This window comes from Zosterops lateralis (assembly GCF_965231275.1).
Source record: "Zosterops lateralis genome assembly, chromosome: 4".
Lineage (NCBI taxonomy): Eukaryota > Metazoa > Chordata > Aves > Passeriformes > Zosteropidae > Zosterops > Zosterops lateralis.
The window spans coordinates 70,687,775-70,831,953 of record NC_139765.1 but is presented as its reverse complement, the minus strand read 5'-3'; the positions used below and the strand labels follow the sequence as shown (position 1 = coordinate 70,831,953).

General features: G+C 42.6%; 1 long non-coding RNA gene across 1 annotated transcript; it reads left to right on the top strand.

Moving 5' to 3' along the window:
* Nucleotides 1–29,941: 29,941 nt before the first annotated feature.
* On the top strand, nucleotides 29,942–82,064 carry LOC310908074. The gene is made up of 3 exons (XR_014589776.1): nucleotides 29,942–30,394; nucleotides 58,758–59,015; nucleotides 82,015–82,064. It is a non-coding gene; the product is annotated as an uncharacterized lncRNA (long non-coding RNA).
* Nucleotides 82,065–144,179: the final 62,115 nt, after the last annotated feature.

Sequence of the window (144,179 nt, the reverse complement as noted above, 5' to 3'; positions counted from 1 at the left end):
GAAAGCAGCAAGAAGAAATAAAAAAGCAGAATATAATCAGCAAAAAGCAGGGGAAGAAGGGGATGTAGACACTGGATAGAAAGTGTCATGCACCAATTAATTAGGGGAGCTGTAAGTTGGAGAGACAACACAAGAATGGTTGGGCTGAGGGCCACAAGGAAGATAAGGAGAAGTACTTAAGGTAAATGAGGAGCAAAGGGAGGGTTTGTAGTGGTGATGTTAAATCACTGCCAGAAGGGAAGAGGGCCACCAAGCCTCAGTGCCTGATGCAGCCGCCTGCTTTGCCTTTCTCAGCAGCTGATGGAGAGAGACACCTCTCCTGGAGAGTGATTCAGTCGCTCCAGAGATGGGTGGGATGAGTTTGCTTTCTAAAACTGCTTCCCTCCATTGACTAGAGAGGGGGAGGCCAGACTTGGCTCACACCGAACACCTGACGTTTTGGCAGCTAAAATTAGGTGAGACAAGTCTCATCTGTTGGTAGAACCAAGGAGGATATTGGATATCTACTACAGACAAATATTTTTAGATTAGCCATCGAGGAAATTCACATCAAGTGGTCCTGAGGAGCTGCCTCCATAGGCCTCTGGGTTGCTTGTGTTAATATTTCTGCAAGCCTTGGAGAAGTTCCTGAAGGCCAGGAGAAGGATAATCATAGAATCATCAAATCCTAGAATGGTTTGGGTTGGAAGGGACCTTAAAGATCATCTATTCCAACCCCTCTGCCATGGGCAGGGACACCTCCCACTGAACCAGGCTGCTCCAAGCCCCATCCAGTGCTGATTGATGATGACGAGGCAAGCGGGACAGCTCAAGTAATTATAGGCATGACAACAGTCCCATGGAAAAGAGAGGACATGCAGTTTAGTCCATATGGTATAAAATGACAAGAATATAATCAGCATCAATCAAGTTGGTTTTGATGAAAACCAGCATTTTTAACTGAGTTTGGCTTAGCATTCTTGAGTGAAATTACAGGCTTGTTTGATAGAGGCAATGATGACAGCACAAAATGCTCAGACCTTTGTCCTTGCACCCCACACTCCACACTCACTCGTTGGGGATATATTTCCATTAAAAAATTGGCACTGAAAATTATCACAAATTATTATTTGCAAAATGGATTAAAAAGTGTCTTCCTGGCAGACCTCGAATTCCAGCTTTGGCTGGGAATTAGCACCAAATGCAATTTGGGAGGTGAGATGTCACAGGGATGAGTTGTCTGGTGGCAAACAGAGTCACTGCTGATGTGCCTCTTTCTGATCACAAGTGGTGGAGTGAATAGACTGCCTCGGCCTCCCCAAGCAAACTCTACTCATTTAAATATTTGCTAATGGCAAATCCTCCACCAAGAGAGAAGAGTGGCCAGTCATCCCCGTCTGCTGAAGGATTATGTTGATTTCTGTCTGAAAGGTGGGATTATTCAGGAGACAGAGAACTCAATATGGTCTCCCAGTGTGAGACTGGTTGAAATGGTTGATGCAAACTCTCTGCAAGAAGCAATTTCTCCTTTCTGTGTATGGTGGGGAGCTCTGTCCTGCTTGTGGTCGTGAGAGGATGTTGAAAAAGGGGTAAAAGGATCAGGAGAGAAATATCACATCCAGAGTAAGGAACAGAGCTGGGGAAGGGAATGGAGCCCCAGGAGAGGCTGAGGGAGCTGGAAAAGGGGCTGAGCCTGGAGAAAAGGAGGCTCAGGGGGGATTTTCTGGCTCTGCACAACTCCCTGACAGAAGGGGACAGCTGTGGGAGTTGAGCTCTGCTATATGGGAACCAGCAATAAGATGAGAGGAAACAACCTCAAGTTGCACCAGAAGATGTTTAGATTGGATGTTCAGGGAAATTTCTTCATTAAAAATATTGTCAAGCACTGTCACAGGCTTCCCAGGGAAGTGGTGGAGTCCCCATCCCTGGAAGTGCTCAAAAGGCATGTGGATATATCAGCTGGGGATGTGGTTTAGTGGGGAATTTGGCAGTGCTGGGTTAATGGTTGTGTTTGATGATCTTAGAGGAGTTTTCCAGCTGTCATGGGTCCATGATTCTGTGATCAATGCTTTGGGGGCTGGAGGCAAAGTTTTGGAGGGAGTGGTCAGGAAGTTCTGGCTTTTAGCTGCTGATAAGCTGGGCAGAAGTTTGCCCTTCCACAGGATGTGAGAGAGTAAGCTCTCATGGGCTCTTTAAACATGAAACAGTCACAGCAAGACCCAAAGACTCCATGTGGAAGCCAGACAAGCTCAAAGAAGAGAAGAGCTTCAAGACCACAGCAGGAAACCTGATCTACCACGGGAATGAGTGTGGAAGTGAGTGGTGGCTCCTTCCCTGAGTGATTTCAGCTTTCCTGGGCTGGAGCACATGGGCCTGTGCAGGGACCCCCATGCTGGGCAAACCAGGGAAATTCATCAGCTCATCACCTCGGAAAGGCCCAACCAGATGATCTCACACATCACTCACGACTCTGATTTGAACTCCCCATGTCTCCCCGGGCCAGGGCCAAGCCCATCTCCCCTGGAAGGGGAGCTCTGCGTCAGGAGAAGGAGCCCTGCAGAGCCAGCAGAGCCTCCTCTGAGCCAACTGTGCACCACTCACTGCTGGGATTTGCTCCAGCAAACTCGGGGCTCTCGATCACGTCCCCGCTGCCGGTCACACGGCGCTGACAAGGCCCTGACTCACCACGGGATGTGCCGTGTGTGTGAGTGACTCCAGACTCCATCTGCCTCCCTGACCCACTGCTTGTCTACCTAATAACTGCTGGCTGATTCCAGGGTTCTGGATATTTTCCTTGCACCAGCTTTCGATGACTTCAGCCACAATATTTCCCCGAATGCCGACGGCTGCTTTTGCCGCTTTCACACCCGGCAGCTGTTTGGCAGCTTTTTGTGCTGCTGCAGGATGGGGTGGAGGACAAGGACTACTACCAGCAGTGAAATTTTGGGGTGTGCAGGCTGTGGCCAGGGTGGTGGTGACAGCCCAGTGGTGCTGCTGGCACTGGTCTCGTTGCCAGCCAGGCGGTTCCCCGTGACTGCTCAGCTCAGCAGGGATGAGCCGAGCCACCCACGGCCTGAGCACACACTGGAGAGGGAGATGTTCTGCACAGGGATCTGCCTCAAAAAACACCTTCTCCCTCCAGGAGCCTCCCAGCACGTGGAGAACCAGACAGCCAGAGGATGGTGGCTTCACCAGGTGCATCTTAAAAAGTGGGATTTGGCCTCCTCACAGCTTGGGAAGGAGGCTTGGAAGGAAAAGGCAATGTGTGAACTAGCAGGTGATGCTCCTTGCCTGTGTGAAGGGGATCTTATGGAGCTGAGGATGGAGATGCAGTGATGTGCCCTGGCCATTTGGAGGAAACACCCTCCATTCTGTGTCCAGTCTATTGGGTGGTAGCAAATCTGTGCACTCATTCCCCTGCACATGACTCAGTTTCCCTGTTTATAAAACCCATACAAATTCCATAACCTGAGCAATACAATGGTCCCTGGCTACATCCTAAATATGAGGTGGGAAAGAAATGTCCTGGCTGTGGATCACAGAAGGTCATGTGGAAGGTGTCCCTGCCCATGGCAGGGTGTTGAAACTGGATGAGCTCTAAGGTCCCTTCCAGCCCAAACCATTCTGAGATTTCTTCAGGCATCCTTTGGGTACTTGGCCACCCAGATGGAATTTCTCCTCATCCTCCACATTGAAGGTAAGGGGATTTTCCCCCTGCCCCATTCAGACAGGTTGTGTGTTGTCTCATTGGAGGCATCACCCAGCACTGTGGAGGATGGACCAATTTAATCCCATAATTAACCCCTGTAAAAAATGAAAATATCACTGAAAAATTCAGTCTAACCTTTCACACTCAAAGAGCAGTGTTTTATGGACTGTAACACATTTTCCAGATGAGCCCTACTGCTCTCTTTATACCACTCTGGACTTCCAGGGATTAATAAATAAATATGATATAATATAGGATGCCTTTGTGCCAGGCAGTTATACTTTTAAAACAGAGTCAGAAATATGCCACATGAGATGGCGAAAATTACTCCAGTAGCCCAAAAAATGCATTGCCAAGGCTTTTTTTCATGGGATGCCCAAGCAATGATGCAATCTGATGCTTCTTGCAGCTTCACTATATCATGCAGAGACAGTAAGAGAAGTGTGCAGAAAGTATCCAAAAGTCCTGGGCTGAAATCCCAGAAAATCTGGTGGCAGGATTTCCATCCATTTCAGTAGAGCCAGGACATCTCCCCTGAGAATTCCTGCTGGCTCTGCTGGGCTGTGTGTCCATCTCCAACTTCTTTTTTTTTTTTTTTTTTTTTTTTTTTTTTTTTTTTTTTTTTTTCTTTTTTTTCTTTTTTTTTCTGTTACCAATACAAAGGACACAGGAGCCCTTTTTGCTCATAGGGGTGTTGGGCAATTTAACTCACTCATTTTTGCATGGTGGGTGGGAATTACCTTTTGGAAGGGTCAAAATGACCTAATTATTCTCTTTATTGCCTGAATTTCTGCCTGTGCTGAAGGGTAGGAGCAGATTGATGCTCCCAGTCCATGCTGTGCCTTCAGATGTGAAGTTTGTTGATGGAGTTCTGATCCCTCTTCCCCATCCTCTCTCATTACAGGCTTTAAACAGTAGCCAACTAATATGAATAATGGGATCAGAGGTGAAATTTCCTGATGTTTCCTCTTTCCTGCCTGGGTGAAGGTGAAATCCAGGTGAAATCCAGCCCAGTGTGATGCCTGGGCTGGAAGCTGGACCAACATTATGCCATTGTCACATAGGGATCCATCTGTTCCTCTGGACAACTCATGGATTCTTCTGCTGTACATTTTCTGGTCCAAAAGTAAAATCCAGGCTGCATGTATTTTTTTAGATACTTTCATCATGCAAGCCCCTATTGCTCCATGTTCATCTTGGACCTTGGGTTTATACCCTTCAAAAAAAGCAACAAAACCAGAGCTCAGACTGTGCTGGGGGCGTTTCTCTGGGAAAGCTTCACAGGTCTTCATTGCCAATGGGATAAGATGAACTCTGTTGGGAAGAACCATTCCCAGATGGTTTGGCTCCCCAGTGAAACTTGTGGTGGTTGAAAATCCCTTCAAATCACTGAATCACAGAATCATTAAGGATGGAAAACACCTTGAGTCCAACCTTTGGCTGAAAGGATCAAAGGATGGTGGGGTGTCCTACATCTTCTCCATTGGATGAGAAAGGGTGAGACAGTTCCTGGTCAGTGTGTCATGTCTTCCTGGAAAGGCAGGAGATATTTGTCTTTAAAGACTAAAATTTCTTTTCCTAAGCAAAAGAGAACTCCTGACACAGCATCTCTGTGATCCTGAGACAACGGGAGAGGGCTTGAAGTTCAAAGAGGAGTTCAGGAGTGGGGGAGACACTTTTGCCACTGAATGTGTCATGGGAGGGTCAAAGCCAAGAAGAAGGTGACATCACAGGTGCATCACCCTGCAGATACAAGTCATGGGTAGGATGGGAAACCAAGGGATGAGTCAGACCAGCTGCTGGGAAGGAGACAACACTGGTGTGCTTTGTGCTGGGTCTACATCCCCTTTGCTGTCTCAGGCAGAGATTGCCTTGCTCGGGTTTATAGCTCAGTGTAATCACCCAGTGAGGTCTGGAGTATTACCTCTGGGGGATGGACTCGAGTGCCTGGAGCAGGAGGTGCCATCCAGCCCTGCTGGGATCTGTCCCAGCCTTACCTCTGGTATCCTGTGTGTGCTCCAGGGTCAATCCCACATCCAATCCTCTGAGCTTCAACATCCCAGGTGAAGCATGGGTGGTTTTCTCCATTCTCACATTGCGAGCCCAGGAGACTCATGAGGAATCTGCATGGACCCAGGGAACCAAAGGGAACCATGGAGACCTCGCCAGCAGACCCACTGCAGCTTTTCCCTGGAGAACATTTTCAAAGTTTCCTTGCTTCCCACGTGCCCTGGGCTGGGAAGTGCTCAGGTAAGTTGCTGCAGCTCTGTCCATCAGCTTTTCCATGTGGTGATTCAGATCCCTTGTGTGGCTTTATCCCGACCTCCCCGTCCTTGTGCGGCAAAACGCTGCCAGGAGTTTGTGAGTTTGAATATCCCTGAGTAGCAGGAAGCCAAGGAGTTGTTCAGAGCTCAGGAGTGTTAGAGGAGCCCTAAATGGCCGAATTGTTACTTGTGCTGAAAGAAGCAGGCATGGTGTTTCCAATTATTCTTCATTTCAGACAACAGCGAGCTGTTTTGGTTTATTGGAGCAGTAGCTGGGTAGAGGAACAATATTGAGTAAAACGGTGCTGAAAAAGGCTCAGTGTGAGGCAACAAATTTTTCTGACACAGACCCAACCTTACTTTGGAATATTGCTGGCAAGTCAATAATAGGTATGGCAGAAATCAATCGGGAATAATGTTGCAAATGAGGCAGCGAGCACAAGAAGTTCTTTCAGCGCCGTAAATAAATCCCTGTTTGTTCAAACAAGTAGCATTTATGACATGATATGGAGCTTCCAAAAGCAGAGATTTGGGCAAACGGGGGAAGACGTTGAGTTTATTAAGCAGACAAGAAATAGGAAGCCTCTTTCTTCTTCTCCTCCCAACAGCGGAGAGATGAAATATTAGAAACAGAATGCAAGCAAAGGGTTCTGGAGCTAAAACATCCTACAGAGAGATGCAGCTGGGGGGAGGCAGTCTCCTCCTAGAGACGATGCTCTCTTGGGCATAAAATTATTTTTAGGTTACAAACCTACATTACGATCCTATAGAATTTAGCAGGAAATTATACCTTTCTGTGGAGTTCTTAGCTGATATTAAATCAGCGCAATAGAATTTTAGAGGTTATTAAAAACTCTGTAAAAATTAAATTATTCTCTGTTTAACTCTGTAGATTTTTAAAATAACTTCCATAAAACTGAGTTACACTTCTATTGACTCCCACTGCTTTCTTTCCTTACCCAGTTCTACAAGATTTTTTCCCCATAAAGCTATATTACGTAACATTAAAATTGCAGTTGATTTTCATTTGCAAGTGGACTATCTTTCAGCTATTTTAGTATTTATTAAAATGTACAACTTGATAGTACTAAAAAATCGGTAGCATGGCAGAAAAATTGTATTAAAGATCCACAGATACGTATGGGAAGAAAAATGATGTTAAAATCAATTAAAATATATATTGAAATTGTGCGCTTTAAACCTTGGAAAGTCTGGTATCATCTGGATATTTAAAAGACTAAGGGAGAATCAAACTGCAAACAAGAAAGGGCATTAGAAAAAATCGGATTTCTTTTTAATGTATGAGACAGAGTAAGGAAACCTGGAAGGAAACTGGCAATCTTTCAGTCCATCAGAGAGTAAAAGGGGCAATTAGGATGTTGCAAAGAAGAGAAATGATTTCTTTGTGTCTGTTTCCAATCTAGAGGTTGTCAGTGAAATACTTGTTCTGTGCTTGCTCATTGCATGTAATAAATCTGGGAATATTGTCAAAGAATTAGGCTAAACCCGTACTTAAACATTTTGCTGGAATAACTGCGTCAGCAGAAGCCCATGTGCTTTTTATATTATGGCAGCAAAAAGTCAGCATAATGCAAAAGACAGCTTATTCTGCTGGAAGGAGCCTGTTTACCCAAAATTAACAAAAACTGAAGTGTCAACAGAACATAAGTGTGTGTAATATCCCCACTGAGGCTGCACAGCCCCATGACTTCCAGGATGGAAGGAAAGATCTGCAGAGTTGAGTAGCTCCTTCCCCATGGAAGTGTCCAAGGCCAGGTTGGACAGGGTTTGGAGCACCCTGGGATAGTGGAAGGTGTCCCTGCGCATTGCAGGGAGCAGAACTGGATGATCTTGAAGGTCCTTCCCCATCCAAACCATTCTGGGATTCTGTGATTGGTGGCTTAAAGAGCAAGGAGCCAGCCTGGGAGTCACAGGGAGAGCCAGGCAGGAGAGCATGGCAGGGTCCCATGGGTGCTGCCTCATGGGGCTTCCTCTGGTAGCCCTGGTCCTCTTCTCCAGGGCTTGTGGTATGGACCTGGTGGCTCTCCTGGGGCCTTGGGTGTCCTTGGCACAGAGACAGGCTGGTGCACATTGGTCTTTCTTGGATACAGATTTAGGACTTGGCTGTAGAATCACAGGATCATAAAGGTTGGAAAACACCTTTAAGGTCATCCAGTCCAACCATTAACCCAACACTCCCAAACCCATCACTAATCCATGTCCCCAACTGCCACATCCACACCTCTGTTAAATCCCTTCAGAGATGGTGACTTCACCACTTCACTGAGCAGATTGTTCCAATGCTTGACCACCCTTTCCATGAACAATTATTTTCCTAAAATTCAACCTGATATTGCCCTTGTGCAACTTGATGCCATTTCCTCTTGTCCTGTCCCTGTTCTCTGGGAGCAGAGCCCGACTCCCCCGGCTGTCCCCTCCTGTCAGGGAGCTGTGCAGAGCCACAAGGTGCCCCCTGAGCCTCCTTTTCTCCAGGCTGAACCCCTTTCCCAGTTCCCTCAGCCTCTCTTGGAGCTCCAGACCCTTCCCCAGCTCCGTTGCCCAGCTCTGGACATGCAAAGAAGGCCCAGGCAGCAGGGAGTTGTTTTCTCAGTATGGCACTGCTAAAGTCCCTTTTAGAACATCCCAGGATGAGCCTCATCCCATACAGTGGATTGAGAGAGACGGGGATCCGTTTAGAGCACACACCTGTAATTCCTGGTCCTTAGAGGACATTTCTGGATGTTCTCATGCAAACCACATCAACAATCCCCAAGAAAGAGCAGGGAAGTGCCCAGGGCTGTGCCCCAGCCATGGTTTGTACGTGCCAGCTGTGCTGCCAAGTGTTCTGCTTTGGGACAACCTCACCTACTGAGTATTTCCTAGCACCTCTCTCTGAGGTGTTTATCCAGAGAAGTCACACGAGGGCAGAAAAAGGGATGCTGGAAAAATAGGATGAACTGAAGAACAAGATGTTTTTAAGACTATTGCATACACTTCCACAGTATTTTGGGGAAAATCAGCTATGAAGTGTTAAGCCACTGGGAAATACATGTGTTAATTGGATTAAAAGCCTGTGACAAACCAAAGGCCTGGAGCACACCTGGGTAGAAAGAGCAGAGGAGAATCAGCAATACTGGCTCTCTTCTCTGGCCCTGAGTCCAACTGGCAGCACCTGGCTACCAGGATAAACCCTTTCACCTTCCAGAACAGGGACCTCATAGTCCAACCACCCAGCAGAAGAGCTCAGACTTGCTCCCCAACATGATCTGGGAGAGCATTCATTAGCCTTGGCCAAAACTAGACCAGAGGCCACACTAAAAATTTAACAAAGTGGCCAACACTTGTTCCTGTTCCCTGATCCTGGTGTAGATGTCACTGTTGGATCAGACCAAACTCCAAGCAGTGCAAGAGACAACCTCCTGCGATGCCCCCACACCCCTGGGGCTGTTTGCAATAACCAAGTCTCCACCCAGGAGGAATTTGTGACTGTGGGATCTGCAGCATTGCGCAAAAACAGGAAAGCCGTGCAGTCACCGTGGCTAAAAGTAAATTCATGATGAGCTAATGTGTTTTGCTCTAATAGTAACATAGTGATGTCTGGTGCTAGCTCAATAGCCAAAAATGACTGGTGATAGTTACACCCTGTGCTTTGCACAGAACAATAAATAAATGATCCAACAAAAAATGCCTCGCTCGGCTTGTCCCGTTTCCTCGTTAAGGTGCAGGCAGGAGTGCCAGTCCCAAGCTCCTAGAGCCAGGAATTGTCATGTTCTAGGCTGAGACTTCCAGCATCCTCTGTTTATCACTGTCCTCAATAGTTCTCAAAAATCTCAGCTGTGAAGAAACTATCCCAAGTGAATGCAACAGAAACAGTTGTGCTGGTAAAGGCTCAGCATGAGCCCCACGTGGTCACTGTCTACAGCCAAAAAGCTGCAGACATGCAGGGGAGACTTGTGTTCCCAGGGCTGCTGTTGAGTGGCCTGGTGAGGGTAGAGAGGTGGCCTTGAATTCCTTCAAGGAGCACCATGTCTGTCCATCAAGAAGAGTGTGATGGGATCCCACCTCTCTCCACAAAGTAGAGTTTGTAACAGGTTTGGGGCTGCCCCACCCCTGGAAATGTTCAAGGTCAGGTTGGATAGGGCTTGGAGCAACCTGAGATAGTGAAAGGTGTCCCTGCCTATGGCAGGGGGTTGGAACTGAGTGATCTTTATAGTTCCTTCCAATCCAAACTATTCTATAAAAAAGCTGCTAAACATCCTCCCCTTTAGTTTCCAGCTACAGAGCACTTTCCAAAGGAGCCAGTCAGCATGCATAATATGGCTTTTGGCTAGGGCTTTTCACCTGTGGCTCTCAGAGCATTTGGCAAGGGGCTCCCCTCACTTCCCAGTAATTGCAATAATCTCAGCAATGCACACAGTGATTCAGAGGTTTTATCATTACATACCTTCGTGCAAAGGACGTGGCACAAACCCGCCTACCTGCAACTCAAAATAATTTCCCCTTGTTAAGGTTGCAGTCATGAGTTACTTGCAGGAAAGAAAATGCAGAAGACTCCAGATGCGATCCCAAGAAATTGCTGCTGTCATTCATCCAGCTGGTCAAAATGTGACGATCAGGATCAGTTACTCAGCAACTGACCTGGCACTGGGCTCCTTTGGTTTAAGGTCCCGTAGACTCATTTGAACTCGCAGGCAGAAATAAGTTCTTCTAAGGACAGATAGTCTCCTCTTGGAAACCTAGTACTTCTTGTGAATCCTGGAATTCCTTTGAATTGGAAAGGTGGAGTTTTTTCCACAGGGGAGCTGACTGCTCGTGAATCAGACTTCTGAGGAAAAAATTAATTTGGTGATAATTTAAGATTTAGCTAATGCACAGGATGATCTTTTGGCAACGGTGTGATGCAAGTTTGACGTTTTCAGGTTATAAACCTCAAGCAAATAAAAAGAGAGAGAAGGATGGCTTCGGAAAAGTTCCATTGGGCTGTAAGTCAGAGGCTGTTCCACAACATTTTATCTCTGAAATGTCATGCTGTACTGGCCTCAAAGCAAGAAGAACAGACGGTTCATCTAATACAATTATTTTAGGATCCTTTCATCATAAACAGTGTGCATGCCAAAATGAAAACGTATCATGGGAAAGCATTTCTCATTGAAGCCTGAATCTCCTCCCTAATGTTTATTCTATGTCATGGAGAACACTAGGGGCCAAATACACTCTGGGTTAAAAACACTGGCATCAGTTCTTGCAACACAAGCTTGGCAGGGGTTCAGGATGTGACAGCTGAAGGAGGCTGCAGCCTCTCTTGTACCAACAAGCCAGTTGGTGCCCAGTGCTGGTGAGTGAGGAAGGGGGAGAATGAAGAGAAATCTGGAGCATGCTGTGGAGGTTTGGTCCCTTCTGGAGCTGCTGGCTGGCACCCTGGATCCTGGCCATGCTGTCCCAAGAGCCTGCAAGGTGCAGAGGAGGTGGGTAGCAGCAATATCCTCCTCCTGTCTTGATATAAATCCCTGCATGGTGGTGAATGCCCCTCCTGGCAACAGCTCTTTGGATGCCACCCTTGGTGGCAAATCAATCTCTTCTTCATCTTCAAGAACATCCTGAAGTCTTTTTCTTGTGAGAGAAAAAACAACTTTGGTTGCTGTTAGTTGAGTTGGGGTACTGAAAAATTTTCTCATCATGTTCCCACTTAGTGGATTATTTGGGCTGTTTCATTGTTGCCACACTCTGGGCTGTTGTCTTTCTTTTTGCCAACACAATCCATACATTTAACAACAGTGACACTGCACTTTGTTGTATTTAAATTCACCCCATTTCCTTGGCTTTCTGCTGCCACGAGTCTGGAACTTCCACGTCATCTTCAAGTTTATCACTGATGATTATTATCATTTCCTTTGGGTCAATCCCAAAGACACTGAACAACCCAGGGTCCAAAATAAATAAATGGAAGACTTCAATATCTCTGGTCTAATTGAATTTCAAATTGCATTATAAGATCTCTTGCTGAAATAGTTTTTAATCCATTTAGTATCCCAGATTAGGTTTTGTACCATTTTCCTTTAATTGGGACTGTGTTCAGGAACTGTTCAATAACTTGCAGAAATCTAAGTAATTTATAACAGGCTTATCTTTATTAACCAAACTTACATTCTCATTAAAAAAACATTCATTTGTTTGACATGACAGACTTTCCATAAAACTGCTCAGGCATATCAATCAGGTTAGCATCCTTTAATTCATTACTAATCACAGCCTATATCAGATTTTCTTTGATGCTGTTTGGGATCAGGTTTAAACCAATGAATTTGTAATTACCTGGGATTTTCCTATTATACAGTCTTTGGATTCTGCACAGAGTATCCTTACAAATTTATGCAAAACAGAACCAACACGCTTGGGCAGCCCTGTAATTTTGTTGGCAATCAGCTGGAACGAGCAGGACAGCAATAGGACTGCCCCAGACCCACACATACAGGATTTCAGAATCACAGAGACTGGAGGAGGGAAAGACTTTCAGGGATCTCCAGGCTCTTCTCCCACACCTTTCCATCAGATTTCCCAGAGCCTTTCCTAGGGGAGTTCTGCAAGTATAGAGATTCCAAAAGCTCTCTGGACTCCTGTTGCAGTAGTTAACTACTTAAGTTGCATTTCCCCCCCTTCTAATACCTAGTTTTAACATCCTTTTCTGGCCCTTGGGTTGATTTTCTCTCACCCCACTGTGCACCTTCAAGAAAAATCTGGTGTTCTCTTTGCAACAATCTGCTATAGGCAGTTAATGACAGCAAGAAGCCTTGTTATCTTAATAACCTTTACTCTTCTGGGTCCCACCAAGTGTTCTCTGTGTGCCCAGGGCTGCACCCAGTGTGGAGAAAATATCCAGCTTCACCAGTAGCCCCTCTGATGGGGGACAGACTGCTCAGATACTGAGAGCTGCTTGTTTAATGCTCTCTGCCAAAATAGAAATGGATAGATATATTCACTTGGCTTAAATGCTACCTCAGTCCTTGGAGCTGCTCAGTGGAGAGTGCCCATGAGCCTGGAGAGCCTAAGGAAAGCCTTGAGCAAGAGTCAGCTGTGTGCAGTTAATGAGAAAGAAGAGGCAGGTGGATCTACATGGAAGTGCAGGTCTCTGTGACCTTGCAGGTTTGTGCTCTTCCTTGTTTAGAGATGTAATCGTTTTATGAGGAACACTGACCCAGAGAGCTGGGAACTTAATTTAATACATCTCATATAGGCCTGGGTTTGTTGTCTGATTTATTAAAAGATAGCAGCACAATTTTTGGTGGGGAAAAAAAAAAAAAGAATCTGTGTGCTGGACACTATAAATCTGAAAGGGTAAAGGGATGCTTCAGTGCATGGTACACTCAGACCCCTTAATTGCCTTTCCTAAAAGCTTGCTTGGTGTCACACCCAGTTGGAAAGGGGACCCTCAGCAGGCAGGTGGTCTCTGTAGTGCTTGTAGGAACATCATCCTCATCTACCACCCCAAAAAAGGTTTTAATGAAGCCACCTAGCTCTAAGTGCAGATCCTGGGAAGAAGAGGGAAAGAGATGAGGGGATGGGAAATGTCCTCTTCCAGTCCTTCTGGATGGAGAAAAAAAGAGGGCAAGGACTGGCATATCGCAGAGGTGAGCACGGGTCTAAGAGACAAACTCCTTATTAATTAGATCTGCAATAATGGAGTAAAATGAATAATGGTTTCCTACCTGGCAAATGAGCCAAGGGTGCTCTGCAAAGAGGGACTGTACAAAACCTGCCTTGCAAGCCCAGCGGGAGGGTGTGAAACTGTGTTTGGAGAGAACAGAAGTGCAAATGATGGAGCAAAGTTCCTGTGGGTCAAGGATGTTGGAGTTCTGCAGGACTGGACTGACTAATTGGGAGGAGATTTCTGAGGACAGGAAGGTGGGGGTTAATAAGGTTGAAAGAGATAAAAAAATGATGGAATATTTTCCTCCAAGGAAAGGAAGGAGTGAGGGAAGCAGAGAAAAGAGGATGAACATCAAGCTGTACAAGGGTGGGAAACAAGACTAGGAAAATTATGTCTGTAAAAGAATAGCGTGACTATGGAGGACTAAAATGAGAAAGACCAGGGGCAAAATGAGTTTCAATTAGGAAGGGATATAGAGGGCGATAAAAGGATGCTCTGCAAAGGTATTGAAATAGGAGGAAGGCAATGGAAATTATACCTAACTGAATTAATAGAAAATGAGGGAACAGAAATAACAACAGAGAAAAGACTGGAGCATTCATTAGTTTTTGTGCTTTAGCTACGGAGGGAAATAAAGTATTTTTAAAAAAGATTATGAACTGGTATTTATCAGGACTGCTTTTACTGCAGAGGATAAGACAAACCAAACTAGCAAATAAACACCGCTAAAACCACTCAGAGAGAAGTTAGGCAAATTCAAGTCAGCAGGACTGGATGAAGTTCCCCCTAGAGCACTTCAGGCACTGGCCAGAGCAATCTGACTCATGAGTAATTATCCAGGAGATCCCAGAGGAGGGGAGAAGGGCAAACACAGTGCCTATCTTTAAAGAAGGGGAAGCAGGACTTGGGGAATTACACAGCAGCCAGTTCAGCATGTAATGCAAAAACTTGAATACAATAAACTGTGCAACGATCTCTTTGTTGAGGATTTGACTGACAATAGAAAAACATACAGTCAGTCAAACTGGATTTGTCATAGAGGAGTGATGTTAAAACCATCCAGTTTCCATCTTTGAACCCAACAACTGTGTTGTAGAATAAGGAAGAGGGGGCATATGTCATGCATTTTAAAAGAAGCAGGGTTTTTAATACCATTTCACATGACATTTCCATAAGCTGACCGGGAACTATGATCTCTGTGAAATCATCTTAAGACATACTTGACAGAAAATAAATGTATTCACACAAGAATTACTAATTCCTTTCCTTTGGATTTAGAAGTTTTACAAAAGGGCTCCCTCAGGGTTTGCTCCTGGACCTGATTCTAATATTTTCATTAGTTATTTGGATGATGAAATAAAGATTATATAAATACTCCAGAGGATGTGTTCTAGAATGTGGCTGGGAAATTGGAATAACAGAATAAAATCAAACAGATTTGGCTCAGTAAGGTAAAAACCAACAAAATATGTCAATGCAAAGTGGCAAAAGGCTGGTCAAGTAGGCATTCAATGGAAAAAGAGCTGTGAAAGAGGCACTGGAGAGGACACAGCTGTTGCAAAGTAAGGCAAATCTTATTCTGGGGCATATGATCAAGAGTGAAACATCAGAAGCAATGATTCCACTCTAATGTGGAAATACCAAGTGTGGGTTTGGATGCTGTGCCAGGAGAAGGTAGAAGAATGTTGTAGACAAATTGTACAGGGGATGGAGGAAAGCAATGAGAATTATGAGTGGTTCAAAAATTTGGAGGATTTTCTTTGCTTTTTCCAGAAGGGAAAAAGCATGTGAGAAGATGAAAACTGCCTTCTAAGGCAGAGGAGACTTATAAAAAGGTTACTGACAGTTGTTCTGGGTCCCACAGAAATAAATTGGCAAAGATTATTGCTAGTGGATATCTGGAAAGAAGAAAACCCCATAAATTAAATGCAAAAGCTTTCCAATTCACAGCAAATTACTTTGAATTAAACTTTGTAAATCAATTTGCAAGTATTCCTCTTTGGAAGTTGATTAGCTTCTCTCAGGGGTGTTTGATTCCTGCTCAGGGCACCGAGGAAAATTTGTGGTCTTTATCCATTTTCCCTCTTCCATGACTGTCTCCTCAAGGTGTGACAGTGCTTCCATCTTCCCCATGCCTGGCCAGAGTGTGAAATATCAACGCAAATCCTGTGTTTGCACTTTAGCAAAGCTTCAAACACTCTGTTGGTGTTAATTAATTATCCAACGACAGCAGGAAGCCAGTGATACCAAACACAGCACAGAGCTTCCCTGACCAATAACAAAAGCAATCCTTCCTCCTGTGCATTGCAGAGCTCCACCAATTCTCATCCCTAATGCACTACCAGCTGAATGAAGAGCCTCCTTTTCTGCAGACCTCCCACAGACAGCATGTGGCTGCTGGGGCTGAATGTGGTGCTGAGGTCCTTGCTCCCGAGGGCTCCAAAAATTCGGGAGTACGCTGGAGGGCAAAGCAGCCATGCAAAAACATCCATTGAATGCCAGGGAAACAGTGTGTTCCTCAATTTTCCCTGAAAAGGAACATCTAATTTGTGAATAAAGGAATAATACGTGGATAAAGTTTGCCAGAAGTGTTGTTCAAGAGGAGCAGGTGGTGAGGAAAAAGGAGGAGGACGTTCGCAGGCTATATTCCTATCTGGAAGAAATATACTTTCTCTGAACTACAGGAAGATTATGAAACAATCTGCTGGATGTCTCTGGGTGGTGATAAAGGAAAAGAGAAATCAAACAAAACCAGGAGCAGTCTCATGGTAGAGTCCATTGTACTTCAACTAATGAAAAAAAAAAGAGATAGAGGAGCATGTTTTTTTTGAAAAAGAAAGTGATTATGTAATGAACAAGTGCTGGTGGACCTGAAGGAGAATGATACGTCAAGGATATTGTGAATTTTAAAGTGAGGAAAAAAAAGAGAAATGGAAAAGGAAAAGAGACTAAAAAGACAAGAGGAGGAACTTTAGATTTTGACTGCTGTTGAGCACAGCCCTCAGGGTCTTTGAGAATTTTCTGGTATTCTGAACGTGTTGCATTCTTCCTTCTTACACTAACACCAAGTTCTGAATGATCAGATGGCAGGGATGGGTTTCTGTGGGCATCTTTTTTCTTGTACAGCACTTTGCTTCCTCCATAAAAGTAGCATGACTGAAGACTGAACTTTTCAGTGTAGACGTGCAGCATGAATTTGAGGAGGGAAAGATATCCATCCATATTTTTAGACAGGGCAACTAGTCAGTTTAGCTGGTCAGGCAGCATGGGAAGACCCTAATGTCCATGAATTTGCAGCTGTACTTTACCTTAAATATTTAACAAAGGCATGGTACCAAAGGTTTTCAATATCACTTTGTGTATCTCGTATGATGCTCATGGCATCCCTGTCCATCAACTAAATAATTCCTGTTCCCAGGAGGATGATACAGAGACCAATAATTCAATAATGTGTATTTAGCAAATTTTGGTGCTCCTTAAAGGTGGGAGCCCTTTGTTCACTGGGGAGATGAGGTGTGACATCAATGTTCATACGGTCTCTGCACCTCTCTGCTTGGTCGCTGGGGTGGCTGCAGCTACTGCACTTCTCATGTTGCTGAAGAGGTGGATGAGGAAATGATCAGAGAGGGTAGGATGTGGTTAAAGCCTCAGTTTGCTAACTGGGGCTAATGTGAGGGAAGCATATTATGTCTCACATCCATTAAGGCCTCCAGCAATCACCTCCCACGAAGGCAAAGGAGTGGCAGGGAAGGAATTGTGACTTCCTGAGTCCCAGCAGCTCCTAGAGCTGTTCCTGTTAATATTCAATTATGTGCTGCCCTGGACTTAGAGCAGCTTAGAACTGAACTACATCTCGCTCCAGCCCCGAGGCTCAGCTGCAGCAAACACAACTGCAGGAGGCTGAGCCACGGAGTGAAACAGCCCCAAAACAGGGTTATCGCACCTCCAGCCGCCTGTGCGGAACCAGTGCGTAGGAGGAACTGCTCTGTCCACCCCTGCCCTCTCCACCTCCCTTCTCCAGGCTGTGAGACTTCGGGGAGCTGGTTATTCTGTGAACTGTGGCCAGGGTCATCAAACTCTTTCCCCTGTTTTTTTTACCCTGTATATGCCAATTGACCACAGAATGCTCTGCATGTGCTTCCTCTGCATCTCACACCACACAGCTTCTGCTGTGGCTTTTCCTTCATCTCATCCCCCCCCACCCTGAAGTGTGTCCCATCCTCATTGACCCACCCACCTTCTGATAAGTCCCTTCCACTTCCAGATCATGGTATTAACTTGACATTTGCAAAAGGTCACTGTGTTTGCTCTGCCTGAGTGTTATATTGCTCACTCTTTTGTTGTTCTGCTTTGTAAGCTCTTCCAGGCAGAGGTTATCTCCTTGGGTGTGACTACACGGTGGCCAGGAGAACGAGGCCCCTGGTCTCAGTTGGTGTCTAACAGCTAAATTCAGAAATAATAACTTGCTCATCGATGGAGAGGCTGGCACCAATTTTATAGATTATTCATCAGCGGATAATAAATCTTAATTTATATGCAAAAGCCTTCCTTCCAGAAGAGGTCCATAAACAAGATCACAACTAATGTCTTAATTTCAAAGGCTGCCAGCATCACGTCCCTGCTTGTATTTCCAGGAGTCCACTCGGACCATGTGGTACTGCTGGAGCATATGCCATTTGCTGCAGGAACAAATGTGGGACATAAGGGATGTGACACACAATACATACTTTTTGCATCCAGTTTATGCAGATGAAGTCCTGGCTTTTTTTAGCCTGGAGTTTGTCACGCTGGAGCTGTTTGTTGCATCAAACTAATTGCAATGGAGATGAGTGTGTATGGTACGTGCAGCGTTAGGGTGTCCCCACTCTGGTGGCTGCTCCCAGAGAGGTGCAGCTGGTGGAGAAAGGACACATAAATGAAACCTTTGCTCCCAGGTGAGAATGGATCTGATCCTGTCTGCAGTCCTGACCTGACCAGTATTCCCTGTGGTGGAGATGCAGGGCTGGAGCTCTCCCATCTCCTTTAGGCAGCCAGGAGGGCTCCAGCCAAGGTAGAGACTCAGCATCGTCCATGAGGAGACACTTCAGGCTTGGCTCTTCTCAAACATAAACCATTTCTGAGCCTCAGCTACAGCCAGGCTATTCCAGAAAGGAGGATGGGAGAGTGGGGCTGTCAGATGGAGTAGCCGGAAGCCTGTGTCTGAAGCTGCTCTTCACCTGATGTTGGCACTGCAGAGAAAACCCATCCACATCTGGAAGAGGTGCAGATGGGGGGTCTTGGCCTTTAGCTTTAGCAAGGCAGCAGACTGACAGCTGTGCTGGCTCTAGGAACAGCCCAACCTGCTCCTCTGCGATGGTTTGTTTTGGGACTCACACAAAAGCCAAATCATTCCTGCAAACAACGTACAGCCATTCCCAGGTATTAACTTTTCTGTTGCTTATACTCCTTAAATTCCTCTATTATTTTACCTTGAAAACAGCTCATTCCCTGTGTTATCCCAGCTCCTCTGCTTCTCCAGGATACCCTTTGCCAGCCAGAGAAAACTGCAGGATAGGGCAGCGCTGTGGCTCAGTCACTATACAGAGATTAATTGTCTGCCAGTGTGGGCAGGTTGGTGGCTTGAAGGTGGATGCCAACCCAGAGGCGTTAGGGCTGAGTTCTGCTTCAATTCCTGATCCCAGTCTCTCCCTCCTGCCTGTGTGCACCTTGCAGGAATATAACTGAGCTTGAAGTATGTGCTTCCTCCCAAATTCATCTGGAATTCATTAATGAGTTCAGAAGCTTTTGGGAGAGGGGGATGGACACGTACCTGAACAGAAAAGCAGCGCAGCAGAACCTTTATTTCCTTAGGGAGGCAGCCTAAAGAAATATTAGCATTTATTCTCATCTGTTGCTGAGCTTACGACCCACACAAATAACAGGGAATAGCGAGCAAGCAGCCGGCTGCAGAATGGGAAGAGGGAAAATGACTCAGCAAGCTTGGCACCAATCTGGAGAAAATGCAGGTACATTAAAACCTTGCTTGAGCATCAATCTCATCCGTGATGTGATGTAGAAACAGCAGCCAGTGTAGATATTTGGATTTGATGGAAACATTCCTTCTGATAAATGATTTAGCTCTGCTCTTGCAAGTAGTTAAATCCAGGAGAAGAGCAGGTGAGAAGCTGCCTTCATATATGCCAGCAAAGGAAAGAAAAAGTTCAATGAAAACCTCTCACTGCTTTATAAATACGCGTTTTTTCTTCTGCTATCAGTTGACAAATAGCTGCTGAATTATAGTTTCATGCTTTGTTCATGTCATTTTCCCCAAGAACAGTATTTCCTGCTACATCACCTTAGAAACTCGATCAACAAACACTCCGCTCTATACGTAAACAAAGCTTTATTTTACTCTATTCTTGACAGCAGCCAGCATTTTAGAAACCAGAACATTTCGGGTTCTCTGGGCTATTTGCCTCAATTTCACAATTTGATTTTGGTTTTGAGGGCCTGTCAGCATTGTTTATACCCAGATCTGTTGGAGTAGTGATGTTTTTGTGTGAGTGGCAAAGAAAATATACTGCTGCAAATTGCTCTCTGGAATCAGACTTTCTTCTCTTGGGAGTCTAAATGAAACTGCACTTTCTAACATATGGGAACTAAAGAGTGAAATGGATTCGAAAGAGAAGTGAAACAAGAAAATTCAGCGTCAACAACAAAAATAGATCAAAAAGAAGCAAAGACAACTTTGACAATTAAGCAGGACCATCTCCAAAACTCAAGCTCCAATAAAACCTAGGAGTGTTATCACCAACAGGGCACCTGAAGAGCTCTGCAGGGCCCTTTAGCCATTTTCTTGTGTAATAACATCAGATCTTGTCCTGACCTCATGACAAGGTCTTTCTTTTTAACTGTGGAAAAACAAGATCAGAGCCCTATAAAGTTTTCTTACTTGGTTTCATTAGATGAGCATTTCCCAGGTAGCTGCTGTGAAAAAACAAATTAATCTACCAACAAACAGAGGATTTTATCTGGCAGTTTTTAAAAACCTGCACAGGAGCCCCAGCTACTGAGCTTCCTGTGATCTGCCACCACATGAAGACAGAGACCATCAGTTAGGGATTAATTTTAAGGCAGATATTAAAGCCTATCACATGATGAAGGATTTTCCTCTATGTGGACTTCAACGGGATGCTTTAAATCCTGTGTGTGCACATGGATACGCACGTGTATGTGCACACTGGTGTTTATTCACAGGCAGACACAGCCTCAGGCTTCTTCAGGCCTTCCCAAGGAACATAAATTTGGGAGGAGGGACAGAGAGAGAGAGGGAACAGTCATCTTTAAGCTTCACATTTTTGAAAGTAAGTTTTTGAAGGAGAGAGGAGGAGAGAGCCAAGATCGTAAAGATTTTATAACTAACAAGATTTTTAAGAGGAGACAGAATCTCTGCTCTTTTTTAGTGCGAGATCTTGCAATAACTTAAAGCAAATTTGGGAAATAGCTCCCTTTTGACAGAAATGCTTCATTTTCCTTTTCTGCTGGGCTGTAACCTAAAGCGTCTCGGCTCGAGAAAATGAAATAAAGCTGAGCGATGATGCGCTGTCACTGCTGCTGCTGCCACTGCCTTCCTGCAAATCTCCCAAAATCGTGCACAGCTCTCCAGGTCAGAGCTCAGGAAGGCAGCAGTGCCTTCTCCTTCCAGGCTCAATCCTGCACCAGACAAACTTACCCGGGGCTTTGTAAAACTCGGCTGGGGTTTGCAGCTAGCAGCTCTGCCTGAGGTGCCGCTTCCAAGGCTTGGTGTGGAGAGGAAAAACTCTTCCCATGACACAGCAGAACAGCAACAGCAGCAGCAGCAGAGTAAAACAGATCGGTTCTGGCAGTACTCCTAAAAGACTACTTTAAATCCCAGCTCCAGCCTCTTCTTCCTTTAAGGATGATCTGAAGAAGGGAATATGGAATAAAAGGAGGCTTACTGAGGCAGGGAAATGAGGCCCGGAGATATGGGAAGCAAAGCAAATTGCAGTTAGGCTCCACAGCAGTGGGACAGCCTGGATAAATGGCAGAAAGGAGCCCAAAGAGGAAATTCTCCCAGAATTGGATGGGAAGTGTGGATAAAGTGTGTAGGGTGGATGGAGGGAAGACTCTGAGAAGAAGTAAGGAAAGGAAGATGAACTGCTCCTCACTCCGTTAAATCTTTACAGCTAAAATCATTAGTAATTATTAGAAAACTCAAGAAAATTAAAAAATAGTAGTAGGGATATCTAAAACACTGATCTGTCGGATATACAACTCACTGCATGGGCACCTGGAAATGAGTGGGGCAGAGAACAGGTATTTCAAGTCCAAAGCAGAAATGGGAGAGCTGAGGGAGATGATCCACTGTCACTGCAGGATTGGGCCTGTGTCAGGTGGCTCCAGTCCCCTCCTGTGGCTGACAGCCACCAGCACCAACCCAGCAATTAGAAAAAAGTCGTTTATATGACTCCTTTCAAGAAAACGTGGTGGGACACTGAAGAAATTAAATCCCCAACTTAAAATTTACTGCATCTGTGGGTCATGTTTTTTTTAATCTGCTGAGGGGCCGCTGGAATCTATAAAGAAGGAGTGAATGCAGGATTGCTTTTCTTCCTTCAGTTTTTAACAACAAATCTATCTCTCCCTTCTCAATCTAGCTCCTAAAGCCTTGCACTTCATCACCAACACTGACGGGATGCCTCCAGTTCGGGAGCAGAATTTGGGGGCCTCCATCAGGAACCTTCAAGGGGGGAAACCCCGAGAGCCCCCTACGCGTTATCAGCCCGGCAGTGGGACCGTGGAGCGAGCGGGCTTCAGCTCCCTGATCCCAAATCCTGGGGGCTGGTGGAGAGCAAGGAATAAAACCCACTTCAGCACCGCAGGCGGAACAGCAGCCGGAGGAGCACGGCGCTGCCGCCGGCCGGCCCCGCACCCGCCGGGCAGCGCTGGGAGCCGGGGGCTGCCCGAACTACGGGGAATTGTCGGCATCTTCCCTTTTCCTTTCTGCGAGCGCTGGCTGCTCGCTGGTAGCGTTGCAGCGGCCCGCGCACATCCCTAGGAGCGGCTCCTTCCAGCAGCTCGGCACAGAGCCGGCTGTCGGGAGCCGCCGGTGCGACGGGTCGTGACGGTGAAATCGCTTCGCTACCGACTGGAGGAGTTAAACGCGGCGGGAGCGACCACCCCATCGACCCCGCACGGGCAGAACAGCTCTCGCATCTTCTCCTCCTCAGTCCGACACAAATAAGGGATTTTTTTCTGCCTTATTTATTTTTTTTTCTTTTGGTTGTTTTGGACTTTTTATTTGTTTTGGGTTTGTTTTTTTTTTCTGCCGCTTCCAGCACCCGAGACCCGCGGCGGCCGCAGATGAGCACCGGATCCCGCAGCCTCCAGGAGCGGGGTCCATCCTTCCCCACGGCCGGTTATTCCTTTCTGCGAAAAGAAGAGAAAAAAAAAAGAAAAAAAAAAAAAAGAAAAAAAAAAAAAGAAAAAAAAAAAAAAAGAAAACCCAAAAAAACCCAAACACCAAACCAACCCCTAATAAATAATAATAGAAGAAGCAAGGGCAGTAACTTGCTCTAAGCAGAGGGCGGTAGGAGCAGGGAGCGCAGCCCCCCGGGAAGGCAGGGAGCGGAGGGAGGGCAGGCGGGCACCGGCAGGTCTCGCAGCTCCCCGGGGGTACCGGCGGGTCCGGCGGCGGACGTGAAAGTCCCCTTTAAGTTTCCATAGAGAGGCCTCCGGGTGTCACATGATGGACATGATATAACGAAACAACATCGTGGGGAGGGACGGAGGGAAGCAGTGGGGGAGCCCGGGGAGGCGGCGGTGCCCCCCGACCCGCCCGCCCCGGCTGCACCTGTCTCGGCGCGCCGGGAGCGCGGTGTCCGCCCCGCTGATGGGGCTGCGGGCGGCACCTTCCCCCGGGGAGGAGGAGAAGGAGGAGGAGGAGGAGGAGAAGGAGGCGAGCCGGTGGCGGAGGTAAGTTACCGGCGGGACCGGGGCGGGGGGCGCGGGGCGCGGGCGCGGTGTGTGCGCGGAGGGGATACGGGCTGTGTGTGCGCGGGGTGTCCGCGGTGTCCCCGCGGAGCTCCGGGCGTGTGCGCGCCCTCCCGCCCTCCATGTCCGCATTCCAGCTCATGTTGCGCAGATAAAATTCAAACTTGAGGTAAACACAAGCGGCGGGGGGGGGTGGGGGGGACGGACGGGGAACTGGGGGGGGGAGGGAGGTTCGCTCCATCCCGGCTTCATCCCGGTTCCATCCCGGCTCCTGCCGCCCCCTCCCCGCCGCTCTCCCCTCTCCGCACCCGCGGAGCCCCCGCGCACCTGGGGGAGCGCCGGCACCGCGCTGCTTCCCCCGGGGAGAAAGAGCCGAGCGTCGCTTTCCCCGCAGCCCCGGTAGGACACGGCGGGTCGGGGGCGGGGGGGAGCGCGGCGCGGCAGGTGCGCGGGGGGCTGTCGCGACATGGCGGGGGGGGGGGGTGGGGGTGCGTGTGTGTCGCGACATGGGGGAAGCAGCCAAGTGACAGCGCGGAGCGGCGGGGGGGGGAAGGACGGGGCTGCGCCGCGTTGTTTTCCTCTGTGCTGCGTGGGTATCCCAAATAGAGCGGGAATTAACAGCGGTGCCCCCCCCCGCGCCCCCCGATCCCGCTTTTCTCCATACGCATTTCTAAGTGCGTATGGAGAAAACAAGATGCGGAGCGGGGCGGGCCGGGGGGGGGGGGGGAGGTGGGGAGGGCCGCACTGCCGTTCGCAGCCCCGGTCCGTGACACAGGCGGTGCCGCCGCGGGGATATTTAAGCGCTTCCCCGCGGGGCGATGATGGAGGCGGCCGAGGGCGTCCCACAGGTGGGTGCGTGCGTGAGGGGAGAGGGGCCGAAGCGCTGGTCGTGTGTGGGGAGCGCCGGAGCGGTCCCGCACTCCGCGGACTCGCGGCGGGAGGCGCTGCCGGGGCTGGGAGTGAAGTGGGGTGCGGGGACAAGACCGGCAGCCGCGGGTTGCTGAGTGGCGCAGCTCCGAGCGGTGCGGGGGTGACGGCGGTGCCGCCATGGCGGGTGTGAGGGAGCGGCGCCCTCAGGGGGGTCCCGGCGGCCCCGCCGAGGGCGGGAAAAGCGCGCGCGGCCCCCGCCTGGCGCCTCCTCAGCACTGCACCAAGGCGGCGGGCCGGGAGGGGGGGGGGGAGCGCGGGGAGGGGGGGAGGTGGCGGCCACGCCCACCGCGCCCCCCCGCCGGCCAATCGCCGGGGGCGGCGCGGTGGGGACACGCCCCCCCCGGCGCGCGCTGCGCACTCGCGACCAATCGCAGCGCAGCTCGGCCCCCCCTCCTTCGCCCCTCTTCGCCCACCCGCCTGTTTGTTACGGTCGGGGCCACGTGCCGGCGCCTCGGGCCGGTCACGTGGCCCCCGGGGCCGGTGGCTCTGACGGGGCCCGTGAGGTCTGATGGGGACCGTGGGGTCTGGAGCTTTCCTGTCCTTGGGGGGTCCGATGGGCACCTGGAGACGTCCTACCTATGGGATCTGATAGGGTGACATTGGGGGGCCTGGGGATCTGATAGGGTGACACTGGGGGGCCTGGAGCCCTCCTGTCCAGGGGGGAATTTGACTAGGAACAGGAGGGTCTGGAGCTGCCCTGTCTGTGGGGTCTCATGGGGAACAGGAGAGTCTGGAGCTGCCCTGTCTGTGGGGTCTGATGGGGAACAGGGGGGTCTGGAGCTGCCTTGTCTGTGGGGTTTGGTGGGGAACAGGACTGGCTGCCAGCTCGGGAGGAACCCGAAGCCCCCCTGCCCAAAGGAGTCTGACTGGGCCTGGCTCTGGCTACCCACCCCTGTGGACTCAGGGAGCCCAAATACCCCCTGTCCAGGAAATGTGGCCAGGACCCTCTTGCCATTGCCCCCAGGCCCTCGCTCACTACCAGCGTCCATTCGGCCCTGGCCCCATTAAACCTTCTCCGAAGGGCCTGTCCCTGGCTGTTGTTCCTGTCATGGCCGAGCCGTGACAGCCTGTCCGTGGCTGGCTCTGGCCTCCAGAGAGGGAGGTGTTTCTCTCCCGAGAAGAGCTGTTTATGCCCAGTGAATTTTTTTTTTCTTTTTTTTTTTTTTTTTTTTTTTTTTTTTTTTCAATTTCTTTCCCCTCCCTCTGTGCTCTCCTGCGTAAGCCACAGCAGCAGCTCGGTGTCTGCCCAGCCCGGCAGTGTTACGGCATGGCTCTTATGTAGGTGAAGCTGGGGAACGCTGCAAGGATCATGTGGAGCTCTCAGTCTCCTGAGCCTGGAGCTTTAAGCCTATTTATAGGTGGGTTGGGCACTGTTCCGTGTGAAGGACTCGTTCCATGCTCAAATCCTTGGCAAAACGAGGCGTCTTAAACGATGGTGTTTTGGTTTTTTGGGTGGTTGTTCCTGGGAATAGGGTTTTGTGAAACCCTCTGGGGCATTCTGGGTTGTTAGTAGGTTACGTGGAGAAAGGAGAGTCAGTTTGGAGTTAAGGAACGTGATGCCATTTTAATGGCAACTTCTCGGGTGGCAGAGCAAAACAGTAAGAGGATACTCGGTTCTAGATCAGCAGCTTTGCAGGCAGTGGACAACTCAGGGTCAGTGGGAAGCCACAGAGGGAAGGACATTGTGTTTTCTGTAGGCTTGTGCTCATTATACTGTTTTCTGTACTGCTAAAGATTTTATGGATGACAAGCTGAAAAAAAAAAAAAAATGGAAATCCACTATTCTAGATCCGTGAGATGTTTTGGTTTAGAATAAGTGGAGGAGGGGTGGGGGGAAAACCCTTCAGCTGTGTGTTCTGTTGTGTATGTTTCTATTGTACAGCTTAAAAATGTAAAATTCAGTGTATTTTTGAGAGTTACATAACCTTTAGTAACGTGGTGAGTCTCAAGTAGCCTTCAAGAGTTAAATAACAGCAGATCAACGAGACGGGGTCGAGAAGAGGAAAAGAGGGTTTTGTAATGGTGAGGACTGTACACAGATATTTAAAACTGCTTTAGTGTTGCACTAGAAACGAGTCTTTGCTTAGGAGGAGGAGGATTTTAATACCCTATAAATACAGAACATGAGAAGGAGGATAGAAAGATGAGGTTTGCAGTTTTATGCTGGTCTAGTCCAGTAAATGGATCCGGAATAGTTTATGACACTTCACGTTCTTCAGCTTCTCTTCCATCTTGACTTTTTCAGTACAATTTTTTTGCAATCTGAAATGGTGAGAACCTCCAGATATTGACCGCTGTGGGTGAGGGAGGAAATCTGACCTTAAAGTAACAAGAAATTACAGAAAGGAGTGATGGGTGCTGTAGTGGTGAGAGAACTGGGGTGGTGACACACGTCCTGAGAGAGATCTGGTGCTCTGTGTTGGTTACAGGAGTAATTTGACACGGTGTTACCTACAGAAAGATGTTTATTCAGCCGGGGTGGTTCATGCCGACATATCCATGTTATCTTTGTATTTTGGGGGTGGGGAAAGAGCTCTGCCTTAAGAGAGGAAATTGCTGGGGAGCAGTTGACGTGCTGGAGATGTGAGGATACCCGGAGGTGCGCGGCGTGCCGGCGCCTCGGAATTCAGGGTGTACGTGGAAGAAGTGCTGGCATGGAATTGATGCACCAGGAAATTGCTTTCTCTATTTTTGTTGGGGAGATGCAGTTAACGTAAAACAAGCCCTTTGGATCCAGTATCCCATTTCTCTTTTAATATAACTAAGATCATTTATCTTCTCGGGCAGCGAGAAGAAAAAAAACCACAAAACAACAAAACAATTTTGTTTTGTAACTTGGTTCACCTTCTCTTCATTTGCTGTCAGCTCATGACAAGGCACAATGTGTGCTGCACACTGTGTTCCACTGAGCTGTTTTGGTGACGAAAACAACGTATATGAAAAAAAAAAGGGCTATGAAAAATAGGTGTTGTGCTAGTTACCTCCACTTTTTATGTAAGCAATCCCCATTTTTCTCTAAAGTACTCAGAAAGTGTCATATTAGGGTCTTATGCCTTGTCAGTTTCGGTGGCAAAAAGGTGCTGTTTCAGTTGTCGTAAGTATTCAAAATGCAACTGAAAAGGGAATATTTAAATTAGTGTTTGTATTGTTTTTGCAGTAGGAAGTAGTAAAGCCTTTCTTCAGTTTTAATAAAAAGGGAAATTGTCAACTTACTTTAAAAATACGTTTGTTTATGCTGTATTAGTCTGTTATATTGTTAAAATTAAGAGGATTTCTTTAATCCAGGCTAGATTTTAATTGCTGTGGTCACGTGTTTACTATATTTCCTTTGTATTTATAAATGAAAACACAGAGTCATGGTTTTCTGACCTCGTGTATACCATGACTGGCTGTAGTTCATGCCATATTTGCACGGTGTTTTTCCATAAACATCTTGCTCCTGGAATTATTGGTAGCACAAGAATATGAGCTTGAAAATACCATCACATAAAGGGTTAGAGCACTTGCAAGCAGGAATGCTAAAATTCAAAGTTTAAAAACAAAAAAAAGCAACCTCTCCCCAGCAGTTCTTTCAAGTGAGTTCGATGATAATTTTGGATCCCGACTCGTGGTTTTCTAAATGGCTGGAGATGGAATTAATGGGGCTGCGACTCTTCGTCACGGATTTCAGCATGAACAATATTTTTCTTTCTGCTTTGGATTTCTTGCAAATACAGTGAAAAAATCCCCCTGTCCTTTTCCAGTCCCTCAGGATGCTGCACCTCAGCCAGCAGACGTAGTGTTGTTGTCTAACAGCGAGGCTGGAAATGGGAGTTGTTTGTGCTGAGTTTTACCCTTACCAAGGTCAGAGATTTCATCCTTCCGTAGATTCCTGATCTGGGAATTTAACACTTGCAGTCAGTCCTGGTTTTGGAATTTTTATGAATTTCTTTGAGCCCTGGAAGGAATTTAAATGTTCCCGTGTTGTGCTTCTTCCCAAACGTAAGTTTGGAAATGCTTGAAATAGTGACGTCTGTGGGGCAGAAATATTCATGGTGGTAATAAAGCAGTCAAGCTGAAAATCCAAGTTTCTTACATAAAACTGATTTAATTGGCAAGACAAAAAAAGGTGATAATTGTAATAATATTCCTGTTTTAAATAATTTTGGCCAATATGGGCATTGAAGTTCTCTTTTGACAGTTGTTTATGACTTGTGGGAAGTAATTTGGATGAGGAGAGGTAGTCCTACTCTGTCTCATTCTGTGGGCTGAATTTCAGTGTACTGTTACTTCAGAATTAGTTTTTCATAATTATGAAGTATTAGTGAGTCCATGGTAAATGTGTTGGGTTTTTTTTTTTTCCCAATTCTTACTATGACAGAAATCTCTTACTAAAATATAAGCAAAGGAAATTGAGAAACAAATGGTTTAAAAGGCATTTATAACACTCCTTGTAAGCCTTGATTTTACAAACACTCCTCTGAATGTGTCTTGTATAAGGAGCAGCTCCTGTTAGGGAACGTAAATTGTGCAATTGTCTAGAAAATCAGCAGAGTTGGTAAATTCTGAAGCAGTCATCCTGTTTTTTTCTGTCCTATATTTCAAATCCTTGCTCTCTTGCAGCCAAGCCCGTGGCGTGCTTACATGTGCAGATTGCTGAACAGTAGTCTTCATCTAAACAAAAAACTTGTGAAGTCAGCCTGCCAGTCATAGTGACGTGACATTATTATTTATTTTCATTAATTTTATTTTTCATTTGTGTCATCTTGCTTCTGATAGAAGCAGCAATTAGTTGTCAGGGGCAGAGGGGAAGGTGAAGTGAACAGGATGGGGAACATGGTAAACATAATTTTCTGCTGTTACAAAATTTATCTATTTCTGCCCCAGTTTACCTGTGAGCTGCACCAAGAGGTACTAATTTCAGTGCAGAGCCTGAAGTAATCCTTGTTTTTTTTATAATGATTATTAGTTTGGGCTGAACATAATCCACAGTACTTCTCCTGGTACAGGTGGAGCAAGTTTGGATCTCTCTGTAAAATATCCTTTGAATCCTGGCTAATTCTTTTTCATCTGTGTTGTCATTGGATATATTTTTTGGTAGCTTTCAGATTTTCAGAAAAGCAAGATGATTTTTGTGTTCACTTACTAACATTGTGTATGGAATACCCCTAAAATGTGCTGTTTTGAATAATACCTGCATTATGCTCAGGTTGCTGAATTTTAACACATCTGTAGTAGCTTCTCCAGCAGCTCGTGCAAAAAAATTGAGTTGTAAAATGAAGGCAGGTACTGGCCTTGAATAAATTCCAGTGTGCTGAGGAAACAAGGGAAAAATCAAACCGAGAAAGAAAACAAGCATTTGCCTGGGTTTTATGCTGATGATTATTTCCATCAGTGTTTACCGGTGATCAGGTGAGACGTGTCAGGAGCAGGAGAGGGATCCTTGTGTTTGGATTGTTGGAACTTGGGAGATTTCTTGCTACGCAGCAGCTCATGTGAGCAGCTGTCAGGTCCCCTGGGAGGGAGACAGAGCCTCCAGCCACCGTGTTTACTTCCAGCAGGAGGAGGAAAAGGACATTTCTGCCTATTATCTGCCTGTGTTTTGTAAACTGAAAGCGCTGTTAAAGCTCCCCGAGCAGGGGTGTAGTTGCTGTATCATTCTGCAGTGTCGTTCTCCACCCCCTTTTTTTTTTTTTTTTTTTTTTTTTAAATTTTAGCATAACTTCAGTACTCGTCTGTCAACATCTGCTGGGTATTGACGGATCATCTGTAGCTCTTGGGGAGCTCCTTAACATCCTAATTTCTCTGGCTCCGTGCTCCAGGACCCCGGAGCAATCGAGATTACATTTATCCCGTTGATAAAGAGAACAGGATCCCAAATCTGGAGAGCAGCAGGTATATTTTTCTCTCTGTAAAAAACGCGAGGACAGGAAATAGGCCTGGGGGAGAAGGCTCGGAGGAGCAGCAGCGCTCAGAGCCCGCGGTGCTGCGGGTGCTCCCAGGCAGATTTCGGCTCCATGGAATACTCCGCTCCTTCCCAGGCGATTTTTCCAGCGTTGCCCTCTGCCGGAGGAGACCCGCAGCGCCAAGGGATTATTGCTGTGTGGGCTCTCCCTGGATGGAGTCCCTGGCATTTGGCACTTCTCTGAGCAGATCCAGTTCCAAGAGCCCACCTTCCTCCTGGAGCTGCAGCAGGGGCCCCTGTTGGCAGCCGGAGCTTCTGATTCCTGTTCTTCCCTCCTCATATCCCTGTCCCTGGGCATCTGTTCAGGGGAACGGGTGGTTGTTTGGATAAACTGAAAGCCAAACAGTGGGTCCAGCATTATGGGATCAGCTGCTTTTTCAAAGGTTATTGTCCTGGAACCGCAGCTAATTCTGGTTGTGCACATTTCCCATAAAACAGTTTGAATCTTTGAATCGTTATCCCTGTCTGGTTTAGGTAATCCAGATGCTTTTAAAACAATATTGATGAAAAAATCAAAAATCAGTATTTTTGAATGTAAATGCACCTAAATTTGGGTTAAACTTGTTTGGTGTTGACACAGTATGAAACAATAATAAGGTTTGAGCAATTAAGTGTACAAAATTTTTCTAACACTGACTATCTGCTGTTCTGATCAACCTGTACCATAGCACAGCTATATGTTGTGGGTTTTCTTTGTTTTGGGGTGGTTTTTTTCTTGGTTTAGTTTTTGTTATTTGTCAGTTTTTTTGTGGTTTGTATTTTTTTTTCCTTGAGGGGTTGTTTCTGTGTTTTGTTATTATTTTATTAATAATAATAATTATCATTGGGTCTTTGCAGGGGGGGAGAAGAAACTTTATTTTCCTTTGTGTTTTTGTGATTTAGGAAAAGGCCATTTTTGGTTTCCAAGAAACTGCAGGTTTCATGTATTGATGTTAAAAGGAGTTAAGCAGGGCAGAGCTCAGCTATACTATTTCAGTGGGAGTTGAGTGGGGACCTCTCTTCTCCCAGTCCTTGTTAATGGAGGTGCTGACATTCACGGGGAAGTCCTTGTTGAGTACTGGAGAGGAAAAAAAGGCAGAGATGGTGGCTGTGGAGAAGTAACTGGGAATTGTGAGCTGAAATGCTATTTATTGAATAAAACTTGAGTTCCTCAAAAGCGGTATTACTTCAGCACTGAATGAGTCACGTCTATAAGCAGCAATAATTTGGACTGGAGACCAAAAATTGAGTAATACAGTGGGGGAAAAATGCTGGTAGGGACGTTTGATAGGTTAACCCAGGCCTCCAGCATTGTGATGGGAGAGCAGCATCTGTCAGAGCACTCTTTCAATTACAGAAGCATGAAAATAGATCCTCAGCCTGGATGGCAGGATCCAGCCCTTCACTACTGCAGGCAGATGTGCAGGATGATTCCTGCAGCAGATTTCAGGCTCCAAATTGGAACTCTCATTGCTCCATTTTTTGGTGCCCTTCCCCCTTTTGCAATCCCCAGTGGTTTAAAGACCATTGGTTTCAAAAACAAACCCTTGTAGCCTTTTCCTGTGAAGCAAATTTTGTGTTCCTGTGGATAGAGTTACTCTAAGAAGGTTTACAGAAGATTATTCTCCTGGTTGCCTGGATCAGGTAAATACTATAAACATAATTTGCCATGTCTGCTGTTCTCCTGGTTAAGTTCTCCGTAGGATATATCTGGTTGTATTTATCCCTTTTGTTGATGTTCTCTTTTGCAATTACAAAGTACTACTATATCATGAGCAGGTTTAATTCTGTTCCAGATGCTGTGGGCTGATAAAGTGCTAATGCGTCTTCTGGCAGTTTCTTGTGAGATCAGTTTCCATGAAAAAAATTTGTATTTATCCCAAGTCAAGTCTGCTTTGGAGCACAGGTTTGTGATGCGTGTACAATTCCTGCTAGACAAGGATTATAATTTATTTTTTTTCTACTTTAGTAAAATCTCCCTGACTAGATAAAAACTATAAGTCAGCTCTGAGACTTTCAGATGCAGTCTCTTTGGTAGCTGTGTCAATATTAATTATTGTATGGCTCTAATGGTAGGTATAAAGTGACACCTCTTCTGGCCTGCGACATTTCTCCTGGGCAAACTATGCTTGGCTTATTTAATTCTCATATTTGATACATAAAGCTTTGCAAAGATATTAAACAACATTGTTCAGCTGTTCATTATTCTTTCTGGTAACATGGACAGATATGCATAATGTTTTTGAAAGAGGTTGCAGTGATTATTTCCCACTTAATGATTTTTTCCCTTGAAATGTTCCTCCGTGGTTGTGCCTGCAGTCAGTGTCCATCCTAGGTTTTGTTTTCAGGCTGCTGCTGCCTTGCAGGAAACAAAAATGAGGTGAATAAGCCTGTCCTTTCCCTGTGAGTGGCATTCATGATTCGTCTGTTTTCTTCAGTTGTTTTTCTGCTTTTCCTGCAGCAAGAGGAGACTTTGCCTCATTCCTGAGTGCCGGGTTATCTTTGTGGTTTGTTGATTCTGGATATGCAAAGAAAGAATCTGCAAGAGCAGAAATTCCAGCAGGGAAGGACAGCAGTAGGGAGGTTCTCTCTTCATCCAGTTGCAGTCAGACTCCTAAGATCAGCTTTCCATCTTGACTTGTGTTTTGTTCCCTTCTGCCCATCACTGCCACCAGGTATCCAAAGCATAGGGATGGGCAAAATCCATCCTGGGCTCTCAGCACTGCTTAAGGCAATGTTCCTGTGGATTGCAGCAGTGACATTCATGACTTAGAGGTTTCTGGAATGAGGACTGGGATTGTGGAGTCATAGAATGGTTTTGGTCAAGAAGGGACCTTAAAGATCATCCAGTGCCACCCCTGCCATAGGCAAGGACATCTTCCACTATCCCAGGTTGCCCCAAACCCCATCCAGCCTGGCCTTGGACACTTCCAGGGATCCAGGGGCAGCCACAGCTTCTCTGGACAACCTGTGCCAGGGGCCTCACCACCCTCACAGGGAAGATTTTCTTCCCATAAGATAATAATTCAATTTTTTTTCCTCTAGACTAGGGCCTGTCAGTAAGACTTCCCATCCTCTGGTTGTAAGGTATGTTTTCCTGGCATCTTTGCTGTGTGTGCTAGATGGATGAAGGTTTTCAGGATACTTGATTTTAAGAAAGATTTTGTAGCAGTCTTTCTTGCAGAGCTGACTTCAGAATGAATTTCCCTGCTAACATTTAGTTTAAAATGGATGATTATAAATACATGTTTTTTCAGCTAATCTTACTCAGCTGACCCCTCTACTTCTACATTCTGTGTCTCTCAAGGGTTCTGTTAAATAGTATTTATATTAATAGTACCATCTACTGCTGAATTCCTCCTGTGGTTTATAAGAGCATATTTAAGTATTACATTATGTTAACCAGCTTCACTGGTAGCTTGGAATTCAAGCTGTTTGTATTTGCAGTTCTGCTGCTAAGTCCCTCATCTCCTGTGAGTGTTGTAAATAGGATTTAGACCTGTAGAGAAGGAGGCCTGGGCAGCAGGGGCTGGGATTCCCCAGCCCTGTAGGGAAAGGGGATGTCCAGAGATGGATCCACAGCAACTTTTGCTCCTGGGGAATTTTGTGTGTGTGGGTCAGTGTCACCAGCACTGAGGGCATGGGAGAGGAGATAGGGAGGGGATTGTCTGTGAGAGTCTGATGTCTGTGAGCATCAATTCTGAAAGTGTGGAAGCACAGAAATCCCGACTGGGTAAGACTTAAAAATCAGAGACTGTGAAGAAGAGACAGGTGGCTAATATAGGGAGACCAGAGTAGAATCACAAAATCATTTAGAGAGGAAAAGACCTTTAAGATTGAGTCCAGCCATTGCCCCAGTGCTGCCAAGTCCACAGCTTAATATAAAAAGTCAAACAGAACGGTTTCCTCTGTACACAAAAATCACATTTGGAGAGTTCATTGAACTTCTCTATATTACATCTGCTTATTACTAATTCATGTTCCTAATACATATTATCAGGCATTTTTGCTAACTTGAGGGGCCTATCAATTGACTTTTATAAACTCTGTGTTATATTATTATGCAATTGTAGTATTATATTACCGATCTCTTGGTGGGGAAGATAGTTGTGTATCCGTCTGGGAAGATGTCATCCCATGCTCAATTCCAAGACAAGGCAGCAGTTCTGAGGCTCCCATCTTTTCTGTCTACATGTTGGATTTCTACTGGGATCTTCCATAATCCTTCCAGCTGGCTGTGCTTCCTGTTGATTTGCTTATTGCTCTTCCTAATGAGTGCTAGTGGTTGTATAAACACAGAAGGGTTTGGTGCCTTTTATTGAAAGAAATTTGGAATTGATGGAGGAATTAACTTCAGGGATGTCAAGTGCCTGGAGCTGTGGCAGAGAAGTTAGTTCAGGAATATTGCATGGATCTTAAATCTAGATTTCATGGAAAGATACATCTTTGTGATACTAGATTAATGTGTTGGCCCAGGATAATGCTGGCTTTTGAAGAGCTTATCTTCAGATGTTTAAAAATCTGTTCTTGTGTTTTACCATAAACTGATGTGGTCCAGCAGTCATCTGGCTCACATACTGGAAATATTTTGTTTTTCTTTTAACATGACTCATTACCATGCATTTGTAACTATGGTTATTTTCTCTTAAAGGATTTGTTCTGCCCTTTAATTATCATGTTTTGGGGCATTCAGGTTTGACTTATTACCAACGTGGAAATTCCTCCAGGGACAGCTAACTTCCAAAGAAATGTTTTAGGCTGCTTGCCCGTAAAATTAGTCCTCTTACTACTTCTCCGTTAATCTAAATTACAGCTTCAGTGAGGTTATGTTGCCCTAGTGCACGTGTGAATCTTACAACTTATTTAAGGTGTAAAAAGTGTTGCTTTTGATGTGTTAGGGGGAGTTCAGCTGCTGGAGGTCTCTCACTTGCTCAGTAGCAGCGGTGTGTGTTTGTACTGGTGAAATAACGAGTGAACTATAGTGGCAGATGTTATTACTGATCATTTGGACTTGAAAAAAGGTGAAGGCACATTGTCCATGTATTCCTGTTCTCACTAAAGTATTCCATTAATAGCTAGTGACCATTTCCTTTTCTCCTTGCATTATTACGTGTGTTTTTCTGGTTTCTCTAAGACTTTTTTTTTTTTAACAGTCTGAGAATTAGAATATCTGGATTTGTTTGCTTTCAAAAGGATGATCTTGCAGTTCCTGTTCATTTTTTTAATTGCTGAAGGGGTTATTTTAGATAGCAGAACTTTTGATTGGGTCAGTTTTGTTCATTAATTCTTCAGTATTGGATAATTCTCTTTCCTTACCTTGGTTTCCTGTCTAAGGTAATTATTGCTGATGGTGTTTGTGATATTCCTGCAGAATTAATGCTAACTGCTGGTAAGAATATTGAACTAGAAATGGTTTCCTAGGATTCTAAGTCTTGTCACTTGATATAGGAAACCTGATGTTGCATAATTGCTATATAATTTGTAGTTTAAAATAATCAAACTCCATCTTGAGGACAGGGTTTTTTATTTCCATTATTGGAATTAAAAGAAGGATTCCAATTTTCAGAGCATCCAGGATCTTGAAAGTCTTCTAATTGCCAGCCTAACATTTTGAAGAGCCATTTCATGCTCACTTTTTAATGATAATTGCAGAGTTTGCCTTACGCCTCTTTGCTAGTATTTATTACTCTAATGCTTTTATGACCAGGAATTACATCAGTTACTACCTTTTCAATCAGGTAAGCAAACAAAGCCTCTAGTCTATGTTCAGTATTGAATTTTCCATTCTCCTGACTGCCCCAAACTCTGCCTGCTCTGCATTCTTGGCTCAGCTCAGAGCTGGCGTTGCACCTTGGTTTGCCTGCAGCCAGCACAGTTAAACCAGCATGGGACACAGTGTCCCTGAGGATCTCTCTATTCCTCCAGAACGTCTGTGGTGAGTTCAGCCTGCTGTGCCGGGCTCTGACGTGCAGTTGGAATCGTTCATCAAAGCACAAACATGATTTAAGGAACTATTCTTAATCGTGTTGCTGTTGTTTGCTGCAGCTGAGGCTGCACGAAATGAGTGCTCGGCTCGCCCTCCATTTCCTGCCTCACAAACCTCATGGTCCTGCCTTTCATTTTGGAGCTGAGGCTCCTGTGTTGTTTCCCAGCGTGGAGGCTGCAGGTGCTGCTTCTCCTGTCTGCTCTCAGCTGATTCCTGCATTGAATGCTTGGACACAAACCATGGATGGAGCAGAGGATGGCAGAGCAGGAGCTTGTCCAGCCAGGGATTCATCAGTTCTGGGAGACAGCAAGAACCAGCACCCACTGTCCTGTGGCTGCTGACACTGATCTTGGCTGGGAAATGAGAGTTCCAGGTCTAAGGCTATGGCTAGTGGTCAGACAATGTCCTTTTTGCTTTGTTTGTTTGGTTTTGTGTTTTTTTGTCCTCTTAAACTTGCAGTGAAACGGGCCAGGTCAATCTGCCAAGCACAAAACTCACAGTTGCAAGGCAGAGCTTAACCATCTGCTGCCATTCCTGCTACCTAAAACCACCTTTCTTCCCATGCTCCAGTGTGAATCCAGTTCCCTTAAGCAGGGCACGTACAATAATTAGGTGAATTTTCCAGGCAGCCATAAATTGGGGTCAGGGTTGCTTTATTTAGCAGGTGTGTCACTCTGATGACCCGTGGTCATGTAGTAGCAGGGTAGGATTTTTCCTCCTTCATGGTTTCCAAATTAAGGAGCTGTTGACCTGGTGGGAATATGTATTTTACCCAGGTATGACTGCACATTTGCTGCTATTGAAATTCATCCCACTTCTATTATTTAAGTCTATTTTTTAAGTTCTTTTTGAACAATCTCCTGGTTCTCCTTCCTTAACTTAATTTTATCAAAAGCCATGAAGAAAAGCCAAGATTACTAGTGAGGGAAGGAAACCCCAAAACTTAACCCAGGCTAACAAATTTATAATTCTGAGCATTTACATATATCCACCAACCAAGACCATGACTAGTTACATGTGAAGAACTTAGTGCAGCCCATATGTTGGAAAAACTTGGCTTTTTGTGGGTTCTTTTTAAACAAGATTCAAAACACGTCCCAAGCTAATGTTTTAAAAAGCGGATGATGAGGTCCAATTCTTCTTAGAGGTGTTGCAGCTCACTTGGAAATATTCTGCTCAGTGAGGTAAACCAGACACATCCTGCAGATTTGAAAACAGAGAAATGTGCAACAATCTTCCAATCAGTGGTAAGAGCTTATAAGAGTGTGGTTATATTTTTGTGTTATTTGGGTAGAAGTAATGAAGGCTTCAAATCCAAATACTTGGCTAAGTTCATTAAAGAAGAAACAACACAGAGAACGGAGAAAGGATTAAACCTGCTTTAAAAGATGAGAAGATAAGTAGAACCTGAAAGCCACTCTTAACACGTCAGACAATGATAAATAAATATCAAATAGTCTTCAGTCAATTCACATCAGAAATGGAATGGGGAAGCACAGCACACAGTGCAGGTGATGGCATTTAACAGTTGGTTCTGCCCTTTACAAGGATGAGGAAAGGCAGGGTAATTAATGGACATGATGGTTTAGAAGGTAGGTAAGAAGTAGAGACAGGTAGTTTTGGAAGGGAAGGAAAAGGGTAGAGAATATATGGATTTTTAGTGCTTGGCGTGGCTATGAGGGGTCATATCATCTGCATGTTGGAGCTTGGCACAATTGAGTTAATATTCAAAATGTAAGAAAATCGTTGAGAGGTTGTGATATTATAGAGATTTAATAATGTTTCACTGCCTGGATATGGCACAAGTGTTGCATTGATCTGTATATTTAGAGCTGTAAAAACCCAATTCCTTTGATCTGCAGTTTTCATAATTGGGAAGCGTTGAGTGAATAGTGAACATGCTAAAAGAAAGAGGCAGGGAGAAAATGCTGCTTTTTTTTTTTTTTTCATGTTGTAATTGTGTGGTGTTTACATGAAGCTGTGAGATCACTGGCTTCCGGTACGAGCTGCTTCCTGAAAACCTCCTTCTACATGGTACATCTAAAAATGTACTTCTTAGAAAAACTCAGCTGGTTTTTGTTTTTCCTTCTCGTGCTGCTGCCTGACCACTTGACTCTTGTTTTTACTCCAGAGCTTGTGCAGCACTGCAGGATAGTGATCCCTCGGGATGGAGGGTGATGCTGCAGAGGATGTACTGGAGAAGGTACCACGGAGAAATTGGGGTCACAAAACCCAAAGCAGGCAGTGGGAGCGTGGAAACAACTTAAACACATGGTCTGACACGTAGAAAGTATTGATAGTCTCAGGCTTTGGCAAACTGTGAGTCATACATTGAAAAGGGATGCAGTCAGGTTTGAAATAATGAGGTAAAACCAGCATCAACAAAATTGCTTTATGTTCCTCTTTTCCTTTTGAGTTTCAAGTATGTAAAAAGCAATTAGTTACTTGCAAAACCTGTTGAAATTAAATAATTTTATTTTTTTAATGCAAAGTTCTCGTGCTGTCAGTGGCTTCTTAACTTGTAGGTTTGGGAATCATGGAATCATTGAGCTTGGAAAAGACTTCTGAGATCCTAGAGCCCAACTACTCCCTCAACACTGGCAAAAAGCCACGTTCCCAAATGCCACATCTTCATGTCCTTTAAATCCCTCCAGGGATGGGGACTCCAACACTACCCTGAGCAGCCTGTTCTAATCCTTAACAACCCTTTTGGTGAAAAAAAATTCCATAATATCCCACCTAAACCTCTCTTGGTGGAACTTGCAGCAGTTCCTTCTTGTCCTATCTCTTGTTGCTCAGGAGATGGAAGTAGCCATCAAATTTCTTTTAAGACATGAAGGATTTGGCAATAATTAAAAAACCCCAAGCATATATGTGTGTGTATGAGATAAAGGAAACAGGCAGCCAAGCTTTATTACTCATCACATAGAACAGAGTTTTGGATTGTATGACATTTATAATGTAAAAGAGATGATTCCAACCAAAATGCGTTCTTTGAAGTGAAATATGGTTCTCACAGAGCAATATAAATTAACTGAACTGTGGCAGGTCAGCATGTGTGGGAACCAGGAAAGATGAAAGGCGTGTCTGAAGGAAAAATGAGAATTCTGAAGTAGTTTAAATGGAGTTATGTCTAGGTTTTTTGTTTTTGGTTTGGTTTTTTTTTTTAAACTAAATTAGATGAACTGAAATAATTCAAAAGTGTATGTATTTTTTTTTAAGTAACAGTATAATCCTAAAATTCCCAGATGACATATTTGAGTTGAATATTTTTTCTACTTTGTAGGGATTTTTTTTTTCTTCATATTAATTAGCTAAAATACTACCTAAGGCTAATACCTAACCTGGCAGAGGAAAGACTAACTAGAGCACCTTTAAAGGAGTGCTTTGATTTATAAATTATCTATAAATTTATATGCAGTATATGAAAATACAGACGTTCTGCTGTGAAAATGAATGTTTGAACATCATGTGTCAGTTTGGAGGTTGAAGATAAATGTAAATTTTTGGGGTTAGTAATACACTCATTTATTTCAAATCAGATTGTTATGTTTGATGACCATGCACAATATACTGAAACTTGCCAGTCTTCATAGAAGTCATAACAATGGGAAGTTCTTAGATACAAATAGTTCTTAAATTTACAAGCACTTTCAACAATACTGTGGTTTTAGCCAGTCATCATGCTGTTTTATAACAGCTATAAACTCTATTCCCAGAAAGACACGCTGCCTGTCAGCCTAAACTTGGCAACATTCCTGTGAATTTCCATGGTAATTTTATCGGTAATTAGCATTTGTCAATAGCTTGTCTGTCATAACCCTTACATATCTCAAACCTCTTCTGCCTGTATGGCAGTAAGAGTCCTAAAATTCAACTTTGTGGCTTTTGTCACCTCTGTAGGAAAAAGCCAGAGGTTTAAATTCCCTCAGTCTGCTTGTGTTCACTGTTCTGTGGATATTACATTTTTTTTCCTCTCATTGTGTGGGTTTTAAACTTGTAGCTGTGACACCAACATCCTCATCTTCTGGTGTGTATGTTCTTTTATCTTGGGTCTTAGAGAGGGTGCAGTGTGGTCATAATAATTGCAGGTTGTCCCAAAAAGTTCTACTGGCTTGAGGTCCAGGTGAATTTATCAGTCTGGTAGAGCCCTTGATGATTTTTACATTTCTCTGTAGGTTGGCGTTGTCATTTCCCCTGAAATAATCTGGGAATATCTCTTTAATTGTTTTTTGTCACTGCTTGGGTAAGTGCATGGTCACCTGACAGGTGGGAAAAAAACTCAGATAAAGTTCTCCTTTGTTCTGTTTTGGATGAAATGCAATAACCTGTGATAGAAGAAAAGGGTTTAGATAAAGTGAGCTTTGGCCTGCAGAGTTGTAGTCCAGCTGCATTGTAGAAATGCAGTTGAAATTGATGAATCTTCAATGATGATCACATTGGAGGAACCTTTGTGTTTATTCACATTTTTAAAGTTTCATCTTTGGATGAAACTGACACATAGACTTAGCTGAAAATTGTGTTGGAGTCACTTAGTTTTCCGTGTTGCTTAAAGTCCTAAACCTTGAATTACTTTGCACTTTGTGTGTTCTTCCGAAACATTGAATTGTTTTATTGGTTCTGCATTTGCCGTGCAGTACTTACTAGTTATCTTTGCATCTTGATTTTATCCCCAGTGAATACCTAGTGCTGAGCTTGTGGGGGCTTTAATTTGGGTGAGTAACAGTGAGCAGCATGTGGCTTGACAGCTGGAATTTCCCAAAATCAAAGCAAAATGAAGGGAATGAAGAGTTAAAGCAAGGACAGGAGCTCGCAGCAGCAGCAGATCAGTGCAGTTTCAGATAGTTATCACTAGGAGGACACACAGACCGTGATATTAAGGAAACTAATTGTTTACCTTTTCTTATTAACAGGTTTGGTGCTGGAATATTTTATCTTGAGTGAGTGCCATATAGTAATGTGTTAATTACAATACTTCATTTTATTAGAAAATAAAAGAGAGGGTTGTATAATGGTTAAAACTGGAGTGAATGACATGAGGAAAACTCCCGGGGATTATTTATCGGTGAAGCAGAACATGGATTCTCGAGGGCGTTTGTCCACAAGAAATAGGTGATATTTAGGTAGAAGTGATTCCTTTTTTTTACCATTTTCTTTATAGCTTTGTGTTAGAGGAATTCCTTACACATTTCTGTGAAATGTTTGTGGTATTTCCTGCTGGTCAGGACGCTGTGTGAGGTGGATCAGTGGCTGGGATTTGATGCGGCGTTGGCTGTAATCTTAAATTAATCTTGTTTGTGGTCTTTCACAGTGTTTGCAAATAGTTTTTTTTTTACTTGTCTATACGTGTTTACTTAGATTCTGATGTACAGTGTCTGTGTCAGGTTGAGTAATATGGAAATTAGTCTTAATTGATTTAAATAGTTTGTAGACTGCCCATGTTGCTGAGGCAAGCTGTTACCTAATAAAGACTTTGGAATCTGACTCTTTCTGTATAGAATCATTATTGATATCACACATGCAGACAAAGATGATAACTGAAGCATATGCTTCAAATAAAATGACACGAGAAAATGAAAAATGGTTTCAGATCTGAAGTTACTGAAGGATGCAGGGAAATAACACCAGATGGAGAGAAAGAGAAACTAAGACAGATTATTAATATGTGTGGTGCTGTTGTATAGAGTAAAATACTACAGGCTTTCAGTGTATAAGTCTTGTTGTTAGTTTGGCTATAGTCTCTGTGGTGTGTAACAGTGAAAATGCATCATTTCACTCCTCCAAAGTAATAGTCCCTGAGGCTACAAGAACTAGAACAAGCCAGTTCTGAGTCACTTTTGAAAATGTACTAATTGTTTTGCTGTGGTAGATGGTTAAGATTGAGCTATATCTTCCTGAAAAATAATATTTATGTAATTAATGTGATTTTGTATCTCTGGCTTCATAAACTATCACTGGGAGACATTTCCCTCAGTATTGAGCCTTGTTTCTGTAGTTCTATTTCATCAGACTAAAAACCAAACCAGTGAATCTCCTTTTGATAAAAGACGTGGTCTGGAACTGTTGCATAGTTGGCTTTGTCAAAATTCCTGTGTGGGAACACGCTGGTTCACCTTCCCCTCAGTTTAAATTTTCTTACATTTCTTTCATCTTTGCAGGAAATCCAGCATTTTACTTTTCCAGCTGTCTGCAGTTCCTGTCCATCCATTTGTATTCCCATTGGTTCTGTTGACTTTATCGTTATTCTTCATGGAATCAGTCTCTGCCTTCATACAAAAACTTCTTCTGTAGAAGGCCCTCAGTTGTTGGAAAACAAGGATCCAGCCTGGTTCCAAACTCTTGAGTTGAGTATCTGTTCTGGTTCTGTGGACAAGCCTGGGCACTCTGCAGATCTTGAGCTTCAGCCTCTTGGGTCAATTAATTCTTCATCATTTAGGTTAAATAAGTCAAGGTTTGTCTGGACACTGTTGTATTTTTTGACCCTGCAGAGATTTTCCTGTATTTTGCAGAAATTTCTAGAAGTCTGAAGAAGGACCTGACTCAGCAAAGTAGTTCAAGTTCTTTTTATTTACTACAGAAGTTTTAATGACTGAGGCTTCTCAGTCTGTCTTCATGATTTTTAAAAAGATCTTTTAATCAGTCATCCTAAAAATAGCCTGGACTACTCTAAACAGTGATTGATTTATGAGCAGAAACACTGTATAATGCCATTAGAGGTCTGCACTGGTTTTGTGAATGATCTAATTTGAATTTTTGAGAATTCTGAGCATGGAAGGGATAGGGGAAAGATGAGGATCCTTTTTAATTCAATGACAAGAATGAGGATGAGGTTACAACACTGTAGAATGTTAAAAAATGTGGGTTGGGTTCTGTTGAGGGGGTTTTGCTGGATTGTTTTGGGATTTTTTTCTCCCCCAAAGCTGGGTCAAATGCTGTGTACTGAGGAGTTGCACTAGATTACTGGAATAAGATAAGCTGATCTCAGGATGAATAAATATTAAAGTACATTTCTTGTTCATACTAGGGAATAGTCGATGGTACTGCCAGGGTGTTAACACAGAGTAATTATAGTACCATGGAATATTTGCAGTGTTGTAGCAAAGCAGATTCTTGATTATTCAGACCTTTTAAATTAAAAACTACTTTGTAAGTTGTATTCAATTACACAAATCAGTTTGATCAGGTTTTTGTTTTGCAACAGAGATTTCTAACCCTTGACTAAAAGCGAGTCCCGTGGAAGTCATTCAAGGCAGCAGATTAAGATAAGCATTCAGATTTTGAGAGCAAAGAAAACAGATCAATACTGAGTTCTTGTTCTGTGAGTAATATCAAATTAAATCCTCATAAACTCAGCTGAGGGATGGACAGCTGGGGCACACTTGGAAGCAGGGGCAGGATGGAGGGAAGGCAGGAGGTTACAGCAGGAGACCATCTGAGGGACAGACACTTCAAAAGGAGCAGTGCAGATGGCGCCACTGCAGTGAGTATTGGTATTTGTAGTGTGGCACATGAGGATCCTGTGTGCATTTACCACTAGGAGTGTACTCACACGTGAAATCCTAATTTCTGCAGCCTTTAGGCTGTGTTATGACAGATTTACCAAACTTGTGTTTTGCAGCCCTGTGAGGTGCTGCAAGGAGCAGATCAGGGATGAAGCAGATTTCTGCCTTCAGTTTCCCTCAGGTGAATAATGAGAGATGGAGAAAAGGAATTCCTGACCAGAGGCAGGGGCTGGGGAAGTTCAGACGTGCTGAAATAGAGGGTTGCTATAGATCAGCTTTTCTCAGAACTGCAGTGCTTCTCTCAAGTCGTTGTAGGTTTATTTCCAGAATATACCAAGCATGAAGCATCTGTTTTGCTCCAATCAGAAGACCAAAACAAACTCCCTAGCTAAAGGAGAAGGCTTTCCTTGTCTCCACAACTCTTCAGGATTTTTATGCAGTTGTTTCAGTGAATAATCAGATTTGGTACTTGTTTGCCTTCGTGTAGAAGTGCATTAGTTGTGGTGAAAAACTGTGTTTGAAACACTCAATTGCCAAGATTGGCACCTTTCATATGGTAGAGGTGGACAGAATCAGATCCTGTTATTGTAGCATGCCTTTTTGTAGTTTCTCTCTAGGTATTGTCAATATAATTATTGCCAATATGAGTATTGCTAGTATAAGCCTAAAAGTAGGAAACCAATTTTGCATAACTGACAGAATTTTCAATAAATCATCTGCATTTGGCTTTTTGAAAATTCTAAAGATTGAGCAAAAATTCTAGAATTGATTTTACCATCATAACAAACAATCAAAGTGTTATATCAACTATTTTCCAGTAGTAAATATATCTTCATTTTGCTGTACTCAGTATTTGATAACTCTTTCTCTCCTGCTTTATAGTAAAATCTTTGTCCTTTTTTCTTTCTACCTTTTAGACCTTTTTTTAAAAAAAAAAAAAAACAACTGAAAGTGGTTTTAGTTGCTAAGTGGATTTTCTGATTTTAAGTGCCACAGGTGGCAGCAGTATTGGGATACTGGGTGAGTTTGGGAATGAAAGAACTGTACATTGTGTAGTTGTCAGTGTTAGAACATAATCTTTTGTTTTGACCTGAAGGATTTGGTTTAACAGACAAGCAATTTCTGTGTCTTTTGTGAATGTATTGTCATGTAAATAATCCTGGGAGCTGGAGCAGAGAAATTCAAGTTCAGGGGCTTTTCCCAACTCCATCTGCTGTGCAGTTTGGATGTTGATGCAGGGTGCAGGAGGGGAGATCCAGGGTGCAGCAGTCACACAGAGTGCCTTGGGTGGCAGAGGAGTGTTTTTACACTTGTTTTTTTTAAACTGTCTTACGGGAAATAGATGCTGCGGCCCAGTGGAGTTGGCTTATTGAAGATGAAAGGTAATTGAACCAACATGGGATTAAATAAGGCTTTTCCATCTCTCCATGTGACCTGTCTTAACAGCTTTTAACCAAACAGTGGAAAAGTACAGAGTGAGTCCGTGGCCATTTGGCAGTCGGTTTCTCCAGACACAATTTCCAGGGCCTTGGGTTGTTCCCTTCATTTGCTTTAGTCAGTTTGTTGAATTTGATAACATTATTTGATGTTATTTGATAACATATTCTTCAAGTTCGAATCGAAACAGAAAGTGGCAGAACAAAGAAGAATGAAGGAAAGACCCAGAATATTCACCCCATATAATATGAATAGAATAGAGAAATTCTTGTGTAGAAACAGGGGCTGAAATCTGTTCAGTGCATGAGGGCTGGTCAAATGGGTTTTTTTCCAACAGAAACAGTGGAAATTGATACCCAGAGAGAGTTTCCCAACTCCCACTTATTCTCAGTTATCTCAGGGCTGCTGGCCACTAAGGGTGAAGTTTGCTCAGCTTGCTTTAACCACAGGACTGATAAGTTCCAATGGAATTAAGGCTCCCCATTTCAGAAGATTTGAAATTCCTTGGGAGAGGAAGATGACTGACATAAATGTATCTGAACAGGAAAGGAAGGATGTTATTCTTGGTATTGTTCAGGGTGTTTTTCTCTTTTCTGTGGAATACAGTTGAATCAGTAACAGGAATGACAAATTAGGGATCTTGGAAGGGAGTGCAGTGATCAGACCTGCTAGTGCTTGCTTAAGGAATCAAAACCCCTTGCTGAAACTGGGTCTGTGTCAGTGAAGTGCATGTTAAAACAGCCCAGGAGCTTTTCTGGATCTCAGTGTGGCTAATTTTCTTTTTTGGTTAGAAAACGTAGGAGTTGTTTTGTTGTTGTTGTTGTTATTTTAGAGAAAGCATTGAGTTTGCTGGGTTTCTTTTGGGGTTTTTTTGGTGTTCTAGTTTGATTTTTCCAACCAAATGAAGAGTAAAGTAGTATTAGGTGCTTCAGTCTTGCACATTGTATTGTGTGGGTAACAATATTGTCTAATTGTAAGACATAGGTCACTTACTGATGTAAAGATCAGGTGAGGGAACCTGCTCTATATTGTGAAGGAGAGAAATTGTGCTTTGCTACCTCCATTTAATTTCTGTTTCCTTCACTCTAAGGTTCTTGTCTATCTGTTCTGTCCCCTCTATGCATAAAAAACTCAGCAGTTTCAGGAAATAAAATCATGTGTGATGATTCATTTCTCTCCTAGAAGGATGAAATATCTTTTCAGCAGAGGGATTGTGGTCAGACCAGGAGGGCAGAATGTCTTTGTCCTCGGCGTCATTTCCTTGGCTGGTGACCACGGGGTCACTGTGTCTTTAATTAATATTCTGAGCTTACGTGTGTAATTTCTGATACCAGGAGTACAAATCTTCCTTTTGCCAAGTGTTTAATTTTTTGGACGGGAGCATTGCCTTTAAACCACCTAGGAGAAACTTAAAGTTGCCAACAAGATTAATCCCTCCGGGCTCCAGGAACAGCAGTGTCAGGGAATGACTGATCTGAGCAGGTTGCTCTGGACTTTACAGTCAGAGGAGGGCTGCCTTGAGGAGTTTAGGATGTGATTCTTCATTTTCTCATGGAGTATGGATTTAGTGAAGTGAACCATACTAAAAGCTCTGCTAATTTAAGTAGACCTCTTTTACCTACAGGAGTACCTGGACAGCTGGTACTTGGTGTGGACAATTGAGATAAATCCCAATATTCCGTGATTTGATTGCTATGGTTTGTAAGAAACATGAGTTTATTATAGGTGTGCTGTTTTTCTGTGGAAATCTGTAGAATCCAGGTCTTCTGTCTTCCAAAATGAAGACAATATATGTCAAAATGTGCTTTTGAAGGCACAATTGAAAATTATTAACATTGCACTTCTCCTTTTTTTAATATATGTGTTGACGTAGAATCTCTCTTGAGTTGTAAGAATTGAGTCAAGCAGTTGGAGAGGAATGTACTGGGTTAGAATAAAATTAGTCTGTCAAGTGTAGATACATAATAGACACCATGGTGCTGCCTTGGCCACTCTGTCATTAAAATCTCAGAAATAGCCCTGATGAGTTTTATTCTCTTCTTGTAATTAGACTCTGCAGTGCAGTTGACTAGTCTTAAAATACTTGTAGGGATTGATTAAAGAGGTGCAGAATTACAGGGCTGTGCTCTGTGATGTTCCCAAATGGTTTCACCATCTCTGGACATGTCGCCTGCTGTTCAAATAATGGGAGGAAAAGTAACAGTTGAGTCATATTGGTGAAATTAGGGATTTTATTGGAAGGTTTAGGGCACTAAGTACCCTGCTGAAAGGATTAGGTGGGATATTTCAACCACTTGGTGCTTGTTTACACCCAGGTGTAAATGTTAGCATGGAATAGAATATTTTAGTTGGAAGGGATCTACAGTGATCATCTAGTCCAATTGCCTGAGCAATTCAGGGCTTGCTAAAGGGTTGAAGCATCCAGGTCATTGATAAATACATTGAACAGGACTGGCCCTGGGGCTGATTCCTGAGGAACACTGCTGGTGACAGTCCCCAGGCAGCTGGAACCTCTTTGAGCCAGTTTGTCACCCAGAGCACCGTGAACTTTGTCATCCCATGGTGGGACAACTTGTCCAGAAGGATGCCGAGAGTGTCAAAAGCCTTACTAAAATCCAGAAAAACTAAATTTCCTTCCTCCCCTTCATTCTTTGGGCAGTTGACCTTATCATAGATGGATATCAGTTAAACTTGTGTTGATGGTGCCTGGCAGATGTGTTCTTCAAATGACTCTGAGCAGCACCCAGTATAATCTTCTCCATATTTTTGCCAGGAACTGAGGTCAGACTAACAAGTCTGTCCTGATTTTGGCTGGGATAGAGTTGGTGCAGTGCTGTGTTTTGGATTCAGTGTGAGAACAGCATTGATAACACACTGATGTTTTTGGTTGCTGCTAAGGAGTGGTTATTCCAAGTCAAGGACTTTGAGTTTCCCAGGCTCTGGTGATGAAGATGTGACTGGGACAGTGGCCTTGGACTGGCCAAAGGGATATTCCATACCATGGGACATCATGCCCTGTATACAGACTGGGGGATGTTATCCAGGAGGAGTCACTGGGAATGTCATTTTGGGAATGTGCTGGGCATCAGGTCAGTGACTGGTGACTTGTGCATCACCTGTTTTCTCTCTCTTTATTATCTCCCTTTTCATTATATTACATATTGTTACTATAAAGATGTTTGACTCAATTTAAATTACTAAACTGCTGTTATCACAACCCATGGGTTTTAACTTTTCCCAGTTCTCCCCATCCCCCTGTGCTGGGAATGAGGGGCTTGTGTGGAACTTAATTCCTGGCTGGCATTAAACCACAACACTTTCTGGTTGGTGTAAGTTCTTCTAGAATTATTTTCTGCACAAGTCGATGTCTCTTGCAGTTAGTTTAATTACCGTGGATTATTTTAGGTATCATATTGATGACATGGGTGAGCAGAAGGAAGGGGAATGGGGTTGTCATGGCTACTGTGATTTTTTTTAAAAAAATTTTTTTTGTGCTTCGATTTAAAAATATTTTTATCTCTAAAAATTTTAGGGATAAGTAATGTCCTTTGCTGATTGTTAATTAGTGGTCATACTTAAGACTCCAGTAATTTTAGCAGAAGGAGTTTTTCAAGACTTTTTTTTCTGGAAATCAGAAAAGGGTGAAGAGAAAGAGCATTCTCTTGGCAACTTATATAAAGGAAAACTGGGTTAGTTTAATAGTCATGTAATAGTTGAGTATAACTTACTGTGCTGCTCAGAAAAGGGCATGAATTTGTTTCAAATCAAGTGGGTTTATATAGAATTTTCTAGGAATTTTTTTTAAATGCTGGTAATTTTTTGCTCGAGCTAGTAAATTCCTGCAAGCTTGCAGCTACTATTACTAACAATAATTTCATTGTTTTATTTAAATCAATACAATTATTTTTCCATGAGGAGATCTTGCAGTGCTCATGCCTTAGTTGTGGTTAAGGATGAGTTTCTCTTGTGGAATTGATTTAGGCCTTTAATTATTTTATAGCAAAGGGGAAAACTGATGCAACTTTAAGGTATTTTCAGTCATTCAAGGGGTAAATTAACTTCTTCATGACTAATTAAGTGAATATTTCTCTAATGCACTCTAAGAGTGGGTGTCTTTTGTGCTCTGGGTGTGTTCATTCTTGACCTTTGCAATACTTGGACCACGAACACGGTTGTGCAGGGACGGAATTCCAGTGCTGTCCATGTGTTGTCAGCATGGATCAAGCAGGGCTCCTTCCACAGTGAACAGCTTTTTAAAAGCTTTTTAAAAACAGAGAAAGAATTTTCTTGCATTTTTTAAAACATTCCCATTTACCAAAAAAAAAAAAAACAAACCCAAACCCCAAGAAAAAAAACTCCTAAAAAACCCCCCTAAACAAGCAACAAAAATAAAAACCAAACAAAAACCCAAACCTTGCTGAGTTTATCCCTAAACTTACACATTTATGTGATTATTACCTACACAGTTCCCTCCTGAAATTTGATGGATGTCTCTGGTCTCCTTTATGTGCTTACTCAGCCCCAGCAGTGTCTGAGTCTGCTCTGATTCCCAAGCTGGTTTTAGCTCGGGTGGTGATATAACCAGATCAGTACAAGCTGAAAATGGGTTAATTTGTCCTGTTTCTCAGCCTTGGTACATGAGTAGGCTGCCACTTGTCCCCCTGGCTTGCTCAATCTCGTGTTCACACAGTCTGGCAGTCAGTGTTGGAATTAAACTGCAGGAAAAAAAATGATTTCTCAGTCATCCTTAGGTTGCTGGTATCTCTTAGCTGGGTGGTTTTGTACGTGTACTGGAGGCTGATAATTTCAGGTATTAATTTTCTCAAAGACTGAAATGCTTTTTGTTTGTTTGTTTTGGGTAATTAGAAACAACACCGATTTTTTTTTTTTTTTTTTTTTTTTTTTTTTTTTTTTTTTTTTTTTTTTTTTTTTTGGTGAAACCTAGTTAATACTATTGACTAATATAAATTATAGGGTGAGGAATCTCTAGCAATGGGTTTTTATGCTGACTGTGACATGCAGCTCATTCAGCTGAGGAGCTTGTCTTAAATCCCACACCTGAGCTACTTAAAGGAGCAGTTCTAAACAGAGGATGTGAATTTGCAGAAAACGTGAAAGGACTTCAAAGCCTCGTGTTGCTGAAGATATTTCTGTGCAGTGTCTTCCTTCACAGTTGATTTTGAAGGTGTTTAAAGCCAGAAGCAATCAGGTGTAAGAAGTGATGGGCTTGGTTTTCCACACTTGATTCCTGTTCTGTGTATCCATGACTGTTCCTGACCACTCTTAATCCACAGTCTGTCTCTGCATGATGGATTTAAAAGTGCAGTTTTCCCGTGGTGATGACAAATTCTACTTCCCTGGTCAGACTGAAAGCAAAGAATTGGAAAAAAATCCTGATTTCCCCCCCCCCCCTGCTTGTTTTATTTCTACTTCTCTGATAGGTGTTGCTATGTAAGTCAAGGATCTTGTAGTTAAATGAGCACAGGCTTTATTTTAAATTGAAAATACGACGTTGGAAGAAGTTGGCAGCACTGGAAAAAATGCTCCTACTTGCCCTGAGCGGATTGTTTCTTTCCAGGGGGTGTGTGTATGTTACAGAGGCTGGAAAAGAGAGGGATAAGTGTGTGTGGGCACTGGCAACAGGCCACACTCTTCAGGCCATGATGCTCTGTATCATCCTTCCCTTCTCCCATTGCCTTGCAGAAATGTATAGGCTCAGCTGTATAAAATAATACATTTTTATTTCAAAATTGTGTTAAATGAGCTCATCTCAGTCACTCAGCGCTGATGAAATCCTGCCAAGTGCTACACGTCTTGTAAATTTAGAGGGTTGTTTTTTTTTTTTCCCTTCCCTTTAATTTGCAAAGGATGAAATACTACACATTTACTGAGGCAGAGAGAAGGCATCTTCCTTCACCCGTAACATACTGAGGCACGAAGAACGACACTGAAAGCCGAGGTTTCCGATGTGACCCTCCTCCTCAGAGCTTCTGAACGTGAAGATTCCCGACTCACAGGAGCTGTCTGCTCGTGGCAGGCAAAAATTATCATTCCCTGCGCTCACAGCTGAGGGTTTTGACGGGGTTGGTGACCAGCTCTAGCACAGCACAGCCTCTTTCTCCTTTTCCATCTTTTTTTTTCCTTCTTTTCCTTCTCTTGTCATCGCCAGCTTGGAACCCAGGAACACGGGGTGAGGCTTCTGCTGCTTCCCTCCTAACGAGGTACGAATTCCAGATCAAATGCTAAGAGCTGCTTGTTTCTACGTGAAGAAATCAGACTCAACCCCTGGATTTGTTCCAAGCAGGGATATCATTACGTTTGACTCTTGCGTTTCAAACTGTTAAAGCCTGCTGATCTGACACAGCTCGGGATGGAACTAAAATATATCTGCGTTTCGGAGATGGGAGGCAGAAGGAATCTGTGGGGTAATTTAGTCTGACATTTAGGGGTGTTGCGGGTCATTATGTGTAACTGTTACTCCTTGTGTTGAGCTCAGTAGCTTATGTTTGACTGAAAAATTGAAAAATTAACAGGCATCTGCTGAAAATGCTTTTCGGAAGGGCAGGCTGGCTTAGAAATGAGGATTTCAACGTCTCTCTTTAGTAATTTGTTCTATGGGATAAACAGTCTGTGCTTACTTCTCTTCTTCTTTCTTCTTTTTATTTTTTTTGCGATATTTCTAAATTGGACATGCCTAATTCTGCATAGTTTCCTGGGAATTTTAAGCTGGCATCAACTGGCAGAACTGCTGAAAGAATCAGTGAGCATCCCCCAGTTCCTGCCTGGATGCCAGCTGCTCCCTGGTCTTACAGCCTTGGGTGAACCCACTGCAGAACCAGCCACAAAAGCTGCAAAATCAGATTTCTCCAGGGTCAGTACCATGATCTAGTCCATGGCATAGCTGCATGAAGGGGAATGAACTGCCAGGGATGAGAAATGGGTATAAGTGGCTTCAGCAGCAGGTGGTGAAGCCACAGAGTTGCTTTCAGCTCTTGGTTCTTGGCCTCTTCCTGGTGGGAATGATGTTGGTTCTTGGTCCTTTTCTGATGGGAATTGTCGTGGTTTGTGTTGCTCTGCAGCCAGCAGTGTCTGTGAGTTCATCCTCCTGGTGTTAAACACCAAAATTTCACAACCAGGTGCGTGTTAGAATGTTGGAATGAAAAAAAAATTATTTGATGTAGCAAAAGCAGTTCAAGTGTTATCTAAGTATTAACATTTATTTTGTTGTTGAGTTTTTAGTGTCTGTATTATAGTAATTGGTAGCTAATACACAAGGGAAAAGGGCTTTGGATTTACTGGAGGGTTTATATGAGACAAATTAGTCTGAGTGTTAGCAGGTTGAATGTGGAAATTCTCAGTATGTGATGACTGTTCTTAGTAAAGATTTTTTCAGAAAATAAACTCTGCTTTAGAGAGACAGATTGGTATTTATCTTAAGACCAGATGTTGAACAGTAGTGCTAAACCAGGTGACCTTCACACTAAATTATTTTGTTCTCTCAACTGAATGATTATTTCTCTTAGGAGAGCATTTGGTAAGAAATCTCTGTGCCAGCTCTCATGCTGTTAATACTTTATCGTGCTTTGTGATAAGAGGAGACCATCTCCAGCCTGTAAAAACCTGAGATTTGCATCGTGCTAACATTGTATTAGTTTATTGTGCTTCCACTGTAGTCTGAGGAAAGGTGAAGTTTTCTGAGATAGAGGAAGAAAGAGCTGAAGCTGTAAAGAACAAGATCTGAGGACAAGTCAAGCCCAGCAACAGGGGATTGTGCAGTCTGGGCAAGGGAGTGTCTCTATCAGCACGAAACACTCTGAAGTTAGGAACTAGAAATTCAGAATATACCCATCTCCTGGAGCATCACATACTGATGTTGTTCTCCGTAGCTGTAAAAAGATTTTTTTTCCAGATACTGCTGAAAGTGTTGACTGATCGTTTTTATAGTACTGTCAAAATAATTTTTGTTGTTTTCATTTCAGTTTACCAGTAACTCCTACTGTAGTGAAAGTTGTTACATAAAATTGGCCTGTATTTTCTTGCCAAAAGACTCCAGTATTGTTTAAGCAACGGTGCTGAATGGTTGAAGCACAAAGTCACTTATTCAGCAGCCTGATTTCATATCTCTTCTGGTAGCAGAGAGCAAAACTTCCTTGTATTTAAGACTGAAAAGTCTTCCATTTTCTTTTGAGCTGGATTTGGTTTTGGATAATCTGATTGTTAATTATTTCAGCAAGAGTTTGCCTTCACAAATTTTAGCTGGTACAGATCTCATTTTAGCCATGGGAACTGAACTCAGCTGTACAGGTTTGTTCTGCAGAAGAATCTTCTTCACCCTCCTGTTTTTGTTTAGGGGCTTGTGACAGCCCAGGTCATCAGAGCTGTTGCCACCACTTAGAGTGGAAACCCTTTCCCTTGAGATCTGACCAAATGCACATTCAACTCAAAAATATCTTGTAAAGTGACCATCTGATTTTGGGCTTTTTAGTTGAAGCTTCTCAAAGTTGCCTGGCCACACTTATCCCAAAGATGTTTTACTGCTGGATCTTGGCAGTGTTGGGTTCATGGTTGGACTTGGAGGTCTTTTTCCAACCCAAATAATTCTGTGTTTCCCTTCTTCAGGTGTCTTTGTTGCTAGTGACTGAGACTCCAAACTTTGAGACCTTTCTTACCTGTTTTGCTTCTCTCTGGACTTCATTTCTGGTTGACATCTCATCCTGACTAGTCCTGTCCCAGGCAGTGCCTTGTGTCCTGATTATTCCTTTTACCTCTATTTTGTAAAATCTTTCAGTTGAATCTGTGGAAAAGCTTGCTTGGCTGACATTTTTCTGGCAACCTGTGGTTTTTATAGGGGAAATTCCCATATTATCATTTAAAATACTTACTTCAGGTTTTTAATGAAGACAGCAAAGGGTACCTTTTCTTGTTTTTTGTTTCTTTCTTTTTTTTTTTCTTTATTTTTGTAATATTTGTTCCAGTTTTCATTGTGCAGATGTGTTTTACCCTGGTAAAGCTGTAAAATAGCCAAGCTGTGCTGATCTTCACTGGAGGTGGAATAGTTTAAAGAAGGCTTTGTGGTTTGCTCTCATTGTTTATACTTTAAAATAATTTAAGAGAGAGATGCCTTTTTATTTACCAAGCATTTGCAAGTAAACCTTAAAAACCCATCACAGCAAATAGTAAATATTTTTTCTTTACAACACAGAGCCCTTTTTCTTGTGAAGAGATGGGTTTCTTACCAGCCATCAAAGTTTTCAGAAGATTGCTCCTATTTTCTCCTTATGATGTGTCAAATAGTAAAACATAAAAAATTGTTGACAAGCTTTTTTTAAAAAAAAAAGATAACCAGGATTGACACCTTTTGCTAAAATGCCATTTAACTTCTTTTCAGGTAGAAAATAATGGCTGTTAGAAGAGAATATTAGTAAACAATGCTGAAACAGAAGTTTGGTGGGTTTTGGTTTGGTTTGGGTTTTTTTGTTTGGTTGGTTGGTTTTGTTGTGCGGTGTTTTTTTGGTTTTGTTTTTTTTTTTGTGTTTTTTTTTTTTTTTTTTTTAAAGAAAGAATTTTAAATTATTAATTCTAAATTATTAATTGCTTCTGGAAACTTAATGCTGTGGCTTTGGAGTTTTCCAAAGAGGGCAGTGGGATTCACTCTCAATGTAGTGCCAATCGACTATTGTATCCATGACTTACTACCTGTATACATATATATATATATACACACACATATAAATATATATATACATACACACGTACACAGTACTTGAAGCATTGAGTAAAAATGAAGTTTTGTACTTGGTTCAAGCTGTCTTCTGTCAGGATGCCTTCTGCAGATGGAAAAGTACAGTTAATCAAGGAAACATCAATTTTCTGGTTATTGTGGTTGTGTATCACTTCTATGCATACCAAGTTCTGAAGAATTAAAAAAAATGACAAAATTTACTAAGGAAACCAAAGACTTAAACTAATGGTCATCTATTCATTGGGCTGTGGTAGAAACCAAGAAAGTGTAAAGTTCTTTGCTCTTAAGAAGTCATGGCTAAAATGTACCTGATGAGCCAAACAAGAAATTCCGCAGAGAAAAAGGGGAAACAAGAACTTGGATCTTGTTAATTAAAGTTGTGACAAGCTGACCTTTTGGGCCTTTTTGAAAACTCCAGTGTGGGATGCATCACGACTGGTGTTTGAATTTCTCATGCCTCTTCTCACCACAGTGGGGGGAAAAGTTCTTTATTGTGCTGTGTTTGCCATCAAGTGCAAGTCTCTGGCAGGAGGGAGATGGAGCATTCCCTGAGAGAATCTGAGGGTATTTTTGGGAAGCAGCTTTTTGGAGGATGGGATAGAAAGGAGCTTTTGACAGGAGTGGGAGACTGAGCAGGGGAAAACCAGCAGTCTCTGGAAATGCTCAAGCTGGGAAAGAAAGACTTATTTCAGGGATGCATAGGGATTTGTGAAATTAGGTTGTTAATGGATTGAGAACAAGTTTGAAAAAAAAAATAAAAGGGAAACCACAGTGGACCAGGGGAGTTACTTAAAAGTCTTCTCTTCATCTTGCTTTTAGTTTAACCATTCACAAGTCCCATGTTTTATGTATTTTACTAATGACACAGAGCTCTGGAGTTTACAGTGCTTTTAGTGTTTAATTGTGCTCATTCTGAAGGAGGGAGCAGAGCTCCTCCTCCACTCAGTGACTCAGGGTCCCAGAACAGGGGTGGTGAGGCAAAATGTGAACCTTGAGGCAGCCCTAGACCAGGAGGCTGGAAATGAACAAAAATCTGTGTCCTCTGGAGGCTGAGACAGAAGGTTTTATTTGTATTTTGAAGAGTCAGTAACATTCTTCCACTCAAGTCTGGAAAAGAATTGCAGAGTGACATCCCTTTCTTCAAAGGGTTGGTCAGAAACTCAGCTGGTGGAGCTCATTGTTGATCCAAGTGTGTTTGTAGCACCTGACATGGATGAATGTTACAGAAAATAAGAAATACGAGTCTTTCATTGAGCTCATCCCATGCATAACCTTTATATAAAGAAGAGAGGAAGTTCTAAGAGCCTGAGAATGCAGTCAGATCACCAGACAGGCAGAAATTAAACTGGGATTAAGAAGCTTGAGCAGGAGGAGCATGGCAGAGATAAGCCACTGCACAGGTGGGGCCACTCACAGAAACAGAATGTCTGAAGAGTATGTGTTAAAATGAACATATTTAACATAAATACATTGCATAGAGGTTTCCAAAATACATATTAAAAAAAAAGAATAAAAGCTAGCAAGAGCTCTCTTACAGTCTTTAAAGTTATTTACTAGTCCGAGATGATGAGGATAGGGAAGACTTGCAGTGGTTTTGTCACCTCCTGTAGGTGAAGATTTCAAAAATCAGCTTATTAAAATATTCCTTTAGAAAGATGTAGGATTTAAATCAATTTAGAAGAAGACTTGCAGCACAACTTTTGACTTAATCTCAGGGTGATACCTCTCTGAGAATAAGGCAAATGCAAGTGACAGGCACTGGTGCCTGTTGAGAACTGGATGCCCTGGGTTTCAAAACATCTCAGTGGATTGAAAGGACTAACACTGGGAAATGGGTCAAGCAGCAGATTTGGTCTGAGTGAACACTGTAGGTAAAGTTCACCTGTCTGCCCTGTGAGAAAAAAAAACCAAACAAAATGGGATCATGAGTGCAGAGTGAGGATGTCCTTGAGAGTAGTGTTGAGATGCCTGAGGCAGAGATGAAAAATCCACCTTTCCTCAGGGGAAAGAACCATCTGTGATAAAAGGGTCATTTTGAGGCTTTGGAGACTTGGTTTGTCAGAGACACTTGAGGGAACTGGGGCAGAGGAGCGTTTTTCTCCTGTATTAGCAGGACATGCAGGAGGTTATAGCTGTGATTAGGAAGGGGAGAACAGAGAAAATGCTCTGGATTTTCCACAGTGATTTAGAATGCCACTTCTGCAGGGAAAATTCCCCAAAAGATGTTTAACAAACCAGACCTGATGGGCTGAAAAGGAGGTATATTTTCCCTCCCAAAGTATGGAGGTGGGTGGCTGGATGGCAAATATGCCCTGGCCTGGTGAGATGAGGGAATTGGTGAAACTTGTGTTCATTGTAAATCAAATCTAGAGAGGATTAAACAGGTCTCACTTCTGGAACTGCTGAGAACGAGGAAAAGAAAATGCCTGGTTTTGTCACATCATTTTGCAGAAACCTTCTTCATAAGTGGGAAAATTAGGTGACTGAAAGGGATGTGGAAAGGGAAGCAAGAAAGGAAGAACTGTGGAACCCACCAGGAGTTGCTTTGTCCTTGGTGGGATTCAGTGACAGAGAGAAAGAAAATGGTTTCAGATTCTAATTTTCAATCAAGCAAGGGATTGAAGAAAGCAGGAAAGAGAGAAGGACCTGCCCTGGAAGGACGAAGTGAGCACTGAGGAGATTGTTCAGAAAGTTTCATTTCTCTTACTTCACTGTCATCTTTTTCTGTGCAATGAATGTATATTTCATCTAGATGGTTCTAGTAAAACTCAACTCTGGAATTAACAAACATGCTCTTGTGTCTTTTGGGTCTCTCATTATGGAATGGTGGAAGCAAATCCACCTCTTACTCTTGAGGTGCTGCCAGGCAATTTGTGATACCACAAATTCAAGCACTTAAATATTAGTGAGGTCTCTAGAAAATCACTTGGGTAGTCTTAATGAAAATGGTTTTCTGAAGGCTTGTTTACCTGTTTTTTGTTTTAAAAGTGAAAATTTGTTGAAAAACTGAAATTTGTATTTGTGACCAGTAACAGAAAGCATAATAAGGTTTTGCTTTGCTTTGGTTTTTGGTGGTTTTATATTATTATTATATATGATATAAATTATCAGCATTTGAGAAATCAGAGAGGGAAAAGGAGAATCTTCTGTACTTTTAGACCAGCAGCGTGAATGCAGAATTGGATGCTTTGCTGGACTTGTAGCTGTGTTTTAAGTAAAGAGAATTTTCCTAGTTTCAGGCTGAGTGAAGTTGGGAGCAATTTGCTCTATGATACGGAATACAGTGAATCAGCATTCGCGATGGCAGCTATTTATAGTTACTCTATTTTTATTCAAAGCAAAACAATAGCACTGAATTTCAGGCAGTTGGACCAGACACTCAGGAAGGTCTCTCTGGAAGCTGAGGGGAAAAAAGAAATAATCTCATCTTGCTGGATCTTGAGGGCTGAGCTCGTGAGCCTCCGCCAGCATCTCCATTTCAGTGCCGTCCTCCGAAGGTGAAATCCAGGGCTGTGCTGGGGAGCTGCAGGAGCAGATGCCTCTAAAATGTGGTTTTTATCCTCTGTTCAGGGGCTGTCGGCATTTCTTATATTTTATATTTGAGCAATGCAATTAATGCCTGGTAATTTTTTTACCGTCTCTTCCAGGTTTTTCTGTGGCTGCTCCATGTCCTCCTGCTGCTGCTGCAGCCAACGTGGATCCCCGAATGCTGTGGCTACAAAGGCTTGTTGCTGTCTCATGCTGGGTCCCTCAAATCCAAGAACTACTTGGCAGTTTCCAAGGCAACCACCTGTGGAATAATTAAAAAGGATGAAGTGCCAGATATAAGGAATTCTTGCCTGGAGAGAGCGTTTCACTTTCTTCCACCTTGAAGAATCAAACGTGCTTCTGCCAGCAAAGTTAAGGTAGTACAATTAAAAAAGCACTGGTTTGTTTTATGGAAGTTGGAGGTGGAGCAACAAGCCTGGTATTGACTGTATGCTATACAGAGATGACCACAGTTCCTTCTGGGTTAATATTTTGGGTAGATTTAAACAGAAAATTGCACAAGAAAGGTGGTGATGGAAAAAGCAGTGTGGGTGATCAGTATTTTGTATTAGTGAAACAGTTGCATGGACTGTTTTGCACTTTATTCAGTCTTCCCTCGGATGATTTTAAGCTGGGAAGGACTAAAATGGAGCATAGATTAGTTTGGAGCATAAATATAGGAAATGCAGCCTTCATGCCAAGCACACTGAGATTTCTTTGGCATTCAGTGAAGTGATGGATATAAAAGGAATCTAGGAGTGGGCTCACTGTAAAATGACAGTCGGGATCCAGGGTTGATCTTTATCCCAGAGCTTAAAGGGTGGGCAGTGACTTAAGTCCATGCTGAACCAAACTGATAATCAGGTTTAGCTGCTTGAGTGAAGCAGCAGCGAAAATCATTTTGAAGTCACATATTCCCAGATTCAGGGCTGAAATTGCACGGTGGGAAAAAGCAAATATTAAGCAAAAGAAGCCTGTTAGAATAACAAAAACTGGCAAATTTGGTTCTGGAAGTCTGAAATGTTGCTTCAGAAGCTGATGGCGAAGGTGTTGGACTTCAGATAACTGGAAAAGTTCTTCTCCAAGTATTATATGTTACTGGATGTATTTGCTCATTATATCTTCCTTCTCTGCCAGTCATTCAAATATAGTTGAATAGAAAAATGTTATTCATTTCTGACAATGGAGTTAAATGGAGAAAAACCACATTCCCATTCTTCCCATAGTCCAAATAACTGCTCAGTTAAGTCTGGTTACCTTGCCTGATGCTCTTGTACAGTTAATTTTAGGCCTGATGCTTTTGTGTAATTTATTTTAAGGAATAAAAAAAGGAGTCCTAAATTTTGAAGCAGAAATATTTGGGATGCCATCTGGGCTTTACATAATAAATTTTTCCTGCCAAAATGTTTGTGGGATTCTGTTGGGATGTGGATGGGATTTCACATTCCATCCCTTCCACAGCACAAGAAGATCATTGTTTTTTAGATATGGTGGGTCCAAGCAGAAATAAGAATTGTGTGGTGGCAACTCTGTGATCTGAGGAACTACAAATCGAATCAATCTAGTAATGACTCTCAGCTTTTACAGATGTTACCTAATTTCAGCAGCAAATATTTGCAGGTACTAACTGAGTACAGCTGCAGTTTTCCACCCTAATACTTGATTTCCTGTTCATTGGTTGATCATCACCACATCTTAAGTGCCAGAATGGTTTTCCTTCTGGAGTAATTCTTCAGCCTGTTAATTCCTTTCAGTATGGAGCTGAGGAAAGTTGGTTTTTCAGGCAAATGCTGTTTTCACATGTGGAAGGAGTGTTCTGGCAAAGTGTCTGCACCAAGCACAGTGAGGAGGATCCGGAATTGAGACACTCTGCAAAGCAGAGTAAAGGTAGTTGGTGTGTGTGGATCCACATCCTTGATCTTTCCAAGAAGCATAAATAACTCTCAAAAATGGAATTGGGTACCTGGGAAAGAGCCACATGAGTGTATTTGTGGAAGCCTGATGTAGTAGCCATCAGGTGCAGTAATGCAGGATTCCCAGGAGTGTAGACAGGAGTTTCAGTGTGGATGCTTCCTACAAAACATCCCAAACAAATACAAATACCTCCATTTTTTACCTCAAATGCTGTGGGTGAGGTTTTTCTCATGAAGCTTAAATGTCCAGGTGCTGCTGAAGCCAGAGGTGAACAGCAGGGAGGATGAACAGCTTCCTGACAGTTCCTATTCCAGACCCCCTTGAAGGGAATGATTGTCTCTAAAAAGCTGCCTGTATCCATCTTTTCCATGGACAGCTGATTTAGTCCAGATGGCAAAACTTCCAGGAACTTCCAAGTGAGCAATTAGATCTATTTGTATATAAAATTATTCCATCTATGCTTGTTTCTCCATATTCCATTTCTATTCCAGAGCTAAGTGGAGCTGCACTTGATTACTGGTACAACCCCCTTACTCATCCTCCTCTTCCCAACTCGGGCATTTGACCCTGTCAGTTTTCCCAGCCTTCATCTGCAAGCCTGTGGTTCGGTATTAAGGGGAGTGAAGAGCCCCATGGAGTTTGTTAGCATAGTTTGTAACAGAAATAAAAACATCCATGCTAAATTTAGGCAGCTGTCCTGTGTGAAAGAAAATACAGGGACCAGGCAAGATTGATTTCTGATGGTTTTTTTATATAGGTTGTGTTTTAATAGTCTTTATCCCTGGGAAGTTTTACAGGACTGAAGGGAGTAGATGATTAGAGGCAGTGATTTGTTCAATAATTTTAATTGTGTTGACATAGAAGTTGTTTCTGTAGCCTTGACTATTAAGAATTAGTGGTATGTGCACCCAGAAAAGTAAAATTTTCTTTCTGGTTCTCTTTCTGGCAGAAGATTTGTTTTACGCCATGTTGTAGTAACTCAGTGCCTTTTTGAAAGGAAAAAAAAAAATAGTGATATGGTGATTCTTTCAAAGATTGTTTTGATACAGTGGTTAATATTTTCCTATTTTTATACCATCAGATCAACTGTTCTCAAGAGTCAGTTACAGAGTTACAGTGAGTAGTCTAAAAGTGTCATTAAAATACCCATTAATTTTGTTAAACGAATTAGGACTATTTCCTGGAACAGGTAGGACTTTCATCTTGTTGCTTGGAAATCCAGGTAATTTTTCAGGTTGGGGTTTTTCAAAGGGAGTTTTCCCTTCTGGCAGGAGTGGAAATGTAGGGGAAATTCAGGGAAAGAGCAATAAGCTCAAGTCACCTTTGTGGAAAAGGGAACTCAAATAATGAATGGACCCTTTTGCCTAGACTTGATTTTCCTTTGAGGAGGGAACTGTTCTGCTGCACTTTGGTGGATGGATCTTTTATGGGGAACAAAGCTACACTGAAATTTTAATGCAAACAGAATTCTTTACAAGGTGACAGACTTTATGCTTAAGCACCTTATGCTTAGATCCCTCTCACCCCTCCAGCTGCTCCTGCTGGGCATTTTGGTTATGCTTTTCCAGCATAGTTTGGATGATTTTCTCTGATAGGCAACACAGAAAATCCAAAATATATTAAAAAGGTCTGACAACTTGCAGGGAGGTAGTGAAGGTAAGAGAAAAGCAGCTCTTGTCATTCACTGACCTGGAACGGTGGTTTGTGCCCATAGGGGGGTTATTGAGGAGCACAGCAGCAGGTTGGGAATAGGTTCCTCCTTCTGCACAACCCTTCATTGTCCAGTCATCTGTAGTGGATTGACTGAACTAGATTTTTTTTTTTTCTTTTTGGTGTTTTGTTTTGGTGGGGTTTGGTTTTTTGTTTGTTTGGTTTTGGGTTTTTTGGGGTTTTTTTGCAGTGTTTACTGGACTTATGTTTTGGAATTCTTAGTGAGTAGTACTGGGAAATCTAAAGCTCTGTGGTTCCTCAGCTTAACTAACACATGAGCCTGTTCAGTGAGGAGCCATATTCTTCTGTTAACTTCTGAGCATGAACTCCATTTAAAATCCACTTCTTGCACTGGAAAAGACTTAAGTAGTTCACACATAAGTTTTTCCATTACAACCATAATTTTCTAGAGCTCAGCCTGGTGCAGGTGTTGAGTCAGTTCAAAGCCTACTGACCTATATAGATGAAATAAAGCCATTTGCCCCACCTCCATTCATCTTACTTCACACTTAATTTCATTGAGATTCCTCATTAATTCCACTTCTGAATTTCATTTCTGTATTTTCATGTCTAGTGAGTTAATCTGCACGCATTTCTTTTTTGGCTTTTTCCTACTTATTTACTGCCTTTGCTACTGTGAATAACTTTACTATCATCAGCAGATGTTGTCATCTCACTGTTGAGCCCTTTTCATGTCATTTATGAATTCATTGAACAGTGCTGGGAACAGATCCGTGTGGAAAGAAGAGCTGAAATGGCACCAAGTCCTGCCAAAAGCAGAGTGGGTTTGCCCACTTGTGCACGTGGCACAGCTGAATTTGGGCTAAAATCAACTGTGCTGTTTTGTTATTCCTGTAAATGTCGAGTCACTGTAAAATACTTTGTAGGAATGGATAATAATCTGCAAGATGGAGCATCATTCTTCATCACAGAATCGTTAAAGTTGGAAAAGACCTCTAAGATCATCAAGTTCTACCCTCAGTCATCACCATATTCACCACTAAACTGTATCCTCAAGTGCCATATCCACACATTTTTTTACTCCACCACTTTTCTGGGCAGAGTGTTCCAGTGCTGCCTCTTTGTAATTTCACCTTTGAAAGATTGGGTGGGCAAGGGATTCACCTTTTTGGATGACTGAGGATGATATTTAATGTTTAAATGATCTGCTTTGTTCACAGCATTTTTTATCTTCTGAGTTTTTAGTCTCAAAACCAACTTGATTGGAACCTGCTGATCTGTCACTCTCTGCATTGCCAATAAATACAAAATTATATTGAATAAGGGAAATTAGGCAGCAGAATCAATCTCCCCAATCATAAATAGACACTTGGTTTAGATGATTAAGTGTAGGAAATGGCCTGAGCAGTATGCTCTTGATTTCCAATATTAACGTAGCAAACATTTAATGTAAAACTGGGCCAGATCTAGAGGACCTGTAGCATAAAATAACTTTTCCTGTGGTGTGTGTCCTGCAGCTTCAGCTTAGGGAAGTGGAGAATTGAGGACATGAACGTGCTGCACATGAGTGCAGTGTCCCAATGTCCACTGCTGCTTTATCTTGCCACCTCTGTTCCTTCCTAATTACTCCTGAAATTCTGTTTGCCTTTTCACTGCTCCTGTTATCAACCGCTGTGAAAACTGTATTTTAACAAAGCTATCAGCAGTGACTTCAAGGTCTCTCCTAATCAGGAAAAAAACTAATTTAGAACCCCTCATTTTCAGTGTGTAACTGGCTGTTTTTTTCTGTATACAGGGCCTTGGAATTAACCTGCTTGAATTTTATATTCTGTTTTCTCTCCCAGTCATGCTGTATAATGACTAGCTGGAAAAAAAAGACTGAGGATAACTGCTTTGATGCATTTACTGGTTTATCTGTAAGAGACCTGTGACCTCACAGTGTGTCCTTTTCAGCATAATTTATTGTTCAGTTAAATGAGAAAGGTCTAACCCCAGACCTGTACAGGAGTCTGATCTGATGTGTGTGTATAAGGATTCATGTTCTCTGCAGATAAATTAACTGTTGATTAATATGACTTTCCTCCTTTCTGCTCTACAGCTGAGTTTTCTTCAAGATGTTGTGGAGAAGTTGGTAATCTTTAGGGACTCCCTGAATATCCACAGAGCTCTTTCAGAGCCCTCCTCTGTGTGACCTGCAGATTGCAGCCCATCAGTCGGTATTTTTAATAATTTGGTTTCCTTAGAAATCTGGCTGCGCCCTCGTGCTCCTGGCTGTGTAATTCCTGGTAGGCTTTGGCAGAGAGCAGTGCTCAACTTCCCGGAGAGGATCTTCTTTCCTGGTCCTCTCTGCAGGCAGGAGCCAGAGCTGGAAGTTCCCTAAACTGTTACGTCCTGAACTGTGAGTTCATTTGGGTTTTCATGTGGCAAAGAAGCATTTCTGAGGCTTTTTTCCCCTCCCCACAGCTTTGTCCTGTCAAGCCTTTTATCTTCTGTCACCTTTTGGCTCTGAGGGCTTTCTCATAAGCTTCACCCTTCTGGTGTATTCGAAAAAATTTCCTTTTAACACATCAGTTCTCAGTACATTTTTCAGCTTAAAATTATGCATTTAGTTTGTAAAAGTCTTTATTTTTTTTCCTGGAATCACAGTATGACTTCCCTTTTTGAAAGACATGGTTTTGAATGCTTTCTTAATCTTGATCTTTATTTTGTTTTAAGTTGCACTTATTCTATTCTTCTATGTGCAGTATGGGGTCTTCAGCAGGCTGTCACCCTCTTAATACCTTTTTTTGCCTGTTCATTTTAGTTTTCTTTAAAGAAGTTTCCATGTTTCTTAATTGCAGAATGCTTAAGCTTATTGAGGACCTGACTAAGGTCATCTTGTCCAACCCTTATGCTCAAGCAGAGATATTTTTTTTTTTTGTTGCACAGCTAAAAATAGAGCAAAATACTGTTTCAAGTACTGAACTTGAGTGCTTCGTAATCAGTAATGCAGCCACTCTTCAGCAGTGAAGATCCTGTACACAGGTCAGGACTGGGTCAAGTTCTGCCTCTGCTGCAGGTTTTTGGAGTTGTTTGAAGGAGTGCCAATTAATGGTGTCTTAAAAATGCAGTGTTTCCATTAAGGTGACTACAGTGAGAATTTAATCCGTCTCCAAAATCCTGCAGTTTGGCCACTTTAATTTCAGGAGGTGATGTTTGATGCTGATAACTGTCAGGTACCTTCATAGGGCTGGGAAAGTTTCAGAACCACAGAATGGAAGAGACATTAAAGATCATCCAGTTCTACCCCCTGACATGGTCAAGGGACACTTTCCACTAGACCATGTTGCTCTAATCCCTGTTAAACCTGGTTTTGGATACTTCAAGGCATGGAACATTGTCTCTCTGTGCTGCTGAACTTGGTTTTGTGTCTTTTCTTTCTTAATGTGCTTTTGTTGGAAAGAAGAAGTTTTGAGCTCCGTGGGTTTCCGTGCACTTTGAGATACTCTTGTCCAGACAAAACGACACGAGAAAGTTTTTACCAAAAAATTTCTCCCTCTTGTGCCTATCATCCTGCTGGAATAATTGGAGGATGCTGCCCCAGTCAGTGAAGTGGAATGAGGAGTTTGGTTCATCCTTCTGTCATCATCTCTGTGTGGTCAGATTAGCTGCTGTCTGCATTCCCTGGGCTGTAGTGAGGGATTTAGGCACTCAAAATCCTCACAGACCCAGTGCAGGTATTTGAAATAGAAAAAATTAAATTCCACCCTGGTATTTCCGTGTTTCGAACTGGCAAATGTTTTCACTTTTAGAGAGTGTTTTCAGTCATGATGGTTAATAAAGAGCAATTTGATGCTTGATTAAAAGCAAGGAGAAGGCTTGCAGAGTCTCTTTGGGTGAAAAGAAGTTACAGTTCTGTCACCTAAAAGGATGAGAGTGGAATTTTAAATCACAGATAAAGAAGATGTTATAAAATAATGTTGATTGCAAGGAGCAGCTTGGTTCGACTTGGGTGCTTGATAGTTTCACCTGTTTTTCTTCATTCTTATTTATATAAGTGAAAAATCTGAAACTTGATGTACTCAGAGACTGCATTTCTAGTAGTATATATTCCATTTCAGAGACCACAAAAGCATGTGGTCACAGGACTGGGGGGAGTGCATTCAAACTGAAAAAGAGCAGTTTGTATTGGGAATAAATTCTTTACTGTGAGGATGAGGAGGCCCTGGCACAGGTTACACAGAAAAGCTGTGGCTGCCCCATCCCTGAAAGTGTCCAACCTGGGAACATGGAAAAGTGTCCCTGCCCATGACAAGGGGGTGGGACTGGATGGGCTTTAAGGTCTCTTCTTACCAAAACCATTCTGTGATTCTGTGAAATGAGGAAAACCCCCAGCACACTCAACAGAAGAAACTGGGTGAGATGAATCTGTCTTTAAAGGTCAGATTGAATTTGGGTGTCACCACTTTCTGTTCGTTCCGTATGGTCAGTGGCAGCATCGGTTGAGCTGTTTCTGAGTTTTTAAGATGAGTTTGTGTCTGGACTTATTCACACACTACCAAGAAAAGGAAAACCCAAACCCAGCCCTGAAGTGGGTCTTCTCATTTACAGGTTGTCAGTGGTTGTTCATCCAAATAAAGGACTGATCTGACTCGCTGGAAATTTTGTGGTGCTTTACCCTCAATATTGTGAGATTGCACTGCTCAGGTTTGTGTGGGTGAGTGGGCAGTCCTGCCTCAGTGTGCAAATACAGACTCTTCTGGGCTGAGATTAATGAACTTTTCCTGTTCTCTTTTGTTCTGTCTGTAGCTTCCTCAGTTTCTTCCTCTGCAAGAAAGCAGACTGGTCTAAAAACTATGTAGATTATTACATAACGTAGGGCTGGGGTTTCTTCCAGCTGGGTGGTGGCTGATCTCGGTTTCTAGTAGGTTTGAAAAGCTCTTTTCTGCCCACCAAACTTTAGAGCAGGTGTTTGCTTCAGCAGTGGCATTTGCTGATCTCCTTGTTAGGTTAATTTGAGGAAAGACAATGTTTTCTGGAGGTCTGAAGGATGCTGAGAGCTCCGTGTTTGTTCCATCAAATGAGCGTGGATTGAATATTCAGGGATGGTGTCAGGACAGAGAGAGGATGAGGGGTGTTTTCAGTTAATGTTTGCCAAGAATTAAGGAAAATTAACACAAAATTCTTGTGGTTTGGGAGAATACTCACTGGAGGAGTTGTCTGCTCCACAGATGGGGGCTGTACAGAGTACTTGGGATAACTGGTTTGAGGCAAGTGTTTGTGTACAATTTGTAGGGGGATATTTCACCTTTAGATACAGTAATTTGTAGTTAGTTGTTAAACACTTCTCAAGGGAAAGACCCCACAGTCCTTGCTCAGGCAGAAATCTTACTGAAATCACTGATAAGGTTTGGTTGGTATCAAGGCCTGAAAAAGCCTCTGCAGTGCCTTAAGTGTGAGGCAGGGCTCCTCAGCAATCTGTGAATAGTCAGCTTGGTGTTTAGTCAGAGAGTTTGTTTCCTTCAAGTTGTCTCTTTTCACCTTCTGTACGGTCCTGAGGTTATTTCAGGAATATGTTTCTGTTGTTGTCTATTTTTGACACTTGACGTGGGATTTCAGACTCTGCTGAGGTGTTGGCAGTGGTACAACATGTGGCTGCTTTAGGGTAACTCCTGCTCAGATTTGTGGTGCAAATACCATCTCCTCTGCAGGTTTTCAGAGCTCTGCTTCTCCTGCAGCTGAGGGTTTCACCTAACTAGCATGGTGAAAGGGGATATTTATGTAATCCCACTGGATTAAGATTAATCTCACCTGGGTATCTGATTTTTAAAGTGAGATTTATCCGGAGTGTCCTAATTGCTGGAGTAATTCCAAACAGCAAGTAGTAAGATCTTATCTTTGTATCATCGTGGTTCTAAAGAAGGAACTTAAGCTTCCTCCATAGTTGTTATTTCTTGGTGTTCTGCCATAAAAAGCAGAGAACAGTCTAAAGATAATTGGGCAGAGGAAACTTTGTTCTGGATGTGGAGGGGTTTTTGTGTTGGTAGAAGAGGATGAGCATCCTAAAGACTTACAAGTGAAACTCGCTTGAAAAAAAACCTCAACTTGATTTGGTATATAAGCAGTTTTTTAGAATGATGCTGCTGCTCCTCCTTGAAGCTCTTCCAACTGAAATACACACTGCCATATGCTGCTGGAATACCAGCACACGAACTGGATTAAAATATAAATGAACAGAGCTGCAATTGAGGCTTTAGTTCTGCAGAGGGATCCAAAATGGTTCCCTTTTTCACTCTACTAACACCTAAAGTTAGTTTTACAACATGCCCATGCAAAACATTTTAGAAACTTTGGGTCTGAAACAGAGATGAAGAGGTTGAGAGGGAGAGAAAAGGTATTTTCCCAATTTTCTTGTCTGAATCTATGGGTGGGCACGGATGACTTGGTGCCAGTGTTCCACCTATAGCAAATAAAGAGATAAGAGAAATTTTGTAAGCACCTCAAGAAGCTTGGATACCTCACTGGACATCCAGCTATCCTTTTCCATGGGACTAATCCAGATATTTGGTAGCTTCCAGAATTGTAGCCATAGTTTCACACTCATCTCTGCTGCAGCTCTTTATTTAAAATAACTTTAAGACACCAATATTTAAGTGTTAGCTGGGATTTGGACTTTCTAATGTGTGTGTTAATCTTTTAAAATGTCCTTTTGTATTTTAGGAGAATTTGTGGACCATATAAACAGCCTTTTGTAATTGGGAACAGATAGTTTAGGTGCCTCATTTTTATGTTTTACATAGATACTTGCTAAGGAAAAAACAAAGTTTTCCAGTTACTCTTTCCCTGAAAATTGTTTTGAGCCAGAGTAATGATGAATAATAATGAGCAATAAATTAACAGAGCTGTATATTGCTGTCATTGGTGGGGAAGTGCTCCTGCTGATTTTATTCCAAGTGCTGATCCCATAGTGGTTGATGCTGTGATATTGGGAGGAAACATCTTAGTTTAATTCATGTGTTTTATTAAAGCCATAGATATTTATTTTAATAAAAGCATCAGATACTTGTAATCCTAAAAAGGCTGGAAAACTGTGATGCAAACCAGTTCTCTTCTTCTTTTTTTCTCTTTTCTTCTTTTTTCCTCTTTTCTTCTTTTTTCCTCTTTTCTTCTTTTTTCCTCTTTTCTTCTTTTTTTCTCTTTTCTTCTTTTTTTCTCTTTTCTTCTTTTTTTCTCTTTTCTTCTTCTTTTTTCCTCTTTTCTTCTTCTTTTTTCCTCTTCTTCTTTTTTCCTCTTCTTCTTTTTTCCTCTTCTTCTTTTTTCCTCTTTTCTTCTTCTTTTTTCCTCTTTTCTTCTTGTCTTTTTCTCTCTCTTTTTTTTTTTTTTTTTTTTCTTTCTCTGGATAAAGAAGACCTGACAGGATTGCTTGGAAATTATCAATAGCATTCCTCACCAAGTATTCAGGAACAACTGGGCTACTAATATTTCAATAATTGATAATTAATGAGACTTTTATAAATAACACTTTGAGTTCTTTTTACGTGCCTGCTGGGTTTTTTTTGGAAGGGGGAGGAATGTCAGACAAATTTCTGGCGTTTCTGTGCTACCTTGGAGACTAGAAAATGTTTCATTATTGGCATATGAGGTTCTTATGTAACTTGGTAATTCTGGGAACAAGAATTTTCAGAAAAATGCTGAGCAGTTCGAATCTCCTCGTAAAATTAGAAGATTTAAACCCACTGTGCTAAATACTTCTGTGATAAATTCCCCAGCAATACAAGAGTATTCCAAGCTCCTGGAATACATTAATTTTTCTAGGATTGTGTCCTTCAGGAGTTAAAACTCCAAATCCCATGGAGTGAACGACACACTGGCAGTTATTACATAAACCCAGCGTGTTTGCTTTTGCAAGATATTAAATTGGGATACAATGGAAGAGTCAGGGGAAGGTGAGGAGTTGCTGCCTCGTGGCATCAGGAGCAGAGCTGGTGCTGTTCAGGATGTGGTTTTTGTGTGCAGCCCCCAGCAGGAGGTTGCCCTGATCTCTTACTGCTGTCAAGAGGTTTTATTTATGTTTTTTTATTTCTTTTCTTCAAGTTCAAGGTCTGTAATTCTAGTGGGACAAGCCAGGCAAGGACTTGCCCTGCTTTTTTTCATGTAAAACAGTGTGGCTTATCTTGTCCACTCTCTTCAGAACTCTTGTTATATTCCATAGAGAGGACTTGATTGAATTTTTTTTTTCAATATAAAGTGAAAATGGTGGCTTGTTAGTGTTCACACCTGCTGTGTGAATTTCCTGATTCTTAAGTGGATTGTAAATTGCCATATTCCATTAACTTCTTGAGGGCACAGATAGTCTGACACAGGAATCCACTGATTTGGGATGACTCAGAATTAAGAATGAGTCAGTTATTCCTTACTCAGTTTAATTTCATTGGTTTTTTACATACAGAATTAGAAATCAGCAGGAGTTCCGAATATACATACTTTTTTGTGTGTGTCAGGAAACAAACTTCCTTTATTAGATTATTTCTTTTTGTGGTTTTTTTTTGTACTTCTCAGGGCTCTTTGGGGTGTTGGCCAGTTTGTTCTCTTCATTCCCTTCTCTCACAGAGTGTGAGGTGTTGGTAGAACAAGTACATCTCAAAGTCTTATCTTGCCCTGGATTGCTGAACTGGGTGTGCTGTGCACTTTGATGCCTCCAAGTCCTGTCTAAACTTCAGTCAAAAATTCAGGTTCATGAGTTGCAGGAGGGGTGGCAGTAAAATGTGTTTGGATGATAGAAGGGCTGGGAAGAGAGAGCAGTGTCATGCCAGCAGCAAGCATGTCTTTAGTCACTTCTGTTAAGTGCTTTTTTGGCTAAACCAGTGTCCTCTTGCATAAATTCTCATCATATTCTAATAATACACGATCAGAGTTACCATTTACTGCCCCCTAAATTAAGGTTTACATTGTCTTTTTTTTTTCTCTCTCTTTATTTTCCATGTTACTTCTCGAGGTAATGAGGTGCAAGAAAAATAACAAATCAGATATTTTCCATGCCTGTATTTTTGTAGATAAGTTTACCAAGGAGGAAAACCATCTCTAAAATGCTTCTTTTCAAGGAAGCACAATTGATCATGAGACAGCATAAAGCAATAGGCATTACATAGCAGTAACAATAAAATTAAGCATGAAAATTAACTTCAGTACTAACTTCAGGATTTTTATTTTTAATAAAAGGCAAGCAGTGTTAGGACAGGGGAATGGATTAAAGCTGAAAGAGAGTAGGTTTGGCTTGGATATTAGGCAGAAATTCTTGGCTGTGAGGGTAGGGAGGCCCTGGTACAGGTTGCCCAGAGAAGCTGTGGCTGCCTCAGCCCTGGAATTTTTCAAGACCACTTTGAATAGGGCTTGGAGCAACCTGGGATAGTGGAAGGTGTCCCTGCCCTTAGCAGGGAGTTGGAACTGGATGGTCTTTGGGGTCTCTTACATCCCAAATTATTCTGTGATTCCATGGAATTTTTAGATTCATGTCTCTGTATCAAGCCTGTGTGGTTCTCTGTGAAAGAAGATACGAATTTTTCCCCAGAAGTGCATCTTGGATTGCTGTTAGAAGCTCTGCCATCCTAAACCACCAAATAATGGTAAATATTTAGCAATGCTGTTGCTAAAAAGGGAAAAGTTGCTTCAAATTCAAGCTTGTTTCCCTTCCAGCTGCAATATCTTGCTGTGCCTTCCTCTCCAAGGATGGAAGAGCTGTTTGTTATTTGTCATATCCACAGAGTACCTATGAAAACAAGGTCAGGGACTCGTTGCCCTAATGAAGGAGATGTTTGGCCTGGCGTCACGGAGTCTGTATCCCAGCCAGACCCACTATTCTCTGAGCTCTTCCCTGAACCTCTGCCAGTCCTTTGGCGTCTCCACAGGGTGGGTATCAGAACTGGACATGAAGTTCTAGCCTAGAACTCAGCCTGATTTGTTGCACGAACACAACAAATCTGATGTCATCGGCCAAGCCCTGAATATGGCTTTGCCCTGCACTGGCTGTTCCCTGCCAGGGTGATTCAGTGCAGCTGCTCCCGAGCCCTTTTTTCTGGGAGAAAGTGCCCAAGTCATGGAGGAATAGCCTGAACTCCTTCAAATCTGGGTGACGTCGATTTGTTAGGATTAAAATCAGTCATTGCCTTCAACCACCGTCTCACTGTGGGATGTTATTGTTTTCTCCTCTGCCAATGCTTCAGTTATCCACAAACTTAACTCTTAGAGTATATTATTATTATGTAGATTTTAAAAAAAAATTTCCAGGGCCCAATCCCATGTCTATTTCTCCTTTGTGTCACCCATTGCTCTCGTAGGGAAGTTGTCGTCCACCAACTTTGCAAGAAAAAGCAGTTACCAGCTCTGGAAAAGATGAGAGGGCTTGGGTATCCCAGGTGAATATTCTTACGGACAGAATGAGTCATTTTTGTGTGGACTTCTAACATGTGGGTGAGTGAATCATCAGGTGTTGAACAGATTAATCTTTTTTAATAGGACATGCACAAGATAATGTTTTCTCACTGAGACAACTTGTAGCTGCCCTAAAGACAATATTGCAGAGGCAGAAATAGAGTGATGTGTGCTTTGGAGCATGGTACCTTGAGAGGTGATCCATGAAACAGCCAAGTGTTGCTTTTCATAGTTCTTGGTGTGCCTTTAAAGAATTGTTAGGAATGGAAGATTTTTGGCTTTGGGGGGAAATAATTAAAAGTTGACTGATACTTGCGTAAGAAATCGAATGAGAGTTTGATTTTCTGATGTGCTTGTGTTACAAAGCAGTTGTAGGTAGGTTGTGCTTGTCTTTTCCCAGTGATAGGACAGGAGGAAATGACCTCAAGTTGCACCAGGTGAGGTTTAGTTCGGATTTTAGTAAAAATTTCTTCACCAAAAGGGTTGTCAAGCCCTGTCACAGGCTGCCCATGGCAGTGGTGGAGTTGCCATCCCTGCAGGGATTTAAAAGATGTGGCACTTGGGGACACAGATTAATAGTGACCTTGGCAGTGCTGGGTTAATGGTTCGACTCTGTGATCTTAGAGGAGTTTTCCAATAATTCTCTTTGAATTACACACCTCATGATGTTGATCCAGCAATGTATCAAGAGCGTGTGAAAAAATAAAACCATGTCTTTGGTGAAGAGCTGTGCCCAGGGTGCACTTAGGAAAAAAAAAAGTCTGAATTTCTTAGGTTATCTAAATGTTGGGGATTTTTTTTTTTTTTAGTCCATAGCCAAGTTCCACTATCTGGAATTATGCTTAGCATTGAGTTTTTAATGAGGTCTGAAAATGACAGAGCAAAACCGTCTTGCTGTTCTGGCTGATTTAGGATAGGAAATGAGGTATGACATTTAGCCATGGGTTGGCAGGGTTCAGGGCTTCAGTGAAAACTCACCACAAGTTTACGTGAAAAGCTGGTGGTTCTTTCCTAGAACTTCATTTTATAGGTTCAGTTTTGTACCAGCACCGTGAGCTCAGGCTGTTTTCTTTAGGTTTCATTGGAAAGCATTTCTCAGTAGGTGTCCTTTAGAGGGTTTTGAAGGGATAAAAAATTATTTTGGAGAGCATTACATGGACAAAACAAATTTCTGAACAACACCACTTTTTACATAAGTCAGGACTACAGTCTAGAAACCCATATTCTGATCACCAAAGTAAATTTGAAGAGAGATTTCATTCATTGCAAACGAAGTTGCAGATGCTTTTAGAGTCTGACCGAATCCTTGTACGTAAAAGCATCTTCATGCTTACAGACTTCTGAATATGGATTTCGTATAGAGTAGAAGGGTGGAACACCAGAAGTGCAATAATAATAAAAAAACACAACACCACCCCCACTCTTCACACCCCCCGCTTCCCAGCTGTCTAGCTCAGTGAATTTCACACCACGGTTGCAAGGCCAGAATGATTATGAATTAGGGTTAGCACAAAATCTAGCTATTTGAAAATTTTACAGCATTTTACTGTAATGTAAAGGCTAGAATTATTCCAAAAATCAAATCTGGAAAAAAGCACGAGGGCAGGGAGGTCTCACTTTGAAAAACCCAATTCATTGTGGTAGAAAATGAGATTTTTAACCTTGTCTTTCAATCAGAACAAATTGTGCCTTGTCCCGTTCCACTTTGACATTCGAGTTCTCATCTGTTCTACACTCCTTCAAGCCGAGAGCTGCATCTCCACTTGAAGTACATTAAAAATCTTGGGTATAATCAACATTTTTTGACTGCTGGGTAATTTTTTTTTATCTTTCTTCTGAGTGTCCTTGGGCAAAGCCCCAGGCTGTCATGACCAAATTCACAGGAGGTGCAGGCTATGGTGAGGTGTTTTTTTTTTTTTTTTGAAAATACTGTACTGTGAAGAGGCTCTCTGAGGGAGTATCTTTATTGTGGTAAAAGTCATACAGCAGGTTTTCACTGTGATTGCAGCTTCAGCACAGCTCACTCTAATTTAGTTAGCCCAAGGCTATATAACATGCTGCTTTTCAGGATTGTAGAATGGCCATTAATGGGAATTTGCTGAGAGTGGGTGTGTTTGCCTGAAGGAAAGTCTGCATAAAAAATTAAAGCCTCCTTGCTTATAATGTAGTTGGTATGTGCTGTTGTCCTTGATCTAACTTAACTGGGTACTACAGGTGAGAGCAGCACAGCAGTTCTCTAAATAAGTCATTTCAGCCTTGAAGTCTGCATTTGATAAGATTTTGTTGGCCTCAGTAGTGTGCAGCTGGTTCTTACAAATGAGTTTTCATCTGTGTACTCAGTGATTTGCATCCCTGTGCACAGGGAAGTGTTTTTGATTTATGGATGGCGGAAGATACGTGGCTTTCAAATATCCTTACACACAGGTGGTATTTAATTATATCTGGTAATATAATAATACTATATATATATATAAATAAACATATTGTTATTAAATATATATATAATGTAATATATTATATATATTATATTGTTATAATACTATAATACAATAATAGCTCTATATATAATGTATAATATGTTCTATAATAAATAATATACATTATCTATTATATTAAATATTATTTCATATCATATTATATACAATATAATAAATATTATTATATATTATTTTTATATAATTATATATATTATACAAGTATAATAACTATTATATTATTATTAGATAAAGATATAAGTCCAATCCTCAGTGCATGACCCCTTGCACTGGTCAGTGGCATCTTTCCTTATATTGGCATTTTTCTTTGCATATGAAAATAAGGCAGGTTTGGATGGGATATTAGGAAGAAGTTCTTCCCTCTGAGGGTGGTGAAGCCCTGGCACAGGTTGCCCAGAGAAAGTCTTGCTACTCCATCCCTGGAAGAACCCAAGGCCAGGTTGGACAGGGCTTGGAGCAACCTGGGAATAGTGGAAGGTGTCCTTGTCCATGGCAGGGAGTCTGAACTAGATACTTTTGTAAGCCCTTTCCAACCCAAGCAATTCTATGACTCTGTAATATTTAATAATACATTTTTTTTCCAGACTGTTGCTATTCATGGCAATATCAAGAGGTAAAAATTCTTTTTATTGCTGCGAAGGAGTATTTATAGAAATAAGCTCCATCCCAGCTCCCTGATTGCTGCCATGTTTTAAAGGAGGTGTGAGAGCTGTGAATGCCTCCTTCAGGGTTTCAGGAAAGCATTGATGTTTCAGTGTGCTGAGCCAGAACACCTCAGTGTTTCTTAGGATTTAGTAGCATCCCCTAGAGATAAGTCAGAGATCCCCAAGAAATCCTGGATAGAAACGAAAACCAGTTATACGTGCAGGAGGAATGGAGGTTGCCACTGTAGATGTAATAATCTGCCTTAATTCTCCTGAGACAAGGTGAGGTGGCTTGGTGGCTTTTTTTCTTCCCACTCCTTTTAGCACAGCTTATTCCTGTGGGATTGTAGGACAGGAAAACTGCTGTGTTCCACAAGGCACTTCTACACAGGGCTCTCTTATCCCTCTCTAATTATGCTCAGTGTGGCAGCTACTGCTGTTAAGAACATGCTGCACTTGCAGAAAAAAAAAATAAAAAATTGGTAGAATTTAGCTTTTAATTTATTTGTCCTCCCATTTGGAGAGAACACTTAATGTGATTTCGTGTAATAAAGCCAGCTATGTGTGCAGCCACAGAGGTGATTTTCTAAATTTAAGGTTTCCTTTGAATTTATTCTTATCTCAAATAGATTGGATTACTATAGGCTGTGTCAGTGTGAGTCACTAGTAAGTGCCTGTTAATCCAATAAATCGGAGCGCTTTCTTATGGAAATACTATTTTCTGATTTCTATTTATATGATGGTCCTGGTCTTGTTGAATCCACACTGACTTCACTGGAAATATCTCTTTGGAAAAAAATGGTACAACTTCCCAAGCTAATGGAAATTGCAGTGAAGCAGTAAAATGAAAAATGGCCTCAAGTAATTAATAAATGGTTTAGAAGTTCTTCGTGTTACCTTTATTAGGTATTTTGTATTGCCTGAGACTAAAAAGAATCATCAGAGAGTGTTGTTATGTTGTGTTTGTTTTATGGGTTTTTCTCCTCAGTTAATAATGCTGTTCTATCCCTCCATATTGTGTTTTTACATTACCCTGCAAGTTTTTTTCCTTTGCTTGTTGCCACTGCCCTATTCAGAGATATTGGTGGTTTCATCACTTGGGGCATTCATTTCCCAGCCATAACACAGTCAACTACAGAAAACTAAACACTTAAGTAGAGAAAAGTAGCTGTTTTAAAATAACTTCAGCCTTTTTCTGTTTTACTTGTGCAGCAACTGGTATTTAGTTATGGTAGCAGAAGGCAAAAGCTTTGCTATGGTTTGGAATTTTTTCCTGAAATAAGAAGGAAAAAATCAGTATAAGAAATGTTTTTTCCAGCCTGAGATCAGTGTGCTTCTCTATCAGAGTGGGAGAGTCTAAACTCTTCTAAAAGCTGGCTTGTAAAACCTGGTCCTCTTTTCAGCTAGAAAGTGCAGAATATAACGATTTATACTATGCATTGGGAATTTCTGGTGCTGAGATGGGGGGGAAAAAAAGAAATGCATTTACTGGAAATAGTTTGACAGAATTCAGTGTTTGTAACACGTGTAACAGCGCTGCTACTGTAAGGCACCACAATTTTCATCATCTCAAATTTGCTCGTATGTACCAAGTTTCCAAATACCTTCCTCCTCTCTGTCTCTGCCGTTGAATTTTCGATGGGATGCTGAAAATCCCTGGATCTTTGACGTGTTAGGACAGACTTCTGTGGATGTTCACTGCCTGCCTGATGACACATGGAATGTTTATTGAGCCTGTGCAGCAAAACGCTGCCGAGGCAACTGGATCTGTAGTGGAGGAGATGAGAAATTTTAATCCCTAAACTGGAATTTTGCAGAAGCAGCTCCAGACTGTGAGGTTGAGGTTTTTGTATCTTCTTAGTGGTAGGTCATTTATTGGTAGTGACTCCAGATCCTGATTAATTGGGATTTCAGCTAATTTTGCCAGCTAAACATGACCTGGTCTAGGGGAAGGTCTTGGTCTAGTGGGAAGTGTCCCTGCCCATGGCAGGGGTAAGGACTAGAGATCTTGAAGGTCTCTTCCAACCCAAACCATTTATGATTCTGTGATCTCTCCAGAAGATGCTTTAAAAAAATATAGAGGATACACAAAGACTTGAGTATTTACAATGCCTAGAATAAAATCATAGGAGAAAAGGGAAAACAAAGCTGTGCGTCACGTTGGTGTATTAAAGATGAGTAATTTGAAAAGTTATATACAAGGATACAGTTTAAAATCAATGTAAAAGCATATTAGAAGCACAGAATGATTTGAGTTGGAGAAGACCTTAAAGACCATCCTGATCCATCTGCTTTCCATGGGCTGAGGCAGCCACAGCTTCTCTGGGCAACAATTAGATAGGGTTTATATGAAAATTTAAGGTAAAAAACCCTTGAAAATACATTGGAAAAAACCGTTGTGAATACATTGGAAATTGGAGGAAGTTGAGGGAAAACACAGGTCTCCTTAGCAGAGTGAAAAAAATAAATCAGAGATACCACACTGAATAAAAACACTTGAGTGTAACTATGTTTAATCATGGATCTTCGGAAGGAACCAAAATCCCTTTGGACTTGCTGTGGGAATCAATTTTGGTAATTAACACGTCTCATTTGAAAACAGTGAATTGTGATTTTTCCCATCTGAGACCAGTGCAGACTCTGGCATTTTACTGGAAGACAGGTCTGGGCAGTGTGTGTGGGCAGGCTGACTGTGAGGCTCAGATGCCACATTTTTTTTTAAACACTGGTAGTTTAGAAATCAGGAGTTTATAAGTTTTTAAATACGTATATTTTCTGCAGTGGATTGGACCAATTTAGGTAAGGCCAAATTGCTATATCTGACCCAAACAGGCTGCATAGCAAAAAGAGCAATCAATGTATGGAGAGATATGGAGAGTAAAGTTGAAGTCTGAAATAAACTGGCTTTTTCCTAGATAAACCTGGTTTCTAAACCCAGTTTTTGTTTCATATAAAGGTTAAAATTAAGTTTTCTCTTCTAGTAAAAGCACAGACCTGTTTCAAAAAGATTCTAAACCAAGAAAGAAAGGGCACAGATGTTTCCAGTACTGGGACACAGAAGCAGTTTTTTTTTACATTTGTGGCCAGCAATGTGGCACAAATTGCTAAGACCTGATTTTGAAAGTTCCCTTTTAAATGCAGACAGTAACCATAAAACCTAAGAAAGATAATTTTTTTTGTGGTATATGACCTTGTTGCACTCCCACAGAGCTGTTGAGTGGCGAGAAAGGACTCTCACCCAAGGTACTGGGGCACGTGCAGAAGGAAGGCTGAGTTCACCCTGTAGGTTTTCTGATTTTCATGGAATTATGGATTTTTTGGGTTGGAAAAGACCTTTAAGGCCACTTAAATCCAACCATCAGCTTACCAGCCCCATCATGTTCACCACCAAATCATGTCCTCAGTTCCTATATTCATTTATTTTATTTTTTTTTAACACTTCCAGGGATAGTGCCTCCACCACTGCCTTGGGCTGCTTGTTCCAGTGCTTGACCACTCTTCCCGTGAACAAATTCTTTCTAATATCTAATGTAAACCTCCCCTAGCACGACTTGAGGCCATTTCCTAAAAATGAAAGGTTCAGTTAATTCAGGACATTTTAACAACAACAGCAACAACAAAATTACAGAGTCCGTTCCATAGCCTTTTGTGCAAACCTGGTGTTCCCTAAGTGCTGCATACTCAAATGGAATTATGTATTTCCTCTTACGAGCAGGAGATCCAATTTCTGTGCCATTTGATGGGTTAGGTTTGGTACTGGCTGCTTATCAAACGTTGAGTGCACTGCAGAGAGGGAAGTGGGGGAAAAAAAACACCCAAAAAGTAGTAGCAGAAGATGTTTTGGCAGTTAAGTACTTCTCTTGTAGAAGAATTGTTTCCAGGACGACAAGGTTGATGGAGTTACAGAGTGAGTGTGTGTTTTCTTTCCTTTTCAACTGGTTAATCAGTGAGGTAGGAAAACTTTGCTCTGTATGCGAGCTGTGTTACATCAGTTATTTTTAGTCTGCACTTGATTGTCCATGTGGCTCTTCTTAGCTATTTAGGAGATACCTGGCATGCAAGAAATCATTTTTGCTTTGTGAGGTTTTTAAGGTCACATGGTGTTTTATAAAATGACAATCTCCAAACTATTAAACAGTTCTTTTTTATATATATTTTTTAATGTGTTTGTTTCTCAGAGAAATAAAACATCTTTGTTGCTTCAAGTTTCAAGCTCATCTCACTGGTGGGATGTGAGTTTCTTTCACTGTTTGCACAGAATTTTTTCTCTGTTGGTATAATACTTTTTTTTTTTTTGTATATACTAATGATATACTGTCATGCAAATGAATTTGGAATAAATTAAAATATTAATTTTCTCCCAGAGTATATTCAGCTGTACGATTCCATTGTGAGATCTATTTTCAACTGGAGTTTGGAGCTTGGAATAAGGCAGCACTGAATTAAATGTAGTTGCCAATTTTAAAGGGGCACAGCTCGCATAAAATCACACCCATCTCCAAAATATGTTGATCTATTTAAAATCTGGAGGAGTATGATGAAATCTGTACTTGTGTGGTTTTCCTTTGTATATTTGATTGTACTCTGAGTTTTTTTTCTTGATTGTTTTTTTTTTCCTTCACAACAACGCTTTGAGAAAGAAATGCCTTTTTTTTCTTAAACCACAAATACTGGCTGTGCATATTAGAGGCAGAAATAACAAAAATAGTGTCCAGGTCCTTACTGAAAAACACACTTGGTAAAGCTCTATTGTTCTGATAAATTAAATAGCTTGAAGTTTTAACTGTGCCCCTTATAAACAAGTTGATGATCTCATATCCCCTAATGATACATGTATTTATTTCATATTGAGATTTTAGAATTTCGGACTAAGAAAACACTTCCTGTGCATAGTTGTCTGATGAATTAATGAGATACTCAGCTCCTTTCTGAATGTGTTGGGGTTCTGCTGGTGCTGAAGGTTGGATGCCACGTGCTAAGACCTGGGTGATCAGTTAAGAACAATTAAATTTTATTCTTTGGATATGTATTTTTATCCAGAGCCACAATCCTTTATTGTTTTGGGAGAAGAACATGGCATGAAAATGGCCATGCTCAGGTGACCCTGGTGATCACTGAATTATTTCTGTGTCCTGGGGCGTTCTAACTTGTTGGAAAGGGAAGGGAAGCAGTTTGACAAATCCACACTGGCATTTACTTGTTGCTTTGTTATCCCTTCCTGGCAGCAAACCGTAGCCAGAGTCAGGACTCTTTCTGACTGGTGTCCTCTTCTTTCCATCTCTTTTTTTTTTTCCCCTCTTGCCTTGCAAATTACCATTTTCAGCAGAACAAGAACTGCACTGACTTTGAGCAACAAGATGTTCTGTGCTTCATTTGCCACTCTGTCCCGAGTTATTTACTTACTCCATTATCTGGAACAATCCAGTTGTTCTTCATGGAGGTTTGAGTAGTTCTTCCAGGTCGCTACTTAGCCTACTAAGGGAATGAGGAATTTTTTTTTTTTTTTTTGCTACTTCTGCTGGAAGTTTACTAATTATGTGGTTAAATAGAGAATGTAGCATCAGAACATTCTTTTTCAGGACAATACTCTCATAACTCTACTTACTAATTTTTTCTGTTTGTTTTTCTGGTTGCTTGCTCTTCTTTTGCTTCAGTTCCCAGTAAGGTATGGATATACATTCTCTATTTTTATAGATTTGAATCTAAAGCACAGAGGAGGATGTAAGGAACAATCATTCCAATATTCAGTTCCCACTGAGGTGTCTTAGGGTGCCTGGAACACAGGGCTACCAGGTATGGCCCCAAACCAAGAGCAGGTCATTCCTTCTTTGAATTAGGTGCTGGAAGCCAACAAGGAACCCTCACAGACCTAACAAGACACCACAAACATATCTTTGAGCAATTAGATCCTTTTAAAGAAAATGTTTATTCACTTTCTCTGTGGCTACGAGGAATTTCTTTGGTCAACTCTGCAGTAGGTTTTGGAATTTATTTCTGATTTGTCAGTGTTGTGCTCAAATCACCAAGCAGTCTCCAGGGCTCATCTTGATAGAGCAGTTTCATTTAACAGGAATACTCTGGCAATCAAAATCAGAGAACTAGACAAGAAGGATGGAAATATTTTCCAGTGTTGACTAAAAGCAAGCAGTAAGCTTGAAGCATTGCTTAACAACGTAATGAGAAACGTCAGTTCAAGCAGATACTTCTTTTTTTTAACAGAATTTGTTTTCTTTGTTGTGTTGCAGAAAAAGAAATGGTGACTGAGTGGCAGAAAGGAACCAGGACGACGCAAAAGGTAAGCCAAAGAGGAATGCTTATTTTTCCTATTTTATAAGACTGTTGGTCAGCTTTTCTCTAAGACATCCATTTAATTCTAAAGGCCTTTAGTTTTCCTCTTTTCCTGGTTTGTGAATGCAGTTTGTGGAACTGTCTGGGTTCCCTGTTTCTGAGCCACGTGGCTCAATGTGAGTGGCACAAGGTGGATCTTTTCTCTCCCTTTATCATCACTGTGTCAAGGCAGAAAGGAGTTCAAGGCTGGGTCATGTCTTAATTACAGCTGTTGTAGCTGTGGTGATCCAGGGATGTGAACAGGAGAGGTGTGAAGGCAGGAGGGGCTGGAAAGGGATTTTGACATCTAAAAGTTGTTACTATTGTCTGCAATATCAGCTGGTGTAAGAAAAGCTTGGACCTTATTTGAGGCTGCTATATTTTGGCTGAGTATTTTGGAATACATTTAAAACATTTACTTAGGCTACTGTAAGTGTTCATGGTTTGATGGGGCTTGGAGCAGTCTGGTCTAGTGGAAGGTTTAGCACAAGAGTTTTTCCGTTTTGGTCAAGAGGAGCAGTGTGTTCTTCAATGGCATTTTACATAGCAAGCCTTGCAGGCATTTCTCTGATTCGCTTTGTAGCATTCAATGGCACATTTTAAAGAGAGATGCTTCCAGCTGCCTCGAACAGAGCATGTTCTATGTGACAACAACATCTACATTGCAATTGTAATAACAAAACCCAAGGTGATTCTGAATCTGGTTTCACACCACCTAATAAGTGGACTCATTATAAGATGATGTGAGGTTTTCAATGTATTGTTGACTCAACTCTAAAATATCTATAACTCTGAAAAATGCGTCTCAAGCGAGAAATGTATTTTTAATGCATAGGTTTTGAAATTATTGGTGACTCCAGTTTTTCCAGCAGCCTTTGTGGGGTGTTTTAGTTACAATTGTTTTTTACTTTCATGGATACCATTTTAATTTATCTCTCTTTTTAAATTTTTTCTGTCGGAAAAGTTTTTTAAGTAATTCTGCAGAGCTGCTTTTCATAGAAGACACTCAAGATTTAAAAAAAAAGTGGTAGAACATGTGTCAGGCATCTGCAATTCCTTCAGCATCATGTTTTCCACAATGATTTAATAGCTATTGAGTCTCCTCAAATATCTTTGTTTCCAAGACCTATTTTATGGTAATAAATCATCTTGGCTGTAAAATTCTTGAAATGATTCAGTAGGACAATCGTTTCCTTAGCACATTCCCTGAGAGATGGTAGATAGAAATGGAAAAGTCCTTAACCAGGTCAGCTTTTTTCCCTGCAATACATGTGGTCAGTGCTGGAAGTGATAATGAAGTTGCCAGTATTTATTCTGGTGAGCTGCAGTTCTCCAGTGTTCCCTCTTCATTTCTTGCTAATTTACAGTGAATTTTCTGGTAGAGATACTAAATCACACTTGAGGAATGCTGAGCAAGATTCAGAATCAAAGATTCGTCATGGTGTAATGGAAGTTTTCATTTTAAAAAAAGCTCTGTCTCAGAATTCATATAAAAATACCAATGAAATTACCCAAGACTTCCTTAATTTCCTCTTCCATTTGCACCTGAGGGTGGGGATGGTGCAGTCCTTGGCATAGAGGCTGATCTAATAAATTGTCAGGTATGTGAGGGTGGTGAAGTTCTGATACCTGGTTTGTCAATCTCTGCAGGGTAAGTCATGCATTATGTCACCCTTTGTGGCTTTCTGACACCTGGAAAAAAGGCTGTTTAAATTGGTCATTGCTTACTGGGAGCAGGCAAGGAGGGAATTCAGCCAGGAGCTCATGAGGAGTTGTGTGTATTAAATAGCTCACCTGGAGCATCACGTGTGCACAGAAAAAGGAGATTTATTTCCGGTCAAAACTCTGGCCATCTGGAATTCCGGGCAAATAACCAGCAGGTTAGAGAAGGATTCAAGAAGGGATGATGGTATTCCTTGACCTAAAGTGTGTATCTCTGTGAATTACTGCTAATTTCTTGCTGGGATGTTTTCCAAGTGGAACATCCGATATGGTTGCCCAGAGAAGCTGTGTCTGCTCCATCCCTGGAAGTGTCCAAAGTCAGGCTGGATAGGGCTTGGAGCTGGGATAGTAGAAGGTGTCCCTGCCCATGGAACAAGATGATCTTTAATGTCCTTTCAAATCCAAGCCTTTTTATGATACTTGAGTCGTCGTTTAGGTTTCGTGCTGAGGACAGCAGTAAGTTCTGGTGTTAGTTCTTCACATAAGCATTTCCTTAAAATAATCAGGCTTTGGGATCTGGGATTCTTGATTCTCTTTCCTGCCTCAGAACAGGAAATAAAGCTTTGCAGCTTCCCCAGTGTTTAGAGCAGATTAATGTATAAAATTAGATTAAATCTCTTACATTTGTTTTGGAAAAGGGAGCCTTGTATTCCTACAGGCTTCACTTGCCAAACAGAGATAATTCCATTTTAACTGTGCATTTTGATCAGGTGCTTTTACTGCAAGGCATAAACCTTCATTTTTTTCAATTATGTCCTTTGAAATGATCCAGAATAACTTCTGTTACAGTCATGATAGAGAACAACCTCTGCATTTAAAAGATGGACTCCAAAATTCCATCTGCCCTTGTAGGATCTTGGCAAGAGTACTCTGTGTCATGGCATTGCATTGATTCCAGTTCACGTCTTACAGAAAAAACAGTTGTACTATGCACACAGACATATTTAGGGTTGATAGAAGTATTTTCTGTCATAGCCCTGTTTAAATGGTTGGTTGGTTGGTTGGTGTGAGGCTGGTCTTAAAAAGGAGCAGATGTTCAGAAGCTCTTTACTGGCTGAGGAAGCATCCTGCCAACTCATGTACCTTCCACAGAGTGGCTTTGTCAGTCATGTTTGTCACTTGTACCTGTGAAGTGAGGGCACCAGGGCTGCCTCAGATCTCAGGCACAACAATAAACACTAATATTTTAACTCTTCATCAGTAAAAGCCCAATATCTGACCTCAGGAGGAGCTCACTAGTGGCTCATCTCTGAGCAAGTAGGTATCTTGGAGCATATTGCCCTTTACTCTAAATGAGAAGGAGGGTTTGAAAAGAAAATCACAGACTGTAAGGGTGAAGAAAACCATTTTTCCTCTTCAGGTGTCCTTTTTCTTCTGAAAAGGTCTGCAGGCTTGGATGGCATGAAAGGAGACAAACCCTGAAGAGGTCAGTGTGGTTGGAAGTGAGGGGAGTAGCCATTCACACAGGCAGTGGATATTCAAAGAGAAACTCTCCATTTGACAGTGCTGTCGTCTTCTAGATAACTTAGAAACATAAAAACACAAGTTGGTTTTAAAAGAGGGCTTTTAATTTATGTCAGATGTGAAAGTACCTGTGAGTTGAATGTGTGGTCTGCAGAAAAAGGGAGCTTGCTAAGATGAGTTCTTAGATTTGCTTTTTGTGCCTTGTCTCTGTGGTGAGGTGGCTCCACACAGAAAATTCTGGCACCACCGTGGACACTGAGAACCTTTGATGTGTCTTTTGTAGGAGCAGTCCTTGTGCCAAATGAGCTGTGAGCTGGAGTGATTTGTAATACCCACTGCACTTCATGGGGCTAAAGGATGGTTTGTCTGTGTTTTGGATAATTGCCTCATCTCTGCCTGCAGTGAAGTGTATCTGCATCTGAACAGATAATACATAAAATGCATTAAACATGATATTAGTGCGGGAAATAGAAGCATCATAAATATATATATATTTAGTAGCATCTCAGCAATTTCAATTTTCATAGTTTCCAAGCAATGTTTTCTCTCTTCGTAAGATGGAGTGCTGCTTCAAATCTGTATTCAGTGTGCCCATATGAAAACGAGTTTGCCTTTAGATAAAAAATTTAGGACTTTCTTTTTTATTCCTATTTTCTTAGCTCTGAAATACTAATTCCTTTTATATTGTATGTGTACCAGAGGAGGAGATAATGGGGGAGATACCACATCAGGAAAAAAGAAAGTCTGCGCAGCCCAGAATTAACACTGAGAATTAAATCTATGTGGAAAACCTTGTTGGAGTGCAAAATGGATTTAGGTTTTTTAAATGAAAGAATGGTAGGACACAGAGATGGAGCCTGGAGATCTGTGTGTTGTTTGTGCTTCTCATCTGTTGCATAAGCTTGGACAAGCTGCTTTGCATTTTCCTGCTTCATTTCTCCTGTCAGAGATCTGTGTGTTTTACTTGCTGTTGGTAAAGCACTTCAAAATCTTGAATTAGTATTATCATGGACTTCTCTAAGCTTACCTAAAATCCATTTCCTCCTCACCTACGCTTTCCTAAGGACAAGAATAAATAGAATTTTCTTTTTTTTCCCAAGTGCTGTGGATTGACTGATACTCTACAGCTGTTCAAGGCAGTCTTTAATTGACCCTTTCTGCTGTTTGAGCATCCACTGAGCACCCAATCCAGAGTCCTGTTGGGTACATTGTGTCTCTGATTCTCTCAGGGATATTGTCAGGATAATAATTCTTCATTGTAATCAGCAGCAGTTTCCAAACCTCCTGGTGTAACAGAACTTCACAGGCTGATCTTCAGAGGAATCAGCCAGTGCCTGGAGCGCTGTGTGTGGGTGGCTGACCTGGGTGATGCTGGAAACTCAGTTTGCATGCCCTAAAAACACTGCCAGGGTATCAGTGTTCTCTGCAGCATCCTCAGGAGTGTGGCTTCAGCATCTGTGCACCTCCTCATCTGGTCCTCAGAAGTGCAGGACTGTGTCAAACTGGGGCACAGTGAGTGTGAACCTCAGTGCAGGGAGATGTTCTTGTCCTCAGGTGCTGCTGCAAATACGTGAAGTGAATTCAAGCAGGAATTAGAGGGTGTGGATGCAGTGGTTAACCAGCAAAGTGCATCGATCCTGCTCAGCCAAGTGTTGCAGAAATTTAGTTTATAGAGTGTTAAATCCAGTGCTGTTAGAAGAAACCCCTCTCCAGTGCAACATCCGTGCTCAGAAGCAGCTGCCACACTGCTGGGCAGCTCTGCCTTCTCCATTTAAAACGTTACCAGCATCCTGGCAAGGATCCCAGGGACGGAGCTGAGGAAGTGGATGGTGTAAAAGCAGAACTCTTTGGGCTTTTTGTTCTGCCTCGATCCGTCAGCCTTGCTGCGACTGTGCTGTGACAGAGCACCTGCATTCCACGTCTGGAGGCACGGAGAGCGAGCTCCTGAAGGATGGCTGCTCATCCCTGTGCTTCCGTTCAGGGGTGTTAAAAGCCCTGCAGGCTGTACACAAGCGAGCTGTAATTTATTTTAATTAAATACAATAGCTGCGTGTGCGCTGCAGAAGGGGTAAGACAGGGATTCCCCACCTCTGATTTATCGTCTTGCTGTTTGGATTTCTTTGCCATTGTCTTCCTACTCGAAGATTTATGCAGGGATGTCTCATCCTCTCCCTCCTGTGCTGTTAGCAATGGCATCTGTCTTTCAAGATATAATTTCTCTTAAATTTTCTGTTGTTGAGAAGCCATTCTTGTTGTGTGTAGTAGAGGTGGCCCTGCCTTCCTCACACACACATGCACACCTGTGCAACATATATTTTAATCCCAGAGCTACAGGAAGCAAAATCTCCATCCCTTGGAAGCCTTCTCATAGCTGATTTTTTATTTTTTGAATTAGGGAGCTGAGAGTACCCACCCTGAGGCTGGCAGGCAGCCTGGCAGGAAGCTGGACAGACTGGCCTGCTGGCCAATCTTGTTGCCTTTTATAGAGCTTTTTGGTGAAATCAGCACATTTCCACGCAATTGGTGCTTTGCAGGGCAAAATTGTTGTGTTTGGGAGGTTTTTGGGTGACTCTGGTTTTAGTCTGCAGCTTGTGACTTTGGGGAATGGTTGACTAATTTTAATAATTACTAAAAATGATTTTGTGAGAAAGAGAGGAGATGTTTCTATGGAAGAAAATCCTCTTGGAATACTTTTCCTCAGCTAGTGTGAGGGATTGCCTGATGTATGACACTGTTGGGGTAGGTGAGTTGGCTGGCAGTGACCTCACAGTCCCCATCCATAACTTTTGCATGACAACTCTTTCTGATGAAATTGCTGAATGGTGTTTTTTCTTTGAATGGGTTACCTGGGGGAAATCCAAACCATGTAGGTCCTGGATCTTGGTAGGGTGGAGTAAGAGCAGTCAGTGGGGAAACACAAGCTGGAGAAGCAGCAGAAGGCTTTGGGTCTGCAGGGCAGTGTGTAGCTGCACTCCGTCTGCACAGCTGTGCCTGGTGCTCCATCAGGAGTCATGAAACTCTGGCCTTCAGGTCATGGAATTGCTGGGAGGAAGCCAACTTGCAATCCAAGGTTGAAGGTTGAATGATATTGGCATTTTCTGGACTTCGTCAGCATCTGATGTAAAACCCCTCAAACCCACTGGAAGAGCAGAACCATCGGTCCAGCGCTTGAGGCAGATCAGGATGATCTTGAATGGATTTTCCCTCTTTATTCTCTTCAGTAAATAAATCTGCCTCCTTGGAGGGTTCTTTGGGTTATGAAGCATTTTGAAGCTCTGAGTTTACAATGAATCACAAATTAGTAGTTCCTTAAAAATAATGCCAAGTAAAATCGGTTTTTGCTTAAATTGTTGGAGATTTCAGAGTAAGCATGAATATGACCTGGATTCTCAGAAGCAGCTCATGTTGTCGTGGCCTTTGAGTATTCCTTAGAATGGATGTGATGTTTACACAGACATAAATAATCACCTGAATAATTTTTCTGAGCCACACTTAAATGGAGTGCCATCCAGTAGGGAAGGATATGTTTGAAAGTCCAAGAAGACTTTATATGTTTGGGTTTTGTTGTTGGCTGTTGGAGCTCCAATATTTGCACAGTTGCTGTGTGAAAGCTGAGTGTATAAATCCTATTGGAAGGGAACTCGGATGATAACCAAGAGCACCAGTGAAAAAATAAATAGGAAAATTGTCCTATTGTGCAATTAGTTTGAATAAGTTTAGTGGTTCTTGTGTACATGGAGTGTAACTTCACAGGATCCATCCAGGTACACAACAGATAAGTAGTTCCTCAGAAATCAAAGGAAGTTTAATCTCATAAAACTTTTATAATGGAAAGTGTGGCCTTTTTATCCAGAGGCTAAGCTGGTTAAGCAAACATCTAATATTGACTTTATTTCTTAGTCTGGCTTTGGGTGTGAAAAGTATCTCTACCAAAAGGAAACATGCCTGTTTTTTAAAAAATGGATTTATCTTCTTCCCCAAAAAATTGTGTGCCATTACCCTTAGCAAAAGGTGACTCTTTTAACTCCCTTTGTGCTTTCTGTTTTCTACCTGTACTCTGCTCCAGTGCTCAAGGTGCACAGGGAAACTGAGGTCTCATAATGTGGCTGTTGTTAAATAAAACTACCCTGAGATTCAGGCATTCAGAGCCTGCAGGAGTCAAGTCTGCAAAATGGTTTTTTCCATGCTTAAAGAAGCATGAGTCAGATTTTGCTAAATGAGTCAAACCTGTCCTCGGATTCGTTTAAGACACTCTAATGGATGTATAAATTAGGGCCAGTATTATTACTGTGCACAGAAATGGCTTTTGAAGCTGATTTAGTTTGCAGTGTCCCTCTGAGTGCTGGAGGGACAGGGTGGACAGAGGTGGTGAGGAAGTGCAGGAATTCAGGTTTGCCTGGGAGCCCAGGAAGGGCTGGGAATCCTCCTGCAGCATGGAGGGTGGACACAGGTTCCCTTTAGCTCATTGCTCCTGTGGGATTCACCCAGGGCCTGAGAGGTGGTTAATGTGAGTGTGCTCATCCTGGGGGATGCTGCTCAGCTGTGCCTTCCTCCTGACAGCCCCACAGACACAAGGATGGGCATTGAAAAGAACTGGCAAAACCCTGCTTGGCTCATCCCTTGGGAGGCGTGCTGGGCTTCCAGACACCACTCTCACAACCAGAGCAATATTCTCCTAATGCCTTCCTGGAAATAAATGCCTTTCCCCATGCTTTCCATTCCTTATGCCAACATTCCTGTGCATAAAGCTGTCCTCCCAGGTCAAGTGTCTGGAGCTGCCACCCTTCACCAGGATGTGACTCCCGCATGGTTTGCTGCCTGTGTCATGCAGGAACACTCCCTTTCCTCGGAAGGAACTACATGGCCATTAAACCTCGAGCCACACAGGCACCCTCCAAGTCTGTTACTTCTCCTCTGTTCCCATGTTTAACCCTTCCTCTGAGAAATCTCTCTTTGGATTGTGACTTTTTGACCGGGAAGTGAATTTGATGGCTCCATTCTCAAGTGTCGCCCTTTGATGGGCCGCAGTCAACAAACATCCTAATATTGTGCTCAGAAAAGTGACTAATCCCTCCTGTGTTGAATGAACTGGTAGACAGGCATGCATTTATTTTCCCTATTCCTGTGTGTAATCAGCCTAGAAGGCATTTTTTGAAATTTGCCTTTTATCCGCAGTTTTTTTTGGTGGGGACCCAGGGGAAGTGAGTGGTGGAATTCAAATGTAGCAGTTGAAAGATCTCTGCCATTACTTATTTGTGGTATGAAGATGGGTTGGCAGCATCAGAAATGTGATGTGCACAATCCCTTGTAGGTCCCTGAATGGTTTTAATTCTTCCATAACTCAAACCAGCACTGGGTTGTCTTCGCTCTCAATGAAGAAGGTCATGTTTTTTGAAATTTATTTGGTTTAGATCATTCAGATCTTCATTATCTTTTCTAAAAGGTTTTGATTTATAAGATGATGACTGTAGAAGAGTGGAATCCAGGATTCCAGCAGCAATCCTGTTACTTTTTTTTTCCCCCCTCTAGTTTAATTCTGGCAAAGTTTTGTGAAACACACAGTGTTTAAAAGGTGTTCTGTACTTTTTTTACTGCTTTTCTGTCTCATTCCTGACTTGTTCCATATATGTGAGTCTGTGACTCCCTTACCTTCCTTCATCTCCAATCTGCCAGTAATTCCTGAGTTAATTAGCAAGAAGCTGACAGCAACAGGTTTGAGATTTTTTCGTGCTGAGATTTCATTTTGGGAAACTCTGTGTTCCATTTGGAGAAAGTATCTTTTGCCTGAGGGAATTCAGAAGTCTGCTTCCCTGTCATGCTGACCTGCAAAGCTGTTTCTCTCTCTGATGTTCATGTAAATTCTTATTTCTAAGGAATTTAACAAGATTCACCATTGTCAATTGCCTCTCTCTGACAGCTGCTCAAGGATATAGTTTAAAGTAAGCCTGTAATTTTTTGGCACCTGTAGCTGAGTAAGATAAACCCAGTCCTGATCCATACCAATAATCTAGTCACTGTTGTACGGGTGCAGAGTCTCCCAGAAGGTGTTTTGTGTGCATCAGTGCTGTATCCTATTCCCTGCAGATGGATAAGAGGTTCTGGAGTGATTCCAGAGAAGACAGGTTTATAATCAGCACTCACTTTTATTCAGGATTTTGCACCACTTCCTGGACAGTATGATAAACAGTTACTTGAAAAGAAAGAAATCTTTTTATCTTGTTTGGAATCTTTCTTGGGGTTGCTGCCCCACATGCTAAAGACAGATCTGGCTGTTTTGATGTACAAAAAAATGCTTGAGGATCTGCTGTTTAAAGACTGTGAAAAACCACTTTAGGGAGTACCAGTTGTATTTTCAACCACATTATATTATTGCTCAGCTCTTCACATGAGGATGTGCCATGTCTCCTCAGACAGTACAGAGAAATCTCTTCATTGAATCTGTGTGTCATTTTTAAACACACAAAATAAAATCACACTGATCTGAATACACTGGAAAGTATCACAAACCCCATGTATAAAATTCACCCAGGTGATTAATATTTTGTTGCTACAGTGTGTGAAATAGAATTGAGGTTTCTGACCCCTAAGAAAATGAATTGCCATTGTGATTTTGTTGTCTGCACACGTAAAGTCTGTTTCACCAAGGGTTTGTCAAAATGGAGTAGAGTCCTTTAGTATTTAAAAGAGGGCATCACATTAAAACTGAGCTCATACCACAGTGTCTTTTTCCTCTCTCCTCTTTTCCATTTTTGGGTCAGATGATTCAGGTTTTCCTCAGTGCTTTTAACCTTTTGCCATCTGAATGAGCTGCTCAGGGGACAGCAGAGCTGTGAGGCCATCACTGAAAAAAATGCCTCTGCTGGGAGAGCTCTGTTTCACTGTCTCACAATGTTTGCTTTCAGTTCTTAGCCCTTTGTTACTCCCTATTTTTCCTCAGCACTCAAGTGGCATCCTGGTAAACATTCCTCTTATTCTTTCACCTCTAACACTCTCCCCTTCTAGTACAGGAATCCATGTGTGAGATAGAGGGGAAAAAAAGGGGTTTGTAGCTCATATAATTTACCAGCTTTTTATCAAAATGTAGACTTAATTGCTGGCAACAGAGCAAAAAAACCCAGACCATTACTGTTTCTTACTGTCTTTTGGACAAAATTTTCCATACCTTGCTGGATGTTACATCACAAAATCATCTTCATATTTTGTTACCCAAATAATAAAGTGAGGGAACACCTTAACTTCCTTTGTGAAATGCAGGAGAGAATTTCCAGTGTACTTGTGGGCTGTCATTTAATATTTTGAAATACATTTTAAAACACTCATAGGGGGGTGCAAGTGTACAAGTGTGTAGCATAGCAGTGAGTACCTGGATTCTTTGGAGACAGAGTGGTAGAGATGGCAGAAATATATCTGAAAATACTCTCCAGATAGTTCATGTAGTTCCTGTGCAGTACAGAAATTCTTCACTGAGCAGACCTGAAACAATGATTGTGTTTGAAAAGCAGAGGCTTAGTTTTGATTTCAAAATGTCTTTATGTCCTCACGAAGACCAATTATTTTATCTTGTTTTGAACATCATAAATCTGCCAAAGGCAACAGAGTTAGAAGAGACCCACATTGCTGCGAGTGAAAGCTGAATTTTGTCCTCCTTGTTCCGTGCTTTTTAGTCATGTGATAATCTTTCCATAAATCGTGGACTTGAAAGGTTTTCTCACTTCCTGCTTTTACCAATCAGATCATGTAAAATGCAGATGAGCCCAGCTTCTGGTTTATAAGGCATAAGCAGAGCACCCCCTCTAAATCCCCTTTGGCCGCACCAGCCCTGGTTTCCCCTCATTTGAAAAGAAGACAGCAAGAATGACAAACTTTTGACTAATAAAGCGGAGTTTTTCTGGTCTCCTCCCATTCTTATTCTGACCTGTACTTTGCTTTCGTTATAAGGCGAATGTAGAGACCCTGTGGGAGTGGTGAAACTGCAGCAGAGAAACAAAAACTATTTGGATCCATCCGAAAGCTGTTCATTCGCTTGCTCCTCTTTTTATTAATGGCTCGAAGCGTGCAGCCTGTCTTGTTCTGACTACGTGTCTGTCAGCAAGAGCAGAGGTAATTCTTCGTGTGTCTCTTTCCTTTTTAATCGTGCTTTAATTTTGCCAGAAAAGCTATTTATATCTTTATGATTATCTGTTATTTTAACTACTGTAAATGTACGTGCATAGAGCTGCCTGATGGGCACTCTCTGTCGATCTGGGTGAGCTCTTTTTCCAGTAACTTTTATGGCTTTTTGGGTAAAGAAAGGGGAGGGTAGGTTTAGATTCAGATCCGTGTTTTACAGGTGGAAATCCCAGCTCTCTTCACTAGAGGTTGCAAAGCAGCTTCCAGCAGCCAGAATTTAGTCTGTGATGGGTTTTTGTTTTAATCATCCACGTCTACCACAGCGAACATCTCTCTGTGCTGCTGGTGTTGCCAGCACTTTAATGTTAGGGGGAAAGTACATTACAGTAAACTGATGAGCAAGTTCTTGTTGCTGTTTGCTCTGGCGGGGTAGGATATTTTTAGAAAGTCACTTCAGAAGTGCAGAACTTCCTGATACTTTTCTGTTAATTCGCTTCCAACTGAAAAGGCGGGACTGGCAGCGTTTAAATTCCGAGAGGATCGCTCTCCCAAGGCACAGGGAAGGGTTCCTGGTCCCTGGCTGTGAGTGCAGTTTGTTAGAGTTATGAGACCAGAGGTATGTTAACAACCCAAAGAAAAGTTTGGTTTGGCTGGTGGCTGAAGCAGCACTGGCAAAAAAAAAAAAAAAAAAAGCCTCTTAAATATCGCCGGGTAATTTCGTGCTCCTTAACGCCTTTGCACGGTTTTTGCATGGGGGAAGGAAAGGAAGGAAAGACAAACGGAAATCCTTTAGATTTTGCTAACACCACCTTAGATAGCCACTTCTGGAGCTGTTCCAGAAATCTTACTGGGTGCGTGGATTTCTGTGCTCTTCACATGAAACGTTTCCCGGAGCGTTAATCCTGGAAGGTCTTGGTGCTACGCAAGCAAGAAGAACCAACAAACGTGGTGACTCTGTGAATGTGTGTGTGTGCTCTAAGGGGAAGTGGTGGTTGTTTGGGAAATGACAAGATGACAAGTTTAAAGAAAGAAGGACCCTCTGGTTACGTGCCCTGGTTTTAAAAAAATTATTGCCAAGTGCTTAATGATACGTGTAAGTGTGGCTTCTGACGTTTGCATTAATTTTCATGGTTGCAGTGTAGGTCAGTTTGTCTCTGAAAATGTAGATTTTCTGAAGTGCTCGGCTAACTCTTGTGTTTGTCAGTCCAAGGACTTGGAAGAACAGCAGTCAGGTGTATTGAACAGGAAAAATGTACAGCAGAACCCTTAAGTTAAAGGTTGAAATTAGAGTTCTCTGCCTGTGGTCTTGGGCATGTGATTGCATTCTTCTGTGTTGTAGTTTCCTATCTGGAAAAAAAGGATTAATAATATCTCTTGGTACACGTGGTGCTTAGGGACATGGTGTAGTGATGGACTTGGCAGTGATGGGTTAATGATTGACTTAATGATCTTAGAGGGCTTTTCCAATCTTAATGATTCTGCATTTATTTCCTTACATGCAGGAAACGGAATTAATTCATTACTGTTGTTGTCTCAACATAATCTCTAAGAATTAAGAACTGTTAAAGTCAGGAATTCTTCCAAGTGACCATAAAGGTTTGACAAACAAGACGTGATAAGTTACAATTAATGGTTAAACCCTTCCCATAGCAGCTCATGCCAGTACTCTGATTGCTTCTGTTGAGTTGCAGGCTGATTAGAGCCTAAAATTAGGTTTGTTGAAGAGCAAGAAGAGTTTACATGAAGGGTAGTCATTACCATCAGCTAAATAAGTTTTTATTTAAATTAAAATTGTGCAGTAATACGTGGTGTATGGGGGGTTGGAACTAGGTGGTTTGGAAGTCTCTACCCAACCTGACACCTTCATTGACCAACCCAAGATGACAAAATTCTCACAAACAGGTTTGCTGGCATGGCATTTGTGTTCAATGATTAGCTGCATGTGGTTTTTTAAAAATTCTTTTTAATGTGTATTTCTCCAGATTTAGTTAATAACTCAGCTCCTTGAAATTTGGATTTCAGCCTCTTTGCTCAAAAGCTGTGAATGTGCTAACGTACACTTACTGGGTGTAAGAAGCTGACTAAGTAGAAACGCAGTGTAGAGTAGGTAAGCAAGGTGGTACTGTCTTTTCCTGCTCTATTTAAGCTGGGATTTAAAGTTGGTAAATCAGTGGTTTATTTTTTTTTTAAGTATTTGTAGTTTTGCCACCCATTTCAAGGTTGTTAAGGGAGGAAAGGTTGTCCTCATTTTTGCTTAAAAATGGATTTGAGAGGAGCAGAGTTTTCCACTCACTGGTTTGCTGGGTCATGCCTGGGATAGACTTGGTGTCCCTGTTGTCAGTAAAACGAGGGTGATACATGGAGTTGTTCATAGGTTCAGAAATTCTTCAGTGATTCTAAGCCCCTATGAAAACAAGAGGTGGAAACTTCTGTAATAATTTGTGCCAGTGTTGTTAACTTTTAGAACCAAACCTTTGCAATGAGTTTGCACCTATATGGCAGCTGAAGAACCTGCCTGTTTTTTGTCCTTTCTTTCAACCCTCTGCTTAACCACAGCACACATCAAAGTATTACCAAAAAACTGAGCGTAGAGATTAATATTTGAAGAGCATTATCCATAGATGACTTCATGTTTATTCCAGTCTTCCTTATTTTGAGGTTCTGAAATGCTTTCGTAACTTTTTCCATTCACATCCCTGCCTTGAACTGAGGCCATGTTGAAAATGACTTTGCATTCTCTAACGAAAACTTCCAAAATTTACGTCCAGCTCCAGCAACACTTCACTGCTATAGCCCTTTTTTTTTCCCTAATCTGCAGAAAGGAGCAAATGAAAATAAATAGAAGCTGGCATGTTTCTTCTTGTGCAGTTTTATTGGTGTGCATGTTTGTTCATTTGTCTCTTCACTTGTAGAATTCCATGATCTTACAAAGTGGTTTGCGGTTCGGTCTGAATTGGTGAGACTTTCCTATTTTTCACATTTCAGCCATTTCTGACATTTTCATGTGATAGAAACAATGCAGCATAGGAGACACTGTTCTTTTGAAAATAACCATTAGATGCACTGATGCCATCTCACTGCTTTGAGAAGATTTTAAAGAGTATTAGGATGGATTTTTGAGCATATTTTAATGAAGACTTTTAGAGGCCCATTCATTTGTATTTCCATGCCCAATTGTCCAAGACTTGCTAAAAGAGCGACAGACATATCCCAAAATGTGGATTTTATGCACAACTCTGATAATGATGCTTGCAGCTCTTGCTGATTTTTATGTGGAATATCTGGGTTGCTGCTTTTCAAAGGTTTACCCCTTACCTACAGTCACCCATTACGTTGTTTTCATGCTTTGACTTAAAATGGGGAAGACTTTTGGCTGTACCCTAAGCATGAGACTGAGCTGCAGCATTTGGAACAGACCTGTGTGACTGCTGGAATGTGGATTTCAGTGTGGTGGCATAGCCACAGCTGACACTGTAACGACAATAATACTCTGAAGCAAGAGGTCACATTGATCCACACTGGAGTTCACTGGTCCTCAGACTTCAGCTGAGGTCAGTAATGAACTGAAACAACCTTTCCAGCATTTGCTTTTCCTAGTTATGATGCCGGTGGAGGAGCTGGGAACGACCTCCTGGAGTTTTCAGGGAAACTCATTGTTCACATAAACCCTGAGAAGGAATTTCCCTTCCTTCTTGGCCTGCTAGGTATGCAGTGAACCATACAGTTTGCTTTAGCTACATACCATCTGCATTTTATTTTTGTTTTGTTTACTGACTTTCCACCCTCCAGAGTACCACTGTGTTGTTGTACAGTCCACCTTTCTCAGCAGCCTGGGGTTTGCTGCTGGTGTTAACGCAAGTTATTGGTCATGGAGAAAATGGAAATAGGTGTAAAATTCACCTGTATTTTGCCTTCAGGGGAATGGGCACAAGTGCTTTGGTTGTTTTATGGCTGCAGTTTGCCTGGGGCACCTGTGGTTATATATTTTGTCCTGGTGGACCTCTATGTGCTGCACTCTGCACTCCCAGCACATAGAGGAGGGTGTCACTCTCCTGAGGATGAAAGTGGCTTCTTGCTTGTCCCTCTAAAGAAGATCTAAAGCTGGTGCACTGCAGGAACAACCCCAGGATGGCAGGAACCCTTTGCTGTTGGAGCTGGAGCTCTCTGGTGTGCACAGTCAGGCCAGTGACGTCCATGTGCAGACCTTAGGGTTGGTGACAATGCAGTGGCCAAATGCCAGAGCAGCCCTGGTGTTGACTCTGCTGGTGGAGGATTTGTGCAAAGACACGAACTGCTGTGTCCAAGCCCTTGAGGCTCAGATGTGCTGCCTTGGAGGAACAAGGGCCATGTTGCTCTGGGATCCAGGCTGGATCTGTGCCTCTCGGAAATACCACGGCCAAGGCAATAAAACCACCCAAAGATGCCGGGAGCTGGCTTTGCAAAGAGTAGTATTGTTATTGATGGTTTTTCATTAACCAGGTTACTCCAGCTTCCTGTTATCAGACATATTTGAGGGTTGACTGTGCTGTATTGTATCAGAGTTCCTTTCTCCTGCTTTCATGGTCCAGAAGTTTGGCTTTTCTTTTGAGATAGCATTAAGCTGTTTATTCAGTATCCCTTGTGATCCAAACATGGACACATTGTTTTGAGACACAGATCTTCAGTATCACTGTGGTCATTGTATGAGCTTCTTCAAAGCTGGGTGAGATTGAACAATTGGTTAATGTTCAGTGAGCAAAATTTCCTTTTTCTGTACAGAACTTGGATGCAGCAGCAATGTGATGATAGTGCTGCATGACCGCATTTAGTAAAATGGTCTCCTACCAAGGGCTCTTGCTGTTAAATAAACCAAAGCATGCTATTTCACTGGGTGACTTGTGGAAAATTAAGCAAAAGTTTTATAATTGGAGCCTCTGCAAACGCTAAATAGCTCATCACAATAAAATCGTTCAAGTCTCCTTACATAAATTGTTTATATGCTGCTAATCCTTTTTTACAATGTAAAGAGCATTCAGGGGGCTTTTAGGATGGGTAATTTGTATAATCTTGCAGTTACTTAAGCATTTGACTTCCATGGTTTGGCTGACAAACCTACTGACAGTTTTTACTTCTGAAGCTCCTACCTGAGCCCATTTGGGAGTTTCTTGTGTGGAATACTTCTCAAATCTCATGTTACAGTTGCAGAATAATCTGGATTACACTGACTCTCCAAAGGAAAGACGTTACACAAAATGCATTTTGTTGCCGGTCTTTTCAGAGTGAAATTTCATCCTTCTTGCAGTACCTTTGTCCCCAGCATTCTGCCGATGATCCTTTCCTTTTCACTTGCACACCAAGTCCTAAATCTTCGTTCTTGAACGCTTGCATGTTGAAACCTGGGAGAGACCTTCTGTAACCTTAACCTTTCCTTGCCATGGAGAGCAGCCAACACATACCAAAGCACTGGTGGAGAGTTCGGGATGCGATGGCCAACGCGCGCTCGCTGCGCTGGGAGTGAAATCTCTGGGCTTGGCTGGAAGAATTTAACCCAAGAGCTCCAGATCCGTGTCATTTCTTGTGGAGGAGGACGTGAAAGGGGACTGGTTCTCAAAGGATTAAGTTCTCAAGGTTTTAGAAGACATAAGGCAGATTGGTTCATGTGTACAATGCTGTGATATTCAACATGTTACATGTACATGTGTGGGCTGGGGGAGGCTCAAGGAGAGGCTGAGCTGAAGTGGGGTGAAAACAGAATTAGGGCTGACCTAAAGTCTGCACTCAAACTCTGGGGAATAGAACGATTTACTGAGAGCAGCACGGTTGGGTGGAAGTACATGGTCAGATTTTCCTTCAAACCCTCAACCAAGGATAGTAAATAAGAACATTCTGTCTCTTTTGGTGACCTTTCTTCAGTCGTACTTTTCTGGTTGCTCCATATCCTTGCTCTTTCCAAAGAGGAACTCACAAGGAAATAAATAAGGTGTCACTGGCTGTGCCAGAGTGAATTTGCTTATAGACACGTGAGCATGAATGGTGTTATGAAATGGAACAAGTCGGGTGTAGGGAATTTTCGGAGCCCAAGATGAAAATAATTTCGGAGGAGTATAGACAAGTTTGAAGCATTACCAGTAGAAGTGAAAGTTGGTAGGCCTTTCTTTTTTCTTTTTTTTTTTTTTCTGCCACCCAATTCCCTACCCTTTGGCAGCAGGCAGCAGACAAAGGTTTTGTTTTGTTTTGATTTTTTTCTCCATGAGAATCAAAAAACATGAACAAGCCTGCATGGATTTTTATAACATGATACTCACATCATGGGATCACAGAATAATTTAAGTTGGATGGGACTTCATGAGGTCTCCAGTCCAACCTCCTACTCAGAGCAGGATAAGCTTTCTCTGGCATTTACCTGGTAATGTTGCTGCAAATGAAATTTTAGAAGTAGTTGTGATTATTTAGTCATTGTAGTGGAAAATTACCTGGCAGAATAAAGGCCACTGGTCATTGCTGTGGAAAGAAAATAATTTCCAAAAAGCAGGTGTTTTTTGGGAGATGCAGGCAATAATGATAAAGGGAAGATCAGACACAGAAATAATGAACTTATTTTAATTGATCATCCCTGTACTGATTTTTTTACAATTACCATAAATAGGTTTAACTACCCCATTAAGTATGGGGGGCATTTTGCCCCATCTTTATCCTTAATCCAGGCTTGGACCCTGCTCTGGTGCAGGGTTTGTGCACTGGGATGGCTGCAAACAGAGGCAGATTTGGTGCAGAATTGGGAGGGTGTGAATGGCAGGAGGACATGTGAGTTCCCCTGTTTCACCAGAGCTGTGTCTCATACTGGACTCAACTGAACTGCACTGGAATTGCTGGAAGAATTGGAGATCTGATGGGTCCTTATCTAGCCAAGTGTTTTATGCTTGTCAGTAATCCACATGAAATTAAGATTTTGTGCACTGAGGCCTTTAGTAACAGTTACTCCTGAAATTCCTCTATGAACTGAAAGAGTAACAATAAAATAATTATCGAAATATTATGTGTCTTCTAAAAAATGGCATTTCCTGTTATAATTAGACATAGTGGACTGACTTCAGAGCCTGAGCGTTCCCAGTGAAGACTAGGAACCATTATTGCTGAATTTAAATGATATTTGAAGTGAAAATAATGTGACACAAATGTTGGACCTGGAAAGAAGTGGAAGGCTGATTTTTTTTTTATTTTTTAGTTTTGGTGGTTGTTTTTTTTGTTTTGTTTTGTTTTTGTTTTTGTTTTTGGTTTTTTTTTGTGCTAAGGAGAGAGTTAATTCCTGGGTACCAGCTGAGGCCAGTGGAGCGATGTGGGTACATGTACTGAGGGGAAAAAAATTGCATGACAAATCTTAGAAATATCCAGCACATTTGGAAGAAGAGGAGTTCAGATAAGCCCCTTTGAAAAGCAGGAAGCTGAGCTTGTTAAAATCAGTCCTTGCTTTGAGCTGCAGGTCTCTGCACTGCTTGGCACTATGGCTTGTCCAAGGAATATCTTGGCATGAGCTGGGCTTGACCAGGAAATGATTTTTTTTCTGGAGCTTAGTGTTGAGGGAAACCAGCTTCGCTTCTCTTTGAAGGCACGTCTGGGGAAGGTGTATCACAAGTGACTCTGCCTGAGCAAGTTGATAAAAGTGTGTCTGGGTGACAATAAATGTTTTCAGCTTTGCCCTGAGCAGCCACTTCCTTTGAAGTTCCTGTGGTTCCATTATATGATGTTTGCTGTGCTGGGAGAAGTATCTTAAACACATTTACAAGGCAACTTCCATGTTACAGAAAACTCCCAGAAAGTGAGAGAAAAAGCTTTATAGAAAAATGAGGACCCTACTCCCCAAGATGGGTTTACAGGTTAAAAATCTCATTTATCCCAATGGGTTTAGTCTGTGTTTTCATATGCAACCTGTCATTTCCCAGTGTTAGTAAAACCTTTGTCCCTCCTAGGCTGTCCCTCAGGCTCACCCTGCAGAGGAATTTCGCTTCTCTTTCCATCAACCCATCATGGGAGGGGAAAGAAAGAGAATATCAAAACTGGATTGTGAATTAGTTTTCAGGGCAGACAGACTTAAAAGGGACCATCTGAGAGAATGTAAGGTTTTAATCCTACACTAATTGTAGTGGTAGTGAGTAAAAATGGGCTGTGAGAATAAAAGCTTTATTAAATAATATTCTTAGGTGTTGGTTTAAGTTGGGCCTCTAATGTGTAGGAAAACTGATGGAGGGATGAACAGTGCAAAGGAGCCTTTGAGTCTTTCATACCCAGCAGAAATTGACAGGGTTTTAGTAGCAGCTTTTTTATTTCCTTTTTCCATTTACTTGCATCTCTTTTTCTGGGAAATGTATCCTATCGTAGAGCTTTATCTGCAGGACAGTGTGCTTTACATCTACTTAACGTTCCAGCATGCTGTAATTCAGATCTTCCATGAGCAGGAGATTGCAGCAGCTGATATATATCCCTGTTATTTGGCACACAGACACAGCAGGGATGGGGTGGATAAAGGCAGTGTGGAAGCAGGAACCTGTTTCTAACCTGTAACAGATTCCACCCAGAACCAGTGATGGGTAATAGCAGTGCAGCGTTGTTAACAAAATGTTTTTCAGTTAAAAGGCAAATATCCCTTTTTACCTCTGCTTCTGCCCTGGGAAACAGCTGTTGGCATTAATAGAGGAGTGTTGGGGCACAGACAGTTTATAGGAATCTTATGCAACCTCCAAGTAAATGTTCAAACTGGGTGTAGCAGCCCTGACTGGATGAGGTGGGAGGCCAGGACTCGGGCGATGTGGAGCCTGCTTTTATCTCTGCTTTTATCTTGGAGAGTCATTCTGTTATTTCAGCACACCACTTATTTTCTCTGTGCATTAGCCTCCTGATTTTTGCAAAGTAAATCTAAAGGTTTCAGTCTATCAATTTGAGTGAGGAAAAACACAAGGATGTAGGGATGGGAAGGGTGGGTTTGGCTCACCTCTGTTGTTCATCAGTACAAGGATAGCATGAACAATCACTTTCAGATACAGCAGGTGCTGAGGAATCCACTGAATTCCTGTGGCTGTTTGGTGTGGGAAAAAAACACAGGGTTTTTTTTTTTTATTACTATTATTCTGAAAAGTGAGATTTGCCAGCGAATTCACAGAATTAAATGAAAAGGTTCCTGTGGAGGGAGATTTGGTACAGCCATAGCTGTCATAGCGTGGGAATGCTAAATGAGAATTGCAGGTAGGTAGGTGGATAAACAGGGACAGGAGCTGTAATTACTGCCTGCTGTTTGGAAAGCACCCTGTTGCTCCCCAGGCCTCCCAGTGCAGCCCTGCCATGCCAACCCACTGCAGAGGAGCCACAGCCGGGTGCCAGCGATTCATATCCATTTTGTGGAGTGGCTTTGAGATCTGAGATGATAGAGCTGCTGAGCGTTGTTATGAATGATTCAGAGCTCCTGGCTCCTGTTGCCATACATGGATCATCAGGCTGTCTTTCTCTGCCATTGTAAAATAATTGTCTGAATGACCTGAATATCTTCGAAGCAGCTTGAATTTGCGCTCAGGCGCTGGCTTTAGAAGCGAAGTCTTTCATCTGATACACTTAGTGTTAATTTTGCTTCTTTAATGGGGCTTCTCTTTACCCAGATTTACATGATTCAGCTTGCAGTCTGTTGGAGGTGATGTTCTCTCCCAGTGATAAATTTGCCCGAGCATCTCCCAGGATGTGTTGGGAGACACGTAGGTAGCTGTGTGTGTGCCGGCTGCTTCCATGGGCACACCAACAATGAGGGGTTTGTTCACTTGTAGCCTGAAGAGTGCTTGGGAAAAGCTCATAGTGTCCTGCCTGGCTGTCACTTCTGTTGTTGTACTTTGCTCTTGGTAGCATCATTTGGTGGCAGCTAAATGAAGTTTATTAATTGTTGGATGCTCTTTGACCGAGGATGTTGACTCTCCCTGGCAGCCAGGCAGGTTTTTCAGAAGGAGCTGCTAATCGACCATAATACAGTAATTCAGTTATGAGCGTTGGTGAGAGTGGAGTGGGTCTGTTTTTGTAGATTGGAGATAAATAAAAAGAGAAGTGAAAAGCTGGAGAGGGACTTTTGACAAGGGCATGTATTGAAAGGGGGAATGGCTTTAAACTGACAGAGGGCAGGGTTAGATTAGCTATTACGAAGAAATTCTTTATTGTGACGTTAGTGAGGTCCTGGCACAGGTTGCCTAGAGAAGCTGTGGCTGCCCCATTCCTGGAAGTGTTCCAAGTAAGGCTGGAAAGGACTTGGAGCAGCCTGGCACAGTGGAAGGTGTCCCTGCCCATGGCAGGGGGTTGGAATGAGGTGATCTTTAAGGTCCCTTCCAACCTGAACCATTCTGTGATAGTCTTGATTACTTCTACATTTCTGATTCTGCACCAGCAGGAGAGAGCTCAGAGATAACAAAACTGTCTGTGGTGTTCCCAGTGAGTGGGGTGCCTCAGAGGCCAGTCCTGGTGTGGCAAGCATGGACAGGCTGCAGAGGCCATGGACAGGCTGCAGAAGGTATGGACAGACTGCAGAGGGCATGGACAGGCTGCAGAGGGTATGGCCAGGCTTCAGAGGCCATGGCCAGGTGGGTGCTGGTGCCCTGGGACATGAGCTCCACTGTTGAGGGTTTGCATCACTTCCGCAGGAGGTGATCCCTGTGGTCTCCCCAGTTTCTTCAGAAAGCTGTTTATATACATGTGGTTGTCTGCTGAGGAGGAGAATAGCAAGGGCAGCGAGGTTGAGGAAATGCTGGTGCTCATTCTCCTTAGGCTGAGAACAAGGCTGAGTGGCCAGGGAGTTTCCAGATAAGATACATCAAATGCAGCCGTGCTGCAGAGGCCTGAGCAATGTCATGAGTTTCAGCTCTACTTATTTAATAGCCACGTCCTTGTGACTGTCCATGAGATCCATCCTCTTCACAGTCAGCTTTTCCATGGAAGGGGGCTCAGCTCTTGATGCTGTGTTAGAGAAAAACAGCCTCATCTTTCTCCCAATACTTCCTTCCCTGACTGTGTCCTCTTCAAAAATGTTAATCTGAGGCAGTAAAGCATAATGTGTGTGATGTGATATTGAAGTGGAGATTTTGTCGTGAAAAATACACAGTCCAGAGCTGGCAGTGCACTTTGAACATCTTGCCCTTAACCACAAGATCATTCCTCCGTCCTCATAAAAATCCTTTTCATCACGCAATACCCTTGTGTGATGAAATTCACCGTCTGCTCTTCAGGTTACTGTGTTTGCTTTCAAATTAATTCTTTTAAGAGGGAAATGGATCAGTTACTTTCAGATTGCCCAAAGTTCTTTGTCCATCTGTGTTCTGGGCCAGTGCTGCAAAATTTAGTTTACAAATGGAGGATGAAAATTCTTGGAACAAAAACTCTAAGAGCAACATTCTTAACTTACTGTTTTCCATTTAAATAAGTATATAAAAGTTTATGCCACAAATCGATATCTAAAAGTTAAAAGTTCCCTTTTTTTTTTTTTTTTTTTGGTTTGGTTTGGGTTTTTTTTACAGTAGCTTAAAGCAGCACTTGAGAATTTGGTATCACTGTAATTCATCTGACAGGGCTGTGATGTTCCTGGCTTCCCTTCTGAGAGGGAAGACATCCCAAATAACTGCCTGGAATAAGTCAGATGAATCATGTCATGCAAGTGACAGTTTCTTTGCACTGACTTTAAAGGAGTTCCCTGTGACTAACCCAGATATCAACATCTGTGCTGCAGGTATATAAATAGAAGTGAGAATAATCCCACTCATGAAGTATTTTCCAGGCTTTCTGTTGGGGTGCAGTGTGTCGAGTGGTTCATTAGGAGGAAAACCAGAACCAGAAATCCAAGGATTTTCATTTATAGATGATCCACCATTTTTCCCCCCCACAAAGTTTTGAAGTGGGGTTTGTAGTCACTCTGAAGAATATACCTGTCTGTTGGGATACTTGTGGTTTTCATTTAAAAGGACTCAAGACTCCGTGGTATATTCCTACTTGCAAGAGGTTCAGCATCATCCACCACTAGAGAGAGGGATGATTAGAGGGAGCTGCATCTAAAGAGGACTGGAAAGATTCAGATGAGATTATTGCATCCTTATGTTTGAAATTGAATTCTCTTGAGTTGTTTGTCCATTGAAACTAAAGGCCTTGCTGGAATATTTCAGCAGGATGTTACAGCCACGTGTTGATGTCTACAGACCTGCTGGCAGAGCCTGCAGACATCGACACAGAAATGTCAACTGGCATGTTTTGAGGAGCATTTGCCCAGCAGGTCCCTACTGTGTAAATAGGAGCATGTAAATACACAGAGTAGTGCCAAACTGATGGATCAGGGAAGAGCAGAATTCCTGAAGAGTGTAGGATGGATGGTGCTATGGCAAACAAAGCTTTCTTGTGGTGCCTCAGGAGTGTATTTTGGTCCTTCAGTCAGGGTGATGATGTCGAGGGCACTTTGATCACTTCAGCATAAAATCCTACATAAGGAAAACACGAGGAGGGGGTATTTTTGCTGCAGTTTTGGGGCTGAGCTGTTCTTGTTTGGAAGAATGAAGGTGGTATTTTTTTCTCCCACCCAGACAAGAAACACTCTGTACCATTACCCTTGGGGGGTCTATCAACAACATCCCTCTCCTCCTCCAGCTCAAATTGACAGGGTTTTTTGTTTATTTGTTGGGTTTTTTTTTTTCCCTTGACACAAGTGCCCAAGGACTGAGTCAGATGCTGAAGTGCTCATAGTAAATTGTTAATCCCTGTCTATTGAAGCTGCCCACGGAGGGAATGTGGGGTGCAATGCCATGACAAGTACCAGCTCTGAGCGCCCGCGATCGTTCCGGCGGCGCTGAACCGACTTGTTCTTCTTTGAGGGAATGTTACTTGCTGGGTTGGAATGTTGGTACATGCTTGTGCTAATGCACTTTCTAAGTGGGTTGAGTTAAATTAAGGAACTGGCACCGAGAGCGAGCCAGAAGCCTTAAGGAAGTGGCGCTGCCAGGCTCTGGCATCCCTGCCAAGGCCAGTGCACCAGGGCACATCCAGGTACACTCCAAAACGTGTCCTGCACAAGAGGGGACTTGCTCGTGAGGCTGTGACTCAGTGTCGTGGGCTGCTGTGTGTTTGCTTATCTGTTCTGGAGGTCTGTGGGCTGGGAAGTGCTTGACACTTCTGGAAAAGTCATGTCTTGCATGGGATGCTGTGGGTTGGCTACATTTTCCCCCTGTTGTTTGGTGGTGCCCTGAATGTCTCCCTCCCATCAGTTTGTGCCAGTGATGTGTTGGAGAGGCTGGGGGTGATTTTTGGTCTGTTGAGCTCTCGGGGCTGTGCAGAGAGCAGAGCATTGCTCAGCTTGTGATGAAATGTGGCGTTGTGCATCCAAAGGCTCAACTCTCACCCTCCTTTGCCATTTTCCTCTTGTCTCACATCCCTCTGGCATTCAGATACTCTCCCAAGACATGAAGAGATTTAGCAAGGCCACACCAGGATGAGAGCTGGAAGTGCTGGAGCTCAGCTCTCTGTGAGTCCCTCCCTCAGCTCACAGACTCTGCCTTCCCATGCAGGCACATTTTTCCATGCCATTGTCTGCCTGTCCCGGTTCTTTGGCTCCTGGGATATCATTTTACCTGTACTTTTCCATCCCAGGAGAGGATAAGCATGGTGTGATGCAGAGCAGACTTGTGATTTCACTGAGATGCCAAGAGTTTCAAACGTGCCATCTAGTGGTGTGAGCTTGGAGCACTCAAAATAAAGGAAATCCCCCCAAAAATCCACCCTCCTCCAAATGCTCATTATTTCTGAAGTGTTCCTGTGTTTGGGGCAGAAAATGAGTGTTTATGGCCCCTGCTACCCTGTCGGGGTTTCTGAGTGCTGGGGAACTGAGCTGTTTAAGGATTTCTTAATCAGAAGAAGGGACAGGGAGTTTTTTAGTCTGTTATTTAAAGCATATGATGAGAGATCTGTACCTCCATACCAAGAAAACACAGTTCATGTGCTGTTGCTTCCCATTGAAAGAGCTGAATCAATTTTGCAAACAAAATAAATCTTAAATTAAAATACCCTTTATTGGGGAGGGTTATAGTAATGTGCAAGTCTGTATCCATGCAACAATTCATTATCAGTGCCCTGTCATGAGATGCCCTGTGTTTGTAGATCAGTACTAGGACATATTCCACCCCAGCTCATAACCTGAAGTACTTCCAGCTTCCTCCCTGCTAAAGAACAGAGCACCAAAATTGCAACAGGCTTGAAAAAAAAAAAAAAAAAAACAAAAAAAAAACAAACAAAAAACTTTCTAAAATCCTACATTCATCACCAAGATAAGAATAGGCTTACAGTGAGGAGTGTTAAAAGGCATGAGGTTTGTACCACAATTTTGGCATGTTCATGCAGTGAATTACAGCTTGAATTAAATCTGTCTTGGGTGTTTGTCTTCGCTGTTATCTGCAGTTCAGGCTCTGGCACAGAATTAAAGTTGCTCAGGTTGATGTTTATGTGTGCTTGCTGTTCCCAAGATTTTTACCTAGAGGTCATCGTGTCCTTCTCTCTCATTACCAAGGAACTTGCTCGCTGTTTGCATTGGATTATGTGATCCATCTGTTGTAGCTACCAGAGTAAGTCAGGAGAGCAATTCCATCCTGCCTCACCTGCCCCTCACGTCATCCTTTCCATGCCAGGGTCAGAATTCAGCCATTCCTCTCAGCTTCACCAGCTCCAGAATGAATTTGTGAACATGGCTTGTGTGTAGGCCCGTGAAATGAAATCTAAAAAAGTGCCAACCCTGGAACTGAAGACGTAAAATAATACAGCAGACACCTGTAGAATGAATAAGGAGAGTTAAGCATTTCTGAATTGCTGGCAAGTGAAGTGGGAAGAAAAAGGTATGGCAATATTAAATGGTGTCCTGACTTTTTGGGTCTGCTTAAACAGCTTGGATAAAACACAGAAAGAGAATTAAGAGAAGAAATTAAAATGCAGACTTCCAAATGCCCTGAAAAGTTCTTTTCTCTGTAGGGTAGGGGTCAAGCTGTGCTTGTGTATCATCCCATTTTGAATCTTTTATGTGATTTGGGAGCAGTGGCATGTTTCAGAAGGAGGGGTTAGAGGTCACTGCTCTGCTCATAAATGCGTAGTGTCAAAATTACAGCACAGTGCCAGGCTGTGAGCATAGGAGGAGAAAACAATACAAGTCTCTCACCTTCCCTGGGAAGAGACTTTGCAATGGGAGGATGCAGAAGGGTGAGCAGCATCTCTTTCCCAAAGAAAATGTTAGTGTTCTGCTTTGGGCTGAACCTCAGTGCTGGGTTGTGAACCCCCTCTGAAAAGTTGGGCCAAGGTATCTGCAAGGTCAGTCCTGTAATAATTAAATCTTAAGCAAGAGGAGGTTTAGTTTTGATCTGGTTTAGTCCTTGAGCTGGTAACACAAAATGGGACGTGGCCGCAGGGAAAAAGCCTTGGTGCTGTCAGTGAAGTGCTGTGCAAAGTGCATGTGCTAACCCAGTGGAGACTGATTTATTTATTTATTTATTTGGATGTAGACACCTACATGGCAGCAGAGTGGGTGTTTCTGTCTCCCTGGCTGTGTCTGTACTGCCTGTACCACTCAGGGATCTGTGTTGTTCTCCCAGCCCACATCAGGCATAGATCTGTTCTGCCTAGGCAGATTCTCTGCAGAAACACAGTGTGGGGACCACCATAAAATGTTAATCACAACCTGTCATTTCTGTCAAGTGGGGATTTTTGGTGGTTTGTTGGGTTTTGGTGGTATCTTTCATTTTAAACCTTCTGATGCTTATTACCAATTTAGTGGTTGTATTATGAGTACAAGAGCTGGAGTTTCGAGACCTGGTCCCATACCCAGCTTTTTGGTCCTGACGATAATTTGAATTTGGAGTGATTTGACTCCTTGGTGGTCCTGGGAAGTGTAGATTCTGCTGGAGCAGTGCCAGAAGCCTGCACGGGGAGGGAACCAAACCTGAGATGGCCTGACCTGTGCTGCATCCTTGAGGGTTTTAGGAGTGAGCCATCCCTGTGGGCACACTGGGCTGTGCTCCCTCCTAACAGGCCACAGGGATAATTTAACACATTAATGCTGCAGCCCACAGTTCAGAAATCTGTGTTATTTATTAGTCAGAGTGGACGTACCTGGCAGGAGATATTTTTTTATTTGTTTGTACTAGTGGGAAAGCAGCATTTCACTTTATGACGGCAATGCAGGTCTTTTATTAGTAAAACTTTAATGTGTAACAGAATAATTCCGTTGCACCTACTACTATACTGGCATGATTTTGTACAAAATAACTTTCTGTTTCCTTGAAGGCCTTATATAAGGCTTAAAACTGGGAATGAATCCAGCATGTTCGATCACAATAAAAGGAGCTGCTTCAGAACAGGCTCTTCTTTGGAAATAGCCGTAAACACATTTATATATAGGCGCTGCTATTATACAGAAAACTTGCTGAAGAAACATTTCTTGAGATCTCGTGCTTTTACTGTGTGCCATGGAGACTCTGCTCAGGCTAAACCTGTTGTAGGAATTTGGGGGAAGATTTAAAACACAAGATCATCTCTCAAATCTGTGTCTGCTGACAGGGCTGGGTGTTGAGTGGCTCTTTGCTGTAAAAAAAGGCATTTGCTAAAAAGGCTCGGAAACTTCGGCTAGCATCCTACATATGCAAATGTAGGTGCTGTCCATGTTATATTTGGATTTCAGGGTTTTTCAGATCCATTTCAAGGCGATGGGTAGCAGCCTTATGTGGTTTGATGGCTGGCTTTCATCACCCATCCTCAATTATTATACATGAGATCCACCAGCCCCCTCGAAGCCACAGTGCCTGCAGCTGAGCATCAGCACGGTTGGGAACAATAAGGGGCTGGCATTTGGGAGTTTCTTTCCCTTCTAATTGGGCAGGAACCAAAATTACTCCCTTGCACGGCTCACCCATCAGGCTCCTGTCTTCAACAGGTACATTTCCATCTGAGCAGCGTGAGGATGTGAGATTTAGGGAGATCTGTGACCTGTTTACATTCAGCATCTTTGGTCGCGTGCTCCGGTAGAGTTTTTTGGAGAGGTACAGGACAAAACATGGGAAGACTTCTGCCTTTGTGATTGATTTTTTAAGGATAATTTGCCATTTTGTTCCTCGCCTCCTTCCTAATGAGCTGAATTGTTAAAATATGTTAATGTAAGGAGACACACGAGGAAGGGTGAAGCAATATACTGACATGTTGGATAATTAGATCATCTCCTGCGCAGGAAAAAAGTCAAGTACGAAACAGGAACAAGAAATGCTTCCCTCCCCCCCACCCCGTAGAGGCACCAGGTTTGGCTCTTTCTGCATGCAGAAGCAGGTTAGACAATTAGATCTTTAGTATTAATTATTTTTTTGTGAAATTCCTGAAGATTCAAAGCGGCGTTTGTAGTAACTGTCTCGTATTTGTCGGTGGTTTTTTGGGGGAGAAGTTGGGAGCCTCGTTTCAGAGGGCTGAATTTGTGTGCTGCGTAATGTGTGATGAAACAAAAACTGTCTGTTGCTGGGACTGAATTTACGAATGTTGTAAGTGGTTAATCTGGTCTTCTCAGGAAAATACGTGTGAATTTTCGTCCTGAATAGGCGTTAGATCAAGGGGATTTTGTAAAGAGGCACAGGACATTGTGGCTGCCTTTCTGCTAGTATTTGGTGTTTTGGCAAAGCTGTGCTTCGTATTTCTAATAAGACTTATTTCTTTGAAATAGTAATTCATTAATATTCACTAAGATCTCAGCCAAGTGTGAACTGTTGCCTGTAGGGAGGGCTGTGACAGTACTCCATCTTTACTCACAGGAGTAAGCCCTCTCCGTGGGTTGAGTTCACTTGTTTGATAAACATAACACTTTGCTTTTGTTCTCTTAATCACTTCCTTCGAAGAGTTAACTTCCTAAGCAGCCACAGATTAGTTCTCTCAGTTGTTTTAATTATTTTTCTTGTCACGCACGGTGAAGGTCTCGTGTTTGTGAAATGTCTTCTTTTATTTTTGTCCCCCCTTCCATGGCAGACTCAGTGATGCTGGCACTGAGAACCCAGCTGAAACACGCTTTCCCCGCACTCCTGGCATTCATTTTCATCTTTATTTTAAACCAAATTTCACTTTTTTTTTTTTTTTTTTGAATGGGAGTGCTACAGGACGTAACACTTTCCTTTTCAGGGTGATCCGAGCGCTCCAGAACGTTGCATTCCCGTCAGGGGTACGCCAGAGGCTGTGGCAGAGGCTTCCACGTGCTCGCTGCTGAGTAATTTCCTTTTGTATTGCTGACAGGTGACTCAAAGCAAGAGGGAGCAGATGGCCACGTCGTTAGCTGGTGGCCACAGCCTTCCCAGATGAGTTTTGGAATTCCCATCAAAGTCCGGGATTAGGCTCAGGATATGCCGGTGGCACAGAGCAGCCCAGGGGAGCGTGGAAGAAGAGGAAACCATTCATAGCGACTCATCTCGTGGTTGGGTGAGTCAGGGGTCTGCTGTTGGTGGTCACAAAGGCACGTGGCTGACAACACTGCCTTTGTGTGCTCTGCAGGATGCAGGCTGTCTCCAAAAATTAATTCTCCCCGCTTGATTTGTCCAGTGAGTTATTTCCAGAAAGGAGTTACTGTATTTTCTGGAATGAGTGTTGTGAAATTCTTTCTCTTTCTCTCTTCTTTTTTTTTTTTTTTTTTTTTTTTTTTTAAATACAGCGGGCAAGTTTTCAGCTGGTGATTTATCAACAAAGTATTTTACAGGATCATAGTTAAGGGCTCATCTTAAAAAAAAAAAAATTGCACCCTGTGCAATAGGGAAAGTAAAAGCATCTCGGTTTCCAAGTGATGAAGGAATAACCGAAAGAGCTGGTTCTTGGAATAGTAGCTCCATTGGCACTCGTTGGTGATTTCCTGTGCATTTGCTGCAAGAATCTCTCTGTGATGTGAGTAGGTGGAACTAAAGGGTTATTACGAAACCAATTTTCAACCAGACGTTTTGAGTCATGGATGGGGAAGAGGGATAGCAGCTCCGGAGCTCTCTCTTTGTTCAGGCACTGCTCCTGAAATGCACACCCGGGATATTCTTGTGCCTGCACGGAACGAGGCACACCAGGGGGGACAGGTGTGTGGGGGTCATCCCATGGAGTGCTCTTCCTTTGTGCCACTCCATCCCAAGGCATGGGAGATGGGAGCGTGGGCTGCGAGCCGGCACAGCCTGCGCAAGGTGCACGCGGAGCAGTTTTCCCGGCTGCTTTTTCAATTGTAAGTATTTTTTCTCATGGCTTTTCCCAGACGTGGGAGACAAAATGGAGTTGCGTCAGGACGGGCGCCTGTGCCAAAACGAGGTGGTGGTTTGGAGTGGTTTGGTTCTGTTCTGGAAGCAGATGGGCTGCCACTGGCAGGAGACAGTTGGCTTCTCCATCAGAAAAAAAAAAAAGAAGAAAAAAAAAAAAAAAGAAATGAAGGGGTGTTTAAGGGAATTGGTCTGGCTCCTAAACCGAAGGAATTGTTGACCCACTGACTCAGTTCTGAAGCATTAGGGAAGCAGTCTTCCTGTGGTTTCTTTTGTTGGTGGCAGATTCAGAGCCCGGCTGTGAGCATTCGGGCGTGAGCAGCAGAGGAGAGGCAGTTCTGGTACCTGCTGCTGTGGGATTTACTTGGTGCCAGGGAGGAGCCGAGGTGCTGACGGCTGAGTAACACCTGAACTTTATTTCTGATGCTTCTCCCGATAGTGCATTGGTAAGTTTATGTGCTTATTTTCAGTGCTGAGATGGTATCTTGCTAAATGTGATTGAGAGAAAGCCCTTCAGCAGCTCTTTGAAGAGGTGCTTTCATTTTTTTTTTCTTTTTTTTTTCCCCACTGGAGCTTTTGCAGAAAGCACTGGCTGCTCTGCTGCAGGTTAGGAGCCTGTGAATGAGGGGGAAACTTTCTTGACCAGGGTGACAGAAAGAGTTTGAAACTGCTTTTTCCTCCCACCTTTCACCTACAAACCTCTGCTGACATTGGTACTGAGCAAAGGGGATGGGCCAGAGCTCCAGCTTTGGGATCACATCATCCCAGAGTCATGGCTAAACTGTAATTTCCCTGTTACACTGAATGAACAAGGCTCTGGTCTTCTGGACTTTCACATGAAAATAAGATGTTCATCCCTGGAATTAAATCTAATGATACTTTCCCTAAAATATGCCTAGAATAGAAACAATGTTATTTTTAAGTGGATCTGTAAAATGCCAAGAAAAAAGATATCAATTAGTGGTTTCTCAGAAAAACCCCAGATCATTAACATACTATTGGCTGGAAGGAATCACGTTGGCTGACAGAGCTGGGTCTGGAAGTTGTGCTCCCTGAGTCTGCTCTCGACTCTGTCGCTGTATTTGGGAGGAATTCTTTGGAGGGGGGAGCTCCTTGGGCAAGGAGTTTATTTTTAGTTGTCGATGAAATGAGGGCTGTGATATTTAACTTTTCCTTTGGTGCTTTACCAGCATTAAGACTGTGTTTTCCATTAAGTGAGGATGCTGATATGGGATAACTGTAGCTCTTGGATTTCCAGAGCATCGTTTGGGCTGCTGAGATTATTAGAAAACGGGAAAAGCAGAATAATGATTAAAGAATTCATCTTCCTCTGTTGGTGTGTCTTCTCCAAACAGCAGCTGTAGGAATTGCAGGTTCTCCAAGAAAGGGAGAGATCCACTGCTGCTGTTATTTCCCTGGATGGTGACACCAGGACACCTTCCCTTCCCAAACCCACTTGTGTTGGCACTTATACAGAGCACTCAGGGCTATTTTTTCCCTTTTTTCCAAAACAACCGTGGAGGAGGCTCTCCATGCACCACACATCCCTGCGGAACAGCAAATAAACCCAGTGGTTTAATGAAAAAAAAAAAAAAAAAAAAAAAAAAAAAGAAAAGAAAAGAAAAAGGAAGGTTCAGCATTGTACTGGGTTTCCTTTCCCTTCCTTAAGTGCTTCCTTTGGATCTTGGGAGAAGAGCTCAAGAGTGGGGAGCAGTTGTACCAAAAGGCGTGGGAGGCTGGGTCAGAGAAGAGTCACTTGGTTGTTATGTGGGTGTGAAAAGCCTATGAAAAGGAAAGGGTGGAGGAAAATATTTTACTTGAATTAAACAAATAAAAGAGAACGTTATATGAATTAGATATTCAGAGATAGATTTTTTTTTTGCCAAGTATTTTTGTGAATTAACTGCATATCTCCTGAAAATCATTTATTTAACTGTAACCTTATCGGAATGTTCTCAGGAGGGATTTTTTTTTCCCAAAAGAAAAAAAAAATCATTGTTTTCTTATCACTTCAGATGAAAAGAAGTTGCGGATTTTTATTGCCGCTAAATTGTTAACTGTTAAACCTGTATTGGAGTAGCAGAACAGATTTCCTCAGGATCACAGTGGAGCAGTTCCATTTACTGAAAAATCCCAAGCAGACCCTGTTTGAAGAGTCTTAGATCTTGAATTCACTGCTCTGTATCCACCTCTGGGACAGGGAATGTGCTGCTCTTGAAAACCACCTTTTTTGGGAGACAGGCTTTTACCATTGATGCATTTTACAGGGACAGTTTGCACCCAAAAAACTGAATTAAACATACTTTGAAACCTGATTTTTTTTTTTTTTTACATAGAGTCATAGAATCATAGAATATGCTGAGTTGGTCATGCATGCAGTATCTCTTTTTGGTGGCAGCTTTGACAATGTCACCTAATATGACTGAAAGAATCTAAATTGTATGTTGCAAAGGTGATGTTTTTCCATGCCTTTGGTTGTTATTATGGGCCAAAAAAAAAAAGCAGCACATGGAGGCAGGTGGAACAGCACTCTGTGTCTGAAGCAGAGTATTGTTCATTGCTGTAGTTAATAAAAGTCTGGATTTTTTAAAAAAGAACAACAGGCAAACTAACAACAATTAACCAGAAAACTTGCCTTTATCATAAATAATAGCTTTTGAAACACAAGCCATAAATTGCATGTAAGGAAAACACTTAACAGTCCAAAACTGGATGCAACAAGTGTCTGGTGTGATGTCTTGGACCAAGCTTGATTGTTTCAGGTCTGGTTTAGTGTTTTAATAGTGTTGATTTATACTGATATCTGAGGGATTCCCATGAGGAAGTTCACAGGCTGTTGTTTGTTTTGTAAATTTTCAAGGCTTTTTTATGGCCTGTAGCTATCCAGAGTTTGCAGCTAAAGTTTGCATAGGAAATGGTGAGCTCAAAAATAGGACCAGGAAAAGAGGAGTGAGGAGTTTTCCTCTTCCATCACTACTAGAATGGTAACACCAACACCTGAAAAAGAAGAGGTAATTGAGGCAAATAAAAAGCATGAGGTATGAATGGAAGCCAGTTTTTATTTTAGTGTATTTTCAGGGTAGAGTTGTGTGTGATGGTCTCTGGTGTCTCATCCATTTGCTTCCTTCTCACATCATAAGCTCGCAGAATGAGAATGGTTTGGGTGGGAAGGGATCTTACAGAACATCCAATTCCAACATAATACCATGGGCAGGGGACACTTCCCAGTGGACCAGGTTGCTCCAAGCCCTGACCAGTCTGCCCTGGAATGTCTCCAGGGATGGGACATTCAGAATTGGATTTATTTCTGCTGCCAAACTGGGAGCACCTCTAGGCAGTGCTGCTGTGTCCTTCTGGGACTGCAGGTGCTCCCTGGTGCAGCAAATGGACACTAACAGGTAGTTTTCACTTCTCACCAAAGCTGGAGCACCTGAATTGTATCTTTAAGAACCCAACTGGCTACAGAAATTCCCCACATGACCTGTTAATACAGGCTCAGGTGAGAGTGTTGCATGTAGTTCTATTGCCAAAACATGAGGTTGGCAGAAGTGAGTCATACCTGGGAAGATCTCAGCTTTGCTCTTTGATTTACTTTTATCCACCAAGTATAAAAATATTTCCAAGAATACAGGTAGGAATATGCTGTTCTCCTGTTAGGGCAGAGCTCTCACTGGCTCTTAGGTGTGTTTATATAGCTCATAGGATGTATTTTTGAAGCTTTAGTATAAAGGGAGCTATGTATACATTTTGTGTAATCTTCAGTGCAGTAGGCATGAGCAGTTCCTGGGGAAGGGACCAGAATATAGGGCTCTGCCCCTTCTCCTGGGAGTGAGTCTCTTTCTCATGGAGTCATACTTGCCCTCCAGGGCTTTCTCTTTATGGCGTTGTGAGTTTTGAATTCCTCTGTGAGCTGGCCCAGCTCCAGCAACAGGGCAGAAAGCAGTTTCAGCCCAAGCTCTACTTGAAGCCTGCTGCTTCTGGGACTTTGCAGGAGGTGGGATCTGCAGGAGGAAAATGCCCAGCCTGGGAGAAGTGCCCAGCCTCCCAGGTGACAGTGGGATACAGATTCAAGGTGACAATATTGTTGTCTGTGGACATGGCTTTGGGCTGCAGTGGTTGTTGGATGTTGGTTTGCTGTTGGTGTTGCAGTGTGAGCAGAGGGTACCTGCTCTGCAGGTTTCACTCCTGGTTTCAAGTCAGTTCCTCTCATGGCCATCCCTGATGACCAAGTGGCCTTGGAGTGATCCAATCTGAACTGCTCAATTTGCTGCGCTGGTTTGAAAAAGTAGTTTCTCTCCTTCATTTATTTTCTCTTGAGAAATTAGGGTTGCTCCATCCCATTACATGACTACAGGGCTGCTGGTGCTAATTCATGGCCAGAAGCAGAGGAGAAGGTGACTGTCACTTTTACAGTGACGGCTGCATGAAGTTCATCAGCACATTCAGGAAACCTCACCTTCCCTGTCTGTTCATCACAGTGGAGCTCAAGGAAGAGCCAGTTTAACCTTTTTTTCCAAAACAAGCAATCCGTTGAACACTCTTTCCTGTGTTCCTTTGGCATCTGGGTTTTAGGTGTCTGCATTTAACTTAAGCACCTGTTCAGAGCAGAAGTACCTAAGATAATACTGTGTAGTGCCAGAGAGGAGTCCATCCCTTGCTAAAATTTCTGGTTATTGATCACAGAATCAAAGGATGGTTTGGATTGGGAGGAACCTTAAAGATATCTAATTCCAACCCCCCTGCCATGGGCAGGGATACCTTCTGCTATCCTGGGTTGCTCCAAGCCCCATCCAGCCTGGGCTTGGACATTTCCACGGATGGGGCAGCCACAGCTTCTCTGGGCAACCTGTGCCAGGGCCTCCCCACCCTCACAGCCAAGAATTTCTTCCCAATATCCAACCTCAACCTTAAATCTTACTGTTCTATATAAATATATAGAAATAAACTTTATAGAGCCTGATCGTCTCCTGGCATTTATAAAACTGGCATTTCTTCAAACAGCATCACAAATTGGTCTTCTGTTCATACTTTTCACAAAACTTCCCTTTGTCTGTTATTCCACGAATCACATCCTGTCATAATCACAGTCAGGGTAGAATTTCCTTTGGCCAGGAGAAAAAAATAAAAAAGCTAAAATACCCTTCTCTCTGCAGGAGGTTTCAGGGCAGCAATGGTTCGGGCAGTTGGCTTGCAGCAGGCACAGCGCAGTTGGGAAGGATTATCTTTCTACATGCCTCTGCTTTCTACTCTGTTACTTTGAAATTTTTTTCTCTTCTTCTGCATTTTTCTCTTAATTTTCCTGATTCATTCTTACTGCTGTTGCTATAACCCATTTTTCTCATACAGCCCCCTTTAAAAAAACAGAGGTGCGCTCGTGCCGTACATCTTTCTGCACCGTCTTCTTCCTGCACGTGTGCTTACCTAACAACTTGAAAACAGCAAACAAAGCATACGATCTGAGAAACAAGCTGGTGTTTTTACCCTAAGGGAAGATTTTCTCAGCGCACAAATCAAAGAGTTAAATAGTTAAAAATGTTTAAAAATGCTGTGTAATACAGAACCAGCCGCTCCGAGGCTCACTCACACGTAGGAGCGAAGTTATTTGCATACATAAATGTTGACACAGTTGAGCTCTGCCTTACCAAATTCCACTGTCAAAAGCTGACCCCGGGCGTTTTGCAAGGAAGACGATGATTGTCTCTTTAATGGCATAAATTCTGTTGTGCCTGTTTAGGAGAGTTCCCCACAACCCTGTCATTACTGAGCCTCCGCCAGTCACATCCCTACTGGCACAGCTTTGGTAGAGAGTAGCTACAACACCCAGCTACAAGGGCCTCCTTTTAATTGAGCACTGTGATTATCACACACCAGTCAGGCGATTGAGTTGCTGCAGAAGTTGGCCAGCCTTATGCTAAGAGCTTCTATGGAATTACAGAATCAGAGATGTTAGAGATGGAAAGTGCATTAGATCATCCAGGCCATTGTCTTGCCAGTACATGTTTCCTGCTGTGTGGTTTTGGGTGGTTGTGGGATTGTTGTGTTGTGTTTTTTGTTTTTTTTTTTCCGCTGCAGTTTATGGCTGGAGATACTCTAAGAACTGGGCCTTGCACTTTGATCCTCTGGAATCTTTCCCACAATGGGAAATCTTGAGGGCAAGATTTTTCTTTGCCTAATAACGTGCCCTTAATTTTTCCATTTCTTTATTTCATAATATTTCATATTATTTCAAGTCTACGTTCTCATCTTTCAGTAATTCTCTCTGGTGTTAACAGCCCGTAAATATGAGTGGAATAGTATTATGTGCTTTTGAATATTAAATGTATCACTTATCTTAAGTGCTGCACGTTCAGTTTTTCAGGATTTGGGAAAATTCTGCTGGTTGAAGATAGGTTTTAAATTGAACTGCTAATAGTATAATTTCTCAGACGCATATTTTATTGTAGTATAAGAGTGGTCTGTTCAGGTATCATTTGAGAAATTGTTGAAAATTACCTGAAAAGGCCAATTTGAATTGGAAGTGAAAATGTTTTTGTATGGAGGAGATAAAATTTAAGTGATTTTTAACTCCATTGTGCCATTAAAACTGTGAGGAAGCTGTGTGTGCAGGCAAGTCTGCAGAGGGCATTGCAGGGAAACCAAAAAAACTAGTTTTCTATTAGTGACAGAATTAGTGGAAGTTGCAGTCTAGTTACTGGAGTCTCCCTCAACCCCCCATCCCAGCTTTCCATTCAAGTTCTTCATGACTATTGTTCTTTTTATAGTTCTACTTGTTTCTGTGGGATTTGGGGTTTGCCTGTTGTTTGTTTCTTCCTCAGGGCTTGCTCTTCACTACCAGAAGCTTTGGATGCTCAGGGAGGGTTGTCTCGAAAGTTTTCCTTTGTTTTGACTACTAGGAGCTTAGATCAGTATCCCCTCCTTAAAAAAAAAAAAAAAAAAAAAAAAAAAAAAGATATTAAAAAAAATTCAGTGGCTATAAAAAGGACAAATGGGCTGGGTTTTTTTGCAGTCACCCCATGAGAGAAAGACAGGCTGGTTGGAGTGAGCTGGCACAGGGCCACGCTGGCCTGAGCCAGTCCCTTCAGAGCTGCCCTCTGGTCACAGTCCAGCACCTTTACCCCAGTCCTCTGCACGTTCCTGAAGCATTACCTCTGTTTTTCTTTCCAGAGTATCCCAGAGGTTGGGAGGGTTGGGTTGAAGTCTCCATAAAGGGGGTTTTGGCAGGGTGGAGGGAGTGTTGGGTGCCTGCTGGAGGCACAGCACACATGGATGTGACAGAGGCACAGCCCAGCACTGCCCAGTCCTTACTCCATCCATCCTCACTCTGTCCAAAGAAAGCATTTGGCTCATCCAGAAGGGATGGCAGGAAAGATTAGCAGTGATGTGGGTGGAGATTGATTTTATGGAGTCTCATGGACAGGGGAAGCACAGAGCAGTGAGCTGCCTTCCGTCAAACTCTGGGAAAGCTGGATGGATGCATGGCATGGGGTTGTTGATGAGACAGCTGGGTCTTGGGAGGCAAAGCTCCTCTCCCTGAGTGTCCTGGAGGTGTTTGAGGCTCAGGTTGTGTAACTGAATGAGGAGATGAATGAGGAACGTGAGAATGGGTGGGTTATGGAGTGAGTAAGGGAAAGTGTGAGTGGGCGGGTAACGCGACTGGCAAGTGAGAGAGGAGGTGGGAGGGGGTGAGTGCACGGGGAGGGAGGCAGGAAAAGTTGGAGTAGCATTGTGGGCTGGCTCTGTGAGGATACCTGAGAGACTGGGAACAACCACCCTCCTGGAGACAGGCAGAGGGCATGGAGAGCTGCCACAGGGGGTGTGGAGGGCAGCACACAGACCCTGCTGGCCTCTGCTGCTTCCCAGCTGGTTTGGATGGCAAGTCATTTACTCTGCCTGAATTTCACTGTGTCTGGGCATGAAGTAAACAGTAGTCCTCACCCTGGTCAGCTGGTTGCCTGCTGCTGCTCTTCCTGCACAAAGATGTCAGACCATAATGATGAATTTGCAGGGGTTTTTTTGTCTCTAACAAAGTCACAGACAGAAACTTTCAGTCCATATGATTTATTGCAGCTTGTAGTGGATATTCCCAGGATCTGAAATGACCCCAGAGCTGCAGGGAGGAAGGAGTTACCTGACTAATAAAAGGTGTGAAGGTGAAGGATATGCTGGAATTACAAATTTGCAATGCATAAAGAAAGCTCCTAAACTTGAAATTCCTTTAATTTTAATGAAGGAGATGGAAAGGTAAAGTAACTTTAAATCATTACCAGACCCTGCCTGACAAGGCTTTTATTAGGATATTTAACTGTAAGTGCTATAAGGTTGGATGTAGCTCACTGTGACTAATCTGTACCTGTATTTATTAATTACTATGTCAGAGTTACAGCCCCAGCTGTGACCTCTCTGTAGTCAGGTGCAGTCAGGCTGTTGTCCAAAGTGAGGTTTCTATTGCCCTGTTAAGTCATATTATGTTGTACACAGTACATTTTCAATATTTACTGTAATAGAGCAAGTCCTTTTGAAGCCCAAATAGAGGTGAGTGACTGCAGGAAGTGACAGGTCTTCTCGTAGCTGCCAAAAAGGTATTTACTAAGGAATAACTTCATATGTGGTGTTCTGAAAACACCAGTCCCTGCAGGTTTTCATTGGTAGCCAGATAAGATGCCTCACCACCCTCAAAATAAAGAGTTTCTCCCTAATACCAAATCTAATCCTGCCCTCTGGCAGTGTGAAGTCATTCCCTCTTGTCCAGTCACTCCAGGCCCTTGTCCCCAGTCCCTGTCCAGCTCTCTTGAAGCCCCTTCAGGCCCTGGAAGGAGCTCTGAGGTCTCCCTGGAGCCTTCTCCAGGCTGATCACCCCCAACTCTCTGGCCTTTCCTTATGGCAGATGTGCTCCAGACTTTTTGGACCATTTCAGTGAAATCTTCCTCATCTTGAACATGGTCACCTGTTGCAAAGTAAATTAAATATAAAGCTTGGAACTGCAGCCAAGACAGCTTGTACAGTAGTCACTGTTTACTCATTTTTTTAATCCTAGACAAATCCAGAAACAATTTTCTGTACTTAAGCAGATGTTTCTTCCCATTAAAACAGCCCAAATCTCTTGCTGATGTTCATATGCTGTAGTAACTGTGCAGAATAAAATCCAGAGGAACTTTGTGGGTGTGTTTAACACAAGCTTGTTGGGTTGTAGATCTGTCAAACCCTCAAATTTGCATTCCTTACATAAGCAGAGATCCTGGTGGTGTTTACCCATGCTTTGGGAACTGCAGGAACGGAACTGCTTTGTCAAATAACTCTGCTCCCAGTTGCCACCTGTGGGTCTGCAGGGACACAGTTAAAATATTTACAGTGGCAGGACTAACTAGAAGTTTGTTTATTGTTCTGCTTGATACTAAAACTTATCATGAGGATCCTAAGAGCAGTGTGAGACCTCTGTGGAAGTGTGGACAGATTCTGAGTGTACACAGGAATAAGAACCTTTAAGTTTCCCTTCTGGCTAATTAATAGTTTGTTTTTGTCAGTGACAGGGTTGCTCAGCATTTGCAATAAGCCTGCTTTGTCTTTGGCCATTTTTTTCCATATGGGTGTGTTCTTCCTTTTCATTATGGTGTTTTTCTTTCCTTTTTTTTTTTTTTTTTTTTCTTCCCTAACACAGCCACTCCTTTTATTTTAAGAAAAAAACGAGCTGGTGCTGAGCAGAAAAAACCCCAAAGTTTCATAAACACTTCAGTTCTGATCCCTGTAATCCTTTATTACCTGTAAGGGCAGGTGCAGGAAGCTGCTACAGGAGTGAAAGTTACTGACTTTTCCAAGGCTTGGCTTACATAAGGAGTCAGTATATTGTAGCTCCTACGCTGAAAGTTGTGAACAACATGATCAAAGGTGCATTGATGAGAAATAAAAGCTTTTGGCTTGGCTTTTTTCACTTTATTCTCCCCCAGAGAGTTCTGAGCCTTTCAGCTCATACTTTAACCATCACACTGACATGAAGTTACAGGATCACAGGATGGCTTGAAGTCCCTTCCAATCTCAAAGATTGTCCTGTTCCAACCGCCTGCTATGAGCAAGGACCCCTTCCACTATCCCAAGTTGCTCCAAACTCCATTCAGCCTGTCCTTGAACACTTCAGTGATGGGGCATCTTCTCTGGGCAGCCTGTTCCAGTGCCTCACTACCCTTAGAGTGAAGAATTTCTCACTAATATCAAATCTAACCCTGCCCTCTGCCAGTGGGAAGCCATTCCCTGTGTCCTCTCACTCCATATCCTTGTCCAAAGTCCCTCTCCAGCTCTCTTAGAGCTCCTTTAGGTGGGAGAAGGGTGTTTCAAGATCTCCCTGAAGTCCTTACATATTATCCTAAATTTGTTTCGTGCCGTTGTAAAATAGATTTTATTACTGGAGGTTCTGTCTTCTAATGCTTTCATCACCCAGAGTTTTTCTGTTGCTCAAGAGAAAGTGAAGGGAACCACTCACTTGATCTCAGCAAACCAGAAAGCAGCAGTTCATGTCTGTAGTGGCTGCGTAATGTCTGTAGGAAAACAACCAGACAGCTTCAAGAAGCAAGATTTTTTTTTTTTCTTAATTTTTTTTTAACATGTTGAAACCATTTAAATTGCTGCAAAGGGGTAGGGCGAGGAGGGTGGTAAAAAAATACATCACCCATCCCTTGTGATTTTGTGGTTTTGTCTGAATATTTTATTTTTTAATTCCCTACGATCAACCACGCACTTGAGTTGTGATAGCTGCCCCAAGAACATGGTTGCATACAAGATATCTCATTTGCCTAATATTAAAAATATGTGTGTGTAATAACATTTTTTTTAATGCTTCCCATCTGGAAGATACATCACACACACCTTTGCATTAAAATTCATAGCACCTTTTTTACATACTACAGTGCTTTGTGATGGAGACTGTGCATGGACTTGTTAATTTGCAGTTCTGGGCTGAAAAAATAGTTCAAAGCAGCTTGTTATTTATTGCCAGAAATAAGTTTTCACTATTTTTCTGTCTTACTCAGTCTGGTAGAACCAATACATTGGTGAAAGGCAGTTTGTCTGCTTAATGTGTTAAGGTTCATTTACAGAAGAAATGCTGAGGAACTAACACAAAGTGAGGGGTCTGAAGACCTTCTTCCTCCAGTCCTTCAGGAGATGCCTGGAAGCTTTAAGGTTTTGGTCTAAAAAAGTGTAGATCAAATACTAGTGGTATCAGAGCATGTGAATTGCTGTCAAAAATAATCTGAAAATGGTACAGCTGTTAAAAGATAATGGCCGTGCCATGTGGATTAGCAAGGCTGCATTCTTTCTGGAGTAAACTTAATAAAATAGTGTCAAAGAGAAGGTGCAGGGATCTGTTGGGATTATAGTACATAGGAAAGGAGTTTCTGAGCTGCTTGTGTGCTTCAGATCTATGTAGTGATACAGAGTGGTTAATACATTTCCATTTTAAGTGTATAACCACCCTTTGAAAGGTGTGATTTTCAATGTGCCAGGCAGCAGGAAGCACCTGTGTGCTTAATTCCAGCTTCTGGTGACATCTTCTGGATGCTGAGCACTGGGAAAATTTCACCTGTTATTTGAGTAGTTGATTGAAAGTTTTCTGTGGCATGATCCACAGTCAGTGTTGTCGTAATAGGACAAACCAGTCCAAATTTGCTGTCTCAACTGTTGTCTCAACTTTTATAAAATCCTTGCTTTTCAAAAGGCTTTAAAAACATAACGACGCAAATTTAATCGCTCCCTACAAATTTGACCTGTATTTATACCAGGAATGTTTGAAAGAATGTTTGGAAGAATCCCACCCATGATTTCCATGCTCTTTTCAGTGTTTCTCTCCACTTTATTATTCTGAGAAAATTCGATGCATCTGCAGCGTGCACGATCTGGTTTTCTGATATGCAGATGCACAGCCTTGCCTATCTCGTGGAATCAGTGTAGCAACCGCTCTTTACAAACGCTGTGACAATGTACAGCCTCCTATCTGAGAACCGGATCAGACTGAGATTGGGCCTTGGTCCAAAAAGCAAAATAACTGCAATCAATCTACTCACTGTGTCAGCACTCAGCTCCGTTTGCTGTTCTGTGCACTGCAGGGAGAGGAAGCGGGAAATGCACGCGAGCATCCAGAAACAGATTCCTGAGTCACGGAGGATGGCGGGCAATGGGTTGTCGGTAATAGGACGTGCCTAAAGGTTCCCATTTTTGCAGACACTGTGTGGGCTAAGGGATGTTGCAGGCAATGATCTGAGCCCGGGTGGCACTCAGGAAGTCAGTACATGACACTGCGGATGCCACGTGGTTTCCTTGTTTACACTCAGTTTGTGTTTTGGAAGTGACAGAGTGACCGGATCATGTCACAGCATCCTTGGTCCTTGGCCTCTGGAGTCGTGACCCTTGGTACCAGTGGGGATTTGTGGAGTCAGGCCTTTGCAAAACCATACTTGATGTGTTCAGACTGGGCTGACCTCTTGCCTAAGACTGTACATTTCCTTCCCTTCTGCTGGCCCTGCTGCTATTCCGGGCTGTGGGCTGGCACTGCTCCTCGTCTGGCGGGCATCGCTCTGGGGGCAGGTGGGCTTCCTGCTGTGTGGCTCACCCTCCACCCTGCCTGCTTCCCACTTAACCCTCTCATTCCTCACTCCCTGGCCTTACCCTTCTGTCCTAAAATTGGCTCAGTCTTGGGAAAATCATCCACCCACGCTCCGGGGAGAGGGGGATCTGTGTGCCCGATATTGCTCAGGAGCACAGCGTGTTCTGCACAGCAGTGGGGTCATTTTGGGGTTGTAACACTAAATCTTTCAAAAGTAATCACACTTCTATAAGTGATTTAAGTACTCGAGTTTCTGGGTGAAAGCCAGTTGCCAGGATTTAATCTGCACCCTAAAGCTCTGCTGGTAAATCTGATCTGGCAGTTCTGTTGCGTATGGGGGGAGACACCCATAGCAAAATACCTTCCCTGATAAAGAGCAGTGGGACCTTCAATGTCCACAGCGAAAATAAAAAACATTTTAAAAGGTTTATAAAGTTGTTACTGTGCTGTAGATGTGCGGCAGAATCCATGGATGGGGTTTGGCTCTCATATAATTACATACTTCAACAGTAAATTGAGATGCAAAGGAGCTTACTGCAGCTGGAACTCTGTGCTGAAGAAAATCATTGGATCCAACGCCAGGAACTTTTCATGACTGTGATTACAGCTTGTTGCTTGTACTACCCATATAACTTTCAGTGTCTCAAGCACTTTTATTTATCCATAAAGCTGCTTTTTTTGGCAAATTAAAAATTTTGGTTATGTTTTCCCATGGCTATCTAGTGAGTACTGAGTTTCTTTTAGGGAAGCAAAGGGACAATATGTGTTTTGAGCCAAAATACTGTGGCACCTAAGAAAATAGAGTTTCTGTTCTTAATTGCCAGTTTTCTTGCTGTCTTTTTATCATGTCTTGGTTTAAAAAAAAATCAACAAGCCCATTGTGATGCTTTTTTGATTAGGCTTCAGCAGAGATAATAAAAGTGTAGTGTCCCTTTGTGAAAGGAGTTTTTAATTATTGTTAATTGTACTTGCCAGCTTCATTTCTGAAGGGAAACGGAGGTGACCTCATCCTGAAAGTTGTCAGTCTCATGCTGGTGTCATTCACTGCCTGGAAAAGAGGTTGGGGTTTTGTTCCTTGTTGCTTCTTTTAATGAGGAGCTATCCACAGGCCTGATGGGCTCTTTGGCTTTGGGAATGCTGTCCAGACTCTGCTTCAGTCACAGGCTTGTTCCTGAAACGTTAAACTGAGTTGTGTCTTAGGGCATCAGCAGAGTCTCAGACCTGTGATGTGCCCATTCCATTAACATCTCTGGTAGCAGCCAGTTAAAAAGGCTTTAGGGAGAGGTGAGGGAGTCCTTGTAGAGGACAATTATTAAAGATTCAAAGGGTTATTTCTGCTCTTTCATACTAACCTAATAATCTTGGATGTTTCCATTATCTATCCAAGGGTTTAGTTTCTTAACTCTCCAGTCTTGGCTTTGGCGTATTCTTTTGAAGTCCCCACTTGACCTGTGCTTTGCATTTAAACAGATGACGAGAGATTTCTTCACCCTTTGGACTGCAAAATGTGCAGGGCAGTGGGGGTTGTGTGTCTGGGGAGGTTCCAGAGTATCAGGACAAGTCAGCATTCAGTTGTGGCCGTGATGTAAATGCCAAAATATTTACAATCATTTTAGTTCATTGAGCATCTCCGTATGTCGGGAGAAGGATGAAGAGGATATGTTTTTGTCTCCCTTTCACTGTTCTGTATTTCTTAAGCTGTTGCCTCGTTTCATCTTAAATGAACCTTCTCTAAAATACCCTGAACTTTTCAATTCCATTTCAGTTCACCCAGTGCCATCTGCCGCGGTGTCTGCGATGTATTTCAGTCCTGACGAAATCCCCCTTCCTCGGTGGTACCTCCGCGCGCTGTTGTAAGGATGATGTGACAAGATGAGCTTGGCAAGTTGTTCCCACCTTTGTTGCCAATTATAAAGCAGTGTAAAGAGGCAAATTCTGACAGCCTGTGTCCTTAGGGGTGTTTGAATACCTAACTCATAGTGAAATAATCAGCAGTGAGGCTCTTGTGTATCCCTGAGACTCTGGGCTAGGGTCTCCGCTCACCTTTTGCTCAAGTCGTCTTTCCCTGACATTCAGCACTTCTTTGCCTGTCTCAGATGTGTATTTAAAGCTGCTAATTATTCAGCAGCATCAAAACATTTACTTGTAGATACAGAGCACAGTTCCCTGTAAAAGGGAGTAAGCTTACAGATGGTTTGTTTTCTAATCCTGGAGAAATCTGCAAGGTCAGTGAGCCTGGCGAGTGTAATGGGTCTCCTCACGGCTGCCAAACGTGTTAGGGACTGTGGTCTGGAGCTCCCAGTTTATCTCATTCCTTTGCTCTCTGCTGTTCATTAGAAGATTTAAAAAGAATTAAAATCTCAGTGGTGTGAGATGTTCAGGCTGTCTGAAATGGTTTTCATTCTGCGGCTTTCGGATTTTGTTCTGGCGAAAGGAGCTGAAGTTTTCCTGAAGCAAATCTCATTTTTCAGTAGAAACACTGAATTCAGGTCACCTCAGACAGACTCTACTCAGTCCTTCCTTTACTATCTTAAGGTGAGGATTGCAAGAGTACCTTAAAAGGTTGTTCTGAAAATGATGGTAGTTAGCACTCCTACAAGCCTGCCAAAATAAATACTAAATGCAAATATTTTTAAGCTTTTTCACTTCCCAGAGTTGTTTTGGTACCATGTTCTGGTATCTTGTTCTTCATCCTGAACAGAAACACAGGAGACAGAGATCTTATCTTGTCTCATTCTCACAAAACAGTGCAGAAATTGTGGCCTTTCAAAATATTCCTTGAATCGCTGCTCTGTCTTTTCGTGACTCCCAGGTTTCAAAATGGGATAAAGAACCTGTTCCCAGCAGGAATAAACACAACACAGCTCCTCTCCCATGCCAGACAAGCTTTTCATGGTGTATTTTGGAAATGCTTGTTTCACATGGGCACAACTAGCTCTTGATTAAAAAAAAAATAAAATTATTTGAAACTACTGAGGGGCACAAATAAATGATGGCAAGAATACCAGAGGGTTGAGCAACAGGCAAAGGACATGTTGTTTCCTTTAAGAATTCTGACTAGAAATGACGTCACTCAGATAGTTTGGATGTTTGTGAGCACTACAGGACTTGGAAAGGGAAAGCAAATCGGAAAAACACTGGGAAGCTGAACAATTTGTTTTGTTTTATGACTCCCTGGTAGTTTAATGAGGGAGCTATTACTCATGCGCTGTCACTGCACATCTAGAAAATTCCTCTGGGTTTCAAAACTGGCAGGGAAAAGCAGTTTCCTAAAAAACACTGAATTAATGAGATAAAAAAACCTCATTGCTCAGGAGTCCCTAACAGGAAGGGTTGGAGGTGGAGCTGTGCAGGGCTCATGGTGTGTTGGAAATCTCCGCAGGGGATTTCAGAGAGCAGATAGAGCTGGCAGGGATTCAGGGAAGTGATGCAGCAGATATGTTCAGCATCTGTCTTTTAAGATACAGAACTATGGATTTGGGCAAGAAAAAAAAGATACAAGTTTGATTTTGGGGCATTGTAGCCAATCCTTGGCCTCCATTCCTTTGCATTTGAAGATATCTAGGACTGGGTGTTAAAAGAAAGAGGTTTGTACCCATGGGCAATGGTACAAAGCAATGTATTAATAATATTGACACATGAAGTGAGGGCTGTTGTGTTTAAGGAGAAGAAAAAGAAGTATTTGTGGTGTGGGCTTAATTATACAGCTTTAAATGAATTTTCACAGTTTTCTCATCTGTATTCCTATGGTCTGTCAGACTTCTGACTTGTTGCTTTGAGTCTGCATTGTTTTATAGATCTGTACAGTATTTTACAGTGCAGTACAGTGCAGTTTGCATTTTTATTTCTTTTATTTTAGCTGGTTTAGCCTATCTTGTCACATCCACACAGGGATACACATTATCCTCACCTTAAATGGAAACCTAATACAACTTTCATGGCCCTGAGGGCAGGATGAGGGTTGTTCCCATTACATGTTGTAGAGAGCACAGTAAGCAGAGTGATGCTTCAGTCTGGAAATGCAAGGGAAGATTCCTCACCAACCCCCTGACACAATTATTCCCTTGTAGCAGAAGTTACTGTAATTCCTTTTGCCAAAAAAAAGCTGATAAAGCAGAGGATGTTAAGAGGGAAATCCATAAGGAGTCTGGAAAGTGTGATGTAAGGATTAGTAATAGAATTAGCAAGCTGCTATAGCAGTTCTGCTACAGTTTGTCTTCAATTACAACACCTCAAAGATAATCATCCTCATTCCTTGTCTCACTGCAGTGCTGTGCTGTAGTCTGAATCAGTTTTGTCTTCTCTCTGTTACTGGCCTTTTACACACCTTGAAAATTCTTCTAATTGATCATTTTTCATCAAGAATATCACCAGTTTTCCAGGCAGATGCAGACATAGGTCAGGAAGGGCTGTGTATTTTAAGCTTCAGATCAAAATGATGCTTAACTGTGTCCCCCTGTACATGCACCATACCTCCTCTTCAGAAATATCCAGTACTGAGCTTTTAAACCTCATAGATGCCCAGTTTATTGTATCCATGCTGGAATTTTGCCCTTGGGTGTGAAACTCAACTGCCTGCGCCAGAATTAGGAAATGCTTCCTACATGGGATGTGAAAAAAAGTCCTGGATCACAGGGCAGAGCTCCTTTTCCACCAGAATGGGACAGAATGAGACTGAAAAGGCTGGGGGCACCCTTGAGGTGCTGAGAAGGTGGCAGGGGTATGGATGTCTGTAATTTTGGAGTCAGAATAAGCCCTGGAGAGAGAGACCCTCCAGAGGAACCTTGTTTGTTACACTTTACACAGGGGTTTGGGCATCATTTGATCTGAGGTTGTGTGTGCCTGGCAAGGAGCACAGGGAGGCTCAGGGTGAGTGTGGAAAAGCCTGTTGGGTACCAGGAGCCACACAAACAATGCAGAGACAAGTTCAGCCTCACATTTTACATCTGTGCTGCTCCAGTTTCCCAGAGTGGTGTGAAGCTGAGGGCTGAACAGGCATGGAAAGGGTCTCTCCTGTTTTCAGGTGGTGGTTCAGTGTCCAGTGGAAGGTGATGACCACCAGGGCCTCTGTGCAGCCTTCTTCTGGAAAGGCTCTGCTATTGGCATGGATTTTGATGAATTTCAGGCTCTTCCAGGGCACTTAGTGATGTTTAGGCTGCTTTTTGATTGCAGAAAAGTCCAAGTGAGAAACAGGTTGCCTCACGCCAGCTGGGACACTTCTGACTGTGGTACAGCACATGCTGGATAGAAAGTTGTATCACTCCAGAGTCTAGGCACATAAATCCTGCCAAAATCCAGGCAGAGCAGAGATTACTGATGCCTGCAAACTCCCAGTCTCATGGCAGGGGACACTGTGGACAGCCATGTCTCCCTGCCTGGTGCTGCATCACCCATGAAACAGGAACTGGCCTTCCCAGAGCTCCAGCCTTGTGTGTGTTGCACTAACACAAGAAAAATTTTATGGCTTGGTACTGATGGAAACCTAACTTAATTTTCCTGTTAATGAAGCTCTAATTGCAGGCCATTACTGTTATCATGGTTCAGCTGATTTCCCTCCTTGGCTGAGGGTGCACTATTTTCCTTCTGTGCCATTTTCCCTCTGTGCTGGAAGGGTTGGGGAATGTGAGAGGCAGATCTGACCTATCTGGGGTTGCTCCCACCTTGGCACTGCTGCAGGTGCTGCCTGAAACCTCCATCCATCCAGGGCTCTCCTCCCAGCTCCTGCTTTCCACGTGGACTTTGGAGTGCAGATGTGTTCAAGGGACTGTCAGGTTTTATATTTAAAGACTTTCCCTCTTCTATTTTTTTTTCCTAAAGCTTTACTCTGTCAAGGCCTGTGCAGCTGGTGTTACACAGCACATACTTTATTCTCCCAGTCATCACTTCAACCATTTAATCCTTTTAACCTTCACAGTGGCTACAGTAGGAATTATGGGGAGTGAATTTCCTCTTGAGTGAGTTTCCTCGGGCACTGTTAAAACCGCAAAGAAATCCAGAGTATTTCCATTAAAAAAAAAAAAAGGGATCTCTTGATGAAACTGTTTGCAAAAGACTGGGAGGGGTGAGGGAAATGAGAAGTCAGTCCAGCTGCAGGGAAATGTCTGTGGGGACACCACCATGGGCTGGCAGCTGCCTCATTCCTGCACCCAACATCCCAGACCTGTTCAACCACAAGAAAGTTAATTCAGAATAGTCAGCTCTGCTGGGCAAGGAAAGGACCTTGCTTGCCAGATGCTGTTTGTGTTGTACATTATCTCCATAGGTTTTGCATCTGTCTTTGCTGCAGTTTTATTTTCTCCCTTCAAAATTCCTTTTTTCTCATTGTGTCTAGTAAATTAAATTGAATTTGCAAAATAGTACAAAGTGACATTAGAATGTGCCTGTTAACAGAGGAGAATAAATTAATTACACACTGTGAACTAACTGAACTCATTTAGTAATTGATGAATTAACTTAATATGTCTGTTACAAACAGGAAAACTTGAATAGTAGCAGAATAAAAAGTGAAATCTCTCATTGACTGAATCACTAGGGATTTTTTAAAGTTTATTTTTCTTTAGTTTAGTAATGGCCACATTTTTAGAATTAGGAAGTTACACCAGTCCTTTGCAATTTAGGGTTCACCTCTGTGATTCCATCCTACACCACTTCCAGGCTGACATCTGCCTCTTGAATTCATTGGAAACTTTGACAAAGCTTTTTCTTAACCAAATATTAACACTAGTTCTTCATTCTTCCTTTTTTTACACTGATCAAACTTGCGACAACTTCAGTCATGTTTCCATTTGAGATTCCATTCTGACTGGATGATCGTAATTCTGGGGATTTCGTGGTCTTTTCTTAATGACATTTTTAATTGCACAGTGATGTTGTGTTCTCTGTGTGCACATTCTGCATCTTCTCCCTTCCCAGATTTCCATTGCAGTGATGGATTCGATTATTCTCTTTCTCTCTCTGTAGTCAAGTTCCAGACCTGCACCTGTGTGCATCATTCTGTTTTCCTTCCAGGATGTTTGTGTGGCTTGTACACGTGGATTGATAGCAATCTGCTGCAGCTCAGTTCTGTGTCAACAGAAAGGAGCTTTCCCCCATGCCAACCCTCTGTAAATCCCACAAAAACACCTTTGTATTTAAGCCTCTATTTTAAAACTTTATCTGCCTCTGATGCCTACGGTAGAAAGGTTGTTAATCTGCCTTTATATCAGGTTTTATTGTCTTATTATTCTTTATACTTTCTCTTTTCTTTGTGTGTCTCTCTTTCCTGCCTCAGGCACTAAACTAGAAACCAGGCTCATTTTATTCTGTTTTATATGAAGCATCAAGATCAGTGTGTCTTGATCCATGACAGGGACTCAGTCCTGATGCATAATTTCTTTCCTTGGAAATCACTGGGAAGGTAAACACCTACTGCACAGAGTTTCTCAGGGCCCCCAAAAAATCAGAACTTCATCCATCCTTTAATGCTCCAATTTTGAGAAGCTGACCTTGTTTGCAGCTTCAAAAGGTGGAGCCACTTGTGGGGAGGAGACAAAAAAGATCACAAGTAATTCAGATATGTGTATGTCATGTTTTCTGATGGACAGGGACATGTTTTTCTAATGCAACTAAAGTTGTTTAATGGATGTTGTAGATCAAAGCGAAAACTAGTCTGTAAAACAAATTTATTTTCAGAATCCAGCAGCCCCTTTTCCCATCCCTTGCCTGGCTGTGTTCAATACATGGAGCATTTTGTTGTCCTCTAATTAGCTCTGTAATTTCCATGGCGTGTGCCAGCCCCAGTGTTTATTATTGAAGCATAATGTCTGCTTTTATCCTCATGATGTGACTGTCCTGTCCCAGAAGTCACATGCACAAACTGAGTAGTAAAAGGGGTTGAGGAGTAAGGATTAGTAAATATTCCAAGCTCTGTGCGTGGTTGTGCAGATGGAATTGATTCCAGCACTGCCAGATGCTCATCAGTTGATCCAGATGATCAGTATGCAGTGAAGATCTCTCTCATCTCCTGCATCTTCCAGTCCCTAGCAAGGCTAACAGGGCATTGATCAGTCCCTAAAATCTTTATTTTTACCATAACTCTGTGACTTCTCTGCATTTCATGAGGGGAAGATGAAGTGGAAATGCAAACACGCATTTAAATAAACCATTTTATAAATTCCAGCTGCTGATCTCAAGAGGGCATCTTGCATGTGCCAGAGGAAGAACATGATGTTTGAGGGAAAACCTGCTTATAAATCTGTGCAAATTGAAAGGTAAATAATTTCTGTTTCCAGTACATTGATGAAAATCTCTGCACTGGTTATTTTTCCTGCTGTGAAGTATGTGGTGTGTAAATGTATCTGGCATATGTATTTGTCACTGTGCAGCAGCAGAATGTAGGAAGTGAATATCTTCAAAAAACACTGATTTCTGCTTCATAGAATCACAGAGTGCTTTGGGTTGGAAGGGACCTTCAAGACTGTCCAGTTCCAACCCTCTGCCATGGGAAGGGACACCTTCCACTGTCCCAGGTTGCTCAGTGCCCCATCTGACTTCTTTGCTTCTTCATCATTACAAGGGAAGGTTCTGAAGTGCTGTGTTTCACTCTGAAAATATTCCTGGCTTGAGTTTCAGGGTTTTTTTGCAGTGTCATAAGTGATGGGAGGAGTACAGAACATTTGTCTTTGACTGAAAGGTCCTCTGCAGTGTGCTCCTGAGGCGTGGGAATTAAACTGAGGTTAAAACTTGAAGTGGCCTGATTGAACTTCCTATCTTTCTTAATTGTTATCTTCTTTCTGTGTGATAACTTTAATTTTGCTTCCTCTTGGGTAATCCTGGAGTAGTCTGAGCTTGTGTTATATCAGACAAAAAAAACAACCCACCACAGACTAATAAATGTTTCTGTGCTGTTTACTGTTATTTTTTAAAGATATATAAGAGCATTTCCTTCCAGGTCACTTTCCATGCTTTGACAGACAAAGTGCCACGCTGATGTGTGGAGCAGCACCAATTAATCCAGTGCTGGAGATAAGCAGAGGGTGCCTGGCTTTGAGAGCTCACTTTGTAGGGACAGAAGTGGCTGTGCTCCAGCTCGTGGCACGAGGATACAAACAGCAGGTGAAGCTCTGGAGTGCTTCATGGCAGGGGCATTTCTGCTCAGGGGTGGGATTAGAGCTTCTATTGGAACTTATGTAACAGCCATGATGCCAGGGTGGTTGCTAAAAATGATGCTCATCACTCTTAATGTCCCAAAAGCTGTAAGTCAGAAGAACTATTTTAAGCCGAAGAAATATTTTGGTGTTTTTTTATTATTATTCTTGCTTTGTTTTTCTCCCAGACCCCACTGAGATGAATTCAAACTGTGTAAGGCAATGGTGACAATGAAAAGAAGTGTTTTTATAATATAAGACATGGACAGTCAACAGTGAGTTTTGTTGTGGGTGGCTGCTTCATTATCATACCCTCATTAACATACCTCAGCAATCAACAGGGAATTACATTTTTCATTACAGCTGCCCTGTCCAATTTCTAAAATACAGCATCAGCTGCTTTTATCCAGCAAATGGTGATCCATTTGGGAAACAAACCCACTGTTTTCCTGCCTCTGCTGCCCCAAAGGTTGGTGTTTTGCAGAAGGAGCAGTCAGCTGCTATGGTGATGGGCACAGGGTGGGAATGTGGACAGAAATAGAGGGAGGCTGAAACCAAACTGTTCCTGCTTCCTTATGGTTTCAGTAGCCCCCTCTGAATTGGATGGGGACTGATTCCAAGGATTTCGCAGGTTATTTGTGGTTTTCTGCCTCAGATTCTCACAATTAGCACAAAATAATACTCAGGCAGAAAGGAGAGTGAGATTCTCAAATGGATAATGTTTGTACAGGATGTATGTAATTCCCTGCAGAGCAGCTTGTGCCCATTGTGCTGTGGGATTTGGATGCACAGAAATCTCCCTCCTCCCATCCAGACTGAAGTCAGTTTTTGGTAATGCATAATTCATATCCTGGAGCCTTTGTCACAAAAACATCTTACTGCCTTTCTCCCAGCTTGATAAGCCTGTGTTTGTATTTTTAGGATTTCCTTCCCTGCTAATCCCCCAAAATCAACCTGATGAGATTTCAAAACAGAGTTCAGAGTAAATCGGAGACAGCTTTTACGTCAAGGATGTTGCTCTGTGCAGCAGGTGATTCTCTGGCACCTGCTGTTCATGGATTCTGCCTCCTCAAATAATTACTTCCCTGTGACACCACTGCCACAGTCAGTGCACAAGTGGACTGCAGCTCGAGGGATTCTACCAGGAGGTTTGCATGTATCTTTGGATACATCTCACAAGGAGTGCCTACACACACATTTTGTTATGAAACAAAGACAGCAGGGGGGTGGTTTTTTTGGTGAATTTTTGGTGAGCTCTAATCCAAAATTATTCTTTCCATAGGGAACGTGATTGACTGTATTTAGTGATGGGTTAGTGGCACACCTCAATTGCCTGTTCTGACTGTGAGTGCACTCACACAAGTACAGCTTGTGACAAGTCATAACGTGGTTTAAAAGTCTGTGTAAAACCTGGAGGAAAAGAAAGATGATTCTCAAGTTGTGTTTTAATTCATCTCTTCACAGAACAACACAGAGGAGACTAATTCAAACAGCTTCTGGTGTTCTCTTCTTCCAGATTCTGAGGACAAACGTGTCAGTAATGAATTGTTCCAGAAGTACACAAATCAGGCTGTTGTTTCTCAGGTATGGCACATCCGTGTCCCTCCTTGGTATCAGTTCATGTAAATACCTTGTAGCCATCAGGCCTTTCCTGCTCAAAGCTTTGAGGAGCTTAGTACAAAAATAAATGCATGGTGTGCCTCTGTAATGGATAAACTGGATGTTCCACTGGTGGGGAATAATTGCCTTAATTTGAGGGCTCTTTGCCTGTTCCAGAGGAATGTTCCCCAGATCCCTTCACTTCACAGCATTTCTCAGTGCAGCTAAACAAAGCACAGGAAGGAATGTGAATTAGTGTCATCAGTGTAGGAATCTTTTCAGTAATGGTTTGTCATTATTTTCCTCCCAAATGACCCAAATGCTTTTTTTTTCCTCACTGTTTATATCAAGCCACCACAGACCATCTGATGATACGAAATTCCAGCTGTGAAGGCTTTGATTGTTTCTTAACACGTTGCTCATTTAAAGATGACAGAATTGTTCAGTGAGAGGAATTCAAATGGAAAAATTCAGGCAAACAGGCCTGTGGGGAAGGTTGAGCCTTGTGTAAAAATCCAGTCAAACTTGAGTAAGAACCTCAGAGTTCAGTGTATTGATTTTCTTGTGAAAGTTCAAGAACTGTGTTTCCTTGCAGGCTGAAACTCATCTCAACTCCTCATGACCAGCTGAGCAAGAGAGATGGGATTTGATGCTATCCAAGGTGTAATTCCACAGTTCATGTCTTTTGCTAGTGCCAGCTTAATCAGTTTCTGCCCACTCCCAGCCATTCATTTCCAGCCCAGCAGCAATGCACTGCCACCTCTTCCCTGACTGTGTGGAAAAAAAAACACTTGGCTGAAAATAACTTGGTCAAGAAAAGAAATGCTTTTTTTTTTTTTTTTTTTTTTTTTTTTTTTTTTTTTTTCCTTTGTATTAGGATCATTTGAATGAATTTCATGGCCCACAAGCAGTGTAGTGGTTCTGCTGAAGGTGACAAGAAGTGCAGCATCAGAGGCAGCAGTGAGCACTGGAGGGTGTCCCAGTGCTGTGTGATCTTACTGTCAACAAAAGTCTGCTCTGGGACCATACCCTGAATGAAGGGCTTCCACTAGCCACAGGATTATTTATTGAACTGCTGCTTTTTATTTATTTTATTAAGGAAGATTAACATCATCTTGTTAGGGCAGGTTTGGTTTGTTTTTTTTTTTTTTACTTGAGATAAACCATCTCAGTGAGAAGTCAGTCAGCTTTGTAGACAGCCATGAATGTCAATAAAGTCTTGGCAAACACAGTAGGTATTTATTCAGCCTTGCAAATTAAAAACATTTTTCCTGCTTGTTTAGTGAAGGGAACAAAAAAAGACAAATTACAGAGCGGATGAGCTCTCTTGATAGTTGGAATTCATTAAACTGGTGGTGAAAACGCTGGGGGATTGATGGTGCAGAAAAAGAAAAGATAAAGCAGCTTTTCCCCAATAGCTGTGGTTTAAGTTCAAGTTGAAAATGACCAAAAAAAAAAAAATCTCTTAAAGACATGTGTAACTGACTTCACAATCCCAGTTTCTGTCTGGGTAGACAGTTCTTTCTCACTGCAGTTAGTATTAATTGGTTTTTCAGTTGACAGATAATTTCTCAGTGGCTCCTCCATCTCCATCATGCCATGGGGTGTCTGCAGCAGCTCATAAATGAGATCCATGGCCAGACATTAAGTAGGAAGTTCACACAGTCCCTTCCCATGGTACAGACAGAGACTTTCTGCGGACTTGTCACTCTGTCATCTTCCTTCAGCTCCACATTTTATTATTATTAAAAAAAAAAAAAGGATTTACAAAGTTACAGTAAGTTGAACAGTTTGTCAGCTGGGATGTTCTCCCAGGCCATTGTCTGCAGATTCCAGACTGGCTCTGCCTTTCAGATGGATCATAAAGCTGTCGTGAGTGCAGCTCTAACAAAATCCATTTACACGGCTCCTGTTATGGCAGGGCATGGAAAGGAAGCAGTAGGACTTTGTTTTTAATGAATTTCCTGTACAGAATCATTAGTCCACCATGGAAGTCTGTCCAAGTTGCACCCAGTGCATGTTCTGTCTGATTATCCCTGATTAATGGGATAAAGTGCCCACAGTGGTCACTTGGAGTCACAGATAGTTCTCATGTTATTCCAAGTGCAAGAATTCTGCCAGAATTCACCATTGGAAGAGAGAGGGTTCCCTAGTAAGTGTTTAAATGCAGTTAAACCACCTGTAAATCACTGCAATTATTCAACAGCAAAACAAAGCCTTCGTAAACTTCATTCTTGCAGGGCTTTAATTGCAGACAAAACTTTACTCATTCAAGTGATCCCATCAATGTCAAATAAAAACATGAATTATGAAGCTTGTAAGATTAGAGCTTAAAGTCACTGACATGTCATTCCCCTAATTTTCTCTGGAGGATTACAGAACACTTAATTTGTAACTGCAGAAAACCTAAAGTGTAATCAGATGCTCTTCCATCTACAGTTGTTACCTAAGTCATTGAATTCTGGGTTTGTTATCTCCTGTTTCCCAAGTTCTTACTTGTAAATGTGAAGACATTAACTCCTCTGTTCTTCTTCTTCCCAGTTCAACAAGGAAATTGCCCTCAGCTCTTCCGACCATTAAATCTGGGAAGGATGGAGCAGTCCAAGATTTGAAAATGTTCTAAAACTTCCAGCACCTAATTAGAAGGAGGCATCTTGGAGCAGCACAATAGCTCTCTATCTGCAGTTCATTTGGTTTTCCAATTTAGAAATGACAGTTTACAGCCCTGGTGTGAGCATGTTTCTCATTAGCCTGTTCTAGAAACACACTGAGTTATTACAAGTTTTGAAAGATGCTTTCTTCAAAAGTGCAAATGATATTAAATGGCAAGATTTTCTCTCTGGGATAGCCACATGGAGAATCTGTGGTCTGCAGCCATCCTAAAGCTGGTGGTAAAGGCAGAGCCAGGCAGCTGGACCTCACCTTCAGATCCATGGATCTCATGGAGGGAACTGCATAGAAAAGATGCTGCAGCAGGAATTAGCCTTGTCCAGGGGAGACAGTTGTGAAGTGCCCCTGCTTTCTTTGTTTCACAGATGGATCTCAGGTTTCTTGGGCTTTTCTCATGAAGATTTTCCTGGAGGAGGAGTGTGTTAGCTCGTGCTGCTGACAGATACAATCGTGAGAACTGTCCACACTGGCTTGATTTCCCTCTTCAGGAGTTGGATTCCCAGCCTGAGCTGGTTGGTTTTGTTGTCCTTGGTGTAAATGAAGAGAGAGCTACATGTTGGCAGGTGATGAAACTTGAGGAGCAGGTGTGATTATTTTTTTTACATGGTGAGAACATTTTTTTTTTCTATTCTCCCCTGAAGAGAAGGAGATTGAGAATATTTACGTGTCCTCAGGACTCAACAGATGGGTTCATCTTGGATGATGGTTTAGGGTCTGGAATGTCAGTTCTACAAGGACTGGCTGAGAGTTGAAAAGGAGACTCAGAGAAGACTTTACCTGAAGACAGACATTTACCTGAGGGAAGGTTGTGCTGAGGTGAGAATCAGCCTCTTCTCCCTGGTAACAAGTGTCAGGACAAGGGCAAACAGTCTCAAGTTTCACCAGCAGAGGTTCATCTTGGTTATAAGGAAAAATTTCTTCACTGAACGAGTGGTTAAGCATTGAAAAATGCCGTGGGAAGTGGTGGAGTCACCATCCCTGGAAGTGTTCAGAAAACAAGTGGACTTGGCACTTAATGATACAGTTTAGTGAGCATGGTGGTTTATTAAGTCAAAGGTTGGACTCAGTTGTCTTAGAGGTCTTCTCCAACCTCAGTGGTTTTGTGGTTCTTATCAACTAAAATCAGCTTTCACAGGGCTTCCAGTGGCAGGTACAGAGCACACCTGGGTGTAATAAACTGCAGGAGGGAAAAAATAAAAGATACTTCACTGTTCTTGAAAGCACTTCAGCAAGGCAAAATTCTGGACTTCTGCGTGGCTGAAGGAAAAAGAGTTTGGCGCTGCTCGCACTTTCTTCAGAGCAGCTTTATTTCACCCATTAGTGTTTTGTGAGCCTGTGTGGAAGATGCCCAGGCAGCTTCATGCTCAGGGCAGAGCCTGAGGACACGGGCACAGCTCAGTCCTGCTGCTTCCTGCCTGCTCTGCTCCACACAGGCACTTTCTGGACAGAAAAGCTGCACAATAAATCCAGTGCTGATGTGGCCTGGCGTGGTGACAGCTCTTCCAGTAACTGCAGGAACTGCCTGCTCGTGGAGGCCCAGCCTGCTCTGATGAGTTGTTTTCCTTAAAACTGTTGTTCTGCACCAGATGGGGCACGGGGTGTCTTTGTGCCTCCCTTTGCCATGCAGACACTTTTCTGTCGTGCCTTCTGTGCCCCTGCCTGGGGTGTTTGGTTCCTTTCTGAGGGGCTGTGGTGTACCTGAGTGTTCCCCAGGACATGTCACTGAGAGCAGGGCTGTGCAAACACTCGAGGCTTGCTCTGCAGATGGGCTTTAGTCTGATGTTTGTTCTGCCAGCTGAGATGAGGAGCTGCAGAGAGCTTGTGGGAAAAAAATAAAAATCTATTTGGAAGGGAGTAAATTGTCTAGAACACACTTCAGTAGCAGATTTCCAGGAAAGAGCCCTCTCTCAGACTTCTCAGAAGCTGTGCTGGCTCCAGGTGCTAAGTGCCAGGTCTGAATAGCCCATAATCAACTCAGTCCTTGACGTTAGGTTTGGAGACACACTTTTCCCCCTAATTTGCAAATCCCACCTCAGCCAGAGCTAGCTGACAGGTGGGCAAGTTTCCAGGCTCTCTGCATGACCTTTGGGGATGAATATTCAACCTTCAGACACTGATGTGCAGCTTCTGTCACACAGCTGGTCTTTGTGCTGCTGCTGCTGTTGAAATGAAGATTTGATAACATCTTACGTGTTTTGCTGTCACAAGAGGGAGTTTTTGCAGCACTGCTGCCCTTGCTGGATGTAGTTGTGCTGTGGGCAGAGCTCAGCAGACAGAATGTGTTAATAGAAGACAGCAGCACAAGCAGGATGAAGGTCCTTCATTCCTTGTTAAAGCCTTGTACATGTTGTTCAAGCTTGACTGACAAAATTCCTCTGAGTGACACTGCTGCAAGCAATTCTCTTGCTGTTGGTAGCACTGTAATGGAAAACAGAAGTGAGCATTTGAGTGACTCAAACCAAAATCATGGATAAGAATAAGAAAAACGCATCAACTGTTGAACAGGAAAAATAAAAACCCGACGTGGCTAGGTATTCCTCTGTGGCATTTCCAATTTATTGTTACAGGAATATCCTCCCAGCTAGACTCAAGCTCCCTCAGGAAGCTGGTTTCATATGGTGGTTTAGATTTAACTATTCATTGTCTAGCACCATTTGAAATCAGTGTTCTTGGAGGAAGAATGCCTGCCTTCGTCAGGGACATGGACCCTTGGGAGCCTCAGAGGAAAGAAGAGAAAGTCAAGATCTTCCTTGTGTGGTTCTGCCATTCCAATTAATCTCCACCACCAAACAAAGTGGTGATCAGTGTGATCCCCTCTGGGGGTCTGTGACCCAGGTGACCCCTGGGAGAGCAATGCCAAGGGTGATTTCAAAGGCAGAAATTCTGCTATCGTCATGTTTGTAATATTTGTAAGTGGTGAGCAACAACTTCTGAACCCAAGATGGTTTTGAGACAGAAACAAGGCAAAAAAGTTTATTACAGAATTGTAACTCAGTATTGATGATGTTGATTTTAATGCCCCAACTAGTAAAAACTACCACAGCTAGTTCATACAACTTGGTGAGGAATAAGGAAGGGAACTGCATGTGCTCTAAATTTTTAACTCAAAACCTGTTTGCAGCCTTACCTCAATCTGTTTTTCTTACCACTTCATCACACTTGAAAATACTTTGTACATGTGTCATACAAGACAGATAATCAAATTTGAAACAGGTAATTCTGGATTGAAGCCCTGGGAGTTCTGGATGCTGTTTGCATCCCTCCTGCATGTTAGGCTTTTTGTTGTGGCATGTTTGGCAGATCAGAATGTGTTATTTATTTTGTGTGATAAGACTTGCCAGCATGCAGGTTGATGGCTGGATGTGCTCATGAAAATGTCCAGTAAATGAGGATTAGACCACAGGTGGTTGGTCACATTGTCCAAGTCTGCTGAAATCTGGAGAAGTGTTTCAAGTTGATATTTTTGAAGTATTTTACTGTATTTAAAAATGTGTGTACCTAATGGTTGATTTTGGAAATTTTCACTGTCTTAACCTTTGTTTTCTCACCAGTGCTTTAATAAGAACTATATCAAGTATTTGGGGATTCTCCAGTGTGAAATACTGTCCAGCACATAACTCTTCATCCTTGCAGATCTCCATAACCCCTTTAGAGGATGACTGATTTCTTTTGGTGTTCAGAGTCAATAATAATTTCTAGCACCATTTGAAATCGGTTATAGTGATTGGGGAATTGCACCTCGTGAATTTTTGCACAAGAGGCTCCAGAGAGAAGCTTTAATGGTATGAAAACAGGGATGTGTGTTATTTTAATGAATGGAGTGGCTGAATTCAGGAGTGCTACAAGTTTAAATTCTGGGAGGTGGAGAATGGTAAAATGTATAACCCAAGATCTTGGTTTAGGTCCCCTGTGTGAAGATGATCCTTGGAATGGTTTGGAAAGCCTTGTGGTGTGGAGAGGGAAGATCAAGGGAGATGATTTTCCCAGCGAGAATAACCAGTGTGGACTTTGGATCAAAGAAGAAGAGCCCCACCCTGTTGGTTTAATGATCTGTCTGTGAGGTATGAGGAAATAAAAGGAGCAGCAGGAAACCATCCAATCTGCAGCTCCCATGCTCTGGACGTGCTGAAAGAAGATTTCATGGAGGTTTTCTCTGCCAGCCTGAGAGCTTCTTGCATTCTCCTCTCGTTCACTCCTTAGAGAGTAAGCCATAAACAATCTGAGTCATCTCTCCAAGGGTGTTTAATATATATAAGAATTTCTCTGAAATTTTAGCTCTTCAGAGACACAGCTGGCTGGAGGCAGAGTTGAAGGTGGGTCCTGTCCCCAGTTCCAGCAGGATCTCATTATCCATGAAGATAATGTCTGAAAATCATCCTTCAATCAGCTAGGTCGTTCCACATCCAGCTTTTTGGGAATTAATAACATCAACCAACCCACAGCAACATATCACATACCAACCTGCAGCAAGGCATCCCTGTAGCAGGGGATGTTTTTCTGGATGTCCTGGTGAATTCAGCAATGGACTGTTTTTCCCACTGTTCCATATGGGGTAAATTAGAGGGGGTTTTGTAAACAAGTGGAGCAGCTTTTGAATATTCAGAGGAATTTCTAAGGTTGTGGCTGGTTGTTGGTCTTCTTTTTATCCCCTGCAGATTTTTTTGTGTGTATGAAAATACACTGAAAGTATATTGAAAGTGTAGAAGGAATTTTGGCAAGGGAATGGAGTGACAGAACAAGGGGGAATGGCTTCAAACACAGATAGATATTGGGAGGAATTTCTTCACTGTGAGGGTGGTGAGGCCCTGGCACAGGGTCCCCAGAGAATCTGTGGCTTCACCTGGATCCCTGGAAGTGTCCAAGGCCAGGTTGGATGGGGCTTGGAGCAACCTGAGATAATGGAAGGTGTCCCTGCTCATGGCAGAGGGTTGGAATGAGGTGGTCTTTATTTCTAACTAAGATAATCACAAACCAAAAAGGACTTTTGTGACCTCTTTCAAGTCACTTGCTTTTATCCATTCGCAAAATCCATCCTCATGCTCTGTTTCTTTTTAGGTAGAAATGAGCAAGTACTGTGTTCAGTACAAAAGACTGTGGGTTAAGCCCTTAAATTAATGGAACAAATTATTAAAATATGGAAAAATGTAGAGCGGCCAGCAGCATGGGGGGTTTGCAGTACGATGCAGAGTGCTGCATGTTTTTAGGGGGTTTGACAGATATTTTTGTGGAGGTTAAAAGCTGTGCAGAATTAACTGGTATTGGAAGTGTGACTTGCAAGTAATCACCTTGTTTTAAGTACATCCACTGCCTGAGTAGCTCCCATGAAGGCAGTTGCTTAAATGATTTCTTGTGGGAAGTCCCTGAAGGAGCAGATGGATCTGTTTGGAGTTTTGCTGCTTGTGCTGTGCATGTAGGATCGAAACTTGTTAACACAAAAACTAGTCTTAGGGTTTGAACCAGTTACAAAGTGGTGCAGAAAGAGGTGAAGAAGATTAATAACATTTTAATTCTTTCCACTGAAAGGCAAGAAGTTCTTTGCATCA